At 47.9% G+C, this 119,588-nt stretch overlaps 2 protein-coding genes and 1 long non-coding RNA gene across 8 annotated transcripts; 1 reads left to right on the top strand and 2 right to left on the bottom strand.

The window, feature by feature from the left end:
* Positions 1 to 4,927: 4,927 nt before the first annotated feature.
* Positions 4,928 to 51,258, bottom strand: CSGALNACT2 (chondroitin sulfate N-acetylgalactosaminyltransferase 2). 4 transcript variants are annotated; one of them, XM_007962435.3, is made up of 8 exons: positions 51,072 to 51,178; positions 33,637 to 34,560; positions 30,585 to 30,801; positions 28,938 to 29,039; positions 25,497 to 25,675; positions 22,452 to 22,546; positions 13,405 to 13,486; positions 4,928 to 7,288 (listed from the first exon to the last, which is right to left on the bottom strand). In XM_007962435.3, the coding sequence occupies exons 2-8, from the start codon at positions 34,295 to 34,297 to the stop codon at positions 6,996 to 6,998; spliced, it is 1,629 nt and encodes a 542-aa protein (XP_007960626.2). In that variant the 5' UTR covers positions 34,298 to 34,560; positions 51,072 to 51,178; the 3' UTR covers positions 4,928 to 6,995. The 4 variants fall into 4 exon arrangements, with proteins under 4 accessions (XP_007960626.2, XP_007960629.3, XP_037842485.1 ...); XM_007962438.3 differs by lacking the exon at positions 33,637 to 34,560 and having other exon boundaries at positions 51,072 to 51,258; XM_037986557.2 differs by lacking the exons at positions 22,452 to 22,546; positions 25,497 to 25,675 and having other exon boundaries at positions 7,094 to 7,288.
* A 213-nt stretch (positions 51,259 to 51,471) lies between these two features.
* LOC119619979 (uncharacterized) lies at positions 51,472 to 52,748 on the top strand. The gene is made up of 2 exons (XR_005236400.2): positions 51,472 to 51,611; positions 52,190 to 52,748. It is a non-coding gene; the product is annotated as an uncharacterized lncRNA (long non-coding RNA).
* A 6,866-nt stretch (positions 52,749 to 59,614) lies between these two features.
* On the bottom strand, positions 59,615 to 112,366 carry RET (ret proto-oncogene). Of its 3 annotated transcripts, none has more exons than XM_007962434.3 (20): positions 112,076 to 112,366; positions 88,967 to 89,230; positions 87,054 to 87,341; positions 84,490 to 84,731; positions 83,084 to 83,279; positions 80,408 to 80,607; positions 78,157 to 78,415; positions 77,391 to 77,516; positions 76,653 to 76,763; positions 75,944 to 76,063; positions 74,876 to 75,132; positions 73,174 to 73,321; positions 71,383 to 71,490; positions 70,124 to 70,338; positions 69,702 to 69,824; positions 67,879 to 67,949; positions 66,138 to 66,275; positions 64,972 to 65,071; positions 63,235 to 63,382; positions 59,615 to 61,845 (listed from the first exon to the last, which is right to left on the bottom strand). In XM_007962434.3, the coding sequence occupies exons 1-20, from the start codon at positions 112,149 to 112,151 to the stop codon at positions 61,688 to 61,690; spliced, it is 3,348 nt and encodes a 1,115-aa protein (XP_007960625.2). In that variant the 5' UTR covers positions 112,152 to 112,366; the 3' UTR covers positions 59,615 to 61,687. The 3 variants fall into 3 exon arrangements, with proteins under 3 accessions (XP_007960625.2, XP_072875025.1, XP_072875024.1); XM_073018924.1 differs by having other exon boundaries at positions 59,618 to 60,445; XM_073018923.1 differs by lacking the exon at positions 59,615 to 61,845 and having other exon boundaries at positions 62,450 to 63,382; positions 112,076 to 112,365.
* Between the last annotated feature and the right edge of the window lie 7,222 nt (positions 112,367 to 119,588).

Here is a 119,588-nt window from a genome sequence, read left to right as displayed (position 1 = left end):
AAGCTTATTCTACAAAAAATAGAAAGTCTGAATAGTTACATAATTACTAAATAAATTGAACAACTGATCAAAAATCTTCCCAGATAGAAAAGTTCATGCCCAAGTGGCTTTCAGGCAGTTCTTCCAGGCAGTTCCAAATATTCAAGGAAGAAATTTATTCTAGTTTTACAAAACTTTTTTAGAAACAGAGTAAGAAGGAACACTTGTAACTTAGTTTATAAGCTAGTATAACCTCAACAGAAAAGCCTAATGAGGGCCAGACATGGTGGCTCACACCTGTAATCTCTGCACTTTGGGAGGTCAAGGTGGGAAGATCACTTGAAATCAGGAGCTCGAGACCAGCCTGGACAACAAACCAAGACCCTGTCTCTACACACAAACAAACAAAAACAACAACAACAAAAAAAATGAGTCAGGTGCAGGGGTGTGTGCCTGTGGTCCCAGCTACTTGAGAGGCTGAGGTAGGCGGATCACTTAAGCCCGGAGGTTGAGGCTGCAATGAGCCATGATTGCCCCCACTGCACTCCAGCCTTGGAGACAGAGCAAGATCCTGTCAATTAAAACAACAAATAAATAAACAAAAATGCCCAACAAGGAAGAGAAAGGGAAGTCATAGGCAATCTCATTCATGAACATAGATTAAAAACACCTGAAGTATATACATACCCACACTCCCGACATGAATACATATGAGATGTGTAAATGTGAATACTTACATGTGTGTATATGTAAGCAAACCAAATCAAACAATGTAAAATAAAAATAACACATCACGACTGACTGAAATTCATCCCAAGAATGCAAAAGTACTTGAGAAAATCTATTAATTCATCAATTTAATACTTTAAAGGAGCGGAAAAATTATATGAACATCCAACAGATGTAGTCAAAGTATCTGATAAATGCTCTTAGGTAGGATAAAAACTCACTAAGTAATAACAGAAGGGAAGTTTTTCAAGTTGACGGGGTTATCTATGAAAACACCTCCAGCAAACATCACACTTACTGATGAAACCCTGAAAGCAGTGCCCTTGAAATCAGAAACAGGGCAGGGAGCCCGCTATTACCACTTCCATCAGCATTGCACAACAAATCCTACCAAGCATAGGAGGACAAGAAAAAGAACTAAAGACCTAAAAATGGAAAGGAAACAAAACTCACTATTCATATATATGATATTATGTAAAACATGAAAAATGCAAAAGAATTCTAATTACTAGAATTAACAGTTTTTGGCAAAGTTTCTGAACACAAAAATTAACGTGCAAAATCAATGATTTCTAAACACCAGTAACACAAAAGATAAGGTACAATGGTATCAAAAATGCAGAGTAACTAGGAAGAATCTGAAAAACAGCACATGTAAGTCCACAGTGTGAAAAATTATAAAACGTAATTGGAAGACAATAAAGCCAAATAGAATAGATTGGAAGACTTCGTATCATAAAGACTCCCCAAAGTGATCTTACAGATTCAATGAAATTCTAATCAAATGCATACATTTTCATGAAACCTAGTAAGTGTATTCTAAAATTTATATGAAATTACAAAGCCTGTGATAGCCATGACAATCTTTTTTTTTTTTTTTTTTTGAGACGGAGTCTCACTCTGTCGCCCAGGCTGGAGTGCAGTGGCCGGATCTCAGCTCACTGCAAGCTCCGCCTCCCGGGTTCACGCCATTCTCCTGCCTCAGCCTCCCGAGTAGCTGGGACTACAGGCGCCCGCCACCTCGCCCGGCTAGTTTTTTGTATTTTTTTAGTAGAGACGGGGTTTCACCGGGTTAGCCAGGATGGTCTCGATCTCCTGACCTCGTGATCCGCGCGTCTCGGCCTCCTTTAAGAACAAGTTGAGTGGACTACATGTCCCAAATATTGACTAGCATAAAATTACAATAACTTATACCATGCAATGCTAATGGTAAGTGATAGAGTGGTAGCCTAACAAAACAGAAGAGAGCATAGAATCAGACTGATGCACACAGGGACATCTGATGTGATATAAGAATGGTTTTGCAGATCAGCAGGTAAAGTATGTACGTAGTGCTGGAAATAAGTGAAATGCAATCCTTACCTTACATCATACACAAAAATCTCTTTCACTTAGGTTAAAGAACTGAGAAAAGCGAAATTACATGGGAGATATTGAGAATATACAACAGTATTTTTAAAGAAATCCTTCCCTATTATGAGGTCATAAATCAATAAAAAGTAGAAACCAATTCCTCACAAAAGAAAATACACATCACTTGAGAACATACACATCGCTTGAGCCTAGGAGTTTGAGATCAGCCTGGGTAAATAGGGGGACCCCCGTTTCTATTTAAAAAAAAAAAAAAAACTAGTCAGGGGAGGTAGTGCATGCCTGTGGTCTCAGCTACTCAGGAGGTGAGGCAGGAGGATTGCCTGAGCCCAGGAGGTTGAGGCTGCAGTGAGCCATGATAGCGTCACTGCATTCCAGCCTCTAGCCTCCTGGGCAAGTGTGAGACCTTGTCTCAAAAAAAAAAAAAAAAAAAAAGATATACAGATGGAAAATAAGCACATGAAGAGATGCTCCACATCATATGTCATCAGATAAATGTAAAGTAAAACAACGAGATACTACTATGCACCTATTAGAAAGGCCAAAATTGAAACACTGACACCACCATATGGTGGCGAGGATGCGGAGCAACAGGAACTCTCATTCATTGCTGGTGGGAATGCAAAATGGTACAGCCATATTGGAAGACAGTTTGGCAGGTTCCTACAAAGCTAATAAGCTAAACATACTCTTACCATATGATTCAGCAACTGTGCTCCTTGTTATTTGTTTAAAGGTTGAAAACATGTCCACATAAAAACCTGCACATAGATGTTTATTGCAGTTTTATTAATAATTGCCAAAATTTGGAAGCAACCCAGATGCCCTTCAATAGGTGAATGGATAAACTGTGGTTACATCCAGACAATTAAATATTATTCACTACTAAAAAGAAATGAGCTGTCAAGCCATAAAAAGGCATGGAAGAAACTTAAATGCATACTACTAAGTCAAAGAAGTCAATCTGAAAAGGCTACAAGCTGTATGATTCCAACTATATGACATTCTGGAAAAAGCAAAACTATGGAGACAGTGAAAACATCAGTGGTTGCTAGGGGTTAGAGGGTAGGTAGGAAGAGATGAATAGTCAGCCTAGAGGATTTTTGGGGCAGTGAGACTATTCTGTATTATACTATAACACTGGATGTCATCATACATTTGTCTAAACCCACAGAATGTACAAGAATGAACCCTAAAGTAAACTATGGACTTTAGGTGATTATTTTGTGTCAATGTGGGTTCACTGGTTGTAACAAATGTACCACTGTGGTGGCAGATGTAGATAATGGAAAAAACTGTGCATGTGTGTGGGCAGGGGGACGTAAGGAAACTCCATGTACTTTCTGTTCAATTTTTCTGTGAACCTAAAATTGCTCTAAAAAATAAATTCTATTGAAAAAAGCAGAAATCATAAAGAAAAAAGATAGTCACAATAAAGTTAGTTTTTAATTCATCAAAAAGTACCAGCAAAAATGGGAAAAGATAAACCACATTGGTCTTGATGGGAGAAGGTATCTGCAAACATTAAACCAACAAGAACTGGTATCCAGAATACGTGAAGAATCCCTAGGAACGGGTAAAAATGAACAAAAACACTAGAGATAAATTGTAACTACAGTTCATGCCTAAAGCCCACTAAATTGGCAAGAATTAATAAGCCCGACAAAATTAAGTACTGTCAAGGATGCAAAATGAACTCACCCAGTGCTGGAAGGTGGTCCACTTTGGAAAGTTAAACATGCACACAACCGATGGCTCAGCATTTTTACTCCTGGAGAAATTCTGGCACACTTACAAGAGATGTTCACAACACTCATGTTAACAGCAAAAGCAAACCACAAAAATCTACACACAACCCAAACAGTTACCAGCAAGAGAATATAAAAACGAATTGGAAACAACCGAAGTATCTCCTACCAGTAGAATAAGTATAGTAGTACATTCATACTGAAGGGGTTAAAATATGCCATTCTGGCATACTATTTAAATTAAAGACACATGAAAAACAGCAGGTAGAAAAAGGTGACTGACCTTTGTGCTGTTTCTTAAGAGCAGGAGATGGATTCCAGTGTGAAAGACACTATACTAGAAGGAAAGGCATCAAACATCTTTATCTTCAATGACAAGAAGTTTGAGACCAGGAGAATATTGTATAGACCTTGTTAAAATAACTATTTTTTAAGCCTCCCACAAAAGAGAGTCACATTTTCACAGTTTACTAGCCTTTGTCCAATTCAGTATTTAAGTAACTGACTCTACTTCTTTTGTTTTTTATTTCTTTATGAGGGCTCCTGCGCCACATAAAATTTGTATTACATAGATTTATATACTTTTCTCTTGTTAATCTATCCTATGCCAATTTAATCTTCAAGCCCAGCTGGGACCCTGAGAAGATGGGAAGGAGTTTTCCCCCTCCCTATTATTGAATAGTATTCAATACTATTCATTGTATTGAATAGTACAATGAAATACTATTCAATAATAAAAATTAATTTTGAGAATAACATGAGTGAACCTCAGAAACACTGAATGAAAGAGAATATATAATGAAATAGTAATGTATATAAATTCAAAACCAGGCAAAACAGTCTGTTGGGAGATACGTAACTGGGAAAACTATGAAGAAAAACAAGGAAAAACTATCACAAAAATTAGAGCATGACTATTATGGAGAGGGTGAGTGCAGGTGATCAAGAAGGGGCACAAGGGACCTGTCCCTGGTAATGCCCCATATTTTAACCTGAACAGCTGCAGCACTGCTGTTTTATTTTTAAAGTAAACAATTACATGTTATGTGTAATGTTCTGTCTTTATACTTTACAACAGAAATAAATTTATCACATTTTCATTTAACTTTTGATAATAAAATACTTTATTGGTACCATTTAATAAATGTCAAAAACATATAACATTTCCATTGCTTAGCTTCCATCTTCAAACTACAAGCTAGTTTAAAAACAACAGGAACGAAAGTAAACTCATTTGATTCTCTCAAAAAACAAGCTGTAACTTACCTTTGCAAATAATTAAGTTCTCTCACTTTAAATATCATAATTCAATGGTCTTCATAATAAATAATTATAATAATACATAAAAGGAGACAGTGGCCTGAATTATTTTGCAAAGAACATTTCACACACCTTTAAAAAAATCACGGGCCGGGCGCGGTGGCTCAAGCCTGTAATCCCAGCACTTTGGGAGGCCGAGACGGGCGGATCACGAGGTCAGGAGATCGAAACCACCCTGGTTAACAAGGTGAAACCCCATCTCTACTAAAAAATACAAAAACCAGCTGGGCAAGGTGGCAGGCGCCTGTAGTCCCAGCTACTCGGGAGGCTGAGGCAGGAGAATGGCGTGAACCTGGGAGGCGAGGCGGAGCTTGCAGTGAGCAGAGATCGCCCCACTGCACTCCAGCCTGGGCGACAGAGCAAGACTCCGTATCGAAAAAAAAAAAATCACTAAACCACCACAACTTAAAATCTGTAAGAATAATTGGGTAAGAGTTATTGTAATATTGAATTAATATAGCACCTAGAATTTTGACATTTGTAATATTTCAGATTATATGATTTACTGAGAAAAAGAATAATGATTTTTCTTCAGTGAATTTTCAGGGGTTTTCAACATAGGTCTCTTTTAAAAGCCAAAGGTTAAAAAATTTATGCATACTAGGAATTGACCTGATGGTAACAGATCCATGTGTGATAAATAATGTAGTGCAGTCCTATGTGAATATAATTTCTTCTTCACTTTGTCTCATTAATTTATACCTCAGTTAAAACATTCTATATACAAGTGATATATTTCTATAAAACATTCCATATTTCAGATTTCCATTCAGACTATCTTCCCCTCCTCCCTTTTCTCAAATCAGAGTGATCTTGTGGCATACATTTGCTTTTTCTCTCCACAATGAAACTCTTTTTCAACTCAAAGTATTATAGTAATGCAAATACAAATGTAGCATATATTAATACATTAGAAAAAAGGATAGTAAATACATATGGATCCATGCCAAATGAGAAAATTGAAAGCAAAAACAAACAAAACCATGCTATACTCATCTATTCTGACCCACCATGGGAAGACCCTGATGTAGATGGCTAACATAAACTAATGTTCCCAGACACAGCTAGGATCCTGTACTCCAACATAATTAAATGCTCTGTTAAAAATGTTTCCATGTTCTTTTCTGTTTGTTCAAAATAGTTTACAGCAACTCTGACTACTAATCCTGAAAATGATAATGCAATAATATTATATTTTTAATCAAGCCATAGAATCTAACCTATTTTCTACTATTACCCATTTGCTTAAAAACAGACCTTCAGGGGTGTAAGCAACAGTTAAGTTAAGGAGTTTTTATTTCTACCTTTCTCTTGATTGACTGATTGGGGATTTCAGATGTGTCAATTAATTATCCTCTACTTCAGTGGAAAAGGATTCTTTGAGCTATCAAATCAAGCAGGCTGACTCAGGGGTGGGCAGGTGAAGATACCTGTCCACACACAATGCTCATAACGCTCATCTCCTCTGTAAGAATGTGCTGCTCTCCACCCAACAGCAGCCCAGCACATTCCATCTGCTCCACTTAGATGCAATCAGGACACCACGCCATCCCACACACAGTCAGAACATGGGCACCAGGTAGAACTAACTCAAAACAACTTTTGGGACAAATGTGAGATTTCAATTTGTCAATTATTCCATAGTGCAATATTCTCACAAAACAGAGATTTCGTGTTAAAACATTTGCTTTTTCTTCTTACATCAAGTTGAATTGCTAAAGTAATGTCAGAAAGAATATGAAAAATAAACAAGTCTTTTCCAAAAGAGGCACTGCATCTGGAAGTAGAAGTAAGGCTAAATAAATAGTGCTGGTTTGTGGTTCACACAGTAACACATTAATTATGATTTCAACCAACAGCTTCGCTGTTTGTCCTATATGCCTGTTTATGAAGATGCGTCTCTATTTCCTCCCTGAAGACCAGCATTCCCAGGTGGGAGTGAGAGGCCTCATTCATGGCTTTAGACTGGATGCACATGCGGTACTGCTCGGGGGGCAGCTCATCAGCACAGCGCTTTTCATGCCAGAGGTGGAAAAGACCAGGAACCGGAGTCCGAATCACAATGAGGTCACTATGTAAGTATTTTCGATAAAGATGAACATCTTCTCCACCCCAACCTTTCACTTCCATGTCAAATCCACCTGTAAGATCAAAACTGACACTATAAATATCTGCCTATTATTAGCCAGAGCACAGGGATATATATATATATATATATATAAATGTTTAAATGTTCTGCTTCAAAAGGGATGGGATGGTTCGGCACAAAGATAGCATGAGACACCTGGCATGGAGGAGTGACTTCCAATCACTGGAAGTTCAGTTTTGAGCTGACACTTGGACTCAAGGAGCTCAAGATTGGTTGTTGAGAGTATCAAAACGGGGTTAAATATTTAAGAACTTTGTAAATTTCACAGTCCTGTAGAAAATCTACAGAAAGTCAAAGGAGAAGAAAATACAAGTCACCTATAATCTCACCACCATTAAATTTTTATGTTTTCTTTTTGTTTTTTTGAGACAGGGTCTCACTCTGTCACCCAGACTGGAGTGCAGTAGTGTGATCATGGCTCACTGCAGCATCGACCTCCGTGGCTCAGGCGATCCTCTCGTCTCAGCCCCCTGAGCAGCTGGAACCACAGGCGCATGCCACCATACTCGGCTGGTTTTTTTTTTTTTTCTTTTTTTTTGTGGAGATGTATCACCATGTTGCCCAGGCTGGTCTCGAACTCTGGGTTTAAGTGATCTGCCCACTTGGCCTCCCAAAGTGCTGGATTACAGGCTTTAGCCACTGACACCAGCTACATTTTCTATCCTTTGAGACACATGCTTTTCTGGGCTATAGAAAAACTCCCCAGAGGGGAAAAAGAAGAAAGGGTCAAGCTGGAGATAGAAATTTGAGAATGGGTCCATAGATTATTTAAAGCTATAGGAATGAATGAAATTACTGAAGGAATTTGGAAGGAAAACAGGCCTAGGTCTACACACTAAGAAATGCCAATTTCTAGAGATTAAATAGAGGTAGAGAAAGTCAGGAAAAGAGAATGAGAAGTGGCCCCACGTGAAGGAGAAAATTCTGGAAAAGGTGCCATTGGAGTAGCCATGTGAAGAAAGTGTCTTGAGGAAGAAGTTGTCAAGTGTGTGCTATTCAGTGAAGAATTTAAAAAGAACTGACTGGACCTGGCAGCCTAAATGTTACTTATAAATTTACCCAGAACAATTTTGATACAGTGATGGGGCAAGAAGGCTAACTGGAGTGGGCAGACCCATAAAACGGGAGATGAAGTTGAGACTATTTTCAAGCCAGGTTCAAGCTAAACAACTAACGTTTTAAAGATGCAGGGAGAATGCAAACCACAGTTTTTTGAAGAGCTAGAAAACTGATTCTTAAAAACCTAGAAAAAAATTCTTTAATTAAGAGTGAGGCTTCCAAATTAATTCTATTTTTTTAGAGACAAGGTCTCTGTCACCCAGGCTGGAGTGAAGTAGGATGATTATAGCTCACTGTAACCTCAAATTCCTGGGCTTAAGCAATTCTCCTGCCTTAGCCTCCTGAGTAGCTAGAACTACAGGTGTGTGCCACCACACCTGGTCAATTACAAAAAAAAAAAAAAAAAAAATTTGTAGAGACAGGCTTACACGATGTTGCCCAGGATGGTCTCAAACTCCTGGCCTTAAGCCCTTCTGTCTTGGCCTCTGAAAGCATTAAGACTACAAGTGTTAGTCACTATGCCCTGCCATCTGTTAAACAACTTTTTTTTTTTTTTTTTTTGAGCCTCCCAAGTAGCTGGGATTACAGGCATGCACCAACACACTCAGCTAATTTTTGTATTTTTAGTAGAGATGGGTTTTTACCATGTTGGTCAGGGGTCTTGAACTCCTGACCTCAGGTGATCCACCCACTTTGGTCTCCCAAAGTGCTGGGATTACAGGCGTGAGTCCCTGTGCCTGGTCCGTCAAATAATTTTTATTTTTCAGAGATGTGGTCTCACTCTGTTGCCCAGGCTGGAGTACAGAGGTATAATCACAGCTTATTGCAGCCTCCCACTCCTGGGCTCAAATGATCCTTCTGCCTCAGCCTCCTTAGTAAGTGGGACCACAAGTTCGAGCCACCATGCCTGGCTCCTGTCAAATAATTCTATCCCACTTAATTTCACATTAACAGGATGGACAATAATCCGGAGATCTCTGAAAAGTATTAAACAATCAGAGCTTTACTAAATGCTATGTCTGAGACATATCAGCTTTTCTTCCTTGTAGATATAAGCTCTTAGAATATTAGAGATGGTACATATACTTAAAAGAAATGGGGCATTCCCAGTTTCTGGTTTGGCATGTCTGGGGCTAAGAAGTCATCACTCCATCCTAACAAGTCAAAAGCTGAACACTGAAAAATCAACAACTCCTCTTAGGTCTCTCACAGGGAAGTGAGGTCACAGGGTAAACCGCTGCCCTCAAAACTGGTGAGACAGAAAGACAGATACAAAGAATTCTAACTTACTGGAGCAGAAATCTCTGTGGGAACCAGCACCCAGGTAGGAAAACCGGAACTGTAATTGACAAATTGCTGGAGGCTCAGGGGAGGCAAGTCTGAGAGTTAAAAAACTCCAGGAGGACCCAGTCATATTGGGACCCCCATATTCATGTGAGTTTTACCTCTAGGAGCTCTGCCAGGTCCTCGATGGTGAAGATCAGAGAAAAATCTCTTAATGCGTCCAGCAGTGGGGAAGGGGAAAAGGTAATCATTTTAAAATATGCCGCAGCATGTTGTCATTATTAACAAGGCCTGTCCTTAGAAGAAGTTATTTAACTAGAGCCTAACCTGCTGGGGTTTTATCAGTGCCTAACTGACTTGGAGGAAGAAATATACCCAACTCCAGCCCCTTCTAGTTATCCTGTCCAGGAGAGGAGGGGAGATTGAGAAGCATGTGTGAAGTTCAGAGTCTGGGATACAGGATCCCTAAGAGACTGAGACTCATGGGACTACAGAACACTTCCACTCCCTCCGTACTTCACCACCACATCATCAAAGGCCTATTTATTGCCGTTCCTTTTACCCAGTATATCAAGTCCAACTTTCAACAGAAAACATGACAAGGTATACTAAAAGATAAGAAAAACACAGTATGAACAGACAGAGCATGTACCAGATCCAGATTCAGATACAGCAGGGATGTTAGAATTATCAGGCTGGGAATTTACAACAATTATGATTAATACGCTAAGGGCTCTAATGGAAACAGCAGATAACACACAAGATGCGTAATATAAGCAGTGAGATGGAAATTCTAAGAAGGAATTTTAAAAAATGCTAGAGATCAAAAACACTGCAAAATAAATGAATGCCTTAGATGGGTTTATTAGTAGACCAGACTTAGCTGAAGAAACAATCTCTGAGCTTGAGGATATAACAATAAAAATTTCCAAAACAGAAAATCAAAGAAAAAGACTGAAAATAAAATGAACAAAATATCCAAGAACTGTGGGACAACTACAAAAGATGTAACATACACATAATGGGAATACCAGGAGGAAAGGAAACAGAGAAAGGAACAGAAACTCCAAATAAAGAGTCTAAGTTCCAAATAGGTACAGCTCTTTTTCACCCAGCCCACAGCAACAGGGTGGAGGCTCCACTTCCAGGTGTGGCCAGCTGAGAATACTGGGGGTCCTTCTGCCCCCACCCAGTGTCCTGCTCATTAGGACAGAGGTGGTCACTCTGCTTAATGATAAGTATGTCACTGTCCCCATCCTCAGGGCAAAACCTCATGGATTTTTTTCCCAGGGGGAGAGGCAGTCCGTAAGAACAAACTGCTCCAAAGTTCTTCCCTAAGGAACTGACTTCATTTAAAATAGAATGTAGAGAAGTTCAGAGTTTAGAGAAGTTCCAGCCTCTTGAAAATAATGGAGATTTTGGTAGTAAGCAATTAAGAGGAGGCTGGTAACTCCAGGAGGGCAACAGCTAAACTGTAGGCCAGCTAATTTACTAGAGAGAACCACAGAGAGAGAGAGTAAGAATATACCTCCCAGGGTCTGAACAAATCTCAAAGACTTGCTGCAAAACTATCCCTGCAAAAGGGCCCAATTTAGTAGGGACAGATTATGGAGCAATTTATGACCCCAGAGCATTGTCAAAAATAAGACAGCACTTAGTGAACAGTCAGTGGAGTCTAATAGGAGTGACAGAGATGCTCAACAACATTAATCATAAGAAAAATTATAATCAGAGTCCCAACCAGTACCACATCCACTATCATGGGTGATACTAGAAACAAAAAGACAGATAACAACATGTATTAATGAGGATGTGGGGAAACTGGAACTCTTAAAACACTGCTGGTGGGAATGTAAAATGACGTAGTCACTTTGGAAAACGGTGTGGCAATTTCTCAAAAAGTCAAACACAGGGTTACCGTATTACCCAGCAACTCTACTCCTAGATATATGTCCAAGAGAATTGAAAATCTATGTTCACTCAGAAAGTTAAACACAAATGTTCACAGCAACAGTATTTATAATAGCCAAAAAGCAGAAACAACTCAAATGCATATAAACTGACAAATGGAGAAACAAAATGTGGTATAACCACACAATAGAACATTTTCTATAAAAAGGAATGAAGTACCTAACACATGTCACAACATGGAAGAACTTTGAAAACATTATGTGAGGGAAAGAAGCCAGTCATAAAAGGCCACATGTTGTATAATTTGCTTTCTATTAAATTCCCAGAAGAGGCAAATCTATAGGAAGTAGACTTGTAGATGCCTAGGTTTGGGGGAAAAGAGGGTTGGTGGGATATGAGGAGTGATTGTTAATGGGTATGGGGTTTCTTTTTGGGGTTATAATGCTCTAAATTTGATGGTGGTGATAGCCACATGACTTGGTTAACTGTACATTTTAAATTGGTAAATTTTATGATATGTAAATTATATCTCAATAAAATTGTCATAAAAGAGATAAGGAACTCAAAGCATTTAACATACTGCTGAAAAAAATGTACACAAATCTATTTTTGAGGAATAGTGAAATGCTTCTTGCTTAACTAAGCAAGAAATCAAGGAAAAGAGCATCAGTTTAATTTAACGCCCCTTTTATTGTTATTTCCTGATTTTCCATTATTCACGTGTTACAGTGATAAGGAGACAAGGTGGGGGGGATTTCCAAAACAAAAGGTTGATTATAAAAACGAATGTGATATGGACCTAGAATGTATATAAAATATATTCTATGACTTCTATGCTGTAGAAAGGTAGCTAGCCCTAAATGAATCAGAAGACATGGAATTAGGTTTCAGCCTGCTTTATTAAACTATTCTTTGACACTTTATTTTTTGATGGGTAAGACTGAAGCCGGGGGCTGGGCATGGTGGCTCATGCCTGTAATCCCAGCACTTTGGGAGGCCAAGGTGGGCAGATCGTTTGAGCCCAGGAGTTCAAGACCAGCCTAGGCAATAAAGTGAAACTCCACCTCTACAAAACAAATACAAAAATTAACTGGGTGTGGTGGCGCATGCCTGTGGTCACAGCTACTTAGGGACTGAGGTGAGAGGATTGCTTGAGCCTGGGAGACAGAGGCTGCAGTGAGCCAAGATTGCGCCACTGCACTTCAGCCTGGACAACAGAGGAGCACCCTGTCTCAAAAAAAAAAAAAAAAAAAAAAAAGAAAGAAAGAAAGAAAGACTGAAGCTGGCGTGGAGGATGGTTAGAACAAATTATTCATGGGCCATCTTTAGACTTAGGGGAATGCACGACTAAGGTGTGATTCCAAGACGCTACCTCCAATCAGTGCTAGAGAGAGCAGGTCTTCTTTCATTTGTATTAAATACTGGGATTTTGTGTAACAGTTCACTAGACAAGTAAAGGAGGTTTCATCTCAAAAAAGTGTGAAAGTCCTTGGTTTAGACAACCAAGATTACTTCCAACTCTAACAACCCATGGGCAGAACAGTAAAGTTATAGAGAAAGCTTTTGTAAGAGTACTCTAAACAACTGCAAATACAGGTAACAAGTTAAACAGATATTTTTAAAAACAAGTGTTTTGATTTTAAAAGCACAATATTATACTTTATCTTTATGACCTTTTTTCCTAGTCAAAACATTAATTATAAACTTACTTTGCCTTTTGTATATCCAGTTTCTCTTTTTAGCTAACCTTAGACACTCATAATTTAGTAGGAAAACAGATCTGAGAACTTTTAGCAAAATACCATTAAGTCTGGAATAAATAAAGTCCTATCCTTATATGTAAAGTATACTTACCAATGGTCAGGAAATCTGATCGATACTGACAAGTCATTCCAAAGCCAAAATCTCGCCAAAAGCCAGAATCCTTTTTATGAACCTTAGTTTAAAAAAAAAAAAAAATCAATTTAATTCCATAAGAAGCAGAAGTTTTAATCAACAATGAAACAAATTATTTATTTATTTATTTATTTATTTTTTTTTGAGACGGAGTCTTGCTCTGTCGCCCAGGCTGGAGTGCAGTGGCCGGATCTCAGCTCACTGCAAGCTCCGCCTCCCGGGTTTACGCCATTCTCCTGCCTCAGCCTCCCGAGTAGCTGGGACTACAGGCGCCCGCCATCTCACCTGGCTAGTTTTTTTGTATTTTTTAGTAGAGACGGGGTTTCACCGTGTTAGCCAGGATGGTCTCGATCTCCTGACCTCGTGATCCGCCCGTCTCGGCCTCCCAAAGTGCTGGGATTACAGGCTTGAGCCACCGTGCCCGGCCTAAACAAATTATTTTCTAATGTATACTTTTTTTCCTGTCATTTATGTGACTAAGGATCACATGCACTTATGTTATTAAATCTTTACAAAACAAATAAAAATAGAACTCAAAGCCTGTACAAGGTGCAAGCTGAGGTTACTAATAATTAGTGCGGTGCCTGACTTCAAGGGGCTTACATTCTAGGACAACAGTTGCATAAACAAACTGTAACACACATGATCAGCCTTACACAGTAGACCTTTTCTGGTGCCTAACCAGCATCCATTCCCCCAGCCCCCTTCCTGATTGGTACAGTTTTGTTCTGGTAATTACCTGGCCCTGGGCAGCCCATGAATTCTGGGAAGCTGCTGTTACCAGTAGATTCAGAGTGGGCCATGAGTCTCTATACTAGTGGGACAGTCTCACCCCACTTACCATAGGAACTGGCTCACTAATAGGTATTTGAATAAAGTCAGGCCAAGTAGGTAAACCAGGGGGGTTGTTGGGAACTTTGGAAAACAAAGCTCCCTCGTTCTTCTAAGAGACTCCCTAGAAAGGACACTTGGTCGTAGGGCAGGGTCAGCAAACGATGGCCTCTGGCTAAATCTGGCCTGCTGCCTGCTTTTGTAAATAATTTTAGCGGAACATAGTTGTGTTGATCTGTTTACAAATTGTCTATGGGTGCTTTCACAGTGCAGTGGCAGAGTTGAATAGTTGCAGCAGAACTGTATGGCCTATAAAGATTAAAATATTTATTATCTGGCTCTCTACAGAAAACATTTGTTGACCTCTAGTGCAGGATGCAGCTATGAAGCTTGGAACTGCCAAAGTCCTTTTCTACCATGCGAGAAACCAGCTTTAATATGAAGCTGTCACCACTGAAGTCTAAGTAGAGAAAGAAATATAAAACCAGGGCATTGATGACACTGAGTCCTTGGAATTACTTCTACTTACAAGTTGAAGCCTGATAAACCTCTTATTTTATTCATACTTTCAACAAGTGTTTAATCTTTTGGATATGGTTCTAGTAACTGGGGCTTAGCAGTGAACAGAGGTGACAAAGTCCCTGCCTTCAAAGCACCTTTGTTTGGGTGGGAAAATAGTAAATAAATAAATATACATTTTAGGTGGTGATACATGCTACAAAGAAAAGAGGCAAGAGCTATAACTAGGGATGGAAAGTTGCTAGTGTATGCTACTGTGGTATGTACAGAAAGCAAAATAGTGTATGGATGTGGAATGTGGAAAAGATTTAGGTCAGAGACTTCACAGAAGTCCGCAAGTGATTGAATGGGCAGGAGTAGGGAGTGAAGGAGAAGGATCAACCAAGACAATAGCAGGTTTCTGTCCTGAACAGTGAGTATGTAATGGGGAGTGAAGGAGAAGGATCAACCAAGATGACAGCAGGTTTCTGTCCTGAACAGTGGGTATGTAATGGTGCCATCACCAAGATGAAGCCCAGGGAAAGGGGAAGCCCAGAGAGGAACAATATGGAGTTGGTTCTGGCCATAATGAATCTGAGTGATCTGTATGGCCCCTACACAGAAATTCCTGCAGATAGCAGGAATATCAAGGTTTGTAGAGGGGACAAATTTTGAGAAGAGTGGGCACAGTCTGAAACTGTTGCTGTACAGAAGAGGAGACTCAACAGGAAAACACAGAATGAACCAGGCAGCCCTGAGGGCTCAGTTCAGACTGGAGCTGATGGATGAGGTTGGCATTTTTCTTTTCCATTTGTTTTTCTTTGAGCTGAGGGGGAGAACTTCTTCCCCTTCTAGAATGTAAAGCTCCCTGAGGGGAGGACTTGTGGATTCTGTTCATTGCTCTATTCCTAGCACCTAGAACAACGCTAAGCACATGGCAAGCTTTCAATAAATACATGTTGAATAAATAAATATATAGAGAGACAAAACTTTAGTGGCAAAATTATGACTAGACTCTATTATTATTATTTTGAGATAGAGTCTCACTCTGTTGCCCAGACTGGACTGCAGTGGCACAATCTTGGCTCACTACAACCTCCGCCTCCTGGGTTCAAGCGATTTCCGTGCCTCAGTCTGCTGAACAGCTGGGATTACAGGTGTGCACCACCACACCCGGCTAATTTTCGTATTTATAGTAGTGATGGGGTTTCACTATGTTGGCCAGGCTGGTATCGAACTCTTGCCCTCTGGTGATCCACCCTCCTCGGCTTCCCAAAGTGCTGGGATTACACATGTAAGCCACCACTCCTGTCTCTAATATTCTTATCTCTTTGTTAAAATATAACTGTGATACAAAGTATTAAAAAGCAAAACACCCACTTTGACATCTCTACATCAAATTCTGATTTTATAAGTACTATAACTTTGTAACTTAGTTTCTCTAAAAATTCTTCAAATATTATCAGACTTGGAGAAAGGAATCATTGGTTTTGTTTGATTTTTAAAGTAAAACATTTTCACAGAGGAAAGTAGAAGGAAACTCAAATTGTCCATAATCCTCATTGTTAATATTTTCTTGCACTGTCTTATCTGGCCTCCTAAGCATGTGGGAGATGCAGTTATCCACACATAACCTAGATACCTAAGCCTTGGCCTCTCACAGAATGCCAGATCCCTGAAGCCAACTAGCAACTTGGCACTTCCCCTTGGATGTCTGTTAAACAACACATGCCTACTATGGCTCCAGTTGAATCCTGATCTCTCCTCTCCCATTCCTTTCCTTTGATCATTTCCTACATCTAATCCAACAGCAAGCTCTGTCAGCCCTATCTCTGAATCATATCCAAACCTTTCTCCGTAATTGTAATACACTGTCACTCAAGCCACAATCATCTTCACTTGTCTGTGAAAGCCTAAACTGGCTGCTGCCAGCCAGAGTAACACACAATCCATTCTCCCTGCAAAGGCTTTCCAACACACTTAGCATAAAATTCCAACGCCTTCCAGAGGCTTAACAAGCTCTACATGCCCTGGCCCAGCTATATGACCCTCACCAGCTGTGCTCCAAACACCCTAGGAAACCCAGTAGCTGTTCTTTCTGCCTGAAACCACTATCCCCCAATCATAGCCTAGCTGGTTCTTTCCCGTTCTTCGGACAGCTCTGCTCAGCTTCATCTCAGAAATCCCTTTCTGATCAAACAAGTCACAGAAACCCTGGAGTCAGTCTTGGCAACTCAGTCTGTTTTAATGATTCACATGGCACGTATTATCTGATTTTACTTTCTGTCACCTCCTAATAAATAAAGGTCCCCACGAGCAACAGCCATATCTGTTAGGGTCTAGATGTCAGGGTGCCAGTGGTGGATAATGCCTGGCATCAAAGGGACCCTCAATATTTGATGAATTAATATAACAGAGGCAGTGTGTGCAGTGGACAGGAGTAGAGGCTGTGGAGCCACATCACCCGGGCTCCTGGGCCTACCCAGGCCAGTGTGCACTTGGGACAGGCACTCGACTGCAGCACAGCTGTGACAAAGGGGGCAGTAATAGTACGTACCTCAGAGGTTGTTAGGAGGATTAAATGAATTAATGTGTAGGCAAAACAGAACAAGTACCCTGCACATAGTAAAGGGTTCATAAAAATATTAGCTATTATCATCATTCAAATGTTACCTAAAATATAGATAAGCTATTTCCCACTTTTTAGCTTTACAGCTTTCTCTACATTTACACTGCTGTATTTACATTTCACATTTTCCTCGATACGCAATATCCACCACAGAATGCACCAGAATTCAATTTATCCTTTTATTATTAGTTTTGCTTGCTTTTAATGTTATCAATTTATGCATATTACTATCATGTAGCTCGATTATTTCCCTACGAGAGACTGCTGGGAGTGGAAATTACTGGATCGGAGGGATGAATCTGTTTAGAACTTGACCCAGAGAACTGGCCTGAATCCCCAACAGGAGTGATGGAGGAGCTCCCATCCCCCAGCCTTGCTCGCATGGCTTTCCTTTTTAAAAGCAGTGACCTAGCAGCAGAAAAAAAGCATTATACTGCTGTTTTAATTTATTCCTAGTAAGGCTGACTATTTAAATGTGGTGAAACTAGAACTTGAAGTGCTTAAACTGAAGTTGCTATGCAACACCTAGAATGAATCGGCATTCAAATCATTCTTCTCCTACAACCCTCCAAGCCAGGCAAGAATATTAGCATGCTTTGGCCGGGTGGGGTGGCTCACGCCTATAATCCCAACACTTTGGGAGGCCAAGGCCAGCAGAGCACAAGGTCAGGAGTTAGAGACCAGTCTGGCCAACATGGTGAAACCCCGTCTCTACTAAAAAAACAAAAATTAGCCGGGTGTGGTGGTGTGCGAATATAATCCCAGCAACTTTGGAGGCTGAGGCAGGAGAAACCGGAAGGCAGAGTTTGCAGTGAGCTGAGATCGCGCCACTGCACTCCAGGCTGGGCAACAAGAGCGAAACTCCGTCTCCAAAAAAAAAAAAAAAAAAAAAGTATTAGCAAGCTTTTACATTCCCTTCACACTTATATGTTGACTTTATTTTGGAATAATTTTAGATTTACAGAGAAGCTGCAAAACAGTAGAGTTTCCGTATACCCCTAATCCACTTTTAGCTTCCCCTAATGTTATTATCTTACACTGCTGTGGTACATTTGTCAAAACTAAGGAACCATCATTGCTATATTACTATTTAACTCAACTCCAGACTTTATTTGGATTTCACCAGCTTTCCCTTTACTGTCTTTTTTCCTATTTCAGGATGTAGTCCAGGGCACCACATTGCATTTGGTTGTCATGTCTCCTTAGTCTCCTCTTGGCTATGATGGTTCCTCAGTCTTCCTTGTTTTTGATGACCCTGACAGTTTTGAGGAAGAATGGTCAGGTATTTTGTACAATGCTCCTCAATGTGGGCTTGCTGTAGCTTTCCCTGTGACTGGACTGGGGTTCTACATTTTTGGAAGAGGACTGCGAGCTAAAGTATTCTCATTATAACTTGTCGGGGGTACATGGTATCACTTGGTTAAGGTGTCTGCTGGGTTTCTCCTTTGAAAAGTTTGTTTTTTCTTTCCATACTATATTCTTTGAAAGTGAGTCCCCTAGTTCCATCTACTGGAAGAGGGAGTATCTACATAAGTTATTTGGAATTCTGTAAGGAAGATTTGTCTTTTCTTTCTTATCTAGTCTAGTCATTTAATATTTATCTGCTCCATTCACGTACTCATTTATATCTGTATAGACTCATGGCTATTTATTTGATGCTTTGGGTTATAATCCAGGTCATTGTTCAGGTTGTTCCAGTTTGGGCACTGGGAGCTCTTTCTGTTGGCTCCTGTCCCCTTTGACACACTCCTCCTATCTTTTTGTTGAGTGCTTTCTTACTTTCTGGCGCTGTAAGATGCTCCAGGGTCTTCTTGTATATTTTTTGCCCCTGCCCTGGAATCAACCATTTCTCCGTGGACCTCTGGCTCCTTTGATTGGAGAACAGTATTAGAAACTAAGATTTGGAAGCTGAGTGTGCTTGTTACCATTAGGGTGTCACTGGTTCTAGGCCCTTTCAGCTGACAGTTAGGTAGTACACACATAAATATACCATGCACATAACCCTCTGACATCTTAATCCCAAATTGCTATTAATTGCCTTTTTATTATGTCAACATAACTATTTACACTATTACATCAACAAATGTTTAGACTTAATTTTTTTGTTATTCACCACTATTTATTCTCAAGTCCTCCTCTCTCAATGTATACATTTATCATTTTGCTGGACTTGATTAAAAAGATCTGTGAGAAATAAATTCTGAGTCCTTGAAAGCTCAAAAATGTCTATTTTATCCTAAAATAGTAGGTCAAATATTAATTCCAGAATCAAAGTTACTTTTCCTCAGGATTTTCATGGTATTGCTTTATTGTTTTCTAACACCAGTGTTGTCAAAAAGAAGGTGAATGTCAATCTGATTGTTACTCCTTTGTGAACAAGCTGGGTTTAGATATTTTTAGTGTCTCTGGAAGCTATTAAAATTGTCCCTTTACTGTTGTTCTCCAAACACCAGAAGATTTGTTTCTGCTTAGCTCTGGAAACTTTTCTTCCATTTCCTCCACTCAATATTCTCTCTTTTCTGAACTCCTATTAATAATTTGGGGGCTTCTGGCTTGATTCTCCTTGTCTCAATTTTTCTCTCATGTTGTCTCGTGAACTTTACGTGTTCAGTTGGCTTGTCTTCCAGTTTACAAATTTGGCTCACCTGTAACCATTCTGCTATTCAGACCATTTACTGATTTTTAAAATATTTTCACAATTCCCAAGTTCTGATTTTTTAAAGCAGCAAATCCTGTTTTATGAACTTAACATTTTCTCTAATCTCCCTAAAGATATATTTTAAAATTACTTTCACACACTCATGTGTTAATTTTTCTGTATATTAACACTTGGTCCCTCTTTCACACTATTGTTTTTCCTCAAATGTTTGGTTAGTCTTGGTTAATTGCTACTCATTTTTGTTTCAAGTGTTGTTCGGAAGTCCACGGCTGTTAGCTAAGATTAAAATGGCCTATCTCCAGTCACAGTCAAGGAGGGCAGAACAGGGTCTCAGGGGGAACGTGCTAACAGAAGCTCACTTTTGTAGTCTAGGGGCTCCCTAGCCACCGGGACCAGCCTCTCCAGCTCCAGGGACCACACGCACTGCCTTAGACTGATGGTCAATCCCTGTGATGCCTGCTTCTCAGCACACCTAGAGAAGCATGTTTACTCCAGGCTCCCTCCATTCTGTCTGCCATGAGCTCAGAGGATGCAAAGCAGCCCCATCTTCACTCACTGTTCTCTTGAACACGTTCTAGTCTGTTCTCTCCTCCAGAAATCTTATGCTGCTATCGTCTTACAGAAAGTTCTCAAAACTTATGGCTGCTAACACCTTCTCTCATTTTCCAGTACTAATGTACTCTTTTCTTTAGAATAATTCACTGTCAGATATGGCAGATGTGGGTGCTCAGTTTGCCATTTTGAACCTATTTATATTTATATTCATAATACTGGCCTACAGATAAGATAGAGGGGTGTGTGTGTGTGTGTGTCTGTGTGTACTATGCCAAGTGTTGATATCAGGATAATGGTGGCCTCATAAAATATGTTAAGTACATCATATGGTGCTAATATTACCTGCTCTTTGAGAGTTTGGAAAAGCTCATAAATTAAAACATTGTATTTATGTACCTACAGGGTAACTTTTTGATAACTGTTTTTTAAATGGCTCTTAATTTCTTCAGAGCTTCCACCTCTTTTGTTTTGTTTTTTTGAGACGGAGTCTCGCTCTGTCGCCCAGGCTGGAGTGCAGTGGTGTGATCTTGGCTCACTGCAACCTCCGCCTCTCAGGTTCAAGCGATTCTTTTGCCTCAGTCTCCCGAGTAGGTAGGACTACAGGCTCGTGCCACCACGCCTGGCTAATTTTTGTATTTTTAATAGAGATGGGGTTTCACCATATTGGCCAGGCTGGTCTCGAACTCCTGACCTTGTGATCTGCCTGCCTTGGCCTCCCAAAGTGCTGGGATTATAGGCGTGAGCCACCATGCCCGGCCCACTTCCACCTCTTTTATTCATAAAATACTAACATGAACTTAGCCTGTGTTCATATTTTATAAATTTTCAAATCTTTCATTTTATTTAGAATCTAGAAAACTTACCCTATAAAATTGATTTATCTCAATGTTTTCACATTCTAATTTCCAATGTTTTCCTTTTTACCCAAAATGTGTCTACCTTATGATTAAATTTTTTGTACATAAACATAAGCTTCTATATTTCTCAATCTATTGTTTTATTAACTTCTGCCTTTATCTTTATTGCTTTCCTTGAAGTTATTTTTCATTTTTTTTTAAACATCTTAAAGTGACTTCTTAATCATTTCTACTTTTTCTTAGTATTAACAATAAAGGATTACGCTAAAAGCAATTTGGTATTCTGGACTCGATTCTGAAACAGAAAAGGACGTTAGTAGAAAAACTGGTGTAATCCTAATAAATCTGTAGTGTACTTAGCAGTAACTTACCAATATTAATTTCTTCACTTTGACAAATGCATCATGGTTACATAAGATGTTAGCATTAGAGGAAACTGGGTGAAGTATGGAACTCTCTGTACTATCTTTGCAACTTCTCTAAATCTAAATTATTACAAAATAATGTTTATTTAAACATTTTAAAAAGCTTACATAAGCTTAGCTTTGGCAATAACTGTAAGTTTTGATATATGGCATTTATATTCCATGACTTTCCAAGTAATTTACCAGAGTATACTATTCCCTCTTATTTAGCAGAGTAGATTTGTATTTCTAGTTAGTAGGGTTTTTAGTATTAGTAAAAATAAGCTGGCAGAAATGACTGTACAATTTCCACATTCTGGGACATGAGGTTTTCCTTTATGACCTAAACTCTGCTCCCCTTACACTTAATTCTGAAGCAATAAATGTGAAAAGCATTTTATTGGTGGTATAAAGAGAAACTATGGAAATGTGTTTACAATAACTACAGTTTTTCTTTAACACTTTGCTCATGGGAATACAGTTTTTTACTGAAACTTTGTTTTCTACTTACACAACAAACATCTAGAAAAGATCTTTACAGTCTTTCATAACTGAAAATGTGAAAGTCTCACCAGCTGCTGCTCCACAGGTGGTGGCACTTCCTGGTTGGCATAAACAATGGCAGGATTGTAAAGACTGAACACCACAGGGTAAAACACCTTCTTACCTACAAATTAAAATATAGGTTTGTAACATACAAAGAAGTTATGAAGAACTGTTCCTTGTTGCAATATCTATTAAGTTTTATCAAAGTCTTTCTTATCATAGAAGATGATTTTATCTATATTTTTAAATATTCAGGCTACAGAACATCATGTTAATTTGATGAATATGATGATGATTTTGTAACATATCAGTAGGTTAACTACAACCTTACAAAAGAACAGAGGAAAAAACAAACTAAAGGGTGCTTCACATTTATTCCCTTTGACTTTGGGGAGATGTGTATTCATTACCTGAGTCATTTATTACTCATTATTTCATCTAATCAGTAGTAATAAATGTAGATGAACCTCTGATAATCACTATGAAACTTAGAAATGTCTGTTAAATCCACCCTTCAAAAATGAATCAGTAGAAAAAGTAAATTCAAAAAATACTATACAATGAATAGACATGCAGAAAATAATTAAAATATAGAAAAAATCTGAACCAAAATCTGGAAAAGTCAGGAAGGATTAAAATTACCTGATATAATAGCCCTTGGAGAAGACCCTGTCATCAGCATTCAAACTGACTGATCTAAAAGGATCATAAAGGCTAACTAGCCCATCTCCCTCAGTAGAGTATGGCTGGCTTCAATCAGATGTGATCACATGAAGTGTTCAGTGATTGTCAGGAAGTGCGAGAGTAACATGGCAACCTTTTTATTACAAGATCCCTAGCAGATGTTCATTCTACCATTGTTCAAATACATTTAGGGATGGGGAGCTCAATTTTCCAGCGGCAAATCTATTTCTGGATATAAAATATTTCTTTTAAACTAAGCAAATTTGTCTCCTTCAACTTTCACATTTTGCATTTCATGCTGTAAAATAAACCTAAACTTCATTTATTCATTAGGTTCAGAGAGTTCCTGAAAACTCTCTCTAACCTAATTAATAAGAAGGCAATCATTTGCATATGAATAGTTCCACAAAAAAAATTTTTGCTATTAGATTCTTTAAAAATTTTTTATTTTTATTTTTTGGGACGGAGTCTTGCTCTGTTGCCCAGGCTGGCGATCTCAGCTCATTGCAACCTCCGCCTCCCAGGTTCAAGCAATTCTTCTGCGTCAGCCTCGCGAGTAGCTGGGATTACAGGAGCAAGCCACCACGCCAGGCAAATTGTGTATTTTTAACAGAGATGGGGTTTCACCATGTTGGCCAGGCTGGTCTCGAACTCCTGACCTCAGTTGATCCGCCTGCCTCGGCCTCCCAAAGTGCTGGGATTATAGGCATAAGCCACCACACTTGGCCTCTTTAATACTTTTAATTCTTTTAAATGAGCTAAAAAGCATTTAGCTACTGTGCCCAGCCAAAAATTTTATTTTTAAAGATGAGGTCTCGCTATGTTGCCTAGGCTGGTCTTGAACTCCTGCGCACAAGTGATCCTCCTGTCTCAGACTCCCAAGGTGCTGGGATTAAGGTGTGAGCTACTGTGCTCAGCAGCGCCCCCACAACGTTTTTCTAATTGACTAATAAAAATGGTGTACAACATGATGTTTTGCTACATTCATATATTGTGAAATGACTAAATCAAGCTAATAACCATATCCATCACCTCACATAATTAATGTTTTTTTTTGTGGTAAGAACATTTTTTTAATGTTACTGCTTAGCAATTCGTAAGTATACAATATATTATTATTAACTATAGTCACGTTTGTATAATAGATTTCCTGAACTTACTCATCCTGCTGAGATTCTTTAATGCTTTTTTTTTTTTTTTTTTTCAGATGGAGTGTCGCCCTGTCATCCAGGCTGGAGTGTAGTGGTGCGATCTCGGCTCAATGCAAGCTCCGTCCCCTCAGCTCATGCCATTTTCCTGCCTCAGCCTCCTGAGTAGCTGGGACTACAGGCGCCCACCACCACGCCCGGCTAACTTTTTTTGTATTTTTAGTAGAGACGGGGTTTCACCATGTTAGCCAGGATGGTCTCGATCTCCTGACCTCATGATCCGCCCGCCTCAGCCTCCCAAAGTGGTGGGATTACAGGCGGTGAGCCACCGTGCCTGGCCTCTTTAATACTTTTAATTTTTAAAAATGAACTAAAAAGCATTTAAAATTTGATTTAAAAAAATGTCATCTTCTCACTAATTTTTTTTTTTTTTTTTTTTTTTGAGATGGAGTCTCACTCTGTCACCAGGCTGGAGTGCAGTGGCACGATCTTGGCTTACTGCAACCTCCGCCTCCTAGGTTCAAGCAGTTCTTCTGCTCAACCTCCGGAGTAGCTGGGACTACAGGTGTATGCCACCATGCCTAGCTAATTTTTGTATTTTTAGTAGAGACGGGGTTTCACCATGTTGGTCAGGATGGTCTCAATCTCTTGACCTCATGATCCACCCGCCTCAGCCTCCCAAAGTGCTGGGATTACAGGCAAGAGCCACTGCACCCGGCTATCTCATTAATTTTCAAAAAATATCTACAACTTAAAGCAAAATATAGTAAAACACCTCAAAATGCAGTCTGGAGACCAAGCACTGTCTGCATCTAGACTTCCATGTGAGTGTGTGTGCACACATGCATGGGGGTATGTGTGCATGTGTGGACACTATATGCCCAAAGCTGAGTGCTTCAGATTCACACACATCTCCATACCATCTGCTTAGCTCTTTTTCGACCTGCACTGCTCCTGCCTCATCAATTTGTAGATATCCTGTTCCTCTGCATTTCTTTATTTGGCTTCAAATGTAGTCACTGGAAGTTGGACCCAAGAGAACAAAGGATATGAATTTCAAAGGGTCAAATTTTCAATTTCCTATTTAGTATTCCAGTTAAATTATGCCTAATATAACTTAAAAACAAATACTGGGGTTTAACTGAAACTTCTCCCTCAAAATCACTCAATTCAAACTATACGACATGCCAACACTGTTCTAAATTCTATAGTCAGCTCATCTACCAACATTTTACGCACCTGGCTCAGCATTTAACCGGCAGCTGTTAAGGAATTCGGCTGAGAAATAGATATCAACATCACAGAAAAACATCAAGACCTCTCCCTTGTCCCAAGCTCGGGCACCCACATTTAGTCCTCGTCCACGATTAAATTCTTCATTCAATGAGACCAAGGTGTAATTGTGAAAATTAGACTCACTATGAGGAAAGCACACACAACAAATGATAAGTCCCACTTAAAGTTACCAATTTTCTTCCTTCAACACAGCTTACAAAATATGTTTTACACTTCAAATATTTGATTATGTTGGTTCTACATTCACACAGGGAAAGAAAATCCCAGCTTCATGTGTATGATTATCATCAGGGAGAGATATTCACCAAATGCCCACATTTGAGGCACATTTTGGTGGTATGAGGCTCCAAAAGTGTTAAAGTGGCCACTGCCCTTTGGAATCTTAAACACCTTCTGGGGAGATGAAAAATACACAAATGGAAAAATAGCTATAATGTCTGTTAATAAATAATGCATTCTAATTGGATAACACACACAAAGATCACTCTCCTCCTGCATCTGTTGGGTCTTTGCACACATGTCCCCTTATCAGAGGGATCCTCCCTAATACTACTTGAGAAGCAGCTCTGACCTCCCAGTCCTTCATCTCCATCCTCTTCCTCAGCTGTTTTCCTTTATATTGTCAGACATGTTTGTTCCAGTGTCTCTTCCACTCTGTGGGAGCAGGGATTTTGTTTTGTTCGTTACTACGGACAGTGTCCCCTGATAGAGTAGGAGTTCAATAAATAGCTGCTGAATGAATGAATGAACGGCAGTTCTAAAAAATACATCGCTCATGTCTGGAGTAGTTAGAAAAGATGTTAGAAGTGGAACGTGAGTTATGCCTTGGTTAAAATGTTGAATTCAGTGGTGAGTGTGAAGGTCATTCAAGAGAATTATTCCCAAAGGCAAAGAGGTAAGAATGTAGAAAGCATTTTAGAGAAAAGGGATCAGACAAATCAGATTGGTACAAAAGGACCCTAAAATGGGAACAGTGAGATAAGGGTCAAAGGAATCTTAAAATGGGAACAACGAGAGAAGAGTCAGACAGAAGAGTACCTCCCATGCAAGGTTAAAGAAATCGGTCAGTATCCTAAAGGTAAAGAGAATCAGCAGGGCTTTTCTGCTAGGGCAGTGGTTCTCACAGTGAGGCCCCCAAACCCACAGCATCAGCTTCCCGTGGCAACATGTTAGAGAAGCAAACTCTCAGACTACACCCAGACCCACTGAATCAGATGCTAGGGCTGGAGCCAAGCTTCTACATTTTCACAAGTCCTCCTGGTAACTCTGGCACTGAAGTTGGAGAACTACTTACTGCAGCCTAATCAAAAAGTAACATTTTAGGAGGATTATGCTTATAACAATATAGAATAGGTAATGGAGAGATGGAAAAAAGGCTCAAATAGTGCATGGAATGGACTCCAAGTGCTCTGAGTGCCTAAGACTCTTTCCCCCATCTTAAGGATTATAAATCTCTCCTCTGTTGGGTGAAAACTGCCCACTGCCACCCCACATACTCAGCATCAAGTAGAGGCACTGATAACAGAATACCCCTCACTCTCTGCCCACCCCAACCACAGTAATTTCCTAGGGGTGGGGACCAGGCTTAAGCTGGGCCAGTCCCAATACCCCCACCCCACCTGGCCATAGTGATTGGCTCAAGAGTGGGCAAAATGTCCTTCCCTGGGATTTTCTCAACTGGAGCTGGGAGAAAGCTCTTTCCTCTCTGATGGCAAAGCTGAGAAGATGTGAGCCCAGAGCCGCCAACAGTCATATCCCTCACCATGTGGAAGAAGCCAATCTGCAACAGGAGAATGAAGTCAACATGCAGAGAAAAACAGACAAGGAGACAAGAGAATTTTGATGGTATTCAAGTCTCTGGTTCCAATCCCTGAGAAACCAGAGTTGTTTTGATTTTCTTCCCCAAATTTGGTTGTAACAATCCCTTTATTTCTGGGAGGTATGCAAGATTCTTCAAAACTGCTCCTATTTTCCTTAAGTAAGTTCAAGGTAGGTTTACACCATTTGCCACAGAAGTGTCTTGACAATACTTCAGTATTACCAGTGTGAGCTCGTGGCACTTAGTAGGTGATCTAAAAACACTAAGGAGGGAGAGGAAGGGAAGAAATGGAGGAATGGGGAACCAGGGTTAGGGTGGTGGCAGTAGCAAGGAAGAGACAGAGAAGAGGTCCTGTGAAGTAAGTAGGAACTAACTGATTAGAGGTAACTGGAGGCAAAGAATAAGTAACAGACTGTGGCTCTCAGAAGTCATGCCCAGGGGATGGTGAAAATGGTTTTACTCTGAACTGAAAGAGGGCCATCAGGAGGAGGAGCTGGTGTATGGAAGGGGAAAACAGTGAGTCGTGTCTATATATATCAAGGCTCTGAGAATCCCTGCAGGTCAGGGACTCAGATTCACCCATCTATGCCCACTCTTCTTCCAACTACCCCAGACTCCCAAGCAGTGTACCTGGAACACAGTAGGTAGGACTCAATGAATGTTAGTTGAATGATTTGAGAAGAACAGCTGATCAAATCTGGGCTCTTGGCAAATGGCCACAACTGGCAGAAAGGTAAAGAAGCAAGTAAAGGATATAGAGCTGGTGTAACTGGTTAGAGATGATAATCAACCTAATAGTTTATATTACATATACTTACATTTACAAAATAGTTACATTTTACAAACATAAGAAGAACATTTTAAGATGGAAATACTGGTTAGGTTGTCAAAGGTAAAAAAGCAATGAAAAAGAATAACAGAAAAGAATTTGGCAGTTAAGTCGTATCTTTGGGCCCATGATTTAGAAAGAAAAAGACTGAGAAGCTAAAGAATAATTAAGTACTAAGGGATTACTAATTCATCCATTCAAACCTCTGAGCATCTACTATGTGCCAGGTACTATATGACTTGCTTAGTTATGAACTACTGTCTTGTGATGTTGAGCTGTGAAAGGACAGAAACGTAATGGTAGCGGCTGGGCACTTCAGAGTTGAGTGGGAGTTTCTTAAGGATATGGGAGACCTTGGCACTGTTAGCAGGGGGAGAAGGAGCCTGAGGAAATGGAAGGAAAGAAAGGTGACAATAAAAGAGACAAGTTCAGAAGATGATTATGTCAAAGTGAAGGAATTAGATTTAAACAAAGGGAAAGCACCAGCAAATACACAGAAGGTGAGTGGGCCAGAGAGAGCATCCTGATCATGCCAAGCTGCCTGTAAGCAGTGAAGGGAAGTTGAGTCATGTAGGGTTGCATGTGAAATGAGGAACTTATCATCACCACAACCACCCACATGCTCAGCCAACTTTTAAATAATAGTTACTAAAAATTATTAACTCATTACATATCTGAAATTCTCTTTTAGCAATGTTATATATCAAGGACTTTGCTGTGGATGTGGTTCACCAACCTTGTGACAGATTCTAGGATGGACTTGACTTTAGACAGTCCTTCTTTGCCAAAATATACCACTGTGAGATGAATCTTCTTGTCTTGATGAATACAAACATCCCTAACAGAAGTGAAAAATAAAGTTTATTCAGGAAAACATGAGGCACTATTTATTCAGAAAGCAACCACATGAAGCTTTAACAAGAAAATGAGGCATTACTGACATAGTAGTAAACATAAAAGTGGCAATACTAATGAATTATGGAAGGCACAAGATCTATGTCTGAATGGGTGCACCCCTTGGAGGGCCATGGAAGCAGTCTGACATTGTTGCCATATTTCAAAACATTTTTTGAACTTTTGCTTTTGGATTGCTTTCAGAAGCAAATCACAAGCTGTTCAAGGAAATAAACTCAATTGGTTCAAAACCAAATAAATAAATACTGACCTTTTGGATTAAGAGTCATTTTGTCTTCAGACTGGCTAATTCCAAAAATTATAACTATCATTAATGAATAATATTTGCCATGACTGAGATTACTTACTGTAAAGAATAATGTGGCCTTTGAAAGTAATTCCAAGAAAGGCAATAAAAAAATGCTTTAGGAAATCAGATCTCAAGTGAGCTATTTGGAACAGTAAATCTCACTTGGAAGTATGACTGCCAGACATTCAGTTGCAGAACAGTTTTAATTAACCTTTTAAATCCAACAATTTCAATATGAGAAGAAAGACTAGGATCACAAAGCATTAAAACTAGTATATCAAAGTATCTAAAACATTAAAAATATTAAAGTATTAAAAATATGGAAACTGTTAAATCAAAAAGCAGCATTTTCCACAAATAGTTTTCATAATGTGTAGATAATTATTTAACCCTTCAGCATTTTAAAATATCCAAATTTGATAACATAAAAAAACCTTTACAAATTCTCTGCTTTGCAAGATAAAATAACTTTCTCCAACTTTTAGTTTAATGTTTGTATTTCTAAATGTATTTCAGTTAAAAAACTGAAATCATTCTCAAGGGGATTTTCTTGTGAGACACCAGTATTCTGTGTCTTGATTGGAGTGTATACATTTGTCAAAAGACATTAAATCCCAGCCTGGACAACATGGCAAGACCCCCTCTCTACAAAGTTGTACAGAATAAAAAAGATGGCATGCACCTGTGGTCCCAGCTACTTGGGAGGCTGAGGCAGAGGATCACTTGAGCCCAGGAGGTTGAGGCTGGAGTGAACTGTGCTCACTCCACTGCATCCTAGCCTGGGTGACAGAGTGAGACCTTGTCTCAAAAACAAAAAAAAAAAGAGTCATGATACCCATATCCTTAAAATACGTGGATTTTACTGCATGTAAATTATACCTTAGTAAAGTTGATTTTTAAAAAATTCAACTTGTCTTAAAATGAATTCACAATTATCAAGGCCATCAAATTTAGTTTCTAATAGGTGTCACTCAATTTATTTCATTGTTCAAATTGTCTATAACACAATACACTACACATGCTTTAAAAAAAGAGAGAATATAAAAAAATAAAGTTCCCCTAAAGCCTATAAAATTATTCTACGTAATTATAATCAGTGAAGATAAATTAAGGAAATCTGAGTAAAATGTGATTTTTTTTTAGGAGAATCTAGCTGAATCGTTAAGCCCTGACAGTTACCTGAAGTTCTGCATAAACTGTACAAATGCTTCAGTTCTTTCAGCAAGTGGCACAATGATATTAATAATTGATCTAGTGATGTCAATCATCTCACTCTTCACTTTCATGAGAGGTCCAAAAGGGCGGAAGAGGGTCACATGTCTATATTCCATAAGGTCTGCTTTCTTAAAAAAGAGTTCATACTGCGTGCCCTTATCTCTCTCAGTGCGATAATAACCTAAAGGTTAGGAACAAAGACATCTCCATGTCAAAGTTTACAAATTTAATGGGAAGACAGATTTTACTCACTTAAACATCAAGGGTATTAAACCAGACCCGCAGGATTTTTACCTATTTGTGAAAATATTTATCCCCACTGCACAATCAGTAACAATTACTCCCTTAAAAGAAAAGGAAAGGTTAAAAAAAAAAGTTCACTGTTCTGTTCTTTTACTCAATCTATAAAATATACTACGAATGACAATTACTCCTTTTTACATATGACTTTTTAAAAATACTAGAGCCTATCAATATAGTAACCATGAAAAATAAAGACATTACTTCTAGCAATATTAAAATCTAGACCCAAGAGTCAAAATTTCTATTGGTTTAGGTCAACTAAAAGAAATCTAGTGCCTTCATGTCAGTTATGTGATATAAAGAGTGCCATGTGGTCTCAATTTTGAGGATAGGGCCAGTCTAGTGAAGGAGACAGAAAAATAGACAAATAATAACAATAGAGTGCTATGTGATATATGTATCTGTATATATATGTGTGCATACATACACACATATAAAATCACTGACTAGAGTGAAATCAGACAAAGAAAAATTGGTACAGACATAAACACAGTGATTTGAGATGCCTTTGAGAGAAAAGCATGAGTATCTACAAGGCAATCTGATTGTTTTTTTTTTTTAGATGGAGTCTCACTCTGTCACCAGGCTGGAGTGCAGTGGTGCAATCTTGGCTCACTGCAACCTCCGCCTCCCAGGTTCAAGCAATTCTTCTGCCTCAGCCTCCTGAGTAGCTGGGACTACAGGCATGCGCCACCATGTGGCCTAGCTAATTTTTGTATTTTTAGTAGAGACGGGGTTTCACCATGTTGGCCAGGATGGTCTTGATCGCTCGACCTCATAATCTGCCCGCCTTGGCCTCCCAAAGTGCTGGAATTACAGGCGTGAGCCACCGTGCCCAGTCGCAATCTGATTTTTAAGTGAGGCACTCAGGAGACAGAAGGTTAGACTTACAGATGTGTGAGTCACTCAGTCAATATCTGGGTATAAAAAGGTGAATAAATTAGACTTGGTCCCAACCCTCCTGAGGCTTACTGTTTAGTAGGAAGCATAAGCCAGGAAATGGGCAACGCCACATACTGTGACAAGCAGTATGAATGTACAGGTGACAAGAGCACACAGAAGTACTGCTGTCTTAGACTTGAGGTTGCAGATGACTTCTCAGAAGAGTGATATCTGAGCTAAAGTCTAGAAGAGGGATAGGAATTAGTTGTCATTACTAATTATTAGTAATTACTCTCCCTGTAGTGGGCAGACAGTGGCACAGTAGAGGAAAGGTGAGGAACAGAATATGTTCCATGTAGAGAAAAATCCTGAAGTATCAGAATCCAAGGAGAGTTATAAGACAAAAGCAGGAGCTGCAGAATATAAAACTGGCAAAGCTCCCCTTCTTTTTAGTTAGAGCTGATGTGAGGACATTTTACACATGTTACTTAGTTCTTATTTCCTCCGCAGCTTCCAATTCTGCCATAAGCTACAAACATACAGTGAGAAGACAAAAAGCTGAGCTTGCAGAAAAATCAGAAGAGTTTTGAGAAAAATAATCCATCAAAAATGGCAGGAAGTGACAGCAGAAAAAAGAGGAGGCCACAAGGAAAGGCAGCTGCAATGCCACTGCAAACCATAATGCCCTCCCTGATGGCCTCCAAAGGCCTTGGTGTATTATAATAATGCTACCATGCAGTAAGTGATGGCCATGATGATTTGGAGTCAAAAAGTCTACATGTGCTATACCAGGGGTCCCTAACCCCCGGGCCACAGACCGCTACTGGTCCGTGGCCTGATGGGAACTAGGCGGCACAGCGAGAGGTGAGTGATGGGAGCCTGGCAAGCATTACCGCCTGAGCTCCGCCTCCAGTCAGATCAGCGGCTGCACTGGATTCTCAAAGGAGCGCAAATTCTGTTGTGAACTGTGCATGCCAGGAATCTACACTGCACGCTCTTTATGAGAATCTAACTAATGCCAGATGATCTGAAGTGGAACAGTTTCACCCCAAAACCATCCCCACCATCCCATGGAAAAACTGTCACCAATGAAACCAGTCCCTGTTGCCAAAAAGGCTGGGGACCACTGTGATACACAGTTTATAGAATCAAGCAAAGAGAACTTTCAAGAAACATTTATTTTCAAAATGGTTTAAGTCAGCAATTAAATGTCTAGCAGTGAGTGTAAAGGTGTAAAGGAGATGGGTAGGGATATAGAATTATTACTGTTAATATCAATCAATAAGTATCTTAAATTTTATAGCAGTGTTTTTCAACCTCTGAGTCATATCCCATCTTGACACATAAAAATCCCATACCCTTTCTGAAATATGTATGAGGAAAACAGATATTTCCTTACTTTTCCAAATGCCAAATATGCTTTTTAAACTAGGTATGACCCCTTGTTCAGACAGACACTTCTCCTTCCTCCAATACGAAAAATAGCTAAGAGTCTACTAACATTTTCTTTATCAAACGGTTTTCAAGTTTTGAGTCTTAGTTTACACATTTTTAAAAACATAAAAAACACCGAGATCAGATAAATGAGTAATATAAATCATACACATGCAACAAGAGCTGTTTTATTCTATTTCCCTAGTCCTTATTCTCCAATTTTATTATGATCTCATTATACCTTTTTCCAGAAGGCCACTTAAAATTCTTGGTGGAATGAAGTGCGAAAACTTTAAGTGTTTTAATACTGTGGACAATGACTGACTTATGTTACCAGCATACAATACTAGCATTTGTCTTACTAACATTATATTGACCAACGTATTTTTCACATTACCTTCTACGAAGTCATTTTCATTAAATATCAGTTTCTCTCCAAGTGGACCCTCCTCATCTTCTTGTTCATCATCTTCATCAGGATTATTAATGACCTCCAAGCCAGCTTCAATAACTTCCACCAATTCATCTCGTTTGTCTTTTCTAACTGGCTTTTCTTCAGGATGGCGAGTGAGACCCATTTCCAATTGAAATACTTTCATTAAGGTAAAACTTTCAAAGGGAATGACCCCATACTCACTGGGTAGTTTGGCCCCTATGCTAACTTCAGCTTTGTCAATTTGGGAATGAAGAAACTCTAAAAGATCACTAGGTGCTTGCTCTTTGTTGCTCTGATAGCCTATGCCATTAGCCCCTACATTCTTTCTTTCTTGCAATGACCTCATCTTTTCACTCATTTCTTGTAATTCTTGTTTTAGTTGAGCAATTTGGCGTTTCAGACTGGTTGCCCTGGTCTGATAATGTTCTTCTTGTTCCTGTAGGAGGGCTTGATAATACTCTTTACCATAATTTTCCCCAACAACACCAGGAAGAGATGCATTTCCATCAGTCTGGGGGGCACATTCCAGGAGGTACATAAATAATACCAAACTGCAGAGCAAAGCGAGGCCCAACAGCAACCAGTGGGTCCGGGTGTGAAGAATCAGTCCTCTTCTAGGCATTCTTATTAACGTGTATTTGCCTAACAAAATAAGCTCTTTGTGTGTTCATACCTTTAGTAAAAAGTTATCAAAAATTAAAAACAAAATCAGAATTTCCATAAAAGGTACCCAAATAATTCTGCCGTAGCTTTAAGTTTTTCTTTCTTCAGCAGTCATGGCTACTTGCAGAAATGGGAAATTATGTATACTTTTTGTATTGTTACCATGATATCCAGAATAAAGCAATCTGACATATAAAATCCATTATATTGGTAGTGATTTTTCTGAAAGACACAGATCAGAATCAATCAGAATTTTGTTCCCTTAAGGATATCAAATTTGTTTGTGGCTTCAGTGAACTTAGCTACGTGACTACTACATGCAGAGAACTATGAGAGGTACTAATATAATTTAGCATATTCAGTAAATACTGGGAGAATTTTTTTTTTTTTTTTTTGAGATGGAGTCTCACTCTGTCACCCAGGCTGAAGCGCAGTGGCACGATCTTGGCTGACTGCAACGTCTGGCTCCTGGGTGCAAGTGATCCTTCCATCTCAGCTTCCCGAGTAGCTGGTACTACAGGCACCTGCCCACCACACCCAGCTAATTTTTGTATTTTTAGTAGAGACGAGGTTTCACCATGTTAGCCAGACTGGTCCTGACCTCAGGTGATCTGCCTGTCTTGGCCTCCCAAAGCCCTGGGATTACAGGTGTGAGCCACTAAGCCTGGCCTGGGAGAATTTTTAAAAATACCTTACAAAACAATAAATTATGTATAACACTTTTAACTAGTATGTCTACACGGCTATAACTTGAGTCAAAGAAACATTAAAATTACGTTCAGCATAGTCTATATTACATATATTCTACTGTTCTCTAATTTTTTGAAAATTATATTGCCTATAATTCTTTATTAACATAGTATTTCAATTACCGCACCATTTCCCAACTAAAGCTTATGACCATTTGGGAACTGAGTTTATAGAAATTGTTTCTGTTATAGTAATAATGGTTTACTGGAGAGAGATATTTTCTTCCAGTTTATTCAACTCAAGCATTCTACCTCATTAATTTCTACTGCTCAGCTCAGCCAGTCTAGAAGCCTTAAAATTAAGTGGGGGAAAGAACAATTTCATACGCTCACAGACATCTGAAAAACACATTAAGAAAACATTTTTATATCCAATGTCCTCCAGTAGATTATTTGCGCATTAGATCACATAATTCTTTCCACTGTATTATGCATCAACAGATTTCCTACAAGTCTAGAAAGGTTTGGAGTCTATACAAAGAAAAAACATGAAGAATTTAATCATCCTTATCAGCAGAGAAAAAAGTTCAAAAACCAGTTATACATTTATAAAATTACATGCCATCGTTCATGCCACAACCAGTTGTGCAAACTCCTCCATGTCTTTAATGATTAACTCTAGAAATAGAGGTTTAACTTAGGACAAGGGAGGCAAGGAGGCCTTCACTGCAAAGAGAACTTCCATCATAACAAAGTGCTTGTTGAGAAGGATAATGTGATATGACAGCAGGCTTTTAACAGTAATGGTTTTCTCACTGCAGCAAAACCTGGAAGATCACTACAGATTATCAGTCCTAGCCACTTTTTTAATGAGTAGAAAAACCTGGATGCTTTCTGTGGCAAATGCTGCAATGCGTTTTTTTTTGTTTTTGTTTTTTGGTAACATGTCTGTATAAAACATAGGACAGATGAAAACTTCTTATGGCCAATATACCACAAATAATGGTCTTAACTCTCCTTAGTCATTTATTATTTTAGTAAACCAAATGATAACCAAGCATCTTGGAAAATTTAGTTCACTACAAGGGAGTCTTTTTTTTTTTTTTTTTTGAGACGGAGTCTGGCTCTGTCCTCCAGGCTGGAATGCAGTGGCGTGATCTCGGCTCACTGCAAGCTCCGCCTCCCGGGTTCATGCCATTCTCCTGCCTCAGCCTCCTGAATAGCTGGGACTACAGGTGCCCGCCACCACGCCCGACTAATTTTTGTAATTTTAGTAGAGACGGGGTTTCACCGTGGTCTCGATCTCCTGACCTCGTGATCCGCCCGCCTCGGCCTCCCAAAGTGCTGGGATTACAGGCATGAGCCACCGCGCCCAGCCAAGGGAGTCTTTTACTATGACAGCATCTCTCTTACTGATTATAAATCTTGTTTGAGTGACGTAGAGAAAAACAGAAAAAAATAGTTGGCTTTAAGAAATACTATCTAATTAAAAAATAAGAATACGAAACTAATATTATTTCCAGGACTTAACCATACCTCAAAACCATAATCCCTAGCATAAGAAAACACTTGAATTTCAAAACCTAGCAGTATCTGTTTTAACTATTATTACTAGTCCATTTATTAGGAAAAAGAACTGAAAATGTGGAGACATAATCTTGTAAAATAAAGATATACATACTTTAATTAATAAAGATACACATACTTAAGCATACTATACTCAAAACTGAAGTGAAACTGGAACAGAACTACCACTATCTTTTATTAATATGGTACCTCATATGTTTTCTTTATATACACAATGTATTTTAGACAATGAGCTATAACTCAGACAATGGGTCACTATTGAAGGTTTACTTTTCAATAAAATAGAATGGAAAATATCAGTGGCAGTGTTAAAGCTAAGGTCATCTTTCTTCCTCTTCCCTTTAAGGGAAATACAGGTTTTGAGATATCCTACTTAATATTACAGTTGAATATTTTCCGATAAAATGAAAGAAAGGATACTGTAATTACTTCAGAATGTAAATGTTAGTTGCATAATTCTGTGGTTATTAAAAATGAAAAATTTCAATTAAAATTTTATTTGCCTAGTTCCTGAAAGGAACTCTATGGCCATAATCTAGAAGATTACATTATAACTGTTCTATCATATAAATTATGTTAAGAATATTACAGGAAACATTTTTCTGTTGTTACATCTTGATTGTCATCATTCTATGAAATGTGTTTGTATCATGAATACGGTTCATTCACAGCCCAGAGTTAATCCCAACAAGCCTTCTAAGCACAAATGCAGTAGTTAAGTGTTTTGAGGAGAGAAAAGGATAACATGAAGATGGGAAAATAAGCTGTTAAAGATATGTAACATGAAACCAAAGATCTCAGGATTGAAAGAAACCTTAAAAGCCCTCAATTCTAACTCTCTAAAACTGACTAAAAAACTGACTTCCTCTTACAACCAAGATGAAGTAATGGGCCAGATTTACTCTCAGATTTGCTCTCTTTGGTTGTCTTGAAACAACCAAAAAAAAAACAACCCTTTCTGCCAAAAAACCCAAAATATGAAACAATGATTTTCAAAATATTTAACATCAGGTAACGAAGGACAGTGATCCCCAGAGAAACAAGAAACAAGTGGTTGCCAGCTTACTGCTTTAGTTTCTGAGCCACACAAGGAGGGGAACCTAAGCAGAGCCCAGCAGATTCCCTGAGTTGATGGGATGCAGCTCACAGTCTGAGGAGACCAAGGTATCTAGGATTAAAGCAAATAGTACCAGAGTGGATACAGCTGCAGAGAGAGAGAACTCCAGAAATCTGAATAGGATATCCCATAGGTATTTGGCAGCGCACTGATCAGTGAAGGCTTATGAGGCAACAAACGGGCTAAGAAAAGGACCACACACAAAATTAGAGGACACAGAACCCAGCATTCATACAGGGCCAGGATTAGTGCATGTTCCCACCAGACAGACTGGAAAACCTCAAAATTCCCAGGGCACTGGGTAGACTAGCACTCAAAAAAGTCTTGTCTCAGTAGTGGGAAATAATTAGCTCCAGACTAAACATGGCACTAATCCTGCCAATACATCTTAAAAGCAAGACTTGAAAGGATCACATTATTTCCAAGTAATAGCACAATAAGCCTTAAGAATATTTATAAGAGCTCAAGCCTGTAATCCCAGCACTTTGGGAGGCCGAGACGGGCGGATCACGAGGTCAGGAGATCGAGACCATCCTGGCTAACATGGTGAAACCCCGTCTCTACTAAAAATACAAAAAACTAGCCGGGCGAGGTGGCGGGCGCCTGTAGTCCCAGCTACTCCGGAGGCTGAGGCAGGAGAATGGCGTAAACCCGGGAGGCGGAGCTTGCAGTGAGCTGAGATCCGACCACTGCAGTCCAGCCCGGGATACAGAGCAAGACTCCGTCTCAAAAAAAAAAAAAAAAAAAAAAAAAAAAAGAAAAAAAGAATATTTATAAGAATATAGAAATATCCAGTACTCAACAAAATAAAATTCACAGTATCTGGCATCTCAACAAAAATTACCAGGCATAAAAAAATATGACCCATAATGAGAAAAATTGATGATTAAAACTGACCAATGATTAGAACTGACAGATGTGGGAGTCTGCAGAAAAAGCACACCAAAACAGCTATCATAACTGTATTTTTAAAATGATGTTTATGTTCAAAAATTTAAGTAGAGGTATGAATGACATAAAAGAGATCCAAGTTAAACTTCAAGAGATGAAAATTTCAGTGTCTGAGATGAAAAATACACTGAATGGGATTAATGGCAGATTAGATATTTTAGAAGAAAATATTAGTAAACTAAAGATGTAGCAACAGAAACTATGTAAAAACGGAAAAAAGAATGAAAAATTTAAACAGAGCATTGATAAGCTCTGTGATAACTTCAAACAGCCTAATATACATCTAATTGGAGTCCCCAAAGAGGGGGAAGGAGTCAGGAGAAATAAATAAACAAGGCTGAAAATTTCCCAAATTTGATGGAAACTATAAACACACATAAGAAACTCAACCAATCCCAAATAGCCATAAAGAAAATTGTAGCAAGGCACATGATAATCAAATTGCTCAAATCCAATGTAAAGAGAAAAATCTTTAAACTGGCCACATGAAAAATGCACATCACATACAAGGAACAAAAGATAATAATGACAGATTACTCCTTGAAAATTGCAAGTAATTAGACAGTGGAACAATTATCTTTAAACAACTGAAAAGAAAAATATACCAGCCTACAATTCTATACCCAGAAAAATTATCTTTGAAAAAGGCAAAATACTTTCCCTACATAAAAAGCTAAAGGAATTCATCACCATCACACCTGTACTGTAAGTCTTTTAGGCACAGGAACATAATACCAGAAAGGAATATGGATTTATACAAAGCAATGGAAAACATCATTAATGTTAAACTACATTGGTAACATAAGATTTTTGCTCATTATTATCTAAATCTCTTCAAAAGATAACTGAATAAAATAGACAAAATCCTAGAAAGATAGAAACAAAACTGATTTAAGAAATACTAGATATGAATAGACTTACATGACAAAAGATTGAATTAATAATAATAAATAAAACTACTCACAAAGAAAAGTCCAGGCCCAGAGGCTTCACTGGTAGAATCTACCAAACATTTATTTATTCTTCTTATTTTTTTGAGATGGAGTTTTGCTCTTGTTGCCCAGGCTGGAGTGCAATGGCGCAATCTCAGCTCACTGCAATCTCTGCCTCCCAGGTTCAAGGGATTCTCCTGCCTCAGCCTCCCGAGTAGCTGGGCTTATAGGCATGTGCCACCATGCCTGGCTAATTCTGTATTTTTAATAGAGATGGGGTTTCTCCATGTTGGTCAGGCTGGTCTCAAACTCCAGACCTCAGGGGATCCACCCGCCTCAGCCTCCCAAAGTGCTGGGATCACAGGCATGAGCCACCACGCCCAGCCTAGTAAACATTTAAATAAGAATTATTATTATTAAATAAGAATTATCTTCACAGACTCTTCCAAAAAACAGAAGAGGAGGAAGCATTCTATAAGGTCAGTATCATCCTACTACCAAATCCAAAGACATTAAAAGAAAACCATAGGCCAATATCCTATATGAATATAAATACAAAAATCCTCAACAAAATACTAGTAAAACGAACCCAGCAATATATAAAAGGAATCATACATCATGACCAAGATTTATCCCAGGACTGCAAGGTTGGGTTTAACATCTGAAAATCAATTAATACAATATACCATATCAATAGAAGACAAAATTCACTTGATCATCTCAACAGACATGGAAAAAGCATTTGACAAAAACACCATTTTGTAATAAAAAGCATTCAATAGGGGCTGGGCGCAGTGGCTCACACCTGTAATTTCAGCACTTTGGAAGGCCGAGGTGGGTGGATCATGAGGTCAAGAGATAAAGACCATTCTGGCTAGCACGATGAAATCCTGCCTCTACTAAAAATACAAAAAAATTAGCCGGGTGTGGTGGCGGCATGCACCTGTAGTCCCAGCTACTCAGGAGGCTGAGTCAGGAGAAACACATGAACGTGGGAGGCAGAGGTTGTAGTGAGCCGAGATTGCGCCACTGCACTCCAGCCTGGGCAACAGAGCAAGATGCCATCTCAAAAAACCAAACCAAACCAAACTAAACCAAACCAAACACCATTCAATAAACTAGAAGAGACCTTCTTAATATAAGAAAAGGGACCTACAAAAACCTCTTAGCTAACATTGTATTTAATGATGAAAGACTGCATGCCTTTCCCCAAGATCAGGAATAAGACAAGGATGTCTGCTCTTGTCACTTCTATTTACATTGTTCTAGCCAAAGCAAGTAGGCAAGAAAATGAAATAAAAGGCATCCAGATTGGAAAGGAAGAAGTAAAACTATCCTTATCTGCAGATGATATGATCTGTATCCTAAGAAATCCTAAGGAATTCACTAAAAATCTATTATAACTAATAAATGAGTTCAGCCAGGTTGTAGGATACAATATCACTATACAAAAATCAATTGTATTTCTACATATTAGCGATAAGCAATCTCAAAAAGAAATTAACAAAAACAATTCTGTATACAATATGGCATTGAAAAGAATAAAATAGTAATAATTTTAACAAAAGAACTGCAAGACTTGTATTCATAGAAACTACAAAACATTGTTGGAAGACATTTAACATTTAAATAAACAGAAAGACACCACACTCATGATTGGAAGGCTTAATATTGCTAAAAGGATAATGTTCCCCAATTAATGTACAGATTAAACACAATCCTCTTCAAGAATCCCAGTGGACTTCTTGCAGAAATTGGCAAGCTGATCTTAAAATTTATACAAATTCAAGAAACCCAGAATAACCCAAACAATATTGAACAAGAAAAATGAAATTGGAGGAAAACACTTCCCAATTCCAAAAATTACTACAGAGCCACAGGTAATTAAGACAATGTGGTATGGCATAAAAACAGACATATAGTCAATGGAATGGAACTTAAAGCCCAAAAATAAATCATCACATTTATGGTTAGTTGATTTTCAACAAGAGTAGCAAGGCAGTTCAATGGGTGAAAGAATAGTTTTTTCAATAAATAGTACTGGGACAACTGGATATTTACAGGCAAAAGAATGAAACTAGACTCCTACTTCACACCACATTCAAAAATTATCTCAAAATGGGTCACAGATCTGAATGTAAGAGTCAAAACTATAAAACTCTCAGAATAAAACCTATGTGTAAATATTTGTGACCTTGGATCAGGCAACAGCTTCTTATGACACCAAAGTCAAAACAAATATTAATTAGACTTCATCAAAATAAAAAAAACTTGTGTTGCAAAGGACATCATCAAGAAAGTGAAGAAATAACACACAGAATTAGAGGACATTTGTAAATCATTTGTCTGTCTTACTTTAAAACGAAAAAAAAAGATAACTCGACAAGCAAAAGATCTGAACAGATATTTCTGTAAAGATAAATAAATGGCTCATATAAGTACATGAAAAGATGCTCAACACCATTAGCCAAAAAGGAAATGCAAATCAAAAGCACAATTAGATACCACTCCACATCCACTAGCATGTAATTCAAAGTGAAATCATAGACCTAAATGGAAAACCTAAAACTATAAAACTAAAAGCAAACATAGGATAAAATCTTTGTCACTCTGAGTTAGGCAAATATTTCTTAGATATGATATTTAACAGCATAAATGATAAATTGAATTTCATCAAAATTAGTAATCTGTGCTCTTTCAAAGACATTGTTAAGAGAATGAAAAGACAAGTCATGGACCTGGAGAAAATATGGGCAAAGCATGCATCTTATAAAGGACTTGTACCAAGAATATATTTTAAAATAACCAAAATGAAATAATAAACCAAACTCAATTAAAATGTGGGAAAAGGCCTGAACACTTCAAATAAACACTTGAAAAAGATGCTCTACATTGTTAGTCACTAGCGAAATGCAAATCAAATCATAATGAGACACCACTACACACAAGGGGTAAAAGTAGAATAGCTAACATTAAAAAGAATGACTACACCAAGTGTTGTTAACGTGGAAGGACTAGAACTTTCATACACTGCTGATGGGAATAAAAAATAGTTTTGTTAATAAGTTATGAACTTAACAAGTTAGATTATTTTCTTTCTTATTAAAAAAAAAAAAAGACGGGACCTTGCTCTGTTACCAGAGCTGTAGTGCAGTGGCTCTATCATATTATAACTCAATGCAGCCTAACTCCTGGGCTCAAGTGATCCTCCTGCCTCAGCCTCCCGAGTATCTGGGATTACAGGTGGGAGCCACTACACCTGGTGTGATGGCTAATATTGAGTGTCAACTTGACTGGACTGAAGGATACAAAGTATTGTTCACGGGTGTGTCTCTGAGGGTGTTGCCAAAGGAAATTAACATTTGAGTCAGTGGACTGGGAGGGGTAGACCCACCCTCAATCTGGGTGGGCATCATCTAATCAGCTGCCAGCGGGGGTAGAATAAAGCAGGCAGAAGATGGAAGAGCTGACTTGCTGAGTCTTACGGACTTCATCTTTCTCCCATGCTGGATGTTTCCTGCCCTGGCACATCAGACTCCAAGTTCTTCAGCTTTTGGACTCTTGGACTTACACCAGTGGTTTTCCAGGGGCTCTTGGACCTTTGGCTGCACAGACTGAAGGCTGCACTGTTAGCTTCCCTACTTCTGGGACTCGGACTGATCCACCACTGGCTTCTTTGCTCCTCAACTTGTAGATGGCCTATCATGGGACTTCACCTTGTGATGGTATGGGTCAATTCTCCTTAATAAACTCCCTTTCATATATACATATATCCTCTTAGTTCTGTCCCTCTAGAGAACCCTAATACACTTTGCTAATTAAAAAAATTTATTTTTTCTTTTTTTTGTTTTGAGACGGAGTCTCGCTCTGTCGCCCAGGCTGGAGTGCAGTGGCGCGATCTGGGCTCACTGCAAGCTCCGCCTCCCAGGTTCATGCCATTCTCCTGCCTCAGCCTCCCCAGTAGCTGGGACTACAGATGCCTGCCACCTCACCCGGCTAGTTTTTTGTATTCTTTTTAGTAGAGACGGGGTTTCACCGTGTTAGCCAGGATGGTCTCGATCTCCTGACCTCGGGATCCACCCGTCTCGGCCTCCCAAAGTGCTGGGATTAAAATTTTTTTTTTTTTTTAGAGAGAGTGTCTTGCTATGTAGTCCAGGCCAAGTTTCTTAATAAGTTAATAAGCCTACTCATATGATCCAGCCATTCCATTCCTATATATTTACCCAAAAGAAATGAAAGCACATATTCATACTTTTAAAATAAGATGGAGACTAGGTCTGTAAATCTCCTGAATAAAGCCAGTTAAGCCATTAAAACAACCCTGACCTTGCAAATATAAGCAATAGAAGCAAAACTTAATTTGGGCTGTTTGCAAATGTAAACTTTGGTTATTTTTTGTCTGTGCCTATATTAAAGAAACATTAGGCTGGGCATGGTGGCTCATGCCTGTAAGCACCTTGGGAGGCTGAAACAGGAGGATCACTTGAGACCAGAATTTGAGATCATCCTGGGCAATATAGCTAGCGAGACCTTGCCTCTATAAGAAATTTAAAAAATTAGCCAGGCATGGCAGTGCATGTCTGTAGTTCCTGTTGTCCTGGTTACTTGAGGCTGAGGTGGGAAGATCACTTGAGCCCAGGAGTTCAAAGCTGCAGTGAGCTACGATCACACCAAAGCACTCTAGCCCTGTCTCTTAAAAGAAAAAAAAAAAAGAAACAAACAAACTTAGGTTATGCCAATTAGAAGCCATCAACTAACTTATATAACTAGGGACTTTACAATAGGATGGACTAAACAAGGCAACTGTATAAATGCAATTAATCAAATATTGTCTTTGCCTTGCTTCCTTGTTCATCCTATAGAAGTCTTCTGCTCACATTCCTTTGGTGGAGTCCAAAATCATTTTTGATTTGTTGCTGCCTGATTCATGAATTGCTGTTTGCTCAGATAAAACTCTTTAAAATTTTATTCTGCCTCAGTTTATATTTTAACCATACCAAAACCTGTACACAAATGTTCATAGCAACTTATATGTGTAGAGCCCAAAACCAGAAACAACCCAGTGTCCATCAACAGGTAAATGGACAAAATGTAAAACAGACACACAATGGAACACTGCTTAGCAATAAAAAGGAATAAACTCTGACACATACTTCACCATGGATAAATATCAACAATTACTCTGAGTCATAGGAGCCAGGCAACAGAAGTACTTACTATATGATTCTATTTATATAAAATTTTAGAAAATGCAAGGTAATTTGTGGTTAACTGAAGGTAAATCAGTCAATGATTTCCTGTGGGAGGTGGTACCAGGAAGGAATTATAAAAAGGGATGGAAAAACTTTTGGGAGTAATGGATTTGTTCATTACTTTGGTTGTAGTGATGATTTCACAGGTGTATACATATGTTAAAACTTATCAAATTGCACACTTTAAATATGTGTAGTTTATGTCAATTATACCTCAATGAAGCTGTTTAAAAAATAAAGCCAAGTCAGATTTAGTAGTAGTGCCAAAAAGGCATTTGTAAAAAAAAATAAAAAACCAAAAATCCTCCAGTTTGTTTACTGAAGTATAAAGATTTATTGATTACAAGTTTGCATTTAAAAAACAAAACTAAGCCCCTCATCTCCCCAAAAGTAGAGTACTACATATTTCTCTAAAGGTCTTACCATATCTTTTCTCTTTGCCTTGTGACTTGGAGACAAGAGAATTGTTAAAGATAGTTAATTCTACAGCACTAGTCCCTTACATAATAATATGACCCTTAAGGAGTTTCTACTCAATCTTGATTATACACAATTTTTGGTACTATGAACACAAAAGTTACGCATCTTTTCCAGGACATGTACATTGCAGTATGTCAAGTTAACCTGCAAGATTAATCTACTGCCCTCTGAAGGATACAATCCATTTGAGTCTATTATAAAACATAATATGTATAATCTTCCCAAATTTTCTGCAAAGAACAATTTCTCATTAAAGTTTTCAAAAACTAAATTTATAATTTTGAGTTCATTTTTTACAAAGCAAAAACAAAGTCACACAATTATCTGGAAAACATAAACCAGTCAGAAAACTAAACCATTATGAAGTGTAAATATCTAGGAAGCAGGAGATTAGAATGTTTTATTTCTTGGTAAGTTTTTGATTACTTGATGAGTATTACAGTGATGCATGGGCTATCAATATGTTACTGAATAAGTGATCTGTAAGTACTGATCATCTGAAAGCAGCACTTACTCAACAAACACTTGATTACCTACTGTGTGTCAGGTACTGTGCTGAGTACCAAGGACAAGCAACATCAAATGGATCCTTTTGACAGCGTGTTTCTGGAGAAAACTATACTCATGGCACCCGGATTTCAGCAAGACAAAGGAGAAAAAGGTGCCAAACTGTGGCACAGTAAAAACAACTTAAAGAGTCAAGTGTAACAGCTACTTAATAGCTATGTAACCTTAGGCACAACACTTTACCTCTCAGGGCTTCCTCTAAAAAATGAGGCAGTTTTGCCTGAACAGTCAATGTTCCTTCCAAGATATTATGATTCCTTTAGTTAAACCACACACACACACACACACACACACACACACACACGCACACACAAAAATTTTTGTAGAGAAAACTTGATTTAAATGCACAGGCCATTTAATTCAGCAATTCACAATTCCACTTTCCTGATTCCATACTACAGAAGTATCCATACTACTATATAAGGTCACATACATAGGATGTTTATTAGTGTTATACGTAAGAGCAAAATAAAAACAGAAGCAACTTAAAGTTCATCAATAGAGGAAAGGTTAAATTAACTGAAGACATTTACCCAACAGAATATTTTAAAGGAATTACATACATCTTTATGTGCTGATGTAGATAATACCTACAAAATGGTGTTGCCATGTTGCAAATATTTTTTCTCAGTTTGTCTTGTCTACAATAGGCTTGGGAGCCAGATGGCCTGAATTCAAAGATCTGCATCATGGTTTCCTACTCTTCATTACAGACAAATTCCATAATATATGTAAACTTCAGTTTCCTCCTCTGTTAAGTGGGAATAATTACAGAACCTACCTTAGAGTATAATTATAACACTTATTCAAGTAAAACATGACAAGCATAAGTGCTCAGTAAGTGTTAGGTATTATTTCCTATTAAGCAAAGTTTTGTTGTTGGTGGTGGTAGTGGTAATAGACTCAAATCTATCAATCTTTTCCTACTTCTTGATTTTAGCTTCCCTACCCGAAGTAATCCTAATAAAAGTAAATTTTCCCTCAAATAGATAGCTAATTCTTGCCATTTATCATGCAATCCATGCTCTTGTCACTAGTTTGAAATGCCACCTTTATCATTAGCAAAATTCCTATATATGCATAAGTCCATTTCTGACCTCTAAACCAGGAATCTGCAAATATTTTAGGTCAGACAGTAAATGTCACAACCAGTTGATTCTGCTTTTGTGGCACAAAAAAGCATTATTTTTTTTTCTCCCCAAAGCATTAAAAAATGTAGGGCTTGGGCACGGTGGCTCACGCGTGTAATCCCAGCACTTTGGGAGGCTGAGGCAGGCGGATCATGAGGTCAGGAGTTCAAGACCAGCCTGAGGAACATGATGAAACCCTGTCTCTACTAAAAATACAAAAATTAGCCGGGCATGGTGGTGTGCACCTGTAAACCCAGCTACTCAGGAGGCTGAGGCAGGAGAATCACTTGAACTCAGGAAACAGAGGTTGCAGTAAGCTGAGATTGTGCCACTGCACTCCAGCCTGGGCGACAGAGCAAGACTCTGTCTCAAAAATAAATGAATAAATAAATAAATAAATAAATAAATACAAAATAAAAAAAAATAAAAAGTGTAAAAGCCAGCCTTAGATCACAGGCTATACTAAAATAGGTAGCCAGCCATACTGGCAATCTCTGCTTTAACTTCTAAAAAATTGTTACACTTTAAAAATTTCACAAAATAAACACATGTGATAAAAAGGTTAAACATCATATAAGGACACACAACCCCAATCCCTGCTGTGAGCTGGTAGGGAAGAAGAGTGGGGAACAGTCAGCAAACCTAATACATCCTTCCATAAACTCTCAGAAAAATGCATACTTCTTGATCATCCCCACTGTATAGACGAAGAAACAGACCAGAGAGGGAAGGGTTGATCTATATTTGCCAGTCCTTTGTCCTCTGATACTTATTTCTCCCTGGCTCAGGCTGCCCAAGACTCTGCCTGGACACTCCTACCTTCAGGATGTCTGTTATCTCTGTGGTTATTTCCTCTTTTCCGATTTCTAACGCCTCCTGGAACTCCTATTAGATGTATATTGGCTCTTCTAGATCTACTTTGCATGTCATGGCTAGTCTTTCCCACTTTCTTTTTCTTTCTTTCTTTCCTTTTTTTTTTTTTGAGACAGTTTCACTGTCAGGCTGAAGTGCAGTGGCAGCCTCCACTGCCTGAACAGCTGGGATGACAGGTGTGCACTACCATACTGCTAATTTTAAAAATTATTTGTAGCCAGGTGCGGTAGCTCATGCCTGTAACCCCAGCACTTTGGGAGGCCGAGGCAGGTAGATCATGAGGTCAGGAGATCGAGACCATCCTGGCTAACACAGTGAAACCACATCTTTACTAAAAATACAAAAATTAGCCGGGCGTGGTGGCGGGCACCTGTAGTTCCAGCTACTCAGGAGACTGAGGCAGGAGAATAGCGTGAACCTGGGAAGCGGAGCTTGCAGTGAGCCGAGATCGTGCCACTGAACTCCAGCCTGGGCAACAGAGCCAGACTCTGTCTCAAAAAAAAAAAAAAAAAAAATTATTTGTAGAGACAGGATCTCATTATGTTGCCTAGGTTGGTCTCAAACTCCTGGGATCCAGTGATCCTCCTTGCCTCGGCCTTCCAAAGTGTTGGAATGACAGGCATGAGCCACCATACCTGGCTCTTTCCTACTTTCTATGTTTAAATATTCAAGAATTGATTGCTTTTTTTTTCATGTCACCCTGTATGTGTTCAGTAGGCATAATACCTTAACAAATTTGAAGATACTAATACTTATTTTAAAGTTTTCTTTTGTTTTACATTAGCTCCACTGCTTCAGTGCCTAGTTCTTGTATTTGTTTGGTCTGAAGTTTCTCTTAGATGCTACTGATTTCCCACAAATTTTTAGTGATTTTTGTTGTGTGTTCACATTATAAATGTGCTAGTAGTATCTCAGTCCATATGAAAATCACTGTACTCCTGCTGTAAATTCACATTTGTAACTAGCCTTATAATTCAATTTTACACTTATACCTAGTGCTTGTGTAGCATGACAGTAACAATGTTAAGTTCTTTAACTTGCAGTCCCATGCTTCTTCAATCCACTTTCAGTCATATCCTTTTGGTATTTCATTTCCTCTAAAAAACCACTAACTTGAGTAACATAGTTCTTACGTAAACGTTATGCTAAACTTCAGAGTCAGATCCTCACCAGCTCTAACAGACTTGTCTAACAGTTAAACAAACAATGACAGTCCGACAGAAGATGGTCATAAATGTGCAATCCAACGCATAAATAATAACATGGTAATGAATGAATCACTTACGTCTTGAGCTCTTAATAGTTATGCTTTTTTTAAACCAACCTTGAATGTTATATTAGTTAAAATAAGTAATTCTATTACATTAAAAAAAAACATGACTCCATGTTGGTTAAATTTTCTGCCTTTGGTTGGTAATGGTAAGGTTGGTAATGACTCCATGTTGGTAATTTTCTGCCTATGTCATGACTCAGTCATTCCATAGCTGACAGAAATGCATACAGATGCTCACCAAGACATTTAATTTACAAGGATGTCCACAGTATTCTTTTTTTTTTTTTCTTTTTGAGACTGAGTCAGGCTCTGTCGAGCAGGCTGGAGTGTAGAGGCACGATCTTGGCTCACTGTAACCTCCACCTCCTGCCTCAGCCTCCCCAGTAGCTGGGCTTACAGGCATCCGCCACCACGCCTGGCTAATTTTCATATTTGTAGTAGAGATGGGGTTTCACCATATTTGCCAGGCTGGTCTCGATCTCCTGACCAAGTGATCCACCCGCCTTGGCCTCCGCAAGCGCTGGGATAACAGGCCTCAGCCACCATGCCGGGCCCACAGCATTCTTAATATCCAAAATACATCATATACAAAAATTGGGAACAAAAATGTCCATCAACTGAAGAGTAGTCACATATTATTCAATGGACTATTACACAATAATAATACAATACCATGAAATAGCATGGGTGTGTCTCACAAACAATATGCTGAGAATACTATGCAATCCATTAACATGAAGCTCAAAACAGAGAAAACTAAAAGCTGATAAGTTAGAATACAGATGGGAAAACAAGGATATAACTGACTTGGAAGAAGCACAGGGAAACAGGATGATGGAAATGTTCTATGGTTATAATTTGATATATCTAGTGATTCCACAGGGTAATAAGCATATAAAAATTCACTGAGCTGCACAATTAAGATTCGTGCTCTTATTGATTTCATATGTATTGTATGCCTCAACAAAAACAAAGAGAAAAATGCAGCTTCTAAACTGGTTGGAACTGTGCTTAGTTAGGCCAAAATCCTCTGAGCCACAAATATTGGAAATTCAACATCTTTTTTCATTCTTTTAGTTACATGACAACTTTAAACAAATGGTATAAGAATAATAGTACAAAATGAACGCTAACACTCAGTCCTAAAATATTTGGCTTCTTACTTCCAAGATCGAAAATACTATTTTAATACAACATTCAAAAAACATTAATTACCAGACATGAAGGCCCTGCTCCTGCGAGCCTTGAATGACGGTGAAACGTCACGACATCCCACATCTATCTCAAAAGCACGCTAGAAAATGCCTCCAAGTTTAACAAGCCAAGGGCTCAGGAAGAAAAGCTTCAGATGTATAATCAAACTATCATACCGCCAATACCATCATCACAAACAGAAGTATCACTGTCGTGCTTCCTGCGTTGCTCAATGGTAGGGTCATTTTTAAGGTGCATTCTCCGACAACACCAGAGGCTTCCCGTCTCCTCCGCCCCACTGAGCCCTCCACGACCGAGCATCTTTACCGGCGCTCGCTCTGCCATCTACAGATAAAGAGGGGCTGCGGGCAGAACTATTTTAACGCGATGACGAGGTCACCGCTGACCAAAGCTTATCCACTGAGAGGAGGAAAGATGGTGATGAGTTGGTAAAAAAAAAAAAAAGACCAACACTGACACGCGACCCAACCGTCTCTGGCTGCGCTCTCCCCAAAACCGGAGCCTACTCCGGCAGGCTCATCCCTGAGGGACAGGGCCCCCAGCAGGACCAGTCCGCGAGGCGACCCCACCCGACCAGACAGGAGCCCGCAGCCCGGGCGCCCGCACCGCCCGGGCTCGAGCCGGCGAGAGTCGCGGGCGGGCGGGGAAGGCAGGGCCAGGTACTCACCCGGCTCGCCCGCTCTGCGTTCCACCGCCTCCTGCGCAGCTGGCACATCCGACGCCTCATCCACCCACCCCCGGGCGCGCCGCAGCGCCTGAGCGGCCACTTCCGGCGCGCGCGAGGAAATGAGGCTGCCTCGCGCCCGCGGCCCCGCCCAGGAAGCTCCGCCACTGGCAGCTGGGTGTCGATTCATCACCTACGTGTTAAAGTATCTGTGTGTGTGCCTCCAAAAACCGTTTGTGGAGGCAGCAGAATGCCGGAGGCAGGAAACCGCTCCGGCCTGCAGGCGCCCCTGCCCGGACTCGTGGACCGCAGCGCTGTCCCGCCCGGGAGCCGATCCTGGGAGCCGGAGCGGGGCGGCGGGGCGTGCGTGGCAGCCGAGCCGAGGACTTCGGGCCCCGGGGCTGTGGAACGTCCTTTAGCGCTGGGCCGCCGGCAGCCGCGGGCGCATCTTTGCATTTCCCTGGAGGAGTTCCCTCATCTGTTAAAGGAGGGAGTTGAGGCGGACACGCTGGGAAATGGCTTCGAGCTCACACACTAATTTTCGTAAGTGGGAAGAGAAGCCCTTTTCTAGGCGTCTTCCATGCCACTGCGTGTTCCAGGGTCCTCTCCGGGCACTCTGTCTCCCACGCCACCCCGAGCACGGCCTAAGCGGGCGAGCGAAGGCGCGGCGGCGCCGAGAGCCGGCTCTGGTGGGCACCGGGCGCGTCACTGCGGGCTGGCGGGGGAGGGGACGCTGGGAAACCCTCCAGAAAGAGGAGCCGCCACCGAGCAAATTCCCGTCTGCCACGCACAGCTGAGCCTCGCCCTCCGCCGCCAGCATTTTTTTCTTTGTCCTCCTAGTCCTACAAACGCTGGGTTTCCTTTCTCATTCATGGACTTGTTTTCTCCTTGGATACGTCTTACTGCTCCTACCCTGTGGCCGCACGTCTGGCACACGCGCGGCGGGCGCTGCCTGAATCCCTGAATCCTCCCAAGCACCTGTGCAGCGGCTACGGCCCTCAGCTAGCGGCAAGCAGACTGAAGCCGCAGGGTCAGGGTTAGTTGCCACATGTTTTAAGTTGCTCTTCGAATCTTCCATTAGAATTGTTTTTATTTATTTATTCATCTATTTTTTGATACAGGGTCCCGCTCCGTCGCCCAGGCTGGAGTGCAGTGGAGCCATCACTGCTCACTGCAGCCTCCCACCTCCGACTCCAGAGATCCTCTCGCCTCAACTTCCAGAGTAGCTGGGACCACAGGCGCATGCCACCACGCCTGGCTAATTTTTAGGGTTTGTTTTTTTTTTTTTTTTTTTTTTTTTTGGTAGAGATGGGGCCTCCCTGTGTTGCCTAGGCTAGCCTTGAACTCCTGGGCTCAAGCCGTCTTCCAGCTTCGGCCTCCCAAAGTGCCGGCATTACAGGCATGAGTCACCCCGCCTGGCAGTTGTTTTTAAACTAACTGAGGTTCTCCCATCAATGGATTTAAATTGTTACTTTTTAATGATTTTTTTAAGTAGCCAAATACTAAATATGTAATTTGTGGAGAGAAGATAATGCATGATTCAAATTATGTGGCTGATCATGAGTGATACACTGGGATATAGTTGTAAAATAAGTAGTTCCCCTAGGGAAAATATTAAAGTACAACTGTGTTGGGTTTAATATCAGAAAATATGTAATTAAAAATATTTTCCCCCAACGACTTCCAATCTGATACTTTAAAAAAAAAAAAAAAGCAAACTATAAAAAGTTTCCCATCCCTTTCGGGCCTTTTAAATTTCTACCAAAAGCAAGTGATGCTGGCTGATTCCCCTGCTATAGCAAGTTGTGAATAAATAGCCTTTGCTGGTTTCCACAGTTTTCCTGGTGATCCCATGGTAAGTCTGTACTGCTTGCACCTGAGGTCCCCAGGCTTCCAACCGTTGTGCCACCCAGAGGCCCCTTGTGCCTCCATGTTCTCGGCCTATCAAGTGCACCGATGTGGTCAGCACTAGGGCTAACCTCACTCTGCGTGGAGGTCTCTGGCTTATTCTCAGTTTTGTACTCTGGTTGTTATAGATTCTCATTTGTCTGGCATCTCTAGTGGATTCAGGCCATTCTTTTTCATCCCTTTTCACTGTATTTTGTGTTAGTGTTTAGTGTTGTGCTGTCAAAAAGTGCTGCTTGTCATAAGGAAACCATAGGAAAGGACATAGGCATGGGGCTCATAAGCCTCTTATTTGAGCCAGCCTCGCAGCCCATGAGTTAGCAGTTCTCATCACACCGGCCTCTACTTGGACAAACTTTGCTGTGGGTTTCCGGTAAAACTGAATGAGGTTCTCCTTCCATCTCACTTTCATGTCCTGAGAGACACAAACATTCCATTTCTCGCCAGCCTCACCAGCCAGCATTCATCGTATTGTCTAAGTTTAAATCTTCTCCTCCTCCAGGAAAAACTCCTGCTTCTTACATATACTCTCTTAACAATTCCAATTCTCATGCCCATCTCTGAAAAGCATTAACTTCACCAAGGTTGATTTGGTGAAGATCTTATTTGGAGAACATCTAATTGAACAAAATTGCTCATTTGAGAGATACCTTAGAAATGAAAGAGAGGCCGGGCGCAGTGGCTCTTGCCTGTAATCCCAGCACTTTGGGAGGCTGAGACGGGTGGATCACAAGGTCAGGAGATCAAGACCATCCTGGCTAACCCGGTGAAACCCCGTCTCTACTAAAAAATACAAAAAACTAGCCGGGCGAGGTGGCGGGCGCCTGTAGTCCCAGCTACTCGGGAGGCTGAGGCAGGAGAATGGCGTGAACCTGGGAGGCGGAGCTTGCAGTGAGCTGAGATCGCACCACTGCACTCCAACCTGGGTGACAGAGGGAGACTCCATCTCAAAAAAAAAAAAAAAGAAAGAAAAAGAAATGAAAGAGAATAAGATTTCTCAGGCCCAGTGAGCAGCCTTTTTTGATTGGTAGTCAGAGGTCTCCAAATGATATTCTGATTCAAAAGTGCTTCCCTGAAAGACTCTTTGGCTAAAGCTAATGAACGATTTGGCAAATTAAGCAGCAACAATCTAGACTCATTTTCCTAGTAAATCCTTCTCCTGCTTGTCATCCATTTGCTTCCCTAATACAGCTTTCCCTCTTCTCCCCCTTATCCTTCTGATCTCTTTCCTTCCACACATCTGTCCACACTTCCCTTCTCTTTCTCTTGTCCAGATCCCTGCCCTTTCACAACAACCCTCCTATGACCCCAGAATGCCAGCTGCCTCTCTGAAGGCCTATCCCTCCATGAGCCCCATATACAGACAAATGTGGAATTTAAACCTTAGACCCAAGCTAAATTAATAACCAAAATTAAGGATTTCCCCAAACCCGGGCAAGATCAACAACTATTCATAAAATAATTAAAAATACTTTGGCCAGGCACTATGGCTCACACCTGTAATCCCATCATTTTGGAAGGTGAATCAGCAAGGACTGCCCGAGCCTACAAGTTCGAGACCAGCCTGAGCAACATAGTGAGATCTCCATCTCTATGGAAAACAGTAACAACAACAACAAAAACCCAGGCATGGTGGTGTGTGCCTGTAGTCCTAGCTACTCGAGAGGCTCAGATGGGAGGATCACTTGAGCCCAGGAGGTCGAGGCTGCAGTGAGCCATGATTGCACCACTGCACTCTAGCCTTGGTGGCAGAGCAAGACCCTATCTCAAAAAAAGTGGCGGGGGAAGCATGTGACCCAGTGTTACCTAACCCATATCAACTTGTACACACATTGACCAGAACCTTGCATGCTAAATGGCAAAAGTTGACTAGACTCCCCCAAAAGGAATCCTAGGATCACACCGTCCACAATGAAACTGAGAGTTAACAAAGAGGCTCAAAACAGGGCAAAGTCTTCTAAAAGCCATACCTCAAACATTCCCCCCCACAAAAGAAAGATTAGACCATAATCTAGTGTCACGCAAAAAAAAAGAAAAAAAAAAAAAAAAAAAAAAAAGATGAACCTACAGTATGTTTTTTGGGATAGGCTAGAAAATACATTGTACCATTTGGGAGTCTAGAAATTAACCCTTTCATTGCTTGTTTTCAAGGAGCTAAACCTGAAATTGGAGACCTAATCAAAAACAGAAATGAGAATGGGAAATAACCCCTTAACCTGAACTACAACACCTGGCAGACATTTTAAAAGTGCTTTAGAACAAAAATAAGACAGGACTCAAAATTAACTTGTGGCCCTGCCAATCAAACTGCTGGGTGGCCCCTACCCAACCAGTCAGCTACTGACGAGGGCAATTATAGATACTGTAAACAGAAGGGACACTGGGAAAAAAGATTGTTCAATCTTGCAAAACAAAAATCAAGACCAAAAAAATCCCTCACTTCAGATCAATGAAGTGCACTGGGGAAAGGAAAAGCACCAATATCCTGCAATACCTTTAAACACCTGCCACACATTAACCATACATACAAATGGTGCGTTGGTTTTCCTAGGGTTGCTGTAATGATTTACCACAAACTGGTTGGTGTAAAACTACAAAAACTGTAACATCACCCTTGGTTATTCAGCACTCTAACTGGGGAGTTACTGACTCATTGTTTATGCAAACAATCAGAGCAGTGTTCTCATCTGTGGGAGTCCTGTTGTCATAAACTTATCATTAACCCTGGCAGAAGTCATTAGCAATGCCACTTCTTCACTAGATGGGGCACCTATCAGTCTCAACTCATTGGCATGAGTAGTGATGGACAGTCTCATTGCTGTAGATTTCTTGTTGGTTGGTAAAGGCCTCTGCCACTGCCAATACTGCACCTGGATCAGTGAAATAGAAAGGTACAACAGGCCACAGATCACCTTGAGGCAAAAGCTATTTGGCTTTCTAAGGTTGATCCTCATGGCCTATATGGGATTTGCTCTTTGCCTGCATTGGTCAGCTGAGGTTTGCATTCTAAGCATGTCATAGGGACAGTTGCTCTTATTTCTGTCATAGTTGTCCTGATGTTGTTCCACTGCATCCCATTCTTGTCAAATGTGCACTATGATGCTGCAACAACAGAAGGATCAAGATCTCACAGTACAGTTGACCGGAAAGACAACTGAATAATCTCTGAGCAGTGAAGAGCTGGATCTCTAGACTTCCTTGAGTCGGCCAACCTTTTACAAACAAGAAAATGACCAACAAGGGGGACTGAGAGACTGAACATGCAAACAGACAATGGCCAGACCACATATGGCCGGAGGATTTGGATCAGATTCTCTGCAGAACTAGCCAGGAAGCTAAACCATAGCCTCTGCAACAATTATCCCAGAATTAGAACTTGGTCAGGAACTACAAGCTTCCCTATTTTTTGCCCTCTGAACTAAACAGAGAAAGCCACCTGAGTCCCCCAAACCAATCACATAAGAGGCCCTCCTGGTTAGCTGCCTCCAGCTTCCCCAGGCCAACAAGCCCCACTCACAGTATCCCCGAAGCCTTCTCCTCACCCTCCCCACCTTTTATTTTTTACTATAAGGCTTTCCCACTCCGCTGCCTATCTTGAGTGTCTGCCTTAAGTGATGCTGGCTGACTCTCTTGCTATAGCAAGTTCAGAACCAATGGCTCCTGTGGGTTCTTATATGGGTAGCCTTTGCTTATTTCTACAAAGTTAAAGATTATAGGTAAATGTGTGAATATCTCTTTAAAAATAGTGTCCAACCACACTTCCTCTACTTTTTCCAGTGACTATCTTGTGAGACACTAGAGCTCTTCCATCCTTGGTGTCATTCCAATTTTTAGAAATCATTTGCTATGATCTTACTTTTCTTCCCAGACACTGAAGTCCCTCAAACCCTCAGTATGCTCCTTTACCATGGGGTTCTGAGCAATCTAAGAGCTTCAGGTCCTGTGGCCAGAGTCTTCAGGAAAATTCTCAAGCTCTTGAAAACTCCCAGAAGAAAGGCACAAAATATGGAGCAAGGCACACGCCCTAGGGAGAGTGGGTGCTGCCTGGCTCCCTGCAGTCCTCTGACCAAAGTCTCTTGCCCCCAGAGACCCCTTTTTCCATGGGAGAGTACAGAGAAGGATTGATGTGCAGGTGAGAAAATCGAGCAGCCAAGAAACAGGTGCTCTGATTCTGTTTACATTGACAAAAATACACAAAAACTTGAATGTTTTAAATGAATTTCATATTTTTATTCAAGAAATCGACAGTCTGCATGGTAAATATTGTCTGTGTATGAAATATCAAACTTGTTTCCTTCTCAAACAATGAAAAATGATTTTTTTTTTTAGCTTTAGAATTCACTTACCTTGTTTGCCAGCCAGCACATTTTTAGCTTGAACTGCTCAGTATCATCTGAGAGGATGCAGGTTTATGATCTCTTTTAGTGTGGTAGTCACAGTGGCTGGGGTCGTCTTAGACCACAAGCTCCCTCCATGCTGAACTTCACATTTCTGCAGCCCCCACAGTGAGATGTGCCCCCATAAAGGATCCCCTGCCCGGGGTCCAGCTGAGAGATCTCACTTGGCCAGTTCCTGTGATTTAACACCTCAGAGACATCTGCAAAAATACCTGGTCACTTGACACAGCACTCAAATTTGTAGTTGCAAAGATAAAATGTGATTTCTCCAGGGTGTTCAGAGTGTTTGCCTCCTTAACTCCTGGGAGCAGCCTGCCCTATCAGCCCTCAGACGGCCACTACCTGGCCTCAGCAGCAGGACACAGTAGTGGCCCCACGCTGAAAAGTTCTCTACACACAGGTTCTTATGACCTCAGCTAACATGATCCTTCCTGAGTCCCAGCTCCCTGAAGAGGTGGGAGACTCTACAGTTTCGGTCAAGGCTGCTGCCGTGGAGAAGGGACAGGCCCACAGCAGGCAGCCCTGGCAGAGAGGGTGCTTTCCCTGCAGGCACGCAAGCCTAGGACACGCACCTGGAGCAGCTTCATGTGGAAGACGCGAGGGGCCACACACACTGTGGCATGCAGTCTGCAGACCCACCTTTCCACCTTTCTCAGGGCCACAGAGGTTAGGATTCCCTAGGACTTCCTAGAACCACTAAACACAGGCGAACCTCAGATACTGTTCCAGACCACCCACTGTAAAGCAAAGAAGATTGAAGATCCTAAATAAGCGAGCCACACAAGTTTCTTGGTTTCCCAGTGCGTATAAAAGTTACACTTACACTGTACTGGAGTCTGTTAAGTATGTGACAGCACTATGTCTAAAAAACAATGTACATACCTTGGTTTGAAGATACTTTATTGCTCAACAGTACTGATAGAGAGACATGAAATGAGTGTGGGTTGTTGGAAGAATGGCCCTGATAGACTTTCCCGATGATTCAGTGTTGCCACAAAATTTCAATTTGTGAAAAACACAATAAAGCAAAGAGCAATAAAACAAGGTGTGCCAGACACTATGTGTAAATGCATCCGAGGCAGGGAGAGGCACTACTAACTGCTCCACCTGCCTGCGGGAGAGCCTTTTTAAAGTTAGAAATTGTGCTTTCCCTTCAAAATTTATTTTGTATATGAAGTATTTGTTCAAGTCCTGTTCTCAGGCACATTTCAACTAGATTTCTGACCATATAAGCTGGCCTTGTGGTGGGAAGAAATCCTTCGTGAAGGTTGGCAGAAAATGTGTTTTTAGGGGAAAATAAAACAGTAAACATACACATTCAAATAGTCTTAATGCAGAGTCTACATTGGGGTGGCTTTTAGTATTAACTTTTCTTGGCATAGATTTCTACTTTCAGAGGTAAAGGCTATAGCAAACAGCTGGCTCCGGAGATTACATTCACTTCCAGCTCCTGTGGTCCACGTTGAAGGAGGAAGCCGTGAGCAGACACAGGCACCCACGGCTGGGAGGCGGGGCCTCATGGGCCTGGGGCAGGCACTGGGCGAGGTGTGCAAAGGCCTGTGTGTACACCACCTGGCAAAGCATGCAAAGGCCCACGTGTACACACATGTATGCATGTGACACAGGCCCTTGCCATCTGATACAATGCAATCGCAGATAAGACTGATGTTGACAACAACTCCCATTTACCCACTGACCCACCAGCTCCACGCCCAGCATAAGAAGCTCAGAGAATTCCTTGGGGAAGACATAAACAGAAGCAGTGAGTGTGTCAGGCTTCATGGTGGTCAGGACAGCATTTTCCCTCACACTTCTAATGGCCTTCCTCAGGACTCGGCATTTTATATTCTCTCTCACACACTCTAAGGCCAACTTCAAAAGATCAGCAACAAGCAAATTGCTAGAGAACTGTGAAGACCTAAACTCGATGCTGGATGCTGCTTTGTTCTAGGGATGAACACCTTAAGGAAGGGATTCCTTGAACAGTGGAGTTAGCTGAGTTTTTCAGTTTCTATCAATGTGCCTATTCACATGCAAATGTACCAGATAAACCAGCGATATCACGGGAGCCCCTAGTCCTCGACCACTACTGATGCCTCAGTGGTTATCATGATAGAATTCTTTGTGACGTTTTAAATATTTAAAACGATAGATTTCTGATTTTGTAGTTTCCATACAATATTTAAAACGTCAGAAACTACAAAATCAGAAATCTGTTTTCAACTAGAATGTTAAAAAGAAAAAAAAGGTTACACATTTTACGATACATGATTTTATTTACACAACTGATTTTCTTAGTCACCTTGATTACAAAAAAAGGAACACGGTCTAGTTTAATGACCTTTCATAAATAGATTTTACAAATTTTAATAACTGACAGATCGCTACTTAATACTCAGTAATGCTTAATACTTAGGAACTTCTGCATATATGTGCATGAAAATTCCAATAGCGCTAATAAGGATGGGGACTTGTATAACTCAGGAATAGACAGTTAGGTTATTGGTCAAGGATAAATTTCCCATCACTGGGTCAGCTGTTTAGACCTGGAGTTCTTACCCTCCTGAGAACAAACCTGTTGCAGCAATTCACACTTACTGTGTAGGCATTTTTAATAATTTGAGAGAGTTTATTCTTATTTCTGCATTTAGTAAGACTATCATTAAGCATATCTGAAAACCAAAAGTTTACCATGTCTATAGATATTTGTAAAAGAACTTATCACAGTGTATCTGAAAAACAGCCCAAATTAGAGCCAGGTTAGGTGTCCAACAAGTGTTTTTCAAACTCTCCCTCTGGGTGTGTGCACACACACCATAACGCTCTACTACACACACATCCAAGCCTTGGCCTCACAAAATGCCATAATTTTGCTGTTTTTGTGAAATGCATATATAAAATACAGTATTTGAATGAGACTATTTTAAGTCCTATCAGTGCTTTAAGTCTGAAGAGCAGGCAGTGTTTTGGTAATCCGACTCTTTTCTGCGAAGTTACAGTGCTGACGACACAGCCAGGAGAGCTGCTGGGACTTCCCAAAAGCTGCCCCCACAAGACTGGAGGAGTGTTGTGCGTCTATGACCACAAACAAGCGATGAAGTATGACAAGAAGCTTATGAGTCATGGTCAGAATCTAAGAAACAGAAACGTCTTGTAGCAGCATTAAATTACAAACACAGGAAGAACTGATCCATAAACCTTTCACACAGGCTCTATAAGAGCCAAACACCATCTTTTTCACATCAGAATTGTAATCAGAGGTGTAGCAGTCCTTTGTCATTGTCATTGCTACTTTCAACACAGCTAGTTAGCCTGTCCCTTTATGAGTAAGTTGATAAGATTCAAATTAAAGTGAGTACAAGCCCTATCTGCTCCTAACAGGTCAGAGGAGCCACTGCTTTCGCCTCTACTTGGCTGTGGGGTGTGCTGCAGGCTGGTGGCAGGTGGGATTCACAGCAGCGAAGCCTTTGCTGTCAGCAGTCCTGGGACTCCAACAGCCCCCTTTCTTCATACTGTTCTCATCGGGGTAGTGGTTGCTCGGTGCCGAACATATGAGGATGATGTGGTGGGCCCGGGGGACAAATGTGTCTTGTGAGCCCTCTTCCCTGATACCACCATCCACACAGTAAAGATGGCATCAAATCTCTCCATTGTGCTAAATCTAGGAATCATCTTAATCATGATGAAAACCAAATGTCTTCCTAAGAAAAGGCTGTATGATTAAAAAAAATCATTCTCAAGATCTCGAATGCTGAGCCCAGGCCCATCCTCAGGTCCCCTCTGCCCCTCCAGCCCTGGAGGGGCATTGACACTACCCCCAGGCCCTCCCAGGCTCTCATTCTGAACAAGGACAAGTCATCTGGGCCAGCATTTTTCCTACTGCCTTTTGTGTGTGTGTGCTTCATGTGAAACTTTTTTGCCTTGTTTGGCGGCAACCAGAAAAATCCAACAGTTCAGGTCCAATTTCATACACCAGGTAGTAAGCAGTGGACCCACACATGTGAACACAGAACGTTGGCGGTCACTGATGGACACAGACCAATACTGGGCGCTGCTGGGCACTGAAGAGAAAGGAATACTTAACCACTAAGACTCAGAGCTCTTATCCGGTGTGGCATGTCTGCTAGGAGGGAAAATCACCGGCTATCGGAAGTAAAACCACCTTGGAAGTTAAAACAAACTACCAAAAACGAGTCTGCCGCCTGGGAACTGAACATGGCTTGGCCAATGTGACGTTCACAAAGAAAGGGCCGGTAGACTTTCCATTCTCAGCATGTTTCTTCCCCTTGTGAGTTCATTACCTTTCACAAAGAAATGTTAACTATCAAACGTGTCCATTAATTTTGCCGCTGAGGGTGAAAGCATCCAGTTAGCATATACACTATCATTTGCATATCTTGGAAACCCAGTGTTAGTGCCATCAGCTCTCGTGAGTGGTACAGGACTCTCTCCAGGCCAGTTCGGGTCTGACATGCCTAAAAATGAAAACAGATCATTTGTTCTGCACTGAAGAACCAAAACTTCAAGTGCAGACAGTAAGGCCTTGGCAAAACTCCCTTTGATGTTCAAACCAAACTCATGGTTTCTGTGCCAATTACATTAATGGTTTTGTGCTTCAGGTTTCCAAAAACACTGTTATCGTTAAGGGAAATATCATGTGCTCTCTTGGTAAATGTAACTTAACAGACACTACCAATTTTGACTTTTATGAGCTTGAGACTCTCAAATCTGATGTATATTTGTCAAACTGCTTAACTTTTTCTAAAGCAGTGTAGGGCAACAGCACACTGCTACACTCAATGGCTTACTGCAGCGGGAACGTTCTATAAAACGTTCTCTAACATAAAGGAGGCACTCGTCTGTTGTCTTGAGCCTACAACGGAGAAGAGGACCTTCCAAATCGAGGGCGCACGCGGGCCAGCCTCATAGCATCGTCAGCACAAATGGAGTGTGGCACTAGACACAAAGCCAGTGAGGAGTCAGTGAGTCAGAAGGCATGCAAAAGGAACCGTCTCAGCTTGAAAAAATGCTTGAAACTCCAAGATTTCAAACAACCAATGATGAAGTTAGGAAACAGAATAAAATTTCAAGTATTTAATCGAAGACAAAAGAAGGAGTTTTGGCAAGAACCATATTTACTGTCCATTGCAAGACCACAGCACCACAGACTATGTTCTTTCAAAAAGCAACTGCTCCGGCTTTAGCACTGACTTCATAAGTGACAACTGTCCTGAAGGTGGGTAAGGCAAAGGATGTGAAAACAAGAGTGGGGGTGTGTCCTCCCAGGGCCGGCCAGCTCCTGCAATCTCACTGCCCCGGATGGAGGACATGCAACTGGGACTGGGGCTGAGGCTTGGCCAGTGGCCGCTTGCCAGTCCCAGGTGGCCTCTGAGAGGCACCCGTCTGCCCAGGAGGGGTCTGGGGGAACCTGGCTGTGTTCCCAGTGCAGGGTGGGTGGTGCTGGCAGCTCCTTTCTCAACTGAATACCTCCCCAGATTTGTAAATTTATCCACGTAGTTAAAGTAGAAGTGCTATGACTTGATTCCCACCCTAGAAATGCCTTATTCAGCCTGTTCTTGGTCTCCCCTGAGAGTTCCACCCTGCTCTGTTTTTTCCTCTACCATCCTAAGTTGCTGGGTGATGTGGTAATTACACTTATTTTCACATCCTTTTAGAAAAACATAGTTGCAAAAATGCCTAAATGTAAACTGGATGCAAAGTCAGACATTTACAAATAAAAAGGTTCAGAGCAAGACTTTGGTTTTGTTCAGACCAGAAACATTTTTAAAAAGCATCACAGAGAGGAAGGATAGTGCAGAGGGGACAGCGGTGCTAGAATCTAGTAAATGCATGGGAAATTCTACCATAGAGTTTGTTTTCAATCCATGTGGAAGGGAGGGCTCGAGGGAGGGGGGCATTATTACAGTCCACCAGGGGTGTCTCCTCCTCTGAGAGGCCGTCGTCATAAAGCAGGGAGTCGGACGGAGTGGACGCCGCAAGGTCCAAGTAGTCCTAGAAGAGAGAGATGGCCGGTCACTCCACACTATACGCCATGAAATAGACACAACTCAGGTCCCCTGCCGCCCTCAGGGCAGAGGCTCTGGCTGAGTCTCCACCTTGCACCAATCTCCCGGCCTCTCCGGGAGACCAGGGCCAGGCTGCGCTGAGCTCCCAGGACTCCTGGCTAGCCTGGTCCTGCTCTGAGGTCCCCATCGCTCCCCCTGGGTGTTGTCTATTCTGTCTCTTCCCCTGGAAAGTCACCTCCCTGGGGACAGAAATGTGCTCCCTCAGGGTCCTATCTCCAGGACCTGGAGGGCAGCCCCGTGGGATGCCTCATCCAGCCGCCCCTGGCCCAACTCGGAGACGGGTGGCAGGGAACTGGCCCGCTGACAAACCCTTGGGCTCTGGGGGAGCCCACTGCAGCCACATGCCAGGATGCAGCCCCAGCCTGCAGGATGTTTTCCAGCTTTCCCCAAGGATCCCCGTCATCTAGAACATCACGTCAGGGCTGAGACTTCTGAAATCTGACAGTGCTGTCAGGGTGCACATGACCCTGCTACAGGTACAGGCTCCCCAGCATGAGGGGCCACTTGCATCTGCTCCTTTCAATGCCCAGCTTGAATGTGCACAGAGGGGCCCAGTGTTTTCCTGGCTGTTTCTCAGCACTGTTCTAGGAAGGCCAGCACCAGTGATCACTTCTGTTTAGAACACCCCTGCATTCTCAGGACTTGGAGTTTTCATCCAAGTGAGACAGTGATGTGAAGTGTTCCTACGGGGTCCTAGGTCCTGCATCCTGCTATCCAAGTCTGAAGAAGTGACAATTCAGTAAATGTGCCAATGTTAAGACAAGGTCTGTGTGTAAACCCCGTGAGGACAGGGCTGTGCTGGTCTTGTTTATTTGGATTCCCAGCCTCGGAGACACAGTACGGGTCCTAGTAGCTGCCTGATGAAACTGGTTGAAAATGTGTAGAACTCACAAACTGTACTTCCAGGCACGCGGGCTGACTCTGGTCACCCCCTGATAAGCTTTGTTTTGCCTACATTTGGCTCTGGGAAATTTAAATGAATTGTTAACAATAAAAACTGGGAGACAACATAAACCTTGTAAAATTCAGAAGACCCCGTCCATTCCTGGCTCCTTTCTCTGCAGGCCACAGGTACCCCAGCAAGGAACCTTTTGGAGGGGCCTGGCTGTTTGTCACAGTCTCCACTGCTCCTTACTCACTGCCCTCCCCCAGCTGGGCTCCCCTCTGGGCATCTGAATTTTGGGCACTTGCTTCAACTCGACTTTCTCATTTTCCATTATGGAAACCAATTTTTTTTGGCTTTGGAATATTTTCCTCCCATGCCTGTCTGTAGAGAGCTCTTCCTAAATGTGAAGAATCTTGGTTTCTTCATGACTTGAAAAGAAGCCCAAGCAGCCTGGCCTGAGAAGGGTTCAGTCTGCTGTCTGCACGCAGGGGAGAGCATGACTGTCTCTCTCTGCACAATCCCACTGTGGCCTCACACTGGGAGCTCTGAGGGCTAAAACCACTGCCTGGGGTGAGGCTGGAGTCTCCCATGCCACTTTCAGCTGGTGGGAATTGGCCCCAGGCACTCACTCTGCTCTTAACCATCATCTTCTCCAGGTCTTTGCTGATGTCCGCAAACACTGGCCTTTTGTCTGGCTCCTGCTTCCAGCACTGCAGCATCAGGCGGTACCTGGTGGGAAGAGCAGACAGGCCAATGTGACCCAAGCAAGGCCAGGTCTCGGAAGGACAGCCCACCACAGTCACCGCACCCTGCCCTGCACCCTGAGCCCAGTGTGCTCTGTCTCCAACCCCAAAGCTATTTCTGCATCGCTGACATCTCCTCTGAGCCTTGCTGGGACTGGGGCATGGCCTGTCTGCAGGATCCAGCCCATGGGCCACTGTGCTCAGGTCTCCCAGAGCTGTGGTCCAGAATCCTATAGGCTTCCCTTCCCTCCAAGGGAGATTCATTTTTACTTCCCTTGCAAAGACACTGGTAAACAGCTCACTGGATACTATGCCTGCTCTGGCAGCTAAGTGATAAGTGCCTGTCCTTAAAACTCTCAAGAAGGATGAATTGACTGAGGGCTTTTAGGTGTGGAGACAGACAAACAAGAACCTTTGGCAATCACACGTCTGTCCTGCACTATCCTTGCTTGCCTGGGTGCCCAGGCAGACCACAGTGCTCCAACTGGCCACCAGCTGGGGGCCCAGGGAGGCGGTGCCTGGCTTCTTGGCCCAGGATGCCCCCTCCACGCCCCACTCTATGGAATGCATGGACCAAGCATCTCTGCCTCTGGGCAGCCCTTTCTCATCTGTTCTCGGCCTGGTTTCTAAGACCATCTCTCCCGAGAGTGTAAAGGCTTCAACCTCTCAGGTTGCAGCCCAGGCTGCCCCTGCCTGGCTCTGCACCTCCGCTCAGGCACCCCTTAACACGTGCCCCCTGGGCCATTTGGAATTACCAGCTCCTCCCCAAGTGTCATGCTGGGACAGCTCTTAGCCCTCGAGCTTGTACTGCACCAGTCCCTGCTCTCGCTCATTTTTATAAGACCCCCTAGCAAGCCCACCAGCCCTCAGCAGGGTAGGACCCCCAGCATCTATGGCAACACCCAAGGATGGCTCTCTAACCTCTGCCCTGCCCACTCCCCATCCCCCACTTCTCCTGGTTTCTCCTGGGGCTGCTCTGGATGGGGAGGGAATGCACACAGGTGTCCCCTCCCTTCCCAAGTGAGGCTGGGCCAAAACCGGTTCCCGCTCACATCTCCTCGCTGCAGTTGTCTGGCCTCTCCATCCGGTGGCCGGTCTTCAGAAGGTTGAAGAGCCGCTCAGGAGGAATCCCAGGATAGGGGTTGCCCCCTAGGGTCACGATCTCCCACAGCAGGACACCGAAAGACCATCTGCAGAGAGTGAGAAGACCAGTGAGTGGCTCCACCTGGCCCTCACAGTGCCCTCCGGGGGGCCCAGATGTCAATCCCCACCACCAAGCACCTGCTGACCCTGTCGGCCCCAAGCACAGATGCTCACAGATGTCAGCCTGGGTCTGGTTGCTCAGATGGATGTAGTATGAAGGTGCGGAAGGGCTGCCTGCCTGCCTGCCTGCCCCCTACTCCATGAAGCTGAAGTCCCTGCCCAAGCCACTCCCATTGGAGCAGCCACACCCACAAGGGGCACATGAGGTTTGGCACTTAAAGGGGTGAGAATGCAGACCACCAGACTCAGAGTGCCTTATATAGTTCTTTCACCATTTCTATGTGCTTGGAAAATTTCATAAAATCTTAGAAGGAAAAAAGCTATAGAAAAACATTTTAACTGTGAAGGAAAATTTGCTGTGCAATGGGAACAATATCATATCACAAAACAGTATCGCATGAGCCCATTTAGGGCAATAAAAAGCATACATGTGCACACCACAGAGCACACCAGAGGGCAGCCAGAGGTCACTGTGTGGTGTGGTCCAGTGACATTCAGTCTCTTCTTTATGCTTTTCTCTCTGCCTTTTCCAACTAGCCTACACTCAGCTTATGTAATTGGGAAGCTGTTGTCCAAATGGTTGCTCACAGCCCACAGTATTTAAGATGCACGTGTTGGCCAGGTGTGGTGGCTCACGCCTGTAATCCCAGCACTTTGGGAGGCTGAGGTGGGCAGATCATTTGAGGTCAGGATTCGAGACCAGCATGACCAACATGGTGAAACCCTGTCCCTACTAAAAAATACAAAAAAATGAGCCAGGAGAGGTGGCGTGTGCCTGTAATCCCAGCTACTCAGGAGGCTGAGGCACAGGAATTGCTTGAACTCGGGAGGTGGAGGTTGCAGTGAGCCAGTATTGTGCCACTGCACTCCAACCTGGGTGACAGAGTGAGACCCTATCCTCCCATCAAAAAAAAAAAAAAAAAAAAAAAAAAAAAAAAAGAGATGCACATCACACCTCTGCTGACTATAGAACACTTTAGAGGCAAGAATCCTGTTTTGAAAGTGATCAGCTCTTGTCATTGGACCTGAATAATGAATTTTTGGCTTTCACCTTTGAGCAGTTTGGGGCACACCAATCTATAAACTCACACAAGGCCATCTTCAGGTGGAGTCCCCAAGCTCCACTTGTGGGTGGGGGCAAGTCACTGGGCACTCTGCCTGAGCCCAAAGCCCTACTCAGGACCACAGGAGGGTAACTGCTGGGCTGGGCCTGTGAGTCACCAAGGAGCCCAGAGGGAGGCGTGGGGCTGGCAAGGGCGGGGGAGGCTGGGTTACTGGCCACCTGCTCTGCTCTCATGCTCCACTGGAGCTTTCAGAACTGCAGCCTGGCCTGGCCCAACCATTCGCCTCATGAATACATCATGAAGTCCCCTCAGTGAGGGGGTCATTGTGGAGGGCTGACACTGCAGACAGGTGCTGAGGGCCAGTGCAATTCCCTGGCCAAACTGCATGGATGGGCGTCGTGATCCGACTACACGTATAAGGGTGTTTCTGTAACCCCCACCCCAAGACAGCAACACCCACACTTACACATCACTTTGGGTGGTGTAGATATGATCAAAAAGAGATTCAATTGCCATCCATTTAACTGGAATCCGACCCTAAAGAGGGGATGGAAGAAAGACATTTAAGTTACTCTGACGCTCTAGGAAGGAGGGGTGAAGGAGAAGGCCAGGCCCTATCCCTGAGCTTTCAGCAGCCAGAGTGCTGTAGACACTCCTGGGCACAGAGCTGGCCACACACAGCTTTGAAGGGGCCGGAGCTTCAGCCTGAACCTCCTGGGTATTGCTGAGATGCTGGCGGGAGTCAGCTGCCCGCCCACAGCCACACAGGGCCAGTTTGTCACACGACACAGGCCTGCCGGTGGTGTAGAGCAGTGCTTCCCTATGCATGGGCCTGGAACTCCTCCAGCAAGATCTCTGCTAGGGTTCTGAGGGCCAATGTGTTTGGGAAACCAACATCTAGCATTTCCATGTTGGGCACTTTGCCAGCAGCTACCACACTGAAAGAGCCTTGAGGGAAGGGATTTGTCTGTGTGCCTTGGGGGAGGCTGTTTTTTCTCTCTTATTGTATTGCAGGGTGCTTTTAGTATTTCTGAATGAGTGCCCCCAGCCTCCTACATCCCTCATCAGTGTTGGGGTCTGACCTAACAAATCCTTTCCAGGGTAACTTGAGAAACAGCTTCTCCACAGACAAGCCTGAAGGTGCAAGTCCATTTTTAAAATGTGTGCCTTAGGTTGTAACACAACATTACTGTCACTTCTTTTACTTAAACACATTAGGGATTTATGTCCTTAGTGCACTGTGGCTGTCTTGGTAGCAGTGTGTGACAGTGCAGCCTGCACACCTTGTGTAGGAATGCCTTCAGCTTCTCTCCCTGGAGGACCACTACATCAACAGGAAGGCTGTGTCCACACCCTCCACAGAGCCCGGGCCAACCCCTACCCCTTCCCCTGCAGCAGTTCTGAGATCTGCTGTCATAAGGGAAACCCCAGAAGAAACTGAACAGCTCACAACCCCTGGCAACACAAATGACTTTTCCAGACCCCTCAGAGTAAAGCTGAATCATAGGAAGTTGCCTTTTGTGTGTGTGTGTGTGTGTGTGTGTGTGTGTTTTTCTTCTTCTTTTTTGAGCAGGGTCTGCTCTGAACGTCTGGGTAGCATGGCCTTTGAGCAGCCCCCTGAACTTGACCTGCCTGGGTTGCCACTGGGAGGCTGCAGGAGAGGGGCTGACATGGGCGGAAAAACTAAGAGGGCCAAGGCAGTTGTCCTGGGACTAGGACCACGGTAGGGAACCAGGTGTCCTCAAGGGTGCCCACTGCCTGTTTCATAGCCTTGGACAAAGCTGGGCTGCGTTTCTGGATCCTGTCCAGGGGGTTCCTATGCCTCTAAACTCACCCAGCCCAGCATCCAAGGCCCTTGTGCAGGAGAAGCCTCACTTGTAAAGCAGTACATTCCTTTCTGCAAAGAATGACGATCCTGCTAATTTCATCCCACCTTTCTTTGAGAAAAGAGCTAAGGTCACATCAGAACGGTGACCTTTATTCTGCAGAAGAGGACTGTTAGTTCCGCAGCATGAGGTGGCCTCTGAAAAGTGTGGCAAGGACCTCAGTCAGTGCTGCAGGGGAGGGGTGCCCTCGAGGCCCTGGAGGAGAAGGACATGCCAGAGGCTGAGTGGAGTTCTAACTGGGTCCTTGGGGACCCAGGGTCAGAAATATTTGGGGTGAGGGCTATAAAAAACTTAAGAGTTCCACAAATCTTCGGTATCTTTCCTAGGTGTCTCAAGGGCACTGCCCGCCCTGTGGTGCAGCTGGGATCTCCGGGAGCCCCGCCTCACCCCCAGGACTGGGCACCTTGCTCCTCTTCACGTAGGAATCCTCTTCATAAACATCTCGGGACAGGCCGAAATCCGAAATCTTCATCTTCCGCCCCTCAGCTACCAGGATGTTTCTGGCTGCCAAGTCCCGATGAACGAGCTGCGAGGAAAAACAGCACAAGTCCTCAGGCCATGGCCCGGCGGCAGCGGTCACTGGCTTAGCCTGGTTTGACCAGCAGAGGGGTAGGGTGTGGCCCGGGTAGCAGCCTGGTGAGACCTGGGCCGGGGGTGTGGCATGGCAGGGGCGTGGCGGGGTCAGGGTGTGGCATGGCAGGGGCGTGGTGGGTTAGAGCGGGGCATGGTGGGGGCGTGGCAGGCCAGGATGTGGGTGGCAGGGACATGGTGGGTCAGGGTGTGGCCTGACCGGGGCTGGCTGGGTGCACAGCCATATGCACGCACCTTCATCTCGGCCAGGTACTGCATCCCCCGTGAGATCTGCCAGGCAAATGAGATGAGGTCGCCCATGGTGAGGGCCCGCTCGTCTGGGTGGTCCAGGGAGCTGGAGTTGCGGCTGCCTCCACTGCCCAGGTAGCCGGGCCCCACCTTGCGGCTCTCACGGAGGAAGCCCCGCAGGGAACCATACTTGGCGTACTCCACAATGAGGAGGAGCGGGCCTGGGGGTGGAGAAAGGGGGCCCTGGGCGTGCGGGTCAGGCAGCTCCGGTCTTTCAGGAGCCAGGGTGGGAGGCTGCAGGACCCCCAGGCCCAGCCACCCAATGAGTAAGGGGGCAGACACAGCCCTGCCTCGGGCAGTACAGCTGCAGCTCCGTGGAGATCGAAGACCTTGAAGTCTCAGTTCTCTCTTGAACCACTTGCTCTCTGCCTCCTGCTGCTTGTGTGGGCGCCTCCTTCTAGAGTTGCCTGAGGCAGGCGACACTGTCCTGGGAGGCACCCCTCCCTGATGCTAGGACCCCATGCCTTTTTGCCTCCTGGGTCCTGCCCCAGTGCAGGCTGGGGGTGCTGATGGAGGCAGAGACCTTCGCAGGTGCAAGGGTTCCCGCCTGGCGCTGGGCTCTGCACGCAGCCTGCTCCCTGTTCTCACCTGTCCTGCCCCAGGTCCAGCCTCCAACTCTACTGGTGCTGAACAGAGTGCCTACTGCGCGCTCCCGGTGTTTCCCTATCCCTCTCACACACACCCGCACATGCATGCTGGGAAGCCCCTGAGCAGCACGGTGGTTTGGAAAACCAACAAACCAGGCTGGTCTCCTGGATCTTTATGTGAGAAATGGCGACAAAGTTCCTGTCTCGCAGGGCGGGGTTGGGGTCACCTGAGGTCACAGCACACCTAGTGCCCTGTGGTACCCAGGGTACCCTAGTACCCAGGATGCACTGTCCATTCCTAGAGCTCCCTGCACCGTGGGCTCAGCCCGGAACTGGGTGAGGACACATGGCCATGTCACACCAGAGACCTCTGAGTAGCCCTCTGGGCCCACAGAGTGCCGCTAGCATGCGGCCCCTCTGATGGGAAGTGCCCACTAAGCCCATGGACTCAGCTAGACACAAGCTCCAGGCTGGGGCCTGAGCCAGGCTTCCAGAAAGAGGGAGAATAGGAAACAGGGCAGGAGCAGTCAGGAAAGGGAGAAAGAGGGAGAACAGGGCTGTATGGAGCCCCCAGCCTGGGTGCTGTGGCTGCCCACCTCACCCTGCAGCTTGCCTTACCATCCTGGCTGCAGGCACCATACAATTTGATGACATGTGGGTGGTTGACCTGCTTCAGGAGGTTGAACTCTGACAGCAGGTCTCGCAGCTCACTCGGGGAGGCGTTCTCTGAAATGCAGCACAGAGCAGGTTGCAAACGATCCCTCCTGGAAGCCCCTTCCATGACCATACTGGTCAGGATGGACCGGCATTGCCTTGCCCAAGTTCAGACAGAGAGGCCTGCAAGGACGATGCTGCTTGAGGCTTCTCCCAGCCTTTGGGGTCAGTGGACAGGGGCTTCATCTGCCCTGAGGAAGAAGCAACCTGAGGAGCCAGCATCCACACATGCCAGATCTTTCCCCAGTGTCCCAGGGCTGGGCCACCTGTGTATGTGGCATTATGTTCCTGTAGTCGTCTTTAGAAGACAGTGGTCCACAGAAATCCCCCTCCTTAATCCTTCTGGAAAGGTGAGGGGACTCCCCCAGGTACCCACGCTGACTTGTGGGAAGAGGCCTTGGAGAAGGTGGAGAGCCATGAAGGAGGTCCACACACCACGATCAGGCTCCCCGTTTCCCACTCCCATCTGAGATGGCCAGCCTGGAGCCCAGGCATCTCCCATGCTGCTGATATATCCATCACACACGCATGTCAGCAGCTCAAACTCCGTTAGTTACTAAGAAGACCCACATTAGCACCTGAGATAAAGCAGTGTTACCAGTGCACTGAACACCTGACATTCTGGCTTATTCTTAATGGACAGCATGATTCCCCAGAGAGTCTAACTGTAGAGGCATGATGGAAAGAGGACAAGGCACCACAGGGGTGGCCTGCCCAGCACACGCGTCCCGAGGGTGGCCAGTGCTGTCCTGGAATGCCCAGCAGGTGCCTGGGCCTGAAGGTATTCCAAGAGAGTCAGAACACATGGCTAAGCCATCCCTCCCAGGTCAGCTGTCCCACTGCCCAGCTGTGCCGTGCCATCTCCTCTGTCCTGAAGGATTGTCTGGAAGGGAGAGGACATTTCCAACATAGGAGGAGTTGGAGAGTTGGGGCCCCAGGACCCCTTGGATCAGGTGTGGGCGGCCTGGGGCTGTGCATGGCTGAAGGAAATCCAAGGGTCTCCCCGTACCCCTGGAGAGTCCAGGGTTTTACTGGCTTGGAGGTGAACCCAGTCTGAGGGGCTGGGTAGGCATCTGGAAGCACCCTGTGCTGTGCAGCCCCTGACTACTGCAAATAATTCTTGTGTACACCAACTACTCTCCCTCACTGCCATTCAGCCTGGCTGTCCCCAGGGCTGGGGCCTGGCCACAGAAGAGGGGGCCACTCAGTGCAGTCACCAGCCTCAGACATGCAGGCCTGTGTGGGTAGGTGCATGTGCCCATCAAGAGCCAAACTTGTGGCATGACTGGGCAAGCAGGCGAGATAGGCCCATGCCCCTCTTGAGATTGAGGGCCAGTGCTTACTGGTGATCTCTTCACCAGGACCCCAGGAGACACTGGGCTGAGAGGAATGAATGGGGTAGAGACTGGAGTGAAGATGGCTATCAGCTCAAAACCAAAGGGCTTTTTAAATGTTTAAAGCTTAGATCTTCAGTGGCACTGGCACAGCAGCACCTCTAGAGCCTTCCAGGGAGAACAAAGTCCTTGCTCTGCTTCTCTAGGTCCAAGTGGTCCATGGGAGGGGTCCCCCAACTGCAGCCGCTCTAAAACAGCAATGGGGGCCCTTCGGGGTCCCATGCTGGGTAGGAGGGGCCTCACCCCGCCCCCTCGTCCCAGAGACTCCCCCAGGTGCACTGTGCCTGTGCCTGGCAGGTACCTTTCAGCATCTTCACGGCCACTGTGGTGTACCCTGCTCTGCCTTTCAGACGGAAGGCCGTTGCCTTGACCACTTTTCCAAATTCACCTTCTCCTAGAGTTTTTCCAAGAACCAAGTTCTTCCGAGGGAATTCCCACTTTGGATCCTCCTATGTTGGAAATGAGGGAAGTGGGAGATGAGGGGAGAAAAGTGTAAGGATGACAGGGGAGGAAGAAGGCAAGACCCTTAAAGGAGCCCCCATGGACAAGTTCCAATGTGCAGAGAACCAGCTGTCATCTGAGCCAGAGGCAATGCTGCCTGTCTCTGTCCAGGGCAGGACCCCACAGCCAGGCCCCTGAGAGCTGCTACATGACAGGTGTGGTCACAGCATGGCTTGGACTCAGTACTCTAACCGTCTCTGGCTCTTGGTATACTGTCTCCCCTGACCCCTGCCCCAGGACTAAATGAGCACTGGCCCAGCCCAGGACCTCCCGCTACAGTGGAAGTGTCCAGGGCAACTTCTCTACATAGCCACCCCTGCAAAGAAAGGCGCCACCATGTTCTGCCTCCAAGTGTGGAACCACTGCTCCTCCAGGGCTGCCACCTGCCCTCACGTACCCGTTTACTCTGCCTGCTGGCACCACCACCCTGCCCTCCCATCAAAGTTCTGTCCACACATCGGGCCCACTTGGGACTGCTTCGGATGCCTTCCCAGACCCCCACCCCCAGTGCTTGAACTCTGACCAGGGAGGCCAAAGCCTGCCAGGATCCAGGAACCCTCCCCCGATGTGCCAGCTATGGGCATCTGTCACCCCAGATCTCCTGCTCCTGGGCTGTCCTGGTCTGGCCCCATGTTCCCTGGGAAGCCACAGTCATGGTCAGTGTCGACATTGCCATGGCTTCCCTGTGGCCGTCACCTCCACAGCTGGCACTGGAAACCCGTTTACCACACTCCAGAGACTGCAGTAAGCACATGAGGGCGACATCAACCTGATCCTCTCAAAAACTGAGGTTGAGTCACGGGTCCAAGACCTGCTGCTGATGAGTGTGACTCTGGAGCTGATTGGGGTTAGGGTGGTGGTCTCTGCCAGCAGCAGCCCAGACCAGTGCGGCCTTCCTGGGCAGCCTCGAGCAAACCCGCTGGGTTTATGAAGGACTCTGGAGGCTCATCCTAGAGCCCTGCCATGAGAGTAAGCTGCGGCCAGGCCAGGACGGGGACCACCAACTAGGAAAGCTGGTGGGGAAGTGGCAGTGGCCACTTTCCTCCCAGAACGAGGCTTGGCTTCCAGCGCCCTAGACAGTGCTAGTGGGGACACTGAAGGGGCAGGCCACCACACAGCAGGCCTGGCCGGGACAGGGAGGCTCCAGGGTGCTCAGCACAGCCTGGAGGCTCTGAGCAGCACACGCAGACCTGCAGGCCAGGCTCCCCGGAGAGGCACCTCCCTCTGATTTCAGTGTCCCTCCGTCCACACTGCTGCTCCCCTGCCCGATGCTGCGACCCTGACCACTGCCTCTCACCTGGATGGGAACAGCACCTCATCATAGTCCCACCCCACAGACTGTCCCCACATAGCACCCTACGGAAATAGGGGCAGAGCTCGGGCCTCATCTGCCCAGTGTTGGCAGTCCCTCACAGGATGGCCTCCTCTCCCCAGCTGGCCTCCCACCCTGGAAGGCATCTGGGGAGGGCAGGTGATCCTCCCTGCCCCATGGGGACCCTCACCGGGATCTTGAAGGCATCCACGGAGACCTGGTTCTCCATGGAGTCGAGCGAGGGCCGGCGGGTGCCGGAAGAGGAGTAGCTGACCGGGAAGGCCTGGGCGGGCCTCCGAAAGGTCATCTCAGCTGAGGGGATGGGTGGCTTGTGGGCAAACTTGTGGTAGCGGTGGATGCAGAAGGCAGACAACAGCACCGAAACGATGAAGGAGAAGAGGACGGCGGCTGCAATCACCGTGCGGCACAGCTCGTCGCACAGTGGATCTGTGGGTGGGGGCGGTGTGAGGCTCCAGGCCCAGAGGCTCGGCACCACTGGGTACAGGCTGCGCATGCTCCACCGCATGGCTCTCCAGCCAACCATGTCTACACCAGCGGGGAAGTGGCCGTGAAGGTGTGGGAAGGCCTGAGAACACCCCATCGGGCATGGGTACTGCCATTTACTACCCCCTCCTAGACTACTATTGCCCTCTTACAGATGGTGACAGAGGCTCAGAGAGGCTGAGCAGCCTGCCAAGGTCACACAGCAGAGGCTATGCTCACTACACCAGCTGGCACTGGAGGGCTGGCAGGGGAGGTTAAAATTTTCCTCTGTTCCAAATGTCTTTGGGATTTTCTTTATGAAAATGCTAAGTGGCTCATGACGTAGGGCTATACAACACCGGAAAACTCAATACCAGAAACGTGTCCCTGTGCTCAGGCAGAACCGCATCCCTGAGTGTAGTCAGTGTGGCTGTGCCACCCACCATACCTGTTGACCTTGAAATGTGTTCCTGGGTGGGTCCCAGATGCATGGTCACAGGGATAGTGACCTGTCACCCTGACAAGTTGTTTGGTGGAAGAATTGCTTTTCTGGCCTGTTCATCATAGAACTTAGGGCCAGAGGACACTTTATAGGGGCCCTGGCCCCTCTCCTGGGTTGCACCAATGGAGTAACAGAGGCCCAGAGGGAGGGAGGGAAGTCTCATGGGGCCCACTCGTCTCCCAGCAATTTCCTCCCTTGTTGGGACCTCAGATGTGCTGTTGAGACCTCCATGGGCCCAGGAGGTGGTGGTGGTCGTGGCTGCCACCCACTCACCCTGGATGTCTTCGGGCTCGCAGAAGCACTTCTCCTCCTCAGGGAAGCAGTTGCAGGTGCCATAGCCAGCTTTAATCCCCCGGGGCTCCCCGGGCTCATGCCCGCCGACAATGCTGCCCCCTGAGGGCAGACAGCCCACTCAGCCCCCTGGGGTGCCTGACCACCCCAGGACCCTATATTTCGAGGGCAATGTCCCAAGGAGCCCCCTCCCCAACTGGTGTTGCAAGCATAGGCCCAGGGAGGCCAGGCGCCCAGCAGCTTGGCTCAGCCGGGCAGGGTTCGGTCACCGTGCCTTTCTGAAGCCATGGGTGAAGCCAGGCCCCCTCCTAACATTTCATCTGAACAAAGGACTCTGCCTCCAAAACTGGAGCCTGGTGGCCTGACCAGCACATTGCAGGGTCCCTTGTCTAGCTCAGGGCCACACTTTCCCTGTCAGTGTCCCTATTGACCATTCTCTGCTTCTGAAATCTGTGTGTGCCAATTTCTGGGGCCTCAGCAGGGACCTGGACAGTCTGTGTGTCCCTGCCTCCCCCCGTCCCTGACCCTCCCTGCTCCCTCCCCATGGCCAGGGTGATGCTGAAATGCACAAGAGGCTCAGCTTGATGCATAAAACTGACAGCCCTGGCAACTCTGGCTGAAGTGCATGTGGGATCCAGGTTTCCCCTACTATCTCCTACCTGTTCCCATGCCCTCATTAAACCCTGCTTACGGAGGCAGTCCTGGGGGCAAATGTTGATGTCCTGGGTCTCCACGACATCGCAGTGGCCATCGGGGCAAGTCTTGGTGCTGGGAGAGCAGGTGGAGAAGTTCCTGGTGATCCCTGCACAGGACACACAGCAGGCTGTCACCCACGTGGGAGCCCCGCCACATGCCCCCACCACCTCCTAGGCCGATCCTGCCCCTCTAGGGAGGAGCAAATGGAGCCCTGAGCAGGGAAACACCACACACAGAGCCTTGCCAGCGGAAGCATCCTGGGGAGCCACAGCTTATGGGAGAGGAGGTATGGGGGGTTCCTCGCACAGGTGGCCCTTGCAGCAAAGAGGCCAGGACCCTCTCAGGGCTGCACAGTGAGGGCCCCTCATGGTGGTGGGCACACCCAGGCTGGCCTCTGGCTGATGCAGACAATGAGTCCCCTGCCCACACCACATCCCCTGGACGAGGACCTCCCAGAAAAGGCCATTCTGTCCCCAGCACATCCCAACTGTGGTTCAGACCTTCCCAAGTCCAGAGTGACTCCAGCCTGGGGACCATTTGCTGTATTCACAAGCCCTCTCCCCAGTCCTGCACTGCTGCCCACTATGCTGGCATCATGAGCCACGTGGGGGATGAGGTGCCAGAAGCAGACCTGGAGCAGGGAGAGCCACCCCAGGCTGGCAGGGCCCCAGGACCCCGTTTCTACCGGTGCCATTGCCCCTGCAGGCCTCCCTCGGGCGTTTCCAGGACCTACCTTTGCCATCTCCTTGCCTCCACTCACACCTGCCCGTTGGGGAGCCCAGGCCGCCACACTCCTCACACTCTGGCCGTCTCTTGCTGACTGCACAGGACAGGGGGCAGCCCGCCTCCTCGGCCACATCTGCAGGTGGCAGACAAGCAGGGTCACAGGGGGCTGGCCTGGGTTCAGCGCCCAGCCAGTGCCCAAGGACAGGGAACAGTACCAGCTGAGCTGCCTCACAGATGGAGCCCAAGGGGACTGGAGTGGCAGACCCAGGGCAGCAAAGCCAGTGGGAGCACAGGGCACAGGGCAGGGTACAGGACATCACGGTCACAAAGCGGGGGTCACCTGGGCTGGGGTAAGTACAGGAGGAAGGATGTGAGGGCAGCCAGATTCGGCCAACGACGCTGAGGACACCCTGTGGGACCTGCATTTCAGATACACAATGAATGGCATGAATGGCAGCTGCTCAGCATGTTCCTAAGAGGGCATGGATGGGTCTGGAGGTGTGTCTTTCGAGAAGCTGCAAAGGTTGCACAGAATACACCTATACCAAAAAACTGCCTGTTGTTTACCCAAAATTCAAATTTAACCAAGGTCCTGTATGTTATCTGGAAGGGACAACCATTTATTGCTGGGTCACTCAGGGTAAAGCTGGTCCATGCCTTCCCCACTCCCCAGCTAAGCCTTGCAGCTGTACTGTTTTTCTCAAAGAGCAGCAGGCCCAGGCTCCGGAAGCCCCCAGGTCCCCAGCCCATTCCTTCCTGGAGCAGGCACTCACACGACCCCTCCACCGTGACAAGCAGCTGGGCCTGGGCCTGCCTGGAGGTCTGATGGTCGGTGGCCACCACCATGTAGTGAAGCTCAGCACACTTGGGCCGTCGCAGGGCCTTGGTGTCGTTCACAAACAGGATCCCCGAGGTGTCCTCGGCCGAGGTGACCACCCCTAGCGTGCTGCAGTTGGCGCCGGAGGAATGCAGCTCGTACTGGACATTGATGCCACTGAACGCCTGGCAGTTTTCCACACAGACTTTCCCGATCTAGGGGGGCACAGGGAACACCTTAACTAGGCCGCTGGACCAGCCTGCAGTGGCCTGAGGGTAGAGGTTCCCACACAGCCTGAGTTCTGGAACAGCCCCCAACTGAACCTGGAGACAGCAGCCCTGCTGAGCGCCCTGTCCTTCATCCCCTCAGAGCCTGCAGACCCACCCACCTGCCCCGGCCCTGCCCTGCCCAGCTCCACTCAGGCCACATGTCACCAGCTGCCTCTGTTCCTGGGAGCTGGAGGTCAAAGCAACCCAGGGCCTTGAGGTTCAGTTTGGTGGCAGGAAAAGCCCCAGGCAGGCCCTGACTTAACCCTTTACTCCCCTTTTCTCCCTCACTCAGACACCAAGGCCGCCAAAATGTCTCCCACGCTCCTCCCCAGCTGCCCCAGCAGTGCTCTGGGGACCCCTTGCTCCTCCCTCAGTGCACAGGGTTTAGAGGTCCACCCTGCCCTAGTGTCCCCTGGTCAGAGCACTGAACCCCAGCCACAACACTCGGGAGCATGGTTGCCCCAGCCCATGCAGGACCAAGGGGCCTCCCGGTGACTTTGACTAGAGCCCCTGGGAAAGAGGGGCCTCTTTTCCTGGGGATGCCAGGCCCTGGAGCCAGGACCAAGGGGCCTCCCTGGGACTTTGACCAGAGCCCCTGGGAAAGAGGGGCCTCTCCTGGGGATGCCAGGTCCTGGAGCCAGGCAGCTGAATTCTTTCAGCCTCATGGCAACTCTTGCAGTTGCTTGAAACCCAAAGTTCCACAGATGGTGAGACAGGGGTCAGCCAGAGTAGGGCCGGGCTCTCCCAGGCCCATGTGACCACAGCAAAAACCAGCCTCCTGGGCCTCCTCACTTTCCCCTACAAAGCCCACTTCCAAATTCTCTTGTGACTCTCCAAATTGTCCAGGGTTCCTGTCCCTAATTCACAGCTTTACAAACTGGGGAGAGGGGTGAGACCACAGTGAGGCTGAGGCTGGACTGGGATTCAGGCCCCCGTTGTTCTTGAGCCTGACAGAGGGCAGGTGACTCACCTCCAGCAATGCCTGCTCCTGCCCCGCCCCCTGTGAGACCCCCAGGTCCCTCTGCCTTGTCGCCCCTCCGTCTCTGATCCCTCTCCCATTAAAGGCCATGTGGGTGGTCGGGGAGCTTGGATATGTCCAAGGGTGGGCTCCCTTGTGGGCTGGACACAGGTGGCTGACAGGAGCTGATGTGGGCACAGAACCACCTGAAAGAACTGGCCAATGGCCTTCTGAAGAGGAGGCGCTGCGGGCTGCTCTGCGAGGGAGAGCAGCATGTGAGACCATGCGTGCTGCAGTTTCAAGTCAACTTAATAAGTGCTTATGAGAAACACCCCAGAAAGAACGCCATGACGTGCAACACTGGCACCTACGGGCAGAAGGGATCACACCTCATGCCTCATCTTCTTTAATGAGTATTTATTACTTTTATGTTTTCTCTTTCTAATAATTATTTTCCAAAGACAAACATAAATGTACGCTTTTTAGCAAACCTGGTTACAAAAGGTAAAAAGTGGAAGCGTTTTCTGCCTCCCCGTGAGGGCATGACTGTGGACAGCACTGTGATCTCTGCACACTTGCAGATCCCCGTCAGGGAAGATCTGCTTTTGCACAAAGGGAGTCACGTGGGACCAACATCTCTGCAAGTCACTCTCACTTACCAATTTACCAGGAAGATTTTTCCAAGTCACCATATATGTAGATTTACCCAGCATTGCTCTTGCATTTTGGAAAAAACATTTTAAAGATACCAAGAATGGAAAGGGGGAAAAAAGAGAGGCCCAAGGAGCCCCTAGCCCTGCCCACTGTGAGCTCTCCCAGGCCTCTTCTGTGCACGCAGCTGTACCTCCTGACCCTGGGTTCAGGACTCCACCCAGTCTACTCTGTGCTGGTTGGGCCAAGAGGCAGTCACCTGCCTCCCTGTGCCCCTATGTCCCTTGGACCTTCAATCTTCCCCAGACGGGCAGTGGGTGTGGGCTCACCTGGGCAAATCGACGAGCCCTCCTGCTCACAGAGAGGGAGTAGCTACTGGGCAGGTGCAGGCTGACCGGCAGCACCGACACGTTGAAGTGGAGCAAGAGGACGCCCGCTCCTGGGCCCTGGAAGTCCGAGTCATTGACCAGCACAGCCAGCTGCATGGTGCGGTTCTCCGAGATGGAGAGGTTCCGATTGAGAACCAGCCCTGCAGGTGGGGGCACAACAATGACCCCCGAGCTGCTCTGGCTGCTTCCTCATATGTAGCACGCCTCTTCCCAGACACAGCCCTGCACACACACTGGTGCAAACATGCACTTTCACACGTACAGTGCCATGCGACCGGCCTGGGGCTGGTCCTAAGTTAGCACCAATGTTCAAATGTTGGGATTTGCTGAACTGAAAGTCCAGGGAACCCTTCTCAGTTTGAGGCAGCCTGTGTGTGTGTGTGCACGTGCACGCACCGTATGAGGTGTCTGTGTGTATGATATGCTTGTGTGGTATGCGTGTATGTGGTATGTGTAAGTGTGTAGTATGCATGTGTGTGGTGTCTGTGCATAGGGTATTTGTGCCTGTATGTATGGGGTGTTTGTGTATAGAGTTGTAAACTAAAATTAAAATCTTAAGTCCCCAGACCAACTGAATAGATCCCCTCTTGGCCAAGAGGACACCAGAAAAACCTTAAAAACAGAATTCTGGGCCATGACAGGAAGGCAGGGTGGACTAGCCTTATTAGGCCCTCTTCCTTCTGGAGTTTGGACACAACTGACCGTCATTAACATTAAAACAGAGATCATAAGACTGACAGAACAGACTCTTATGGCAGTAAGATACCAAATTATAAACAGGACCTAAGGCCATGCCAGGCAAGGGTTAAGTAACACCCTACAAACCATAACATTGGTTTTCTTTTTTGAGACAGAGTCTTGCTCTGTTGCATCTCATTGCAGCCTCAACCGCCCAGGCTCCAGCCATCCTCCCACCTCAGCCTCTCAGGTTCCTGGAATCTAGGCGTGTGCCACCATGCCTGGCTAATTTTTCGTATTTTTTTTGTAGAGACAGGGTTTCACCATGTTGCCCAGGCTGGTCTTGAACTCCTGGACTCAAACAATCCATCCGCTTCGGTCTCCCTGAAGTGCTGGGATTATAGGTGTGAGCCACTATGCCTGGCCCATAAAATCTTGTTAAAAACCTATTTTTTTAATTAATTAGTTTTTTTTTGTTTTTTTTTTTTAATTACCCAGGTATAACGCGGTTTACTTTCCATCCTGACCCTGTATAGCATCACGCGACACATAGCAGGCCTCCTTAACATTCCTTTGTACTGACCTGAAGTCTTTAGGCAAAACTTAACTCTTTCAACCAACTGTAAATTAAAGAATCTCTGCATGTCCCTCTAACCTGTAAGCCTCTGCTTTAAGATACCCTGCATTTTGGGGCCAAACCAATGCATACCTTCCAAGTGTTGATTTATGTCCTTGCTTGTAACTCCTGTCTCCCTAAAATGTATAAAAGCAAACTGTAACCCCACCACCTTGGACCTGGGGACCACTTACTCAAGGTTTTTTGGGTTTGTGTTTTCTCCAGGCTGTGGTCACTCATCCTGGCTCAGAATAAACCTCTTTAAAATGTTTTACAGAGTTTCATTTTTTGGGGGTAACGGGTGTGTGTGTGTGTGTGTGTGTGTGTGTGTGTGACATGGGGGTTTAAAGGTCTGCATTACCAAGGCCCTGGGAAGAACATGCTAGAGCCCTCCAGACAGCTCCCCCAGAGCATGGCAGAACTCCCCTCCACTGCAGGAGCCTCCAGCAGACCCAATGACCCTGCAGGCCAAGCCTTGGAAGTCATGCTGTCCGTGTACCTGCCGCGTGCTGCCGCTCTAGTTCTCATGCGGTGGAAACAATGATGGGAGGGGCACTCTGCCAGACAGGGTGTTCAGTGCCAGGGCAAGGAGGCTGTCTCCCTTCTGACAGGTGGGGCCTCCATAGGCTTGGTGAGGTGGGGAGGACTGAGGAATGAACAGGACCAGGCCAGGCAAAAAGGGGCAAAGGACCCATGGCCCGGGGTTCCCCCAGACACAGACCCCAAATGCAGGTGGTTTATTTGGAAGGCGATCCCAGGAGAAATCAGCAGGAGGTGGGGGAGGGAGGCAGGAAGCAAGGCCTCAGCTGAAAGGTGCCCTGCAAGCAGGTGAGCATGGTGGCACATGTCAGGAGTCAGGCAGGACAATGGGCTCAGAAGCCCCGACCTGGCTCGGGGCTGCTTCTGTACACCAGACTGTTTAGCAGAGAGCTGATAAGGCTGGAGCAATAATCCCTAAGCATTTGAGACACCTTAGGGGCAATGATGGAGTGCCAGGGGCGGGAGGAAAGCCTCAGGTGACATGTATGTTTGCAATCAATGGTGAGCCTTGGCGAGGTCAGCATGGGGGTGTGGTAGGGCCCTGCCAGGGTCGGCCATGGGGCAGCTCAGGGAGAGAGGACCCATGGTGAAAGCCCTGCTGGTGGCTGGAGGGCAGGCCTGGCAGAGACACAGGAAGTGCTTCGCAGAGGGTGGAGGGGAAGTGGCTTGGGCCGCAGAGGGCCATGCCAGGTGTGCATGTGTGTGGGGTGCTGCTTGCCCATGAAGAACGAGCACCTCATTTCCTGGGGGCCCAGCCAGGCCATGCCACCAGCCCCTCTTACTATAGTCATGTACGGTCGCCCGCACGAAGCTGCCGTTGGCCTGGACTGAGGTCTCGTTCGGCCAGTGCTCCACCCGGAAGGTCTGCTGGGTCCAGGTGTCCCCGGGGAGCAGCGTGCTTGTGTACCGCCTCACCAGCTCCCCTGACGCAGGTACCACGTCTGCATCGAAGACACGCAGAGTGGCCACTACGGTGTCCTGCAGGATGCAGAGGGCGTTGGTCAGTGCAGGTGAGAGTGGCCCCTCAGACCCCCCAAAACCAGAGACCTCAGGATGCTGCACGTCCCACGCAGCCCACAGGTGGACCAGGTGTGTGTTGTCAGAGCCAGGTATGGGGACTGTCTGACCTAGATTCAAGTTCCCACGGGGTCACTGGCCAGCCTGACCCAGTCACCTTCCTTGAGCCACTGACCCTCGCCTGTGTAACAGGTGCAATGTAGACCTCTTATAAGGAGAATTACAGCTGATGCCCAGGCACCCTGCTGGCAGGTCCCATCAAGGTCCCTAGAGAGCAGAATGAGCACCTCCACTCTCCCCTGAGGAAGCTGGGCCCTACAGGGTGAAGGTCAGGTCAAGGTCACACAGGAACAGATGTCAGAGCCGAGATCCGAGGCCAGGTGTACATCAAAGCGCTCTGCTCGAAGCATCCTCCTCCCCCAGGCTGGAGGGGGTTGTGAGGAAAGCCGCTGGGCACCTGGGACGGCTCTGCGCACCAGGCCTCTGCTGTCACCCCTAGGCGGCCCACACAGCCTTTACTCACAAGGTGTATTTTCGGTGGGACCTCGTTTCCCTGCCAAACCTGCACGTGGTGTGCCCAGAGAAGCGGCACAAGGTAACGCACTACCTCAGTCCCCACGCCCACTCTCCCACGGCCCCGGCGGAGTGGGCCAGTTGCAGGAAGGCCTGAGGCTCAGCAGGTGGCGGTGGCGCTCCATCAGCGCGAACCGGAGAGGGACGGGGCGGGGCGGGGCCGGGCCGGGCCGGCGGCGATCCGCCTTCCTGCCCCTTTCCAATCCAGGGCACCGCTCCTGGTCACTCAATGGCCCTCCCGTTGGGGGCTGACTGCTGGTGGGAGAGAGTGCCCTCCCGGCAGATGCTCCCCGCCCGGGCAGCGCGCCGCGCCCGCCTGCAGCGGCACAAGTGTGCCCCACACGCGAGCCCTCGGGCCTCATCCTGGACAGTCCCAGACTGGGCACCCAGCCTCCCGAGGCAAGGCCCCGCTGGGTGCTGACAGGACTCCCCCTTCTCCTCCCCCTAGGACAGAGGGGGCCGACGGAGACGAAGGACAAATGAACGCGTGAATGGTCGGCCACATGATTGGGTGGCTACACGGACACTAAACCGACAGAGAAACGAACTGCTGCGGGAGACAGACACTGGGTAGACCACAGCACGCGCGAACAAGCACCTCCTTCCGCTTGAACTCCACCACGGCGCTGGCGGTGTCGACGCCCGCGGGGAATGTGGGCGCTGAGTCGTCCTCATCATACACGGTCACCGGGAAGGGCACCATTACCACCTCCTCGCGCGCGCCGGCGTGCACGGTGCACACGGCCACCAGCTCGTACTTCTCCCGCTGCTCGCGGTCCAGGGCCCAGCGCGTGCTCACCTCCAGGCTGTCCGGGGCGCAGCGGAAGGGCAGACCCTCACCTGCGCACCAAGCAGACAGGGGCCCCGCGTGATCGCCAGCCGGGACCGGGCCAGCCGCCTTTCTCGGGAAGGGGGCTCTGCGGTCAGAGCGGGGCGCACACCGCACGCCAGCCAAGGACCCAGGCCTCCCCTCCTCCGCTCCACAGGTGAGCGCAGCGCTCCGAACACGAGTTTGCGCTTACGTCCTGCTGCAGCTGCGTCCTTACTCATGCTGGTGGGGAAGAGCGGGGACCAGCACCCTGAGCAACCGGTAAGGACTGGGACACCCCTCCGTCCACCCGGCCTCGATCAGAAGTGACCTTGTGTGGGGAAGGGTGGCTCCGGGTCAGATCAAGCTGCACTGCAGCCCTAGAGAGCCAGCTACTGGCCTTGGCTGCTGCTTTTTTTTTTTTTTTTTTTTTTTTTTTTTTTTTTTTTTTGACGGAGTCTCATTCTGTTGCCCAGGCGGGAGTGCAGTGGCGCCATCTCGGCTCACTGCAACCTCTGCCTCCCGGGTTCAGGCGATTCTCCTGCCTCAGCCTCCCGAGTAGCTGGGACTACAGGCGCCCGCCACCACGCCCGGCTAATTTTTGTATTTTTAGTAGAGACGGGGTTTCACCATATTGGTGACCTTGGCTGCTTTTTAAAAAATGTTAGTTTTTTTTTTTTCAATTATGTATATGTTCATTTTAGAGAACGTGAGAAATAAAGCCACGATTCTACCACTTGAAAACAAACACGGTGGACATCTGGGGTATGATGTGACATTAACGCATAATGATTTCTGACTGCCTAGTGTGCATCGCCACTCTACAACTCCTTGTCCAGTGCGTCGCCAGGCTGGTCATCCTCTGAAGGCCGGATGTTGAGGCAAAAGCGCATGCTCCGTGCCCTGCACGGCAGCTCGCCCTCAACATCGCCCCTGAAGCAGGGCCAGGAACCACAACACACTCTTCAGTGAGCCTGCCCTCGATGTGTCCTCCAGAAATAATCCAGAAAAGGGGGCATGCTGAAGGCGGAAGGTCACCGCTGAAGACTCCACAGCCAACCCCAAGGAGGAGGGGGCAACTCCACAAGCCTCCCAGGCAGAACCATGCCTTGCACATGAATTACACATGTGGGAAATGCTTATCATATAATGCTTTCCTCTGTCAAGTGTGATTACAAAAAGAACACTACTAAACTAAATTTAATGACATAATTTTTAGTGGAAAAGGGCGGCATGCAAAAAACCAAGTGCTTCATCAACAATCTGGTTCAAAGACATCTATCCCTGCCTCAGAGAATGAAAGGAATCTGGGGAAGCTTGAGTGATGGCTTTTCTTCCTTTACTGAGATTTTTACTATTCTTGCCATGTTTGTGTGGTAAAGTTAGTGTGAATGGAGGACACACTGACCAGGGGTGCAGCCTGTGACCTGGTTGAGCCCCACTTCCTGACTTTCAGATGGTCAAATAGGGCCTCCCTGCACTGGGTCAGCTGCCTTCTCCCCTCTCCGCTGGGATCCAGCTCATCCCACCCCCTGACTGGTGGCAGCTGCCTGCTTCTTGCCATGCCTCAGCTTACACCGGCATCCTGGCATCACAGCCCACATCCTCCTGTTCAGAGGTTTCTCCTGTAGCCTTCTAATTGTCACCCAGCTTCACCCCTGAATCTTCCCACCCCAAACCATTCCTAACACAGCAGTCTGACTAATCCTTTTAAAACTAAGACAGGTCCTGCCAGCACTCCATCCCTCCAAAGTCTTCCATAGCTCCCCATGTTCCTCTGGAGAAAGCCCTGAAAGCGCTCCCAGACCTGCCCCCTGCCCCAGAACTATTCTGCCCTATCGGCCTCAGCTCTTCCCTGTAGCTCAGTGCACTCCAGGCACACGAGGGTCACACGGTAGTGCCCTCCAAGGGGCTAGGCCTGCCTACCCGGCACCCTCCCACCTTTGCTCTGCCTAGCCCCCACCCCAACTACCCAATTTATGATGGAGGAATGGAGGTCTCCTCCTCTGTTCCCCTCCTCCTCAGCGTTTCCCTCTTCCCAGTTTCCTAGTTTCTGGAAGCTAGCTCCTTCCAGAAGCCACCCAACTTCCTTGGCATGCTCAGACGCTCTGTCTGCCCCACAAGAATGAAAGCTGCAGGCAGGCAAGATTCCAACCTGTTGTGTTCATTGTTATATCCTTAGCTCCTAGAACAGTACCTGGCCCCTGGCAGGCATGCAAGAGGTACTTCTGGAATGTTGAATGAACTGATGGCATAGAGGTGAAGAATAAACCAGATGGCCTGTGTCAAGGGCTTGCAGAGCAAGCCCAGCAGTAGCAGGCACTGTGGGGTGGCCCCACAAGGTCGGCACTCACCCTCCAGGAGCCTGTAGGCCACGCTGATGTTGGGGCACAAGAACTGCACAGGCAGCAGGCGGAACTGGTGGAAGGTGCCTGGGGGTCGGTTCTCCCGAATGCGGAAGGAGGGCCTTGTCTCTGGGAAGCAGAGCTCCCGGGGCTTGAGGGAGGTGCAAGCTGGAAAGGAGGTGTTGAAGAAGGAGAAGTACACGCGGGCACAGCCTGGCCACTGGCACTCGCCCTCACGAAGGAATGTGGGTGACAGGAAGACCTTGAGGTAGACGGTGAGCAGGGGGAAGCCGCGGTCTGCAGAGAGAAGTCAGGTCTGTGAGGGCGTCGGCCACACCTGCCAGGCAGTTGGGAATGGGGAGGAGGCAGGAGCTCCAGGGCTGGTGTAAACCCTGGTCCCCACCAAGGTCCACAAAGCTCAGCCTGGTGTTCCAGCTCTGCCTGCCACCTCCTTACCTCTGCTGCACGGCCCTGCAGCCCAGAGTACCAGTGCCCCACAGGCCTAGCTCTCATCATTCAGTTTTCAGCTTAGAGGCCCCTTCCTCAGGGAGGTGCGCTGAGCACTGGGTCTAAGGCTCCCCAACTCTGACGCTGGCAACTTCTCCAGTAAGGGGTGACCAGTGCCCCCCCCACACCCTCCCCAGGAGGTTTGGAGTGGCCACAGACATACTTCCCCAATGCCTAGAGGGGGGCATTTCCGGCAAGTTCCATCACCCATGTGTCACAGCCATTTCAGCTGGGCTGCGAGGGCTTTCCTAGCCTCCATCTCAGCCCTAGGTGGGCAGCTGCTCCTCAGAGCTGCTCTTCCCATATTCTCTGGCATTCTCTTTACTTTTTGCTAGCCTGTAGCCTGTGCCTCATTGCTCCAATCCCCTGTTGTAATTAATTCTTTACACAAACTTTCCCTGTTAAATTACCCTGTGGTTTCTTCCTCAACAGGAACTGGCTGTGCATGAAGCCTCTCCCCACCTTGGAGGGCTTAGGCCTCCTAGGAAACACAGGCCCAGGGCAAATTCCATGCTGGCCCCCTCCCAGGGACTCTCGTTCCTCAAGCTCCACCCTGGGGGAGCAGGATGAAGAGGGCAGCAACTAAGTGCATGGAACCACGACCTATCTCAGATGCCGCCTCCTCCAGGAACTGCCTGGGCTGCGCTGGAGGGAGCTGGCCACCCAAGCCCCCTCCCTCCCCTGCACCCTGGCTGTCCCTGGCAGACAGATCAGTCACTCTGCCTGAATAGGGCAGGGATGCCTGCTCTGCATTCACAGCCCGAGACTTGCCTCTCCCCAGCAGACAGGGCTCAGGGTAGTTGTGAGGGCTGTGAGAGTCGTGGCCCTGGAGGGGTGCTGGGGATGGGAACTACCAGGTGACCGTTCCCTGTCACAGGGGCTCTGCTTCCCCCCCACATTACCAATGTCACATGTGGCCATGACTCCGGCTCTGACTGCTCCTCTTTCCTCCCTGGACACCTGGGACAGGCCCAAGTCCCTGACAGGTACAAGGGCAGCCAGCTGCCGATAAGAAGTCAGGCTTTCCTTGGGAACTGCCGCTTCTCCAGAGAGTTGCAGGTCATTTGCTAAATCAAAACCTTGGGATTTTTCCAGTCCCACTCACTCCCTCTCTCGAAACCTCCTAATCCTTTTTAGCCCCACTGGAAGAGGGATTCCCGTCTGGCAGAAGAGTGTACCCAGATGATTCCCGTGTGTCTCCAAACTCCTACAGCCTCAGGCAGCCCTGAAGCTTGTCCTGGCTTCTCTCCAGGCTGGACACAGAGGCAGGCCAGCCTCACCTAACCCCTGACGCTTTCCACAGCAGGGGTGGTGGGGAAGCCACCCCGAGCCTCAGTGCCAGTGGCTGTGATGAGGGCGGCTTGAGGAAGGGGTGGGGTGGGGCACAGGAGTGGGTGTTGGGGCAGCTCCCTTACTGCGGCCACTGAGCTTCTCCCAGGAGCTGCGGTCCAGGCTCCGATTAAGGTAGAGGAGGCCGGTGTCCTCCTGGATGCAGATCCAGTTGTTCTCATGCAGCCGTGTGCGGTACGTGCCGTAGAGGTGCTGACCCAGGCGGAAGCTGGGCACCTCCTCAGGGGCATCCCGCAGGGCGTGAACGTACAGCAAGGGCGTGCCAGCCGGCTGGTCCACATACAGCTTCTCCCAGTAAGCATCCCTTGAGAAGTAGAGGCCCAATGCCACTGTGGGAAGTAGGGAAGTGAGTGAGGGATGGTGAGGATAAGGCTTCTTCAAGGACACACACACACACACACACACAATCATTAACTTAAAATTCTGATCTTAGCAGGAGTTTTTCATCTCTGTTTCTGATAACATGAACACTCAATTATTTGTATAGTTACACACGGGCTAGAAAAAAACTGCTTTAAAATAGAAAAAGAGAAGGAAACAGGGGAGGCAGTATCCTCAATGACAAGCCTATTCTCAATCATCCAAGCCGGAAGGGCGCCCGAACCATACAGACTTCTCAACAGATCACCCAGAGCCAGAGTGTTCAAGGGCAGGTGACACTGCCAGCCACGCAGGGCAGGCAACAGTTGCCAACAAATGAAGAAAGCACTTTATAGGAAAGTCGTAAGTCTTTATCTAAACATACGCCTACCATATGACCCTGCAATTCCACTCCATTCATCCAAGAAAAATGAAAACATATGTCTATCAAATGCCATAGTTGGAACTGGAAGGATGATTCATAGAAGCCAAGAGCCTAGAGGCCCTTCAGCAGGTGGATGGACAGGCAGACCATGGTCCAGCCACGCCACAGAATCCTGCCCAGCAATGAAAAAGGATGAACTATGGATACACACGAACACCTGGATGGGTCACACACACACACACACTATGCCAAGGTGAGGAAGCCAGGCAGAGGAGAGCACACATGGCACATCTGCCGCAGGATATTAGGCAATGGATCAGACTGGCTGCCTGTGGCGGGCAGGGGTGTGGGGGAGGTGGACAGATTGGGAAGGGTCACAGGGCACCTTCTGGAGAAGGTCCTATATCCTGAGAGGGGTGCAGATCACATGGGTATATTCGTTTGTCTGCATTGTACAGCTAAGGTCCGTGCATCTTATCTATGTAGTATTTATTTATTTATTTTTGATATGGAGTTTTGCTCTTATTGCCCAGGCTGGCATCTTATCTATGTAATTTTTAATATTTATTTATTTATTTATTTATTTATTTTTGATATGGAGTTTTGCTCTTGTTGCCCAGGCTGGAATGCAATGGCGTGATCTCGGCTCATCACAACCTCCACCTCCCAGGTTCAAGCGATTCTCTTGCCTCAGCCTCCCGAGTAGCTGGGATTACAGGCATGCACCACCGTGTCTGGCTAATTTTGTATTTTCTTAGTAGAGATGGGGTTTCTCCATGTTGGTCGGGCTGGTCTCGAACTCTCGACCTCAGGTGATCCACCCACTTTGGCCTCCCAAAGTGCTGGGATTACAGGTGTGAGCCACCGCGCCCGGCCTATCTATATAATTTTTACCTAAATAGCTGAAAAACGAACGAATCACTGAGGGCGCTGTGGACAGAGCTGTAGCTTCCTCGGAGAAGGCAGGATGCTGGCCTCGGCTGTGGCTGGGTAAGCCCAAGCAGGAGTGCAGTGCACTACACTGCTGACTGTGTGTGGCCAACATTTCCCACAGTAGAAAGCTTTTAAAATAGTTTTTGGAACTCATGTACATTGTTGGTGAGAATGGAAAATAATATACAGTTATGTCATTAAAAGCAAGAAGGTAGTTCCCAAAAACTTAAAAATGGAATTACCATATGATCCAGAAATCCCACTTCTGGGTACACATGCAAAAGAATTGAAAGCCAGGTCTCAAAGAGATATTTACACACCCATGTTCACAACAGCACTATTCAAGATAGACAAAAGGTGGAAGCAACCCCAGTGGCCATCGATGGATGAATGGATGAACAAAACATGGTCTACACATACAATGGAATATTCAGTCTTAGAAAGTAGGCAAATCTGGCTGGGCGCAGTGGCTCACACCTGCAGTCCTAATACTTTGGGAGGCTGAGGTGGGTGGATCAGTTGAGGTCAGGAGTTCAAGACCAGCCTGGTCAACATGGTGAAACCCTCGTCTCTACTAAAAATACAAAAACTAGCTAGGCGTGATGGCGGGCATCTATAATCTCAGCTACTTGAGAGGCTAAGCCAGGAGAATGGCTTGAACCCGCAAGGCAGAGGTTGCAGTGAGCCGAGATTGTGCCATTGCACTCCAGCCTGGACAACAGAGCAAGACCTGTCTCAGAAAAAAAAGAAAAAAAAAAAAAGGAGGGAAATCCTGACACAGGCTATTAACATTGATAACCCTTGAGCACATTATGCTAAGTGAAATAAGCCCATTGCAAAAGGATGAACACTGCATGATTCCACTTATGTAAGGTCCCTAGAGTAGTCAAATTCACAGACACAGAACATAGGATGGCGATTGCTAGGGCTTGGGGGAGACAGGATGGGGACTTAGTGTTTGACAGGGGCAGAGATTAAGTTTGGGATGATGAAAAGTTCAGGGACGGTGGTGATGTCCCTGAAATGTATACTTAAAAATAGCTATGTTGTAAATCTTACTTTTGTGTATATTTTTCCACAATAAAAAGTAGTATGAATTTTTTAAAAGATGGATAAATCGGCAAAAAATGCTTAAAATCCATTAAGAACCTGCAAATAGACTCTAGAATGCCCAAACAATACCAACATCCAAAGCAGACATTAGGAATACTGCACTTGTATGTAATCGATCTCTCTTTTCTATCAGTTTGCTCCCACCCAGACAGTTGCTGCTTGAGGTCACTGAGGGTCTAGAGGGTGGGGCCTGCAGCAGCAGTTGAGAATGCCCCTGGGGGCCACCGGGCTCCTCCGGGACACATCTGGGTTTGGGAAACAATCAAATGCCAAGTGGACCCTGGAAGAGAACAGGTGAGACGTCTGGAGTCCCACAGTGGGAAAACAGAACAGGAGAAGGGTTCTCTTGAAGTGCTCACTGCACATCAGGAACATTGCTCCCATGACAGTGCCCTCGGGATGGGAGGGGGTGCTGCATTTCTGGTGACAAAGAGGGTGAGAGATTCTAACTCACAGTGGCCTCACAGGGTGAGGAGGGTCCAGATGCCCTGGCCCCTGATGAGCCCCCTCCCAATTCCATGTGGTGTCGTATGTCTGGGCTATCCACGCAGGCGGCGGGGTCCGTGTTCTTTCCCCAGAGGGCATGCTAGGGACCTGACTGAGCTCAGGTGGTCTAGTTTTCTCTGGGACACACACCTCTGGTCCTGGTCTTCCCAATAAGAACCATTTGCCCTTGGGCGGCTGTGGGGTGGCTCTGGTGATGCCCAGGCTGCAGAAGAGTGGGCGGGGCCCTGACACCCCATCTGCCGCAGAAGCAGATCCAGGCTGGGAATCCTGCAGGTGCTCCTCTGGGGCCTCCATGATGTGCAAGCACCTTCAGTGGTCCAGGGACTAGACATAAGACAGGTCTGGGCTTCCCAAAGCCCCCACCACAAGACCACATGTGCAGGGGAGAACGGGCCTTTCTGCTCCCATCTGGGACCCCTACAGGATCGTGGGGGGCCCAATCCCAATTGGTCTCCCTGCTGCCAAAAGGGATTTGTGGGTCAGGCAATGATTGCGAGCAGAAACAAACTTAAATGCACTTAAAATGCCTCACCTCCCAGGTGGTCTCTGCAGCTGGGCGCAGCTGTCTTAATGTTCCTGCTTGTCACAAACACTTCTAGATGGAAAAACACATGATCCAAGGTGGGAGAATGAAGGAGGTGGGTGCAGGGCCGGCCTCAGCGGAGTGCAGCCTGGGCAGTCCCAGTGGGCCGTGCTCAGAGGTCTCATGCTTGGTTTAATGCTCTTTGCTACAGTCCTGAAATTCTTCGTAATTCTAGAACAGGGGGCCCACAAACGATGCAGCCAATCATGGTGGGTCAGCCACCGGGGAAGAGCTGCTGGCATCAGGCACCACCGGGCTGTGTAGACTCTGCAGAACACTGGCCTCCTCTGGGCCTCAGTTTCCCCAGCTTCGAAGTGGGGAAGGCATGCTAAGGAGAGGAGGAACAGCCAGTGCAGGTGCAGGCAGGTGTGCACCTCTGCCCAGGGTTGTATCATCATGAGCCTCTCATTGCAGACTCAGGCACTGGGTACAGATCCCTTCACTGCCCATTTCACAGATAAGAACAGTGAGGCTGGGTGGCGAGAAGCCTGACCAAGTTAAACAGCTGGACATGCTGTGAGGCTTTGTGTCTTGGGGGTTAGAATAACAGCTGAGAAAGGGATGGTGGAAGTCAGGCTCCAGCAGGTGCTGAGCCTGCCAGGAGGCCCAGGGCCCTGCTGGCTGGCTTCCCATCCTGCTGCCGCCTTTCTGCCTAGAAGGGCTGACTGGCCTGTGGGTTGAGACCCACCTCTGGTGAGAGCCACTCCTGGCACCATGGGAAGGTCACCAGCAGGACTTGCAAAGCTTTTCCCACCCCATGCCTTCAGGGCCCAAATGCCACGTGGTAACAGAATCCTCCCCCACACCTAGCACACAGGTGTCTGCCTGGACAGCTTTGGTTGCCAGGGCTGGGCCCACCCTGTACTTCTGCAGCACAGCAGTGGCCTGGCACACACCACACCCACCGACAGTGCAAATGGCAGTGTTGCTTGTCTGAGAAAACAAGAGGATTCCCACATCAACCCTCAATGACTCCCCTACCGTGGTTCTGGTTCCTCAGGCTGGCTGTACCCTAGCACCATGCAGGATGGGGTGAGGGAAGGTCCTGCTTGCTCACAGCACACCTGCCAAAGACCCAAGTTGCTGCTCACATTCAGAGAGACCTCAGGAACCTTCAAGGCCTGTGTAGTGTGTGTCATGAGTGTGTGTATATGTGTGCATGCACAGGGCATGCAGGAGACAGAAAAAGAGATGGAGGCGTGCCCACCCAAGACCCCATCTGCTCCCACCCTGCCCACCTCAGCTGGAAAGACTCGGCCCTAGTGTTTGACAGAGTGAAGTGCTAGACTGTTTCCAATGATCCACACTTGGCTGGGCTGTTTAATTTATTCATCTTTGGATGCAGAGGGGACCAGCTCCAAGCCCCCTCGTCCCACACGTGTGCATGCACACACCTTGTCAGTCCATACACTCTGTCCAGGTGTGCATGTTCTCCAGGCGGGCCTGGAGCAGGCTACTTTGCAGGCAGCACAAGGCAAAGCTTTATTGGTGGAGGGCTTTGGAGGGATGCTGGGGACAGGCCAGGGCTTGCTCCTGTCTCCGGTTGTTACACCTGCCTTTTCTGAGTCCTGCTGCCCAGCAGCCCACGAGACAGGGTGTGCTCCACCCCAGTGCATGCAATCCCTCGGCACTGATGCAGCCCACACCTGAGCCTAGCCATCAGCTTCCTGCAGCCCTCAGCCTCAGTTCCCATGCCCTGAGGATAGTTCCTGCCAGACCTGAGCCTGCACAGCAGCCCCAGTCGGGCATCCAGCTCCTCCCTCAGGCTCTGACCCCAGCTGGGAAGGGGGTTCCTTCCCTGGTGCTCACCTGCAGTCGAGGGTGCCCCACAGAGCTCTCCCCATCCCTACCTGTCCCTCTTTCATCACAGTTTAGTGCCTCTCATGTTACTGCTCCTGTCTCAGGGGCCACGTGGGGCTGTCTCCTGGTCAGACTCGGGCGGACACACTGCACACATGCATTCCTTCTCTCACACACACTCGTTCTTTCGGATGCATACCATTACACACCACGGGGGCACACAGTTACACACTTGTTCTTCCATATGCTCACACATTCTCGCACTGCCAATCTGGCTCTAACAAGCACATGCATTCGCTCATACTGGTGCCCACCCACTTTCACACACAAGCACACACATTTTCCTGCACCCTAGGTGCACACATACTAAGCGTGGCCTGGCCCTGTCTGTGGAGGCGGGGGCTCACCAGCTCTCCACAGGCTCCTGGCTGTGGCCCTTGGTCTCCCACTCCCTCACTGGTGACCAGCAGCTCTGATGGGGCACTGTGAGGTCACCCTCACCATGGCATGGTTTCCCTGCCACAGAAACACAAATGGAGCTCCAGACGATGAAAAATTTCCCTAGGATGGCAGCACAAGGGCCGAAATTTGGGACTTCCGAAAAAGAAAACAATAACAACAACGATAGGATCCAAAAACTGCATGAATTAGAAGCAGCACAGGGCGTGTGTGTACAGCAGGCCCTTCCTGCAGAACCCCTCATGCGACACCAGCCCCACGCCTGCCCTTGATGGGTGGCAGACGATGCAGATGACAGCTTTATTATGGCCCAGCAGAATCTCCTTAAGAGACGATTTCCTAATGCAATCATCTTCCTGGGAATGGGAAACAGGCCCCAGGGCTCCTCCCTGGGGGCTGGGGATGGAAAGAGGCGGTCCCTGCCTCCCCAGGCCAGCTGTCCCTATGGGGGTCCCTCCAGCCCCATGCTGAGCACTGTTATCCTCTCAGGATGTGACCTGTTACCTCCCCCCACCTCCCCCACCGCTTCTCTCCCACTTCCCACTCATGTTTTCTCTTACTATAGTCAAATATTTGACATGTACAACGAATACATTTCACAGAACATTTATGCTGAACAAACACTCAGGAGCCCGTGGCCCTGCTGAACTGGATGCCTGGCCACATGCTGCCCTCCCGCCTCCCCATCTGCCACTGAGTCCACCCCCACCAGCAGGAGCCCACGCCTGTCCTTTCTCTTGCCTCATTTTTTGACGTCATTCATGGAAGGCCCATTTTTGCTGGGTGGAGAATTCCATGTGGACAGCTATTTTCCTCCGCTCTACATAAGGTCTGGCTCCCGTCTTTCAGCCTCGCTGCTGCTGCTGAGGGCCCATGCTCAAGCCGGCCCCTCCTGGGTAACCCACTTTCTCCCAGCTGCTCCCAGGACCTCCTCTGTCTTTGGTGTTGTCCAGCATCACTGGGATGCTAACGAGGCTGCTCACCCCCCTGGCTGGTTTCCTCCTCTGCACCCTGTCCTCCAGATGGTGGCAGCGGCTCACTCGCCAGCCATATCCAGGCCCTGGGCTGTTAATCCCGTCTCTATGCTGGTGTGCGGCGTGCTGATCAGCAGCCTGGGCATCTTCATGCCTTGCTCCCTCCACTCCTTTGCCTCAGTTTGGCCCCTCCTCACCCCAAATTGTCCCCAACTCTTCCCCATCTCATCACGGCATGGCCCCACCTCACTGCTCAGGTCACACACCTTAGTCCCCAGAGTCCTTTCTCTTTCACCCCTCACCCCACCTCCCGAGTCCCTTCTGCCACCCCCATGCAACTCTGGACCACACATTGGGCATCACAGGCAACTTCGCACAGAGGAGCCAGGGTCCATTGAATCATGGCACCCTCTGTGGAGCCCTGTGTTAACTGTCCGCTGCTTGCAGAATAAAACATAGCTCCTCATCAGGGCTCCCAGGGCCCCCTCTACCCTCCAGCTCACTTCCTCCTCACTCTTACAGGGTGCCCACCTTCCTGCCACATCTGCCAACTCACTTTCTGTGAGCTGAATGAATAAACTGATGAACCAATGAATGAATCAATGAATCAACGAGCCAGTACAATGGTTTCATAAACAGGAGTGTGAAAGGACTGGGCACATTTGGGAAATGGTCAGAATTCAGGGACGGGAAGAGGGTAAGGGGATGGGGAGATACTGTGACATGGTCTCACGGGCACTGGAGCCACGGGCAGGCTGTCAGTGGCAGGACAGAGCTGTGTGGATGCACCCTGTGCACATGTGCAGTGCCCACTAGTGCACCAGCAGCCTTGTGGGGCCAGCCACTGTGCTGAGCAAACAAAGCCTGAGGCTGAGAACAAAACCACTCCTTTTCAGCTCAGGAAATGATCTATAGGTGCCTGAGGAGCCCTGGGCACCGCAGCGGCTCTCCAGACTCGCTCGGGTAGGACCACCTGCAGCACGCTGCACAGACCTGGGTGATGGGCTCTGTCCCAGCTGGAGGCTGCTTTTGCCTGGGGCTATAATCTAACTTTGCTTTTAGGAAAAAAAACACAGATCAAGGGAGGCTGTACCATAAATAACAAATTTGGAGGTGTATATAAAGAGAGATTCTAGTTTTAAAAAGTTATTTTAAATTGTGGTAAAATATACATGAACTTTATCATCTTACAATTTTTAAGTGTACAATTCAATGGCATTAAGTGTGTTCACACTACTGTGCAAACCATCCTTCCACAGCACTCTTTTTATCCTGTGAAACTGAAATTCTGTACCAATGAGACAATTACTCCCCCTCCTCTCCGCTCCCAGTTCCTGGAACCCTCCATTCTACTGTCTACGAATTTGACAACTGTATGGACCTTATATAAGTGGAATCATACAGTGCTTGTCTTTTTGAGACATAATGCCCTCGAGGTTCATCCACGCTGTAGGATGTGGCACGATTTTTTTCCTTATTAGAGCCAAGTAATATTCCATTGTATGTCTGTATTATATTTTGCTTATCCATTCATTGGTCAATGGACACTTGGGTAACTTCCACTTTGTGGTTACTATGAATAATGCTGCTAAAAACGGGGACATATAAATGTATCCTGACTGCTTCCTGCTTCCTTTCCTGTATGTATCCAGAGTGGAGGTGCTGGAGCCGAAGTCGGCTCTAGGTTTAACCTTTGAGGAGCCTTCCTGCTGTTCTCCACAGCAGCTGCACTATTTACCTTCTGGCAGTGCGCAAGAGTTCAATTTCTCCACGTCCTCACAAACACTGGTTCTTTTCTTTTTTTGATAGTAGACATCCAAATGGGTGTGAGGTGGTATCACACTGTGATTTTGGTTTGTATTTCTCTAATGAGTGGCAATGCTGAGAATCTTTTCATGTGCTTGTCATCTGTAAATCTTACGCGGAGAAATGTCCATCTAAGCCCTGTGCTCATTTTTGTTGTTGTTGTTGTTGTTGTTTTGGATGGAGTCTCACTCTGTTACCCAGGCTGGAATGCAGTGGCACGATCTCAGCTAACTGCAATCTCTATCTCCTGAGTTCAAGCGATTCTCCTGCCTCAGCCTCCCAAGTAGCTGGGATTACAGCCACCTGCCACCACACCTGGCTAATTTTTTTTTGTATTTTTAGTAGATACAAGGTTTCACCATGTTTGCCAGGCTGCTTTTGAGCTCCTGACCTCAAGTGATCTACCTGCCTCAGCCTCCCAAAGTTCCAGGATTACAGGAGTGAGCCACCACGCCTGGCCCCCTGTGCTCATTTTGGAATCAGGTTTTTTTGTTGCTACTGTTGAGTGTGAGGAGTCCTCTACAGATTCTGGATTAACACTGACCAGATCTATGAATTACAAGTTTTTCTCCCATTCCATAGGCTGCATTTTCACTCTTTTGATTGTGGCCTTGGTTCACAGAAGTTCTACATTTGATGTAGCCCAATTCATCCATCCTTTTTTCGGCCGCCTGTGCATTTGGTTTTTATAGTTTTAAAGATGTGTACCCAGCTAAATCTTCAGCTAGAACCAAGGTCAAACAGAAGCATGAAGTTTTTGGCCCCATCTGGCATCGCCCTGCTGCCCTGGCCACCTGCCTGGGGCAGATACACACCTGGGCACGGCCAGTTTCTGCTGCAGTTCCCACTTCAGCTGCTGTCCACTCAGAGGAGCACGGCATCCAGGCACGGGAGCGCCCTGACTGGCTAGGGAGTGCCCCATCTCTAGGCAGGTATGAGGGCTCACAAGGGCTGGGCCACTAGCGCCAGCCCTCGGTGCCAGGGTCCCAGGGGGCCAGGAGCCTGCAGAGGAGGAACCTCTGCTCCTGACCAGCACCGCTGCTACATGCGCCTGGGTGTGCAAAAAATGTTTTTGTTTTAATTAATTTTAAAATCAAAAGGATGAAATAAATATAACAATAAGGAATAAATAATAATAAAGTGGCCTGGATTATGTTTGTCTTATACCAACACAGTTGCAGAACACAATTTTGCCTTTGAATGTGGGAGGGGTCCATGGTGCACGCATGTGGCCCTGGCTTGAGAGTCACCTGGTGGTGCCTGAGCCCCCAGGAGGACAAGGCTTAGCATGGAGCACACAGCCCTGGGCAAGGCAGGGACCCATCTGAGGCCTCAGCAGAGGAGGCAGCACCCAGAAGCGGCCCAATCTTAGCTGCTTTCTGTCGCAGAGCCCTTCCCTTTGCCTCCCACAAGCCCAGGTGCCAACTCAAGAGCCTCCCAGGCAGCCACTACCAGACATTGGTTTCCAAGTGACGACTAAGTGCACCCTGCCTGGCATCCTGCTCTCTTCCTCAATTCCCTGGGTCTTCCCTGCATCTGGGAGTGGCTCTCATCACCTCTAACTCAGGAGGTTCAGTGGCCTCTGAGCCTCACCCTGCCCAGGGCAGCCACCACACACAGCTGTTCACAGGTGTCTCTCTGAGCCATTTGCCAGGCCTGGGCCTGCTCACACATGTCCAGTTTCCCCTTCATACACAGAGCCTAGGATGTGCAGCTGCCTGCATGCCCCCGCCACCAGCCCCTCACTCTGGGCCCTGGTGCTCGCTCACTCGCTCAGCCTGGCCCAGGGCTCCCAGGTACATGACCGTCCCTGTCCTCTCCACATGTGGGAGTCCTGCCCACTGTCCTGAACAAGCTCCTGTCCCAGCCCCAATCTCTGCCCCAAGTCCCGACCCTGCTGGCCTTTGCCTCCCTTAACTCTCAGGGTTCTTGTCTGATGATAACAAGAGTATGAGGCTGACAGATGGTGCCTATACACTCAACCTGCCCTTGGCTGGGATGGCTTCCTCCAGATGCCCTGCCTATGAGCCAGAGGAGGGCCCCACTGGCTGGCCTATGGTGGTGCCAAGCAGGTGGGACAGGCCACACATGCTCCATGCCTCTCAGTGTGTGGTGTGTCCTTGCACGTGGGGGAGGGCTCCCCGATACAATGCTGTTGGCCCTGGTACACAGCAGGAGCACCCGGTTATGCCTCTTGACGATGCACCCTGGGGTCCTGAGGTGTGTCCTACAGAAAGAACAGACATGCACTCCCCACGCTGCCTGCATGCCTTGGGAGAGGTGACAGCAACTGGGCCCTGAGTACTTCCTTGAGCAGCAAAAGGAGCGGCTATCCTGGCAGCCCACAAACCAGGCAGGACAGATGGACACACACACGCTAATGGCTTGCTGGTCACACACAGTCCTGGGCTCATGGGGAGGATGCTTGCTGGCCAAGAAAATAGGCAGCTTGTCAGCCCTTTCCCTGGCAAGGAATCCTTACTTTTAGAGAGATGAATGTGTTAGACCCTAAGGCTGGAGACCCTGGGACACCTGACTGGGGCACCCATGTGCACCCTCCCTGAGGTCAGCGGGCTGGCGAAGTCATCACACCCTTCTGCTGAGCTGACACTGCCCAACCTGTCTAAAGGGCCCAGCCCTGGGTGGAGAAGAGTGCCCAGCCCAGCTGAGGGGCCAAGGGGGCTACCCCACGCTGCCTGTTCTGAAAAAAATGCCTGACCAAGAGACAGCCACAGACAGGCAAGTGGAGGCTACAGGGAAGGGACTGCCTGGGGCTGCAGCCACAAGCAGGAGCCAGTGCCCAGCAGGACGGGAGGGCTGGGGGCAGAGCCAGAGTGAGAGGAGGGGAAAAGCAGTGGGAGGTGGAGGCAGTTCAGATGAGCAGCAACAGCACAGAGCTGGAGGCAAATGCTGGTTGGAGACAGAAGGCCAGCTCCCTGGACCATGAGGGCATGAACTTAGGAAGAAGAGGAGGGTTGGGCAAGCTTGTGGATTCCAGGCAAGGCTGTGGACTCCATCTGGGTGATGGAGAGAAAGTGTGTGTTGCAGTGGTAACAAGCCTGGGGCAAGGGACATATATTTGTGTCTCAGTTTCCCCTCCGTACCCACCGAGACTCAGAGCTCCCACCACACAGGGGTGTTGGGAGCTAGAAGGAATTAATGCACATGAAGTTCATAGAACAGTGGCTGGCACCAAGCAAATGCTCACAGAAGATGGCTGCATCACAACCATCAACATCACCATTACCTCTACCACCACCATTACCTCCACCTTCCCCACCACTGTCTCTACCACTACCACCAGCACCATCACCTCCACTACTACCATTGCTTCCACCACCACATCCCCACCTTCACCATCATGACCTCCAACACCACCTTCACCATCACCTTCACTAATACCATTGCCTCTACCACCACCATCACCACCACCATTGCCTCCACCACCACCATTCCCGCCTTCACCATCATGACCTCCACCACCACCATCACCATCGCCACCAATCGCCTCCACCACCATCACCACCTTCACCATCATGACCTCCACCATCAATATCCCCATCATGTCCACCACCACCGTCTTCACCATTCACCATCATGACTTCCACCATCAACATTATCATCACCTCCACCACAACCACTATCATCACTACCTCCACCATCACCAATACCAATACCACCATTACCAACACCAACACCAACATCATGACCATCACTATCACCAGCACCACCCCCATCTCACCTCTATCCCCACCACTCTCATCACTTTGCTGGCATCCTGAGACTTCCAAATGAAAGCAGCTTTGCCAGGTTTAACCTACACTAACCGTGGAAGGAAATCTGGGCTGTGAAGACCCACAGGGCCACCACTGGCTCATCCTGCCCACTATTGTATTTATAACCCTGCTTGATCCCCGGCACAGAGCAGGTATGAAGGAAAAGCCTGGGGCAGACTCTGGTAACTGGAGTCCATAAAAGCCCCTCTTCAGGAGCACACTGCATCAGTCCCTGGTTCCTTGGCCCAATTGTACCCACGAACAAGCCAATACCTCCTTCAGGAAAAATCTGACAGCCTGTCCCATTCTTCGTACGCTAGGTTTAAGCATCTCTCTGTAAAACCATCAAGAAAACACTGGCCTCTGCAGCTCAGTGCATATACTGGGCACTCAATAAACACCAAGGGCAGCTACTTTCCTGGTGTCCTGGTGACACCAGTTATCATCACGGCAGGGCAGCCTCAGTACCAGACTTAAAAATTTATTCTTCCAAAATGCTGGGCAGGAGACCCAGTGCGGAGTGCAGGATCTCCTCAGATACCTCTCCTCTTGGACCTCTAGCCAGGCAGGGTGGCCGGTAGCTGGAAGAGCAGCTGAGGAGGAGGAGAGATGGGGCCTGGCCCTGGCCTGGGAGGCACCACGATCCCTGCACGCACGAGCATGGCCCTCCTTCACTGCGGCTCTTCTCACACACCCGGTCTGAGCCCCTGCTATAGAACAGAGATATCACTCACCTCATCCCATGCTAGAAAACAGAGGCCCAGAATTCCTGCCGCACACCCGTGGTAGAACTGCAACCAGGGCACGAGCCTCCTGACACCCCTAAAAGCCATGCAGCCTTCTGCTGTGAGTGGGGAAGGGGTCCAGGCATGGCTGAGGTTTGGGAGAAGGAGGTCCGCAACTGGGCACTGGGGGATCTGGCACCCCAGGGCTACCTTCTGCACACAGACCCAGCCTTCTGCTCTGAGGGGCCCAGGCCCTAAGCTGCACAATGGCCACCACCCACACTTCCACACCCAGACCAGCTGCAGCAGCCCGGCCAAGATGATGGGCGCTCCTGCCCAAATGCGATTTCCCAGCTGCTGCGGAGTTAATCACCAGCCTCACTGGCAGTTGCTTCCGGCTTCTATGCAAAGGAAACTGCCAATTAGGTTATAATTAATTTCTTTCCTAGGGCAAGGCCTGGCTGTAACAAGACTGGCCACCCAAGTGGCCTATGGATGACTGTGTAAGGGTCACTGGTCCCCTTGGCTGCAGGGCTCTAGAGTCTGCCCCAGCTGATTACATTGTTCACTGGCCCTGGCCTGGGGCAACGGGGCCAGGGCATCACCACTGGCTTTGACCCTGCTGCCTCTGGCCTGGGCAACTGTCCCGATGCACTCAGCAAGGCAGTGACTCAAAGCATGTCCATGTGCTAATTTAAGTCAATCTGTCAGTTCATGTTCCTCAAGCTGAGACGGTCTTGCCCATTTTCGCCCTACCCCAGCCCCTTCTCATCCCTGCTCAACATTAACAAGTGGGAATCCACGGTGTGCTCCTTGTAAGCAAGTCTGTTCCAGGCGCTTCACCTGCGTCACCCACTGCATCAAAACAACTGTCAGAGGTAGGAACCATGAGGATCTCCATCTCACACAGGAGGAAAATGAGGCAGAGCTAGCTTAGGTACCCTGCTGGAGGCCACACAGAGGTCAGGAATTAAGCTGCAGTCTGGCCTGGGCTTGTCTGTTCAGTGACAGGCATGCAGAGAAGCCGGGGCACTGTGAGCTACCTCCCCTTCTCCATTGGGCTGCAGAGCAGAAGCTGGGCTCTCCCTGGGGAGAGGACACAAAAAAGGCTTGAGGGTCTGCTTTGGTGGAGAGTCAGGGGAGAGAGTCGCGAGCCTCTGAGACAGTAGGTTTCAGCCCAGCACAGACCTGGGGCCAAACAAGCTGCTAATCCTGATGCCCCAGGTCACGGCCAGGCAGCCCAATGAGGGGGCACCACCTGCATGTGGATGCTGTTATCCACGTCCTGGGAGCAAAGACCTCAATATCAAGGGTGAAGAGGAATCCAAACCCAAGGCTGGGGGTGCCATGCAGGGAAGGGGATGCCCAGGGGAGTGGTGCCAAGTCTTCACCTGACACTGCTCCCATGTGTGACAACTCACACTCCCTCGGGGCCTCGGTTTCTCCATGTGTAAAATGAGAGGTTTGCACTGATGTGTAAGCTCCTCTCAGCCGAGGTCCTTATGCCCTTTGAGTCCACATGATGTCTGTGCAGGAGTATTCACAGAATGAGCTCCTGACCAGGGGCCGAGGGGTGGACGGTGGCTGAGATGGAAATCGGGACAGGCTCTGGCCGAGGTAGCCCCTGAGGGGTGAGGGACATGGGGCCAAAACAGGATTAAGACTGCAAGTGTCCTCCCAGGCCACTGACGATGAGGCAAGAAGACAAAGGCCTAGTCCAAAGAAGAGAGTTCAGCAGCAGGAGGGAGCAGAAAGGCAGGGCAGAGTGGCCCAGTCCATCCCCCTGTGCCTCCCCGCTGTGTGCCAGGGCTGGGCGCTTGACCTCCCTAGCTCTGTCCCTAGCTGCGAATGGGGACAGGAACTCCTCCTTGGGAGCACAGAGTGCCTGTCTATGGATGCCAGTGTTTCACCCCCACCAAGCAGATTCGCAGGAGCCCAAAGAGGCTGCTTGCCACCCTTGGGCCAGGGACCCCGGCTCCGTGCTGACCTCCCGAGCTACCTAGGTGCATCCACCACTGTCCTGAGAAAACTGCCCCAGGCCCCGGCAGCATGACATAACACCACAGCAATGACGATAATCAACTTACGGCAGATCCGATTATCAGCCTGGTTATTTTTAGAGTCAGGGTTCAGGGTGAGCGAGAGAGGGCAGCCCTGGGTTCCCATGTTGCTGAGTCTTGTCTCGTCAGTGGGGTGGGGGTCCGCTGGCTCCTTGCACCTTCCCCCTCCTCCATCCTTCACAGGGTGGTTCCTGGGAGGCCCCTTCTTATGCCCAAATAGTGACATCATGGATTCCAGATGTTTGTGCTCAATGTGGCCTCAGAGTCCGGGTCTTCCGAGAATGTTCTCAAGGTCCCCAAGGGCAGTGGTGATTCAATGCCCATGTGAGGAATCAGACGAATCCACATCCTCCTCACAAGGGACCTGGGGCTCAATCACTGACGGTGACAGCCCTGCATGAAGCTGCTTCTCTGCAGCTCTTGATGCAGATGCGACAGCAAAGTCAGCTGTACGGCAAGACGGCCACCCAGTTAGACAACAGGCAGAGGGCTCGAAGAGATGCTTCTCCAAAGAGACATGCAACTGGCCAGCATGCACAGGAAAAGATGCCCAGCACGCCATCACCGGGGAAAGGCAAACCAAAGCCACAATGAGCTAGCACTGTGCACTGGCTGCACGGCCAGAGTGAGACATGAACCAGAAAACAACAGAGAATTATACATGGTGGTGAGGATGTGGATAGATTGTAACCCTTGGGAATGTAACACAATTCAACCACTGCGGAAAACAGTTTGGCGGCTCCTCAAAAAATTAAAACAGAATTACCTAGCGATTTCATGTCCAGGTATGTACCCAAAAGAACTGAAAGCAGGAACTCAGATACTTGTAACAGGAATGTCCCTGGCAGCATTTTTCGTAACTGCCAAAAGATGGAAAGCACCCATGTGTCCATCCCCAGATGAATGGGTGACGGCACACTATTTACCCCTGACAGGAAGGGGTTGACACATGCCACAGCCTAGAGGAACCCTGAAGACCTTATGCTGAGTGAAGCCAGACAACAGTCCATGCAGATGAAATATTTCTGGACAGGCCAAGTCACAGAGACAGGACACAGGCTGGGGGTTGCCCGGGGACAGGAAGCAGCTGTTTAATGGGTATGGGGTTTCCTTTTGGGGTGATGCAAATGTTTTGGAACTAAGGCAACGCCTGTGCAATGCTGTGAATGTGCTAAATGCCACCAAATGGTTCACTTATAAATGGTTAAATTTATGCTATATAAATTTCACAACTAAAAAAGTATAACCCATAATTATTTGCTACCCTGTTTTCCCCTCTCTCCCCCTCAGCTGCTGGGCCTGCCACCAGCCCCTGCTATGTGGACCAGGACAAGGGCTGGAGAGCCGGGAGGCAGAAGTGTGTGCAGGCACACCCCTGCATGCCCACATCCCTGTGTCCTCTGAACCTGAAGCCTCCTGGGGTGTTCAGAAGGGCCATGTGACAGGATCCCAGGGAAGACAGGGAAAGTGACGGTGGCCCCCTCCCAGGCCTCAAAGCTCCTCAAGCCTCAGGCTCCCCGAAACTCTGTGCCTGCCTATGCACACAGCCAGGCACACGGGCTGGGAGGTGTGGCCACCCAGCAGGTAAGAGCCATGCCAGGTTGTGCCACAAACAGGACACAGTAGATGGCGTTAAGCTCCTGAGACTGGGGGCGTTCCTGTCACCAAGTACAGTCTCACCTGCCCCTGCAGATACAGGTGGTGGGGAGGCTAGGGAAGTAAAAACAATTTGAGACTTTCCTGGGTCATGAGTTTTCAAGGTGCTGTGGGGCGTCCTGTATGTGACCTGCCAGAGGAGTCTCCTGCAGAGACAACCTGCGGGCTGCCCACCAGTGCTGGGTCCCACAGCCAGGCTGGCCCCTCACGATGGCAGAGCAATATGCCCATGTCACCAAGCGCCTATGAGCCCCGTTGTTTTCCTGGGTGAGGAGGGCCAGGCCTGGAGCCCCACTTGGGCTAAGTGTTAGGCTTCCCGGGGGTGGCAGATGCCCTACAGGCAATGGTGGTGGAGCAGGAATGGGAGCAGAGCAGGAGGAAGCCCCTGGCCCCTAGCCCAGCAACAGCTGCCAGGTCTGTGCCAGTTGCACTGGCAAGTAGTATGAGGAAGAAACCCAGTGAGCCCTCTCCCTCCCTCCGGAGCTGCACCAGCTCATGCTGCACCCCCAGCTCACCGACCCTCGTCCCGGCACCCAGAGCACACATCTACCCCAGCGTCTCCCCGCTCATTACTTAAATTCTAGGAAATAACATGTCTCCTTTTTCCCTCTCAGGAACACAAGGGCGAGAATCCTCTGGAGTCACAGGCACACAAGGGAACTGGAAACAGCTTGGTGGCCACTGTCCTCCTCCTGCCCTGGGGCTACACTGTCCCTCAGGTGCTTCCCTGGAACCCTAGCTCCTGCAGGGCACAGACTGCAGCAGCACAGAGGAGCAAGAGCCAGAAGTGGAAGCACAGTTGCAGCACCCGAATCTGGGAGGGGGTCCAGGACCTGGGGCTGTAGGGCCACAGGCTCTCCCTTGAGCATAGAGCCCCAGCACCAGGCCCTCCAGGTATCCCCGGTATCAGGGAAGAAAGCCTATGCCCGCTGGTCCACCAGGTGGGTGCACACCTGTCCAGGTGCAGCGGTGACCTTTGTGTGGTGGTGCCTGGGCTGCTATACTTTGTGGAGCCACCCTTGAGGCAAAAGCAAACAGAGGTGTTTGCTCAGAGCTGGCCACCTGCTCCCTCCAGGGCCAGGTGCTACCTGAACTGCTGTCCTTAAGGTCCTGCTGGCACCATCTCCCTGCCCCAGGCTTTCCAGAGGCCAGGAGTCCAGCCAGGAGGAGCTGCAGGAACAAGAACACCTCGCTGCCTGCTCTTGCCCAGCCCTGCTCTGTCTGGGGTCTCAGGGTGGACAGTTCAGGGACCCACGGGCTTCATGGCCTCTAGGCTTGGGGAATGGAGGGGAGCAGGGTCCCTGAGGCCCCCATGATCACCCAGCTGCGGGACCAGAGCTCCATGGAGGTCCAGGCCTCATTGTCTCAACACCTTCAACCATGCCCAGGCCTGGCCCCAGAGCTCAGGGAAGGCGGGACGAAGCAGAGAGGTAAGGCAGGACCTCAGCGGCTGCCAAGTGTCCCAGAGCCTTGGTCAGGAGAGGGCCTGTCCTCCAAAGTTCTCCTATGAGAGGTAGAGCCTGCCTCAGGGAGCAAAGAATCAATTCCCAAGGCTCCGCCTCAATCCCTGAGCTGGCCCCAGCTGCTGTTCTAGTGAGGGAACCAGGTGGGTTCTGGTGGGCCTGGGGCCTTCTCCCCTCCCAGCCCCGAGGGGTGCAGTGCCTGGATTATGGACCCCAAGGGACCTCCCAGCTTGACCTCATAGTCCCACTGACTGGCAGCCTCCCAGGGGCCATGGGGTGCTCCCCTACCCCACGGAGCGTGGAAGAAGGCTCTGGCAGGCAGATGGGCAGGGAGAGACGGCCTCAGTGCCATCAGCTTCTCTGTGACCATGACCGAAGTGCACTCCCTGCCTGGTGGTCACCGCCCAGTCCCCGCTCCTCGCCACACACACATGTGGAAGTCACTACACAGGGTCTCCTTGACTATGGTCTCTTCCTGCCACGAGACAGCTCCGGAGAGTCCCCAGCCCTAGAGCAGCAAGGCAGGAGCCAAGGCTCCCTCAGGAGTGCTCCCAGCTGCTGTTGTTACTATATTGCTACTGTTATTGGTACTATTATTGTTACTATTAAGTCACACTGCTGAAAAATAATTGCAAAGGAGAGGGGAGACAGAAGGCACAGCAGAGAACAGGGAGGGAGCATAACTCAGCACCAGGGAGCAGCCTCTGACGCAGGGAGAGGGGACGGTGGGGCCCACTTCTGGGGGAGGGGCTCCTGAAGTAGAAAGGAAGTGCCTCTGCCGGCGGGGAGGAGGGGAGCAGGGAGCCTGGGGGCTGCGCCCCGCTTTGCCCCTATTCCCTGGCTTTCTTCTCCCAGGCTGTCCTGGAGGATGGGGAAGACGAGGGGGAAGGCCCTGTCCTGCATGAGGAAACACAGCTGTACCCCTGACCCTGATGCCCAACCCCCATCCCTACACCCCTGTCCTCAGCACAGTAGCTTCCATCCGACGCCAGTGCCTCAGGCATATGTTGGTTGCAAGGGCCACAGCCTGGTGTCCCAGCTGAACATCTGCATCGCCACTGGCAGCAAGATGCTTTCCTGCCATCCACAGAGCACACGTGGCCGGCCCTTCTGCTGGCACAGCCATGCCTGGTGCTCATCCCCAGACCCATAGGACTCCCAGACATCAACTAAAGCTGATGAGACCCAGAGAGTGTCTCAGTGTCTGTGCATGGTGCCACACATCACCCTGGGATCTGGGTTGGGATGTCCCGAGGGCACCTGGAGCCCAAGGCGGGGGGACTCACCAGTGGGTAGGCAGGCTTAGGGCAACCTCCCTGGAAGCCCTCCTTAGCCCCACCCTGGACCCAAACCACTGGCCTAGAGAACGGGCTGGAGCAAGCCAGAGGGCCAGGGTTGGGGAGCTCCTGCATCCTCTCCACCAGTTCGAGTCCATAGGCTATGAGAACCTCAGTTTCCTCACCTGTGAAATGGGCCAAGGCCATGACCCTTGCAGACTTGTTGGAAAAGATGAGGTGAGTGGGCACAGCACGGGGGCAGTGCACTGTGAGCCCCCATGGGGTGCTACGTTGGTATTAGCCTTATCCAGTTAGGACGAGGGGACCTAGAGGGTCCTCGGCCAGGCTGCAGAGGGGGAAGGTCTCAGGGGAGATGGCAACTTTGGGGCCTTCCTTTCCCCTTGGCACCCCAGGTTCCATTTTAACAGATATCATAATTTTTAATTGATTTTCTCCTCCCCTGGCTAAAAGGCTATTAGCTCCCCACTAGGTGAATGCATCCCATTTTCTTCACACCACCAAGGAAACAGCGATTTCCTCAACCTGTCCCTAAAGTGATTCTGCAGAATAAAGGCAATTTAGTGAATCAGCTCAATGCACTTCCCCATTTGCTCTCTGCTTGCAGGCCCCCAGCAGGCCCAGCCCACCAGTGTGGGCTGCAGGCAGCTCCTGGACACCAGACAGGGTCAGTGAGCTGGGGTGGAGGAGAAAGCAGGCCAGGTCCAGGTGAACCTGGCGAAGCCTCTGGCCAGAGAAAGGGGAGGAGGCAAAGGATGAAGCAGGGGGAGCTGTACCCCTGGCTTGAGCTGTCCACGCTGACACCTGGTGGTTCAGGCAGAGATGGGCCGCCTAGGCCCTCTGCAAAGGGTGGTCTGGCAGCTTGGATTGGGGCCCTGCCAAGCCACATTGCCCAGCTCTTCTATGCTGGGAGCAGAAGGCCCTGGGGCCCGGGGGCAGAGAGGGAAGGTCCTTCCTTGCTGCAAAACAGAACCCAAGAAGCCAGGCCAGGAAGACAAGAGACAAGAGGCTTGCTGAGGAGCTGGGGGAGGTTGAGGTGCAGGGTCAGCCTGGGATCTGGGGGGAACCCCAGAAGCTGAGACTCAGTTTCCTCATCCAAGCAACGGGGACAGCCATATCTATGTTGAGCAGTGAAATGTCAGAAACCTTTAAGAGCAACTTTTAAATGAATGTAACTTTTAGATGCAGGTTCTCTCACTCTGGTTCCAGTATACCTGGGGCTGACAGGCTATGCCCTGCAGGTATGAGGAGTGTGTGTCCCTGTATACACACGTGGGGTCCCTGTGTGTGTGAGTGATGAGAGGGGCTGGGGTCCCTGTGTGGACCTGGGTGAGGCAGGGTGTGAAGGAACCACGCTGTGCGTGTCCACAGCCATGGGAGCAAGTGCCATGAGAAGAGGCAGGAGTGTGTCTTGATGGTGATCCAGTGTGAGTGTGTGTGTGTGAGCTGGCGAAGGACCCTTATCCTCTAGAGACCCTGTCTGTGCCTGTCATCAGGCCCAGCTACTAAAGGGCAGAGTCCGCAAGAGGGCGCTCGAGGCCGAGCTGTCCCGGGGGTGGTTGGGGAGCACCGCAGGGCTCACTGGGGCGGTCCTTGGCAGCTCCAAGAGTGCGGCTTGAACCTCCCGAGCTGTGGCTCTTGGGAAAGAGCCCCGCAGGCCTCTCCAAAGGCCCCAGCTGTCTACAACAGGGAGTGGGGCTGCCTCTCCACTTCCAGTGTTACCAACTGTGGTGTCTGGGTTATCCCAGGGGCTAGGGGTTCACGATCTCTGGATTGCGGAAGCTGTCTGTGGGCCAGGGTTCTGGGGATGGAAAGCTACCTGAATGCCTGCTGAGTGCCACAAGCCGACCCCCAGAGCCTGGCCCCCACAGCCTCACTGGCCACCCCGACTGAACGCAACGTTGTGGAAGGGTGTGGGGAAGTCCCCTGCCCAGCACACCAGCAGCTGCTGACACCTGACCTCCTACCTACAACCTCAAAGCCAAAGCCACAGCCCAGAATCCCAAGACAGCCTCAGGGCGCCTTGTTTGCTTCCGCCCCGTGTCTTCCCCCTGCAGCACTGGGACCCCAAAGTCCTAACACTCAGAACAGATAGGAGGGCAAGGGCTTCTCCCCTGTCCCTCGCTAGGTGGACTGGGGACCCACTCTGGCCTCAGCATATGCTGAGCTGAGGCACAGGTCACACACATGAAGTCTCAGGCAGGCCTGGAAACTCAGTCTGTGCAGGGCCTGGGGCCAGAGACAGGTTGACTGCCCACGGCTTCTTCTGTTCACAGCCCAAAGGCTGTGGGGAGAGAAAGCCCTTCCTAAGGAGTGAGGGAGGATGGCCAGGGCTCCTACCCTCTTAGAGGGAAACTTGGTTCATACACAAGCACTTGGAGGGAATTAAGTCAGGGCCAGTTTGAGGGACACTAAAACGTGCACCAAGGGGTCAAAGATTGCACAGCCTTGTGGCTCATTCTGCCAGTTTGGGTGGGGTTGATGACCATCTTTGCAAGGCCACACCTAATGCTGGGATCCTAAGGCATCTGCGGTTTCACCAGGCCCAGCACCCACGCTGGCTGGCGGCGCAAACCCCTACCCCACCCCAAGCCCCGGGCCTCCTATGGCCGCATCTTCAGCATCTCTGCCAAGCAGCGCCACACCACTCCAGGGCTGCCGGGTGGGACTCCGATCACGGCGGCCCCTCGGGGGGAGCCACCCCAGAAACCACGGTTTTTACGTGTGTATAGACCAGGGAGGCAAAAGCGCACGAGGGAAAAGCAATCTTTTCAAAAGAGCCTCCGAAACCCTCGGCTGGCCAGGACGGCAGAGCTGGGGGAGTAACGCACGGACGCTGAGCGGGAAAAGGAAACCAGGACGCAGCCGTCTCCTGTCGAAACAGAACTCCCCGCACAAATCGCGGGCTTTCGGGGTTCTCTGACCCATCCGCCACGCCGGCCCCGAAACTGCTGTCCAGTTTGCTCCAGGACGCGGCTTTGGCGAAAGGCGCGGCCAGATTGAGACATGCGGCTATGGCTAGAGCTCTGAGCACCGGCCCCCGTCGCCCGGCCCGCGTTCCGCTCCCGCCCGAGACCCGCCCAGCCCCAGCCCGAGGCACCCTGCCCGCTGCCCGCCGCAGCCACTGCGCTCTCAGCCGCGGCCAGGCGGCCGGCGACCGCACAGCCCGTTGCCCACAGCAAACAGAAAGGAGCTTCTGAACGCGTCCTCTCCGCTGCTCGGCGCCAACTTCGCCCTGGCCGCTGCGGGCGCCGGCAGCCGGCAGCCGGCAGGACTCACCTTTGCCTAGCAGCGGCAGCAGCAGCAGCAGCAACAGCAACCGCAGCCCCGCGGCACCGGACGTCGTCTTCGCCATCGCCCGTGCGCAATGGGGCCGCGGCTGGAGGGCCGGCGGCTGCGGCCGGCGGGTCTGGGTGGCGGGTGGGGCGCTCAGTCCGGTCGCCCCATCCCCGCCCGGGGCGCGGCGGACACGACGGACACTGGGCGCGCGGCAGGGGCTCCGGGGCACTCAGCGCTGCTGTGCGCCCTGCTTCGGTCGCGGGACTGAAGCGAGGCAAACGCCGGCTGCGCCGGAGAAGCGGGTAGGGGCGGGACTGGGCGGTGCGGGGGCGGTCCAGGGGTGGGCCAGGCGAGGCCCGAGGCTGGCGGGGTGCGGGCAGGGGCGGGGCTCCGGTGCCCGCTCTGGCTGCGCGGGGTGCGGCCGGGGCGCAACGCGCGTAGGAGCTCAGTGTGGGACGTGCGGCGCGGGCCGGGTGGGGCTTGGGGAGGAGCGGGGTGCGGCCGAAAAGGGCGCGGCAGGAGTCGGGTGCTGGCCATGAGGGGCGCGGTGCGGCTGGAACCCCGGAGCCCGGGTCCACGCACCTCTGCACGCAGAACCGCTTTTCCTACCCGTTGCGCGCCCACTTGCAGTCCCTGCGTTTTGCCCTTTCCGCTGCACAGAAAGGGTAGGGATGCTACGCGGGATGCAGGTCTGGCCGACTGGCTCCGGGTGCGACCCGGCGGACTCAGAGAAGGGCGCCCCGCCTCCAGGCTCTCCGCGGAGCGCATGCTGCGCCATTTCTCAGAGGCGGGAGGCGCAGTGGGAGCGCGGCCTCTGCTGGGGCTGGAGGCGGGAGGCGGGGAAGAGCTGAGCAGGGGAAGAGTGGCAGAATAGCCTTTTTCAACATCCTGGGGTAGTAGAGAGGGTAGGGTCGAGGAAGGGCAGTTTGTGATTCCCCCCACCAGTGCTGTTCCAACCCTTGGAAACCGGAAACTGGCTCCGGCCGCCTTTCAGAGACCTGGGGCTGGTGGCCCTTGCATCCCTTACACAGCAGAACTCTTTTAAGAGGTGGGGCTGACAGTCGGCGAGTGAGTAGCGGGGAGGAACTGGAGCCCCAAAGAATCCAATTTTCCCCCAAAGAAATGATGGAAATGATGCGCGTAAACACATTTACCCCTAGTAGCGAGCAGCAACTAGACCTGAGAAGGGGTTCTGGGTGAGGCTGGATATGGGCTCAGTGGGGAAGTTCTCTGTTCTCGCCCCATCCCTCGCTGCCTTTTGAGGTCTGGCCTGCACCTAGGCGCAGAGGGATGGAGGAAGGGAAGCCCATGGGCCCTTGAGGATGAAGAGCCTGGGAACCTGGGCACAGGGCGCCCCTGAGCCAGCCGCTCCTTTGCCTGCTGTGTGCAGAACCCCGCCCTCTTGCCTGGCTGAGCTCAGGGCTGAGTAAGTGATCTGCACATCACTGCAGATATGAAGTCAAAGTGAAGTCACCCTCACAGGCAGGAGGAGGAACTGCCAAGACAGAGGCTGACTTGCACTCAGCCAACCATGACGTCCAGACCTGGCTTGCTGAGGGGTAAGTGGCCGGGGCACAGGCCTGGCAGCCGAGGAGAGCCACTCTGGGCCACTGGACTCCGGCTGCCTGCCACACCCTTCCAGTTTATGGAGCTGGAGTTGGCCACAAGGGGCTCCCTTGGGTGCAGATAGGTTCCATCTCTGGTGCCAGTGGCTACCCAGGCTGCACACTCAGGCCTGTGCCCAGGGAAGGGACCTGATAGGTAAGGAGGGGCTGGGGGCATCTTTTGGCTACAAACAAGCTCCTGTGATTGCCTCCTAGGTGAATGAAGAGGGAAGTGGGTAGGCTTAAATAGCCCCACCCCCACACCTCCCAGGGACCATCCTGGCCAGCCCTTGGCTGACATTGATGTCTGGCTGGGCTCTGTGTGGCCATCTTAAGGAGCCATCTGGGCTTGTGCTCCTGCCTACCCTACCTTAGACCTTTCCACCCTCTCGCTCCACCCTCACCCTTGGGGGTCCTGAGTGAACACCTGACACCATGAAAGGGTGTCATTTACTCCTTAGAAAAAGGTCTGGGGGGCCCTCGCAGGATACACCTGTGTTCCCATACATGGACACACACGCACACAGATGCATGCCTCCCTGACACGTGCACGCCCAGGGATCTGACCAAAGGGTCGCTCAGCAGAGGACAGAGGTGAGGCCCAGAGCCGGCTGGTCTCAGGGACTGCGGGGAGAGGAGATTCAGCCCTGCCTGGGTGTAGGCTCAGTATCCAGAACATCAGGCAGCAGGAAAGAGCTCCTCGCCCAGCAGAGGGGAAGTGAGGCCACCCCCTGAGGTCTCACAAGGGGAGGTGGAGGCCGGGTGAAGTGCAAGGCAGATGTGCCGGTCTTTGGGTGCCCAGGAGGCCTGGCCCTGACTTCTTTCAGTCCATGGGGTGGGGAGGGCCTGCAGGGGGCTCTGCCCCTTAGTCATCTCTCTGAGCCTCAGTTTCCCCAGCTATAAACATCTCCCTCTCAGAAGAAGGGGTGAAGATAGAAAGAGGGGTGCATGTGAGGGTAGAGCCCAGTGCCCGACAAACAGGAAGCCGTTAGTAAGTTGCAGTCATTGGGCCTCCCTGGGCCTGGGCTCGGGCACCCTGGCCACACCGTCCTGCTGAGGGCCACGGGCTCTCTGGGAGCTGGAAGAGGGCACATCAAAATGTGGTCGGTGCTCCCTGTCCCTGCCCGCAGGTCCCCTTGGAGAATCTTTAGGACAGCTTTTATGAAGACACACATCCTGGGTCCCCCGCTCCCTAAAAATCCATGTAAAAAGAGAAGTTCAGGGGCCAGGCTAAGGGCTCACACCTGTGATCCCAGTACTTTGGGAGGCCAAGGCAGGAAGATCACTTGAGGCCAGGAGTTCGAGACCAGCCTGGGCAGCAGAGTGAGACTCTATCTCTAAAAAAAAAAAAAAAAATCTCCAGGAGGTTCTGCTGCAGGCATCTGCTTGGAGTGATTAGACCTGAATTTGAATTTTGCCATTCATAGTTGTGTGACATTGCATACTTTACTCCTCAGCCTCAGTTTTGCCATCTCTCAAATGGGGACTGAAATAGTGTCCCTCCCTGGTGACTGTGAGGAGATGGTATTTTCAAGACTCTGCCCCAGTGCAGGGTAAGATGCTTAGTGGGTGGGCAGCTCACACCATCTCCCTGCAGCATGTGATAACTTGGAGGTCATTCATTGCTTCTGAGCAGGTGAAGATTACCTGGAGCTCCTCAGGTCTGACTCCAAAGCACTAAAACGCAGCACAGGGAAGGGAGGGAGGAGGGCAAGCCCATCATGGGCCATGCCTGTGTAGGTTTGCCTGGCAGGAGGCGGGCAGGATGCTCTGTGTCCTCTGACCCAGGTGACGTGGGGGTCTCTGCCTGCACTGAGAAGCATGGTCGGAGTGAGGCTGAGTGCAGTGACAGGAAACTGGCTCTGGGGGTGTCTAATGACTTGCAGGTAGGGGGAAACACATTCAAGAGTGCAGCTCAGTCCTGGTGACACTGGAAGGCTGGGTGGCATTCCTAGAACTGCTGACCGAGGCCTCTCAGAGTGGATGTGGGCAGGGGTCCAGGTCCCTCCCATGGGCAGTGTGACATGGTGGTTGGGAGCACAGACTCTGAGGCTGGCTATGTGCACTGTTAGCAAAGTGGTCGGTGCCTCAATTTCCCCATCTGCCTGCCACTGCCCTCTGCTCCCCCATCGGGCTGTTGAGGTGAGGGGCAGGTCTACTGCTCCCCATGGTTTGCCTCCCTGGCCTTGCTGTTGGTGCCCTCCAGGGCAGCTGCGAGGAGGAAGCCAGTGACCACCAGCTGGCTCTTAGGGCACCCAGAAGGGCCGCTCAGCCAGCCCACCACGTGCCAGATATGCTGTTTCCGTGAGCATGCTCACAGAACACCTGGCCTGGGCTCGCAGGGTGTGGCTGTGCAGGACAGGCTTTACCTAACCGTGCAAGTCCTGCCTGCCTGTGGTCCTCAGGTGCCCTCAGGGGTGTTTGTAGAAGAGCCCTCAGCCTGGCCTGGGAGAAGACCCCTTTTGCATCCTCCCTGGGGCCTGATTAGGAGCCGGGTGCCTGAACAGAAGCAACAGGGGCCTACATATCCATCAGAAACCCTGGGGGGGGTTCAGGGAAAGCCCACCTCCTCCCACCAGCCTGCCCACGTACTCCCACTGACCTATCATTATCACTTTGCCGACCTCACTTTTCCATGCCCCCACACTTCGTTCTCTTCTGAATTTCTTTCCCTCGTCCTCCTTTCTTCTTCCCCCTCTACCCCTCTTCTCCTCCCCTTCCCTTGGAGGAATCTCCATCCTTTTTGCCCAGCACCAGAGCCAGGCTAGCCACACCACTCAGCAGCTTCTGTGGTGCTCTCTGGGCCTCGGTGTCATCCTCTGTGACATGAGAGCAGTAACATGGGCACTGACTTGAGGGTAAAGCCCAATGATGCATCAGTGGGCTCAGCAGACAGTGGCGGTGTTTCCTGCTCCTCTGCCAGGGTTTTCTCTCCTACAGGAGGCTGTCTAGGTGTGGCCTGGGGCAGTAGCATGGTGGGAAGGCTGCAGGGGGCTCTGAGTGTGTCTTTGCTCTGTCTCTTGTCCCTGTGTCCTTGGCGGGTTACCGAGAGTCTCCGTGCCTCAGTAGGAAGGCAGAGCTCCTTCTCCCTTAAGTTCCCTGGGGATGGAGCCAGTCAGTCTGCACAGAGCCCTCAGCCCAGGGACCCTTGCCATCAACATGAGCTGCCGCTATCATCAGCCTCTATCCTGTCAGCTGTAGGAGCTGAGGCCATGAGGCCCAAGCAGCCACTGAACGGTGCTAGGGTGGCACAGAAAGCCAGGGGACCCTGGACCCAAACAGTTCAGACTTCCCACCTGCACAGGTGCACGTGCATGCTGTGTTGGGCTGGTGGTCAACAAGACTAGCTTGCCAGAGCACACACCTGTCTTTTGCATCCTGGCTTGGCCACAGGCTTTGAACCCTCCCCATGCAACCCGAAGCCTTCTCAGTGCTGGAGGGACCCAAGACCCCAGAGCCGTATTTGCCGCAGAGGACCACTTATCTGACCTTGAATTACACATTCAGGAGTGGTGGGTTGATTAATGTCTGCACCCACCCAGCCTCCTGGGCCATTGGCTTACACCCAGCCCGAGGGGCTCAGAGGCCGGCCGGTTCATGGACAGGACCTCAGGCCTGTTGGTGCCTTGCTTGGTGCATCCTCTGGAGAAGGCATCCTGGCTCCAAGCAACATGGAGAGTGGGGAACTCGAGTCAGCCGTCCAGCAGATACGGGCTGAATGCTTTTTAGACAAAACATCTCCCAAGGCAGTTTCATAATCTGCCTTGTAATGCAGATTTAGGCAACTTTTTACGAATGCACTTTTTAAAATAGGCCTTAATGGATCTTTGCAGTAGTTACAGTCCATTGTGTAAATGCAAGCAGAAGGCTTTTTGAAAACATGTATTATTGATCAGAAAGGCAGCAGCAATTAGAAGCCAGTGTGTCGTATTGTTCAATACACACTTCCTATACAGCCCTGCCGTGCCCACTCATAACTTTCTGACAAATTATCTTGTCACTAGGAAGCCCTTTCTTTTCCTTTTTGCTTCTGTGAGTGAAAGAGCGCCTCCTGATTCGTTATTAGCTGGAGGTAAGCTCAATGAAAAATTAAGCTCACTTTTGCCATTGCAAAACCTATTTACAACTTCTCCTTGGGCTTCTAAACTACAACGAGATCTGAGCTGGAGGGGCCACAGAGGGGCCGCAAAGGAGCCACTTCGAAGGAGGAACTCTGGCATCCAAGGCCACCATGAGCTGTCATTCAGCGGGGTTCCAGGGAGGAAGTGTGCCCCCGCCAGCTCCCAGTGTCCTCAGCAGCATTGCTCCTCTTCAGTCGCCAAACCTAAAATGACCACTGAGGATGAAGTCGGGATTTGTTTTTTGCTCCAACACTGGTAGGAGAATCTGTCTTTCCCTCAGTCTGCACAATTGCCCTTCGTTCTTCTTGAAAAGCGCACTTATTTATTTGACAGACATCTCCTGGGCCCTTGCTGTATTCCCGGCACCATTTTTGGAAACAGAGACGTAACAGTGAAGAAAACCAAGTCCCTCAATTCCCCGTGCATCTAGGGAACAATCCCCCAAACTCAAGACATGTGTGCAGGGATCCAAGGCAGAAGAGACGTAGGTGGTGGTTGTCAGGCCTGGGCGGCCCTGGGAGCTGACCTTGGGCAAAGAGGATGGTGCTGGGGTGCAGTGCTGCCCTGGAGACACCGGGAGGTGGTGGGAGGCCAGCCAGCCTTGGCTTCCCCACAGTGCCCCAGCAGAGACAGGCAGGCGTTCACCCTCTCAGGAGAGTATCCTCGCAGCAGCCTCTGGCTGGCTTCCCTGGAAGTTGCAGCGTGCCCTCCATCCTCTGAGAGGGGTCCTGCCCGCAGGACTTGCAGAGGCTCACTTTGGCCCAGGAGGTCTTTTGGAGCCAAAAAACCCTGTGGTGCTTTGGGATGCTGACAAACAGGAAGCCAGTGACTGAATGCCCCAGTGGTGTCTGCAGGCTGCCGTGGGCTCATGATGGAGGTGGCTGCGGCTCTGGCGAGGTGTGTATCTGCCAGGGTCCTCCAGGCCTGTGGGTGCCCGGGGGAGCCTGCCTTGCTCCACACTCAGGAGCTTCTGTGAGCTGCAGGGACAGGAGGGAACTGTAAGCTGCCTGCAGGCCACCCTCCTTTCCTGTATCCTGCTTGCCCTTGGGTGTGGGGCGCAGAGTGCAGGTTGTGCGTGATTTCCAGCCCCTGTGTCTGCAGAGGCTGCAGGCACTTGATACTTGCTCAGGTACTGCAGAGGGCCCAGGTGCTTGGTACCCCTTCCGGCTCTCCTGCAGGCCTTTGTTGCTTTGCAAGCCCTGGGGCTGGCTGCAGGCAGAGCCCCCAGGACTTCCCGTCCAGCCCCTGCAACACCCTATGCTGCTACCTGAGCTGAGGCCTGCCCAGGGCTTCCCGCCATGCCGGACCCCTCATACAGACCAGAGAGGCCCCTCCCTGCTGGCTCTGTCTGTCCAGGGGAAGGTTCTGTGACGATGACCATGTTGAACTTTGTGCTGCCCGAGCACTTAAAATGTGGCTAGTGCGACTGAGGAACTGAATATTTAATTTTATTGAATTTAAAATAATGTAAAATTAAATAGCCACATGTGGCTAGGATACTTATTGAGCAATGCAGCTCTAAAAAACATTTCCATAGCCTCTCCTTGGGGCACCTGGGGAAGATGGAATCCTGCCACCCACCTCCCTACTGGAAGGACAGCAGAGAAGCAGCCAGCTGGGTAGTGCCTGGATTATCCCGGGGACCACTGCTCTTGCAGTGTTCCCTCTGTGCCCTGGCTTCCAGGCAGCTTGAAAATGCACAGCCCTGAGGAGATGGGGAGCACTGCAGGGGTACACCCTGGGCACCCCCTGTCTGGAGAGTCTGCTGCTTTCCTCCAGGCCCAGTCC

This window comes from Chlorocebus sabaeus, chromosome 9 (assembly GCF_047675955.1).
Source record: "Chlorocebus sabaeus isolate Y175 chromosome 9, mChlSab1.0.hap1, whole genome shotgun sequence".
NCBI lineage: Eukaryota > Metazoa > Chordata > Mammalia > Primates > Cercopithecidae > Chlorocebus > Chlorocebus sabaeus.
The sequence above is the reverse complement of the archived record's forward strand: the minus strand, read 5'-3'. Positions and strand labels throughout refer to the sequence as shown.

Coding starts and splice junctions, on each gene's coding strand:
- CSGALNACT2 (XM_007962435.3), bottom strand. CDS start 34,297: ATGCCTAGAAGAGGACTGATTCTTCACACCCGGACCCACTGGTTGCTG. Junction 25,676..28,937: donor ATCCTAGAATCTGTCACAAG/GTTGGTGAACCA, acceptor CTTTCCTCATAG/TGAGTCTAATTTTCACAATT. Junction 13,487..22,451: donor CACCTGTGGAGCAGCAGCTG/GTGAGACTTTCA, acceptor TTTTAAACTAAG/GTTCATAAAAAGGATTCTGG.
- RET (XM_007962434.3), bottom strand. CDS start 112,151: ATGGCGAAGACGACGTCCGGTGCCGCGGGGCTGCGGTTGCTGTTGCTG. Junction 89,231..112,075: donor GCTGCCGCTGCTAGGCAAAG/GTGAGTCCTGCC, acceptor TACTTCCCACAG/TGGCATTGGGCCTCTACTTC. Junction 84,732..87,053: donor GGCCTACAGGCTCCTGGAGG/GTGAGTGCCGAC, acceptor CTTGGTGCGCAG/GTGAGGGTCTGCCCTTCCGC.